The sequence below is a fragment of the Lathyrus oleraceus genome, chromosome 5, assembly GCF_024323335.1.
Source record: "Lathyrus oleraceus cultivar Zhongwan6 chromosome 5, CAAS_Psat_ZW6_1.0, whole genome shotgun sequence".
Lineage (NCBI taxonomy): Eukaryota > Viridiplantae > Streptophyta > Magnoliopsida > Fabales > Fabaceae > Lathyrus > Lathyrus oleraceus.
Window position 1 is genome coordinate 610,986,113 of NC_066583.1, and position 144,179 is coordinate 611,130,291.

General features: G+C 37.7%; 4 protein-coding genes across 4 annotated transcripts; 1 reads left to right on the forward strand and 3 right to left on the reverse strand.

Annotated features, from left to right (window-relative positions):
* Positions 1 to 49,225: 49,225 nt before the first annotated feature.
* LOC127087013 (LOB domain-containing protein 1) lies at positions 49,226 to 52,615 on the forward strand. The gene is made up of 2 exons (XM_051027850.1): positions 49,226 to 49,679; positions 52,041 to 52,615. The coding sequence occupies exons 1-2, from the start codon at positions 49,434 to 49,436 to the stop codon at positions 52,383 to 52,385; spliced, it is 591 nt and encodes a 196-aa protein (XP_050883807.1). The 5' UTR covers positions 49,226 to 49,433; the 3' UTR covers positions 52,386 to 52,615.
* Positions 52,616 to 54,996: 2,381 nt separating this feature from the next.
* Positions 54,997 to 95,216, reverse strand: LOC127082397 (beta-adaptin-like protein C). Its single transcript, XM_051022633.1, has 4 exons — positions 94,902 to 95,216; positions 83,539 to 83,991; positions 55,290 to 55,430; positions 54,997 to 55,194 (listed from the first exon to the last, which is right to left on the reverse strand). Exons 1-4 carry the CDS (start codon positions 95,214 to 95,216, stop codon positions 54,997 to 54,999), a joined length of 1,107 nt encoding a protein of 368 aa, XP_050878590.1.
* LOC127087014 (beta-adaptin-like protein B) lies at positions 84,059 to 85,210 on the reverse strand. The gene has a single exon (XM_051027851.1). It carries the CDS (start codon positions 85,105 to 85,107, stop codon positions 84,310 to 84,312), a length of 798 nt encoding a protein of 265 aa, XP_050883808.1. The 5' UTR covers positions 85,108 to 85,210; the 3' UTR covers positions 84,059 to 84,309.
* On the reverse strand, positions 94,969 to 96,017 carry LOC127087015 (beta-adaptin-like protein B). The gene has a single exon (XM_051027852.1). It carries the CDS (start codon positions 96,015 to 96,017, stop codon positions 95,220 to 95,222), a length of 798 nt encoding a protein of 265 aa, XP_050883809.1. The 3' UTR covers positions 94,969 to 95,219.
* Positions 96,018 to 144,179: the final 48,162 nt, after the last annotated feature.

Sequence of the window (144,179 nt, forward strand, 5' to 3'; positions counted from 1 at the left end):
TTTTTCGCGCGATGCGACACCTATGCAAAGGACTTGTCCAATGCCAACTTTCATGAGACCAAGTGCTTGTGATTTGAAACTTCATTTGATACATCATTGAAGATCCATTTGAGTTAATCTGCAACATGATCATTATGAAGTTGTTATTTTGAACCTGTGACATAGTGCATTATGGAATTCATCTGCTACATGGGAAAATTTGAAGAAGATCATGGAGTTGCTAAGTTTGGATGTGGTTATCTTTATTTGATTCTTTGCTCTTCAAGTTGATATTTTATGCATTTTTTGTTTCTTGATTCTAATGTCCAAGGGAAATTTGAGTTTCTATATGACATTCTTGTTTATTGTACTGCAGCCCATTCGTCAGATATTTTCAACTCTTAACTTTTAATTTTTATGCTTAGGATTAATCTCTTCATCTCCTCCCCACTTCTTTAATTTCAAAATCTCTCCCCCCTTTAAAAAAAACTTCTTTGTTTGTGCTTGTTTTCCAAACTTTGACCATTTTACAAACTAGAAACTTTGGCCTTAAGCCATTGCATTTTAAAACTTCTTTTCTTAATCAAACTTGTAAATAAACTTAACTATACTTGACTTAAAATTTTCAAAATCCAAAAAAAATAACTAACTCGTTCAAACCATTTTTAGGCCTTTGTGCCTTTCAAACTTAAATTTTTGTTAAAAAAAACAATGCATCCACTTTGAAATTTATACCACGGACTACGGGGTTTTGATCCCTCATTTTTATGTTGGTATGTAGGCACAAGTCTAAAGGTCTTGTCAAACACAAAAATATAATTAATGAATTCTTTTCTCATCCCCTCATTATATTTGTTTGCAAACATCATTTGTACAAAAACACATATGCGCACAAGAAAGGGCTCCCTAGGAGTACCTAGGACACTTTGGGTGCTAACACCTTCCCTCTGTGTAACCAATCCCCTTACCTGTAATCTCTGGCGTTTTACTAGTTTTGATTTGAAAACTTCTTATTGCTTGGGTTTTGTTCGTACTTTTTCCCTTTTCCCTTTTTATTTGATATCTTGCTTATCCATAGCTTGATGATCATGAATTTACCGCTACCGAAATTAAATGGCGACTCTGTTGGGAAGTAGTCTCTAGTGGGTTTAGCCTACTTTTGTGTGTGTATATAACTGTATATTTGATATATGTATATTCGTTTGTGTGATATAATTTGCTTGTTGTGCTTGGTGATCTCTGAGTGGTGAGATAAGTTCTAACCCGAACTTGAAGTGCAATTAAGATAGGAGGATCATATAGTCATGTTCGACTTGTGTGGAGCAGTCTTTAACAAGTTGGCTTGAGACCCATCTACTCGGTGGAGACCCTTTTGTATTTGGAAATGTCACACAAGTATTTATGGTTAGGAATTACTATATTTGATTTGGAGTCCGAGAAGTTGAGGACCGTAGAACATTTAACCCCTCTTGGCCTATTTAGGACGTAGTGCAAAGACTGTTCAAGTGTACATTTGATAACAGTTGTTACGCGATACTACACTCAGACGAGTTTCTCTTGAGAATATTATGGGCTGATGAGTCAGTCATCCTAACCTGTAATATCCGATAGATGGAATTAAGACTCTGGGAACTTTTTAGAACATGATCTACATGTTTTTATCCTTAGTTCACTCCTTTGGGATGGTTCTTACTCAGACTCCATGCCCATGACTTACAACAAACCCTTGATTCTTGGTTGATCCAATCAAGTCTTGTCATTATTAATGGAACTTGGGTGTAAATAAGGTGTAAACCATAATCCACCAAAATGGATGATTGATCTTGACAATGACTTGATTCATCCTTTGACCTTTGATTGTTTGCCTTGTGTGTGATCCCATATTTATGATTGTTGCATTCATGCATTCATGGGCATCATAACATTCATCACACGGAAATTTTAAGGAACTAAGGTATTATTTGCAAATATTTCCAGACCATGGATTATGGACGAAGGAACATTAAGAAGTACAGTTTCAGATGTTCTGACTTGAAAGAGTTAAGGAAGCTAGCATCTTTTGTATTAGATCCCTTGGACTTTAAACAACGCCATGTGAAGCTTCTGTCTATCTTGTCTGCTGATGTGGTTGAAGGACTTTTGAGTGTGTTGGTTCAGTTTTATGACCCTCTCTACCGTTGCTTCACTTTTCCTGATTATCAGCTTGTGCCTACGTTGGAGGAGTATGCCTATCTTTTGGGAATACCTATTTCTAAAAAAGTGACATTTAGTGGATTGGAAGAGATTCCCATATCTCATCTTATTGCTGAAGCTCTTCACTTGAAGAAGTCTAAGATAGAGGCTTATTGGGTGAAGAAAGGAGGATTGTTTGTGTTGACTTCTGAGTTCCTCATCAAGGAAGCTACTTCCTTTTCTCAAGCCGGTAGTGTGGATGCTTTTGAAGCTATCTTTGTGTTGATCATCTATGGATTAGCTTTGTTCCCTCACATTGACGGTTTTGTTGATGTTAACGCTATTAGAATTTTCTTGATTGGGAATCATGTGCCTACTTTGTTGGGTGATATGTACTTCTCTTTGCATATAAGGAATTCTAAGGGTGGTGGAATGATTGTCTGTTGCATTCCTCTTCTGTACAAGTGGTTTATTTCGCACTTGCCTCAGACACCTGCTTTTTTGGAGAACAAACAATGTCTACGGTGGTCTCAGAGACTTATGTCTCTCACTAATGATGATATAGTTTGGTATGATCTTTCTTTGAGCAGTTTGGAGATTACTATTAGTTGTGGTGAATTTTCTAATGTACCCATTATTGGTACAAAAGGAGGAATTAAGTACAACCCTGCTTTGGCTCGTCGTCAGCTTGGGTTCCCCTTAAAGGACAAACCTAATAACACTTTGTTAGAAGGTCTTTTCTATCAAGAGGGTAAAGATCCCCAAAATTTGAAGCAGAAGATTGTGCATGCTTGGCATAATATGCATAGGAAAGGAAGATCCGAGCTTGGTTCGTGCAATTGTGTAGCTTTGGAAGCTTACACTCTTTGGGTGAAGAAGAGAGCTTTGGAATTAAAGATGTCTTATCCCCGTGAAAGACCTATGTCTATGGTTGTGGTTGAGCCATTAAGTCTCCCTAACCGAGATATAGAGGAGTTGGAAGACGCACTCTCTAAGATGAAGCGAGAGAAGGATATGTGGGAAGATCATTTCCATGCTTTGAGCAAAAAGCATGAGGAGTTGCAGCTAGAGTCTAAGGATAAATATGTACTTATTGAGCTACTTGAAGATCGAGTGACGAAGAGACAGAGAGATCCGGAGGTTTCATCTTCCTCTAGTATGCCTCATCCTTCCATTGCTTGGAAGAAGATTGTTGATCAACTTGTCCTCGAGACGACTCTGATCAAGGCTTCTTTTGAGATCGAGATCTGACGCATTCGAAGGAAGTACGCGCCTACAGCCAGATCTTCTGACATTATTTTTAGGGATCCTTAGGATGACTAGTCTCCTTTTCTATTGTATTTTTCATTTGGTTACTGAAATTGTACTCAATGTAATCCTTCCAATTATATAAATAAAAGAGATTTTTATGGTCATATCAAATTGTTGCAATTGTTGTTAAGAATATATATATTTGCAAATAATATAGTAAGTTCCTTGAAAATAAAAACAATCAAGCATTGCATTTCATGCATCATTTGCATAAGCGGGTTTCTCTTTCGTCAGATGTCTCATTGGTGTTTCTTCTATGCTTAAGCCAAGTTGACTCATCGATACAATACTCGCGCCAATCACTCCAGAATCATGGAACATCTTGAGCAAGAGAACAAAGACTTGAAAGAGGAGATCGCCCGCCTGACTGCCATGATGGAGTCAGTGTTAGCTGCACAGAGCCAGTCTTCTCCAACACCGCAACTCCTCCTCCTCAGAGGACCGTTATTTCATAGGTGGCTACCTCTATTGTTCCCGCAACTTCTGCTCACTTCGCGCCTAATATGCCTGTCGGATTCCCGTGGGGAATGCCGCCGAACTTCGTGCCTGAAGGCTTTGCGCCTACCTTTGCTTCCATGTCGGCATCTAGCTCGGTCATGTCTCTGCCGCCGCTTGTCGTGCATACCTTGCATCGAGTGGAAGACCCCATCTATCATTCCAAGCCGTCTGAGGGCCCGGATGTGTATGAGAAGATGGATGAAATGAAAGATCAATTTCTCGAGCTGCGTAAGGAGTTGAAAACTTTGAGAGGCAAGGACCTATTTGGAAAGAGTGATGTTGATCTGGGTTTGGTCCCCAATGTGAAGATTCTAGTAAAGTTCAAAGTACCTGACTTTGAAAAATATAAGGGGAACACGTGTCCACTCAGTCATTTGGTGATGTATGCCCGAAAGATGTCTACTCAAACCGATAATGATCAGCTGTTGATCCATTATTTTCAAGACAGTCTAACCGGTGTTGCGCTGAGGTGGTACATGTGGTTAGATAGTGCAAGCATCCGCACGTTCAATGATTTGGGTGAAGCATTTGTGAAACAATATAACTATAATGTTGATATGGCTACTGATAGGGATCAGTTGAGATTATTGTCTTAGAAGGACAAAGAGACATTTAAGGAGTATGCGCGGAGGTGGAGAGAACTCGCTGCTCAGATTACCCTTCCTTTAGAAGAAAAGGAGATGACCAAGATTTTCTTGAAGATCCTGAGATCATTTTATTATGAGCGAATGATTGCCAGTGCCCCCAGTGACTTTACCGAAATGGTAAACATGGGGATGAGGCTAGAAGAAGGTGTCCGAGAAGGACGGTTGTCTAGAGAGGAGGTGTCGTCCAGTAAGAGGTATGACAATAGCTTTAGCAAGAAGAAGGACAGTGAAGCTAATGCAGTTTTAGTTGGAAGGCAAAGGAGGCCTCATATTAAAAGAAGTCAACCACGCCGTCAACATCACCATCAAGTATCTTCAGTTATTCCCGTATTTTCAGAAAATTAGTTAACACCAGTTCAGCAACAACAATGTCAACAACAACAACCATAACAACATACAAACACCTACAACAACAACAATACCAACAATCACCAGCAATCAAATTTTGAGAGGAAGAAGGTCTCTTTCGACCCTATTCCGATGACATATGCAGAACTTTATACCTCGTTGGTTCTCAAGAACCTGCTACAACCAAGAAATCCTCCGCAAACCCCCGAACCCCTTCCCTGGTGGTACAAACTAGAACTCCATTGTGCTTTTCATCAAGGAGCCCTCAAACACGATATTGAGAATTGCTACCCCCTCAAGTATGAAGTTCAGAAGCTGGTAAAAAGTCGAATGGTGTCCTTTGAGGACCGTGCACCCATGTGAAAGCTAACCCACTGCCTGCCTATGGAAGTTCATCTGTTAATATGGTGTACGGTTGTCCAGGGAAGTTCAAGGTATTCGATTTACACTTCATTAGAAGGTCCTTGGTGACGATGCACAAGGATATTTGCTTGGTGAGCGATTATGAGCATGACCATGATGGCTGTGCTATCTGCAGTGTCAACCCGAGGGGTTGTGTGATTGTGAAAAGGGACATCCAGGAGTTGATGGATGAAGGCTTGATTCAAATTATTCAATCCCATCACATAAATGATGATGTCAATGTAATAGTGCCAGTATTCAAGACACCGGAGAGAATGGTGATTTCATTTGATAGCAGCAGCACTAACAGTATCAGCAAGAGATCGGTATCGCCGTTGGTTATATCATTGGCGGGTCCAGTCCTGTATGCATCCGATAAAGTCGTTCCTTATCAGTATAATGCAATTATGGTGAAAGATGGTCATGAGGTTCCGTTACCTACGACCAGTTCTGTCGTAAGCATTGTTGATGTTACTAAGGTGACCCGCAATGGTCGTGTGTTTGGGCCGGTATTCCCAAAGAATGTGGGGGATATATCTGTTAACAAGAAGGTGGAAGTGCCTGTAGTAGAATCTGTTAGTGCTCCAAGGTGTCAGTCTGGTGAATCCAGCAGCTTGAAGCCTAATGACGATGATGAGGTACTTAGACTGATCAAGAAGAGTGAGTTCAACATAGTGGAGCAGCTGCTCCAAACCCCCTCGAAGATCTCAGTAATGTCTCTGTTGATGAATTCCGAAGCACACAGAGAGGCACTGCAGAGAGTTATAGAGCAAGCTTTTGTGGAACATGATGTTACGGTGGATCAGTTTGATCATATTGTGGCTAACATCACTTCCTGTAATAATCTTAGTTTCTGTGATGAAGAACTCTTTGAGGAGGGTAGGAATCATAACTTGGCTATGCATATCTCCATGAATTGCAAAGATAAAGCTTTATCCAATGTACTAGTTGACATCGGGTCTTTGTTGAATATGTTGCCAAAGTCAACATTGTCAAAGATGTCATATCAAGGGGCGCCTATGAGATATAGTGGTGTGATCGTCAAGGCTTTTGATGGTTCGTGCAAAATGGTGATTGGTGAAGTGGACCTTCCGGTGAAGATAGCTCTGAGTGACTTCCAGATTACTTTTCAAGTAATGGATATCCACCCGGCCTACAGTTGTAAGTTAGGAAGGCCATGGGTCCACGAGGCAGGAGTTGTTACCTCCACGTTGCATCAGAAGCTCAGGTTTGTCAAGAATGGGAAGCTTGTTATTGTTGGCGGGGAGAAGGCACTGCTAGTCAGTCACCTATCATCTTTCTCTTGTGTTGAAGCTGAGGATAAGGTTGGAACTCCATTCCAAGCCTTAACTATTGCTATTGAAAAGAGAGTTGGGGAACCCATGTCCTCATTTAAAGATGCAAGGAAGATTGTTGAAGATAGGAATGTTGATCAGTGGGGGTAGATGCTAGAGGTCTCCGATAACAAGAATATAACCGGTTTGGGTTTCCAGCAAGGTTTGTCGACTGCTAGATCAGAAGATGTGCAACTCAGCTTCCGTAGCGGAGGATTCATTCACTGCAATGAACAACACTTAGCTGTTGTGCTAGAGGATGACAAAGAGGAAGACTGCACCAATTTTGTGACACATGGAAAGGCTTGCAACAATTGGATTGCTGTTGATATTCCTGTTATTATGCATCGATCTGAGTAATTGCTTTTATTTATTTTTGAAAATCCTTCTCCTATGCCTAAGGGAGAAGTGAACATTGTTTGGGCATTTCAAATTGATCATTAATAAAATATAATTCTATTCATTCACATCTATGATGTTTTGTTTTTACTTTTCTCTTTATTTTGAAAATGGTAATCACAAAAAACATAAATAAATAATATAATTATCCATTTGCATAATATTTGGTCACAAATTCACTTTTATAAAACCAAAATATCAAATCATTATGCAGGTTGGTTTCTAACCCCATTGAATACAATGATCCTTATCCTTCTCCAAATTTTGAATTCCCTGTGTTTGAGGCTGAGGAAGAAAGTGATGAGGAAGTCAGTGATGAACTGTCTCGTCTTCTTGAGCATGAAGGAAAAGCCATTCAGCCATTTGAAGAGCAGATTACGCTAGTCAACTTGGGTTCCGAAGATGATGTGAAGGAAGTCAAGATTGGGTCTCGACTGTGTCCAGATGTTAAGAAGGGGTTGACTGATCTTCTCCGAGAGTATTCAGATGTGTTTGCTTGGTCCTATCAAGACATGCTTGGGTTGGATTTTGAGATAGTAGAGCATAGATTATCGTTGAAGCCAAAGTGCCCACCAGTCAAGCAAAAGTTGAGAAGAACTTATCCTGATATGGCAATGAAGATCAAAGAAGAAGTGCAGAAGGAAAATGATGTTGGTTTCCTTGTGACTGTCGAGTATCCGCAATGGGTGGCCAATATTGTGCCTATGCCGAAGAAAGATTGAAAAGTCCGCATGTGCGTCGATTATAGAGATTTAAATAAAGCCAGTCTGAAAGATGATTTCCCTATGCCACACATTGATATGTTGGTAGACAATACAACTAAACTCAAAGTCTTTTTGTTTATGGATGGATTTTCCGGATATAATCAGATCAAGATGGAACCCGAAGATATGGAGAATACCATATTCATTACACCTTGGGGAATATTCTGTTATAGAGTGGTGCGTTTCGGTTTGAAGAATGCTGGTGCAACTTACCAAAGAGAAATGACTACTCTTTTTCATGATATGATGCATAAAGAGATTGAAGTTTATGTTGATGACATGATTGCTAAATACATTGATGAAGAGGAACATGTTGAGCATTTGTTGAAGCTATTCTAGCGTTTGAGGAAGTATAAACTCCGCTTGAATCCCAATAAGTGTACTTTTGGTGTTTGTTCTTGTAAGTTGTTGGGCTTTATTGTCAATGAGAGGGGTATTGAAGTTGATCCTGCCAAGGTCAAAGCAATACAAGAGATGCCTGCACCCAAAACTGAGAAGCAAGTCAGAGGTTTTATCGGCCGCTTGATCAGTCTTGTGATTGGACCGAAGATTGCCAGAAGGCTTTTGATAGTATTAAAGAATATCTTCTTGAGCCTCCAATTTTGTCTCCACCGGTTGAAGGAAGACCGTTGATCATCTATTTGACTGTGCTTGAAGATAGTATGGGTTGTGTTCTTGGTTAGCAAGATGAGACTGGAAAGAGAGAATTTGCAATTTACTACCTCAGTAAGAAGTTCACCGACTGTGAGACTCAGTATTCTATGCTTAAGAAGACTTGTTGCGCATTGGCTTGGGCTGCTAAGCGTCTGCGTCAGTATATGTTGAATCATACCACTTGGTTGATATCCAAAATGGATCCAATCAAGTACATATTCGAGAAGCCTGCTTTAACTGAGAGGATTTCCCGTTGGCAGATGTTGTTGTCAGAGTATGATATCGAATACCGATCTCAGAAAGAAATCAAAGGTAGTGTCTTGGCTGACCATTTGGCTCACCAACCGATTGAAGATTACCAGTCAGTGTAGTGTGATTTTCCTGATGAAGAGATCTTGTACTTGAAAATGAAGGATTATGATGAACCATTGCTTGAAGAAGGGCCAGAACTTGGTTCCCATTGGGGCATGGTATTTGATGAAGCTGTTAATCAGTATGGTAATGGCATTGGGGCAGTGATTATTACTCCTCAAGGCACGCATTTTCCATTTACAGCTAGATTGACTTCCAAGTGTACAAATAATATGGCAGAATATGATGCCTGCATTATGGGGCTTGAAGAAGCCATTGATCTCAGAATCAAATATTTAGATGTCTATGGAGATTCAGCTTTGGTTGTGAATCAAATCAAAGGTGAATGGGAGACGAATCAACCCGGTTTGGTACCGTATAGATATTATGCGAGGAGGATTTCAACTTTCTTCATAAAGGTTGAGTTTCATCATATCCCCCGAGATGAAAACCGGATGGCAGATGCTCTTGCAACGTTGGCTTCAATGATTAGATCCTTTTCACTTGGTTTATGTGACTCACCTTTGGTTCAGCTTGATATCTAGCACATACACCTACAACAAAAGCAATGTTAGGTCTGCTTGTTGTGAGATATAGCAGACTCCCTATCATGCTTCTGTAGAGACTTTGATCCACACTAACACCATTTTCATCTTTAGACACTTTCAGATGAGTAGGAGTAGGTGTCCTTTTGTGGCTTGCATTCTCCATGACAAACTTCTTAACAATATTTTTGGCATATTTGCTTTTAGATAGAAAGATAGAATCTTCCATCTTCTTGACTTATAGCCCAAGAAAATAGGTTAGCTCTCCAACAAGGCTCATTTCAAATTCAGACTGCATTTGTTTAACAAAATGTTCGACCATCTTGTTTGACATCCCACCAAACACAATATCATCCACATATATCTGAGCCACCATGAGTTTTCCTCCTTCATTTTTGACAAATAAGGTCTTATCAATGCCTCCCTTCCTGTATCCATTGTCAATGAGGAACATTGTGAGTCTATCATACCAAGCCCTAGGCGCTTATTTCAACCCATAGAGGGCTTTCCTCAACTTATACACATGCTTTGGAAGATTTGGGTCTGTAAATCCTTTTGGTTGTTCAACATACACTTCCTCATTTAAGTAGTCATTCAAGAAATCACTTTTCACATCCATTTGGAACAGTTTAAATTTCAGAATACATGTCACTCCGAGCAGTAATCTAATGGACTCCAGGCGAGCTACAGGGGAAAATGTTTCATCAAAGTCAACCCCTTCAACTTGAGTGTATCCTTGTGCTACCAATCTTGCTTTATTTTTAGTAACCACCCCTTGTTCATCAGATTTATTCTTGTAAACCCACTTTGTTCCAATAACATTTATTCCTTCAGGTCTTGGAACCAATTCCCATACTTCATTTCTCTTAAATTGGCCTAACTCTTCCTGCATGGCATCGATCCAGAATTCATTAGTTAAGGCTTCTTTGACATTCTTGGGCTCAATCTTGGACACAAAACAGCCATGTGAGATCACTTCCCTTGATCTAGTGGTGACCCCTTTATTTGGGTCTCCTATAATGAGATCTTTCAGATGATCCTTTTGAATTCTGATAGAGGGTCCCTTATTAATTTTATCAACTTCAGGTTCAGCTTGAGTGGGTTCACTCTCATTACTTTTGTCTAGGAGATCAGTTGAGGCATCATTCAGAGATGTTTCAACATCGTCTGTGACATCAGTCTCTTGATCATCAACAACAACATTGATAGATTCCATCATTACTTTTGTTCTAGAATTAAAGACTCTAAATGCTATGCTGTTTGTTGAGTAACCCAGAAATATTCCTTCATCACTCTTGGGATCCATTTTCCTTCTTTATTCACGATCAGTCAGGATATAGCATTTACTACCAAACACATGGAAGTATTTGACAATACGTCTTCTTCCTTTCCAGACTTTATATAAAGTAGTTGGAGTTCCTTTCTTCAAGGTTACTCTATTGTGAACATAGCAGGCTGTGTTCATAGCTTCAACCCAGAAGTGGTAGGGCAACTTCTTAGCATGAATCATAGCTCTGGCAGATTCTTGGAGAGTTCTATTTTTCCTTTCTACCACACCATTTTGCTGAGGGGTAATGGGAGATGAGAACTCATGACTAATTCCTTCAGATGAACAGAATCCAGCAAATTTACTGTTCTCAAATTCTTTCCCATGATCACTTCTGATTCTGATAACCTGACTTTCTTTTTCTCTTTGAAGTCTTAGGCAAAGATCTTTGAACACATCAAATACATCAGATTTTTCCCTTATAAAATTTACCTAGGTGTATTTGGAGAAGTCGTCCACCACCACATAAGCATACCTTTTCCCACCAAGACTTTCCACCTACATAGGTCCCATCAAGTCCATGTGGAGAAGTTCCAGCACTCTAGATGTGGTGTCATGTTTGATCTTCTGATGTGACATCTTTGTCTGCTTTCCAATCTGACACTCACCACAAACTCTTCCTTCATCAATCTTTAATTTTGGGATTCCTCTGACAGCTTCAACAGATATAATCCTCTTCATTCCTTTAAGATACAGATGGCCCAGTTTTTGATTCCATAGTTTCACTTCTTCTTCTTTGGCTAGAGTACACATTGATGAATAACGAGTTTCTTGAGAACTTCACATATAGTAGTTATCCTTAGACCTGACTCCTTTCATGATCACCTCATTTTTTATGGGTAATCAGACATTCAGTTTTTGTGAAGTTTACATTTAGACCTTGGTCACACAGCTGACTGATGTTGATTAGGTTTGCAGTCAATCCTTTAACAAGTAGCACGTTATCAAGGTTAGGGACTCCAGGGCAGTTTAGCTTTCCAATCCCCTTGATTTCACCCTTTGCTCCATCACCAAAGGTCACATAGCTGGTGGCATGAGGATGAAGGTCAATTAGCAGGCTTTTACTTCCAGACATGTGTCTGGAGCATCCACTGTCAAAATACCAGTCTTCTTTGGCTGAAACTCTGAAGGAAATGTGAGCTATCAAGTTAGTAGCACCAGTCCTAGGAACCCACTATTTTTTGTTGACAGGGATGTGGTGTTTGGGTCTAGGTTGATGATGAGTAGGACTAGGATAGCCAAACAACTTAAAGCAGAATGGTTTTATGTGGCCAAATTTTCCACAGTAATGACATCTCCATCTTTGGTGTTTTCCTTTATGTTGTCTTTCCTTGTGATGTTGTGACACCTGATGTGACATCTTTGGTTTGCTACCAGTGTGACTACACTCAGGAGTGGATTCATTGAACCCAAGGCCAGACTTGTCTCCTGCCATTTTTCCAGTCTGGGGGATTTTGTCTAAGGTGTCAGATCCACTGTTTAGCATTATGACATACTTTGTCATCTCATCCAGTTTGGAGTTCAAGAATACGACATCGATCTTCAACTTAGAAATGGTTTCCAAGTGTTCTGTCTTCTCATCCTCTACTTGGGTTATCAATTTCTTCTGATTCTCCACTTGTTGACACACTTCTTCACTTCCGTAACATAACTTTCTGTATGTAGTGGCTAACTCATCAAAGGTTACTTCATCATCACTTGAGTCTTCATCAGTACCCCATCTTCCAGTCAAGGCAGTCACAAGTTTGGCAGACTCTCCTTCTATTTCACTTTCATTAGACCAAGTAGCAGCAAGACTCTTCTTCTGTTTCTTGAGTTAGGTCCCATATTCAGCTCTAATGTGTCCATACCCATCACACTCATGGCATTGAACTCCTTTGCCTTGTTTCGATTTTTCTTCAGATTTTGTTCTTCTTCCAGCATCATTGGACCTACTGATGTCAAATGAGTTTTTCTTGACATTAGACTTTGACCTTACATCCATCCTTTTCAGGAGTTTATTGAACTGTCTCCCCAGTAATGCTACATCATTTGCCAAATCTTCATCAGTATCCTGACCACTTTCTTCCTCTTTCTCTTCAGTGTTTGACATGAAGGCTATGCTTTTGGCTTTCTTTTTAGATCCATCATTCATCCCCAACTCAAATGTTTGGAGGGATCCAATTAGCTCATCCACTCTCATATTGCAGATGTTTTGAGATTCTTCTATAGCTGTCACTTTCATGGCAAATCTCTTGGGAAGTGACCTGAGAATTTTCCTCACCAGTTTTTCATCTGACATCTTCTCACTCAGGGCTCCTGAGGCATTAGCAATTTCAAGGATATTCATATGGAAGTCATGAATACTTTCATCTTCTTTCATCCTCAAATTCTCAAACTTAGTAGTAAGCAACTGCAATCTAGACATCTTCACTCTAGAGGTACCTTCATGAGTGGTTTTGAGAATATTCCAAACATCTTTAGCCACCTCACAGTTGTTCACCAGTCTCAAGATGTTCTTATCAACCCCATTGAATATAACATTCAATGCTTTAGAGTTTCCAAGGGCTAGTTCATCCTCCTCCTTGGTCCATTCTTCCTCAGCCTTCTTATCAGTTGTAACTTCTCCTTCCTTAGTAATAACAGGATGTTCCCAGCCTGTTAGAACAGCCTTCCAAGCCTTATTATCCAAAGATTTCAGGAAGGCTACCATTTGAGGTTTCTAGTAGTCATAGTTAGATCCATCCAGAATTGGTGGCATGTGAACAGATCCTCTGTCTCTATCCATAGTTCCAGAAAGTAACGTCCCAAGATCTCACCCAGAACCAGAGCAGGATGTCTTCTCTGATACCAATTGAAATTCTGGTATCAGATATGAGATGTCGAAGGTAATGTCATGACACTAATATCTGAACAATATAAACAGGATAAAAGACAAAGAAACAATAATACAAGTGACACAAGCAATTGTTAACCCAGTTAGGTGCAAACTCACCTACGTCTGGGGGCTACCAAGCTGTAGCGGGGTATTCGTTACCATTAGAGATATTGATTAAATCCAAGGTAAATCATACAAGTCGAGTCGCCACCGCACTTCTATTTATCCAAAGGAATGGTTAGAAAGCGAACAAAAACCTAAAAGTTTTAACAAAAACTAGTAAAAGAAACAGAGATCTGGGTAAGGGGGTTGGTTATGTAATGGGAAGGTGTTAGGCACCCAATACATCCTAGGTACTCCTAGGGAGCCCTTTTCATACTTGTTGCAAGGTTGTCGTTTTATGGAAAATTTTGTTTGTGCAAACATGATTGAAGAGATGAGAAGAGAATGTACGAATTATTTACATTTTTGTGTTTGGATGGATAAACCCATTGCCTACGTACCATCTTAAAAAAGATTAGGATCAAAACCTCGTAGTTCTGGGTAAAAATCTCAAAATGAGTTGGTGAATTGATTGGTCCAAAAGCCTTAAGGTCTTTTGTTATCAAAGGGAGAAAACTCAACCAAACCACAAATCCACCATGTGAGGATAGCTTCAACATGCTAGTGAGGGGTTAACCCTATAATAAGCATGGCAGACTTATTGTCCATCACTAAGGATATAGGTGAGTATTACATCTACCACAATGATAACTCAAACCTAATAGCTAAAGGTTATGAAAAAATTTGATTAAGGAAGTGGCCATTGGAACCACAAAAAGAAATTTGAATGGGTTATATTTACCAATTAGAAGTATGTACAAAATGATCAAAGTTTACTTAAAAGTTCAATTCAAAATAAGTGTTATGAAAAGAAAGTTTGAAAATCAAAAGCATAAGGCTTAGGTTTCTAATGTTTAAAAACAATGGTTAAATGTTTGCACAAAGAATTTTGGCTTGGGTTAGAGTGGAGAGAAGAAGAAGAAAGGCTAAGTCCTAAGCATACAAGAGGTGAGGGGAAAGAGAATAAAACCACACAAGGAGTTCCTCTCTTGAGATCATACTGATGATCCAAGTAGCTCCCATCCTTTGGAATAAGCAATCACAAATCATAAGCAATCAAACAAGTCTCATAAGAGATCCTCAATGCGTCTTGTATCTTTCACTTTGAATGATCATGGCAATGGTCCTCCAATTAAGCTCAAATAGAATTCCCTAACACAAAAACACACACATCAAAAGTTCCATGAAGTAAATCAAGAATGGACAAGAGTGAGTTTAGAGATTTGGTCCTTCTAATTCATCTTCTTCATTAAGGTCCATTTACTCCAATTTTGCATAAGGAAGGTCCTAGAACCTAAGTCCAATTCTCAACTCTTTGCATAGGGAAAGTCCTAGAAACTAAGTCCATTTCTTTGCATTTGGTTCACAACAATCAAAACAAAACGCAAGCATAATAATATATACACAATTATGTGCTCAAGTGAGCAAAAGGCAAATGGCATTAACATAAACATGTTCTCAAGTGAGCAAAGAGAAAAGCAAATGGACAATATGTGCAAGAATAGTAAATTGCATAAAAGTAAAGAGCAAAAAGTAAATGTTAATTGTTAATAGTTAGTGTTAGTAGTTAGTGTGCCATAAGGCAAATTTAGCGCTATGTTAAGCAATCGTAATTGGACTTATGTAGAAGTCACAACTATCTGAGGCCGGTCAATAATAATGTAGGCAACAAACACAAGTTAGGAGTCTTGATTAGTGAACCAAGTCCCAACAACTTGCCATGCCAAAAAGGAAATGAGAATTGATCTTGTATTGGTTTAAGTCTTTTGCATGATTTAGGAAACAACCTATCCTTAATGCAAAGCCATTCACTTGATCAATTGATCAAGATGAATTAGATTTGAATCAAGGAAGATTAAGTCTCCCTAATCAATGCTAACTTATCAACCTTCAACTCGTTGATCAAAAAAAAAAAAAAAAGAAGGAGATGAAAAATGGAAAATGGAAAAGGAAACAATAAAGTGCATTAAATGAAATAGAATGTATCAATCAACATATGTTGACCAATGATATTGAGGATCATGGTCAAATACTCCAAAACAGAAGTGGGATGAAGATTGGAAGTCAAGAAATGAATAAAATATTTTTTGGCATTTTTAATATTTAAAGTTAAACTTGAATTAAAAATAAAAGAAAGGTCAAACTTCAAAATCACTTCAAATCAACCTTGAAAGGTCCAAGTAATTTATCCTAAGTTCAACAAGGTCAAACTAAGTTTGACAAAAAATCAGCATTTTTAAAAGTCAGAAACTATTTTTAATCAATTAAAAGTGAATAAAAATAACCTAATTGAACTAAAATCTCAAATAAATCTCAAATCAATTTAAAAATTGATGAGAATATTTTTCATAGATCCATCATCATTCAAATAGGTTAGGAAAATATTTTTGTATTTTTTGAATATCAAAAACTATTTAAAATGAATTAAAAATAACCAGAAAAGAGAAAATTCATGAAAAATATCAAATGACAAAATAAAAAATATTAAAAATCAGAAATAGAAACTAGAATTTATTTGGAGACTAATGCAATTGGTCCCATAATTTTTGGATAAAAAATGAAAGAGATATTGATTTTTGAAAATAATTGGAATTAAAGAAATTAAATCAGAAAATAAGAAATTAGAAAAAACGAGGAGCGTTAGATCTGAGCTCATTAATTGAGCTGGCAGATCACACGCTCCAGAGGCGCGCTCCCACCATAGGCCAAAGTCAATGCGTGCACACCATGCCATTAAATGAGTCATAACATTGGACGCATGGGATTAAATCTAGAAATGCCATCACACGGTCCAGATTGGATCTGGCAGTGAAGCAGCCACCGGAGCCACCTTCTTCTCCGGTGAGCTTGCATTTTCCGGCCACCATTGCAGAGATCCAAACCTTAATGAAAATGCACGATCTATACATCTTTAGAAAGCTGGGATGATATACATCATCCCTGTGCCACTCAAATCCTCTCTAGATCTCTATATTGAGAGAAATCAGAGATGGAAGTTCTGTGGTGTTCATCATGAACTCAATGGATTTCAAAAATTGAATGCATAATCATGATGCCTCTATTGAGAGGACTTCAGCCAACACAAGATCCAAGCAAATAGGTCAATGGATGATGAGATTCGAAGAAAATACCAGTTGAAGAGTAAGCTTGACTTCTGGAAACTTGAGCTTGATTCCTTGCTTTCTTTACCAAAACAGAAGATCAGTGAGATGAATGATGAAGGTTTAGAAGCTCTAGATCCAAGGATTCAACCAGATGTAGCTAAATTTTGGATCTGAAAATATTTGAGAAAAATGAACTAGCTTCTTTGGTAATGGCTATGGAGAGAATTCTGCAGCATTTCAGGTTGAACCAGGGTCCCTTTTTGAATGGCATATGGTCTCTATTTATAGAGAGAGTGGCAAGGAATTGATGAACAAAGCCGTGCGCATGAGATTGGATAATCCTTGCATGGGCTTGCATGATCATGCACAAGACCCAAAAACAATGCCAATTGCAAGCTGAACTCAGATGCCAAAGGTTTAGACGTGTAACTTGCTTTGAATTTGCTTGTGCATCAAGATTTCAACATGAATTCCACAATTGAACCTAAACCTTCACCTCTTCGAAAATACTATTTAGAAAATCCAAACATAAGCATGTGGGTAATGGTTGGAAAGGTTTTTGTATAAGGAACAAATGTTATGTTGGGAAAAAATCCATTTGGAGTGTGGAAATTTATGAAATTTGAGTTTAAAGTGTGATGTGCAAAACATGTCAATGCAAGGTTTCTAAATTTGGCCAATTTTCAAGCCCCTCTATTTTGATGATACAAGCCTCAAATGGAAAAACCCCCAACATAAAAGTTGTATGTCTTTCCAAGACAATCAAAATGGACTTAAATTTTGCATCATTTGGAGTTTTGATGAAAGAGTTATAGGGACTTGAAGTTGGACTTTTTTTGCCTTTCAATGCATTTGACCCAAAAGGGCCTATAATGTCTTGCATTATCACATGTATTTCCTTTGAGATTTTGAAATTTTGTTCAACATAATGAAGTAGCCATCTTAAGCTTTCCAATGCATTTGATCCCACCTCAAAATCATAAACAATGAATAAGTTATGTCCTTGGGAAGTTGACCCACAATTAGGGTTTCAGTCAAAATGACCTATAATGTATTGGAATGGGAGATGGCCTTCCATGCTTCAAATAAATTTTTGATGAACATGAAAGTTGTTCATATTCTCCTTAAGAACAGTTTTTATTTTGGAACCATCTTCATTTGACCAACACATAAAACGTTAGGTCTCAGTGCATTTCAAAATAGTCATATGAATTGACTGATCAACTTCTCAAGTCCATGCCTCATATCTTAATTAATTGATGATTGAGGACACTCAAACATGTTCAAATATGCATGAAATTATGAATTAAATAACTTCCCTTGATTGTATTTGATCATGGGCTGAGGTTGCTTCAAGAGCAAGGCATTGTGGTGCACAGATGAATTAGGGTTTCCTTGAAGAACAAGACCTCAAACCCTTTGACTTGCTAAGACCAAAATGATGAATTGAGATGCTAGGGAGGCATATTTGATGGATGAGAGCTTTGGGAACCATTACCATTCTTGCTGTCATCTCCTCTTGACCTTACCATTGCATAAGTGATCTCTTTGAAGCTCTTGACCTTGTGATGGCTCAAGCTACAAACAAAAGATGTTAGTGACATATTTTTGTGCTTTTGGTTAATAAATAAAATAATAAAAGCCATGATATACAATTCAAGCATGCTTGGTGATCTCAAACCACTCACAAGGAGTTCTACCCAAAGGCAAGGGGAACCAAGATGCTAAGGATCCTTGAGGCAATGCAAATATAATGTTATGATGCCATGAGGGATCTTAGGGACAAAATTGGGGTCTTACAGATGCCCCTATTTAAGGTCATTCTAACCGGAGAAATGAAGGTTAAAATCTTCGTCTCAACGGGGTAGAATGGGCTTAAATAATAACAAAGAGACGAATTTTGGTCCCTAAGAGACCTCATGATGCAAATGTATGTAGAATGATAACACTTTGTGGGGATATGCGTCCACAAAGAAAAAAGAAATTCGGAGAAGCTAAAAATCCCAAAGGAGTAATACACTCACTAGGGAGACAGAGACTCTACGGGGAGTAAAGGGCTAAAAATGTGTGAGCAGGTCACGACTCAAAGCTTTGGGGACCAGAATTCCAAAGGGAATAAATCCAATGGAAAGACTCGAGCTGACTCAAAGACGTTCGTATTGGGGAATATGCCAATACAGCAGAAATTATCCATAATGGATACTTCGGATAAAAATCCGGACTCATGTGAGGATGTCTACTAAGGACTCAACTGAGGAAGATCCCAACAACACTCTCTTGGGGAAGCAAGGGGATGAGGTATTACCGGTTACTGGGTAATAAGCTCAAAGAGACGTGTGGTCTGAACACCGGTATAAGGGTGAGAGAACAACACGCTCGGGAAGAATGAATATCTAAGACCGGTATAAGAGTGATAGATATCAATCGACCAAATCATCTGAGGAAGACATACAAAGGTGTATTTCAACTCAGGAAAATCTGACTCCACAGGGGACAAAAAGTCATAATAGGGAGCAGAAGGAAGGAACACCAGGGATGCTGGTTACTGGGCATATAATAGGTGACCAATCAAAGCGTGAATTGGGGAATATTCCCAAAACACTCATCATCCAAAAAGAGGGCAAAAAGCAAACTCGATTAAGGGATGGACATTCGATTCCAAAACAGGGATACGAATCTTACTCAACTGGGGAAGAACAAAAAGCTTCGACCAAAAAGTGCATGAGATATATTATCTATTACCGTCAGAACGTAGACAATACACTCGCATGGAAAATTATCCACAACCGGTTACTGGGTTAATAAAGGATAAATCGACCGACAAAGAGAAAGGCCTCGGGATACCAAAACTAGGTATATAATGATGACCATTCAAGGGGAGCAACAAACATTACCGGCGACCGGTAAATGGAAGATGACTTGCTGGGGATAAATTGCCTAATCAGAGCAATTATCCAAAAGAGTGAGGGAATATCACCACCGAATATTGGATAATGATAACCATCAAGGAGGGGATTACATCTACCGGATACTGGGTAGAAAACCACGGAAGAGTAACCGTCATCGATTAGGATGAACAAGGAGGTTAACTCTGCAAAGGGGAGAAAACAGGGGACAACTACCGGTATAAGGGTAGAAAACCACAGACTCCGCCGAGGATAAGATGAATAATTACCGATTACTGAGCAATTATTCATTTATACCACGGGGAAGCACAGGAAACAGTCATAAGAGGCCAATTTAGGATCAAACCAAAGAGGCAAACTGAATCAAGACTTGTCCTGGTGAGGATATAACTCAATAGGGAAACCCATCCCAATATATGTGTTGGGAGGAAACGAAAACAACCGTCGTCCACGAGGATATAACTTAGTGGGGAATGCGGAAGGAAAGATAAACACTTTCTGCTTAAGGGGCTGACTCTACATTGGGGGATCAGACACCGACATCTGCTTGGGGAATGTATTACCAACTAGCAGGGAATAACAAACGAAGATATATGGCAAAGAATGCAACATGAATATCCGAATGTTTGAAAATTATATGCACATATGCGTGGTTTATGTATGATGAATGCTGACAAACAGGCATTTCTAACACAAACGGCTCCAAAGAATAAGCACACAAACATCCGGTACTACAGCCAAAATCACCAGAGAGTACCCAATCTGCCAGGAATCAAAGATACCAGGAAGCAAAAATCTCCGCAAGGGATGAATCATCAGTCATTCCCACTGGGGAAAGGAATTCATTGCACAGGTAAAATCTCCCATAAGCAACTCTACTGGGGAATCAATCCAAGGGATAAAGGGATTCTGGGGATCAACCACCGAGTACCGTACCCACCAAGGAGATCACATCTGCTGAGGAGAAAAGATTGCTACTCCACTGAAGGAGAGAGTGGTGGATATCTCAACAAGCATTCCACTCAGTAGAATAAAACACAAAAAGGGCTCCGGAGGAAGAAGATACACTCATGCTAGAAATATGAACAAATGTCTTACCCTGTTGGAGATCATACCATCTTTGGGAGAGCACTGGGGATCACCTAAGTATCTTTTGCCATTGTGGTTGTTCACTTTGTTTAAAAACAAGTTATGAAAAATTCGTTTATTCAAAACAATGATATTTTCTCAATTAAAACATGCAAAACATTTGTCGAATAGAAACAAGTAAGAGTGCAAATAATTGGATAAAAGGCTCAAATTTATTTGATGGAATGGTAGTCTGCAAATGGCAAGACTCCATAGATCTATACAAGTTTGAAATTGGTGATATATATTGGAAAAGGGCTACATTGAACATAATGACCATTTCTCCACCAATTCTGAATTCGATGTATTTGAAGCTTCGATTGATGACGAATGAGCAAGAATCGCCGACAGATGACAGTTGTAGAACAAAGTCTCGTCAGGATGCAGTTACTTGCCAGATCCCTAATTTTTGCCTTGATTTCCCCAGGATGAGGTACTCAATCTAGCGGGATACATATGTTCTTTTTTTTTCATGTCTCTAACTTTTGCCTGGACCGCCCTTTCGGGTTTTCAATCCACCGAGACGCTCATTTTTGCCTAAGCCGCCCTTTCGGGTTTTCAACTTAGTGTAAGACCCCAATTTTGTCCCTAAGATCCCTCATGGCATCATATCATATCATTTCATTGCCTCAAGGATCATTGTGCATCTTGCTTCCTTCCTTGTGGGTGGGTTATCTTTTTGAGAGTGATTCTTGATCACCAAGCATGTTTTGCATTTGTATGTCATTGTCTTTTCTTTTATCACTAACCAAAAAGTACAAAAATATGTCATCCAACCCTTGTCTTGCAGATGAAGTAATCACAGGTCAAAGCAGTCAAAGGCAGTCATTGAGCTATAGATGGTGGCCATTCTTGAGAATTTGGACCCCACAATCATTATCAAGAGTTCATATGAGCTATGATATCATTTTGAATCAAAATCCCAAGTGGTAGAGGCTTGAATTTCATCAGAACATTTCCCAGTCAACTGAAGGCCTAGAAAGTCAACTGCCAAGTCAACTGTGGATTTGGAGGTGGGAAGTGATTAGAAATACTTCATTCATGTTCAAACAAGTCTCATTTGACATTTAAAACATCAACATTGAAGAAAATAAAGTCAGGTCAAAACTTTCCAAAAATAGAAAGTGACCTATAATTCAAATTTGCCAAAAATGGAAAGGTTTTAACCTAACTTCAACTTCAAAATACATCACCCAAAAAGCTTCAAATGAAATTTTGTTGAACATGAAAGTTGTAGATCTTTCTCTCCCATTTCCAAAAAGTCCAAGATCATCAATTTCTCATGTGTGGTTAAGGAGATATGATCAAAACATGGCATGGTGTACTTGAAGATTCAAATGTGCATAACTTCTCAACCAAAGCTCCAATTCAAGTGGCTCTTTTTGCTAAATTCTTATTTTGACCTCTAAATTCCAAATCATGCATTGCATTCCATCAATTATCATCACATAATCATTTGCATTTCACTTGAATTTTTGGAGGGAAAAATTAAAGTTTAAATTTGGTGCATTATTTGAACATTCTATCATTGCCAATAGCTCCAAAATGAAATTTTAAGTGAAATTCAATCCAAATTCGTGCACTATTCACATGCACACCATGCATAGAGGTGAAATTGCTAAATTTGCATATGCACCACATTCTTGCTAATTCACTTAACATTTGGCTAAGCATGATTAGGGAGAGGTATATAACACAAACCCTAACTGTTTTCAGCTAACCACAATCACAATTTTCAGATCTAGAAATTTTTCACACTTTTTCTCTCAAAATTTTCTCTCAAATTATTCAATCAAGATCCATTTCCTTTGCTTGATTCATCTTGCTGAAGCATCATTGAGAAGAATTAAACTCAGAACCATAGCAAATCGTGCATGATTGAAGCATAAGTGAAGCTTGAACTCAACAATGGTGATTTGAAATTCTGGAGGATTCGTGCACAATTGGACCTCAATCTTTCATCTAATCAACCATACAAGCATTGTAGAAGAACTTTTGAGCACTGCACAGCCTGGAACACACGAAATACAAAGCTGCACTTCAAGAGGTCACATAATCGATCTCTTTATTTCTCAAAATGCTTATGCTATTGTTGTTGATCTTTTGATACTGAATATTCTGAGCTTTAGATCATTAAATTCCATGCAGAATTGAGTTAGTTAGGTCGATTTAAAGTTTTGTGCATGAATGTTCTTGGCTTCGATTTGCTCATGATAGTTGGAATTAGGTTAAACCATGCATGGATTCGTGACCTAGAATGAAAGATCTACATGATGATATGTTTAATTGTGATTTCTGAGAATTTTGTTCTTGAGCATGTGTACTGTTCATGATGAACACGTTGAAGATGATGAAGTTCATCTCCAGGCCTTGCGTTTGATCTTTAGAAACAATTTTTCTGCGCTTGCATGTGTTTTCTCAAAACTCGCTTCTGATTGGTCCATGCATATTGCCATGCTGCATTCTGATTGGTTCCTCATGTTGACTGCGCTTTGACCAGGCCACGTATTAAATGAAACGACCGTGTTTCATTGCTTGGCGCGCTTCACTATTTGAATGCGCCTATGCTTCGATTCCCAGCGAAGGGAATAATTCAAATGCCATGCTGATTTTCTCCTTTCCCTCCATGTGTTCATGTATATACCTTATGTCATTTTTTTATTTTTTCTCCATCTTTAAAAATTCATATTAATTTGAAAAATCATCCAAAAATTATGTGGTTTTTTGTATTGCATTCCTTATTTTGTCTAGTAGTTTTTGATCATTTTTCCATAAATTGTGCCTGGCTGGATTTCATTTTGTGCTAGGGCATGTGAACATGTATGCATTTTGTACCTTGTCTTGCCATATCATTTGTGAAATGCTGAGCTTTTATCCAATGAATCTGAAAATTTGCATGATGAAACTAGACACTTTGATTGACATTTTGGTGTTAATTTGGTATTTTTATCATGTGTCATTGCTGTTTTATGATCATATTAAGGTAGGTGTGACAATTTGTGTCACACCTTTGCTTGTCCAACTCATGTGATGTGTCTACCTTGCCAAATGAATTCCAATTGTTCTGATTTTTTGTATGATGCTTATTATGGATGTTGTGAATGAGCATGAATTTTCTTGGAATTATTTGAATCATTTCTTATTTAATTGAGATTTTTCATTCTGGTTGATCACATTTGAGCCTTTAAATTGATTTGAATTTCATTTGATTGTGAAATGCTTGTTCCTTATCCAATGCTTGTGAAATTTTGCATGTTATTTCTAGACATGTTGATTGTTGTTTTGGCTTTGGTTTGAGGTCTTTATCATAATCCATCCCTGTTTTATGCCTATGCTAACTTGGTGTGACAATTGGTGTCACACATGTGCTTGTCTTGTGCTTGTCTTGACTTATGCTATGTGATTGCCATGCCTAATGATGTCCAATGCTCCTAATTTTTTGTGTGATGATCATGTTGTATGTCCTGTTTACTCATGAATTTTGTCAAGATTATTTGAATCATTTTTGATTTAATGTGCATTTATTGCTTCTGATGTCACAATGTGGTCACAATTTGCATACCTTGCCATGTTTTGATCATGAAATGGATTTGGTATATGATATTGATGTGAGACCTTTTGGATTGTTTCAAGATGTGTTTGAAGTAGATTCATGTTAATTTTCAGCTTCTGTTTTGAATTTGTTCTCCATCTTTGACCATAGGCTTTGACCTAGTGGTTTGCCTCTCATGTTTGAGCTTTGATTTCAGGTTAAGCATCCAAGTTACATGGTTGTTGATGCTCCATCATTTGAGCATTGATGTTTGCCTTTGATTACTAATCTTTGTGTGTTTTGTAGGTTGATGTTGACTCATTTGAGTTTGACCTTTGGCTTGCACATTATGAACCTTGTCTGTTTGTATGATATTAACTGTTGATTGTTTGTCTGTATAGTTGTACTGATTTGTTTGATGTTTCCACAGGTACATTAGTTGCTTAAGTTCACTTTGAACTTGATTTTGCTTGGTTGCTTAACCACTTAGGTATAACCTCTCTTCTTCATGTAGTCTGGAAGACCTGCCCTGTTATGTGGGCAGGCACCTGTCTGAAGTCCTCCTTAAGAGGCAATGCTTGTGATTGTTTATCTTTGTGCCAAGCAGGAAAAGTCCTCTTATGAGGCAATTGGTAGATAAAAGAGATGTGTAATCCATCTCCTACTATTCAGTGTGTCATCTACTTTGCTCACATAACATGTTGATGCATTATGGACATTAACCCAAGATCTTATAGAGTCAAATCACTTGTGGAGAAGAGTTCCAACTTTCTGAACTCCCACACCTTCTATTATTTAAAGCTCTCCTTGACCAAGGATAAGAGCTATGAGGCACACCCCTCATCTCCATTTCATCTGCTTCACCCTAACTCCCAATGTTAGGGTTAAGAGCACAACATACCCCATTCCAGTTGACTGTAAAGTCTAACCTTGCTTGAGCCTAATTGATTGTATATAGTGTGTGATAACTGACTTGTTTGTTTGCTTACTTGATTCATCTGTGCATATTTGCTTGAGTGTGCCTTTGTGCATTTATCATCATCATTTGTATATCATTTCATAAACTTTGCTTTATAGCATTTTGCCTTGTCCATGGAGGAGACAAGCATAAGTCCATTACTTGGCAGTTGTTCCTATGATATGGTGTGAGACTAGTATAAGTCCATTGATTGGCATCTGGTATCATTGTTTTTGTTTTAGGAGACTAGTATAAGTCCATTGATTGGCATCTGGTATCCATGTTTCATTTTGTTCTGTGAGACTAGTATAAGTCCATTGATTGGCATCTGGTATCATTGTTTTTGTTTTAGGAGATTGGTGTAAATCCATTGATTGGTATCCGGTATCCATTTTTGTTTTGTGAGATTGGTATAAGTCCATTGATTGGCATCCTGTATCCTTTGCTTTACTCATTTTCTTATTTACATTGTTGCCTATTCCCAAGGAATCACTTGAATCATCTACATATGATCTCAAGAGGTGAACATCTAAGAAGTTTTACTTCCTCACTCTCCCACCTTTTGTTTCTTCAAACCTCCATCTTTGCATGTTAATCAAAAACCTGAAAATATTGTGCAAACATTTTCATTTCTTTTCAAATTAGAAACCTAGGCTTTAGGCCTTTGATTTTTCAAACTCCATTTCATAATACTTCTTTGAATTGAATTCTAATCATATCTTGACCACTTTTGTGAATAAATCCTAATTGGTTAATTTCACTCATTCAATTGTTTTGTGGCTTTGTCCATTCTTGATAAGTTTTCACACATTAGCCATAGGTTTGATTTATCCTAGTTGGTTGACGTTAATCTCACCTTTTGTCCTTAGTGATTGAATTGTAAGACTTCCTTGCTTATTATAGGATTAACCCCTCACTAGAAAGTTGAAGCTTTTCTCACATGGTGGACTTGTTGTTTGTATAAGGTTGAGTTTTCTCCTGTGGATAACGAAAGACCTTAGGGATTTTGTTGTAAAATGAATCCACTCATATTTTTTTGGAAATTTTTTAGCCGAACTACGGCGTTTTGATCCTTACCTTCCATGGAAAGGTACGTAGGCAACGGGTTCATCCGTTCAAACACAAAAATAATAAATTGTATATTCTTTTCTCATCCTTTCAATCCATGTTTGCACAATAAATATTTTCATAACAAATAACATTTCGTACAACAAGTGTGGAAAGGGCTCCCTAGGAGTACCTAGGACGTTTTGGGTGCATAACACCTTCCCATTGCGTAATTAACCCCCTTACCCAGATCTCTGATCTTTTCATTAGTTTTCTATGTGTAAAACTTCTTAGGCTTTTGTTCGCTTTTTAGTCATTCCTTTGGATAAATAAAAGTGCGGTGGCGACTTGATTCTTTGTATACTTTGCTTTTGATTTAGTCAATAAATCATAAAGTGACGAATACAACGCTACACTTAGCGAGCTATTCTGTTTTTATTTTTAGGCGAAGTATTTCTTGACTGCATCTGAATTCACAAGACGAGTCACATCCTCCCCATCCATAGTTGTAAGCATCAAAGCACCGCCTGAAAAGGCTCTCTTAACAACATATGAACCTTCATAGTTTGGAGTCCACTTGCCCCTGGAATCGGGCGCGAAAGACAAGACTTTCTTGAGCACAAGGTCACCTTCTCGGAACACACGAGGCTTGACCTTCTTATCAAAAGCTTTCTTCATTCTCTGCTGATATAACTGTCCATGGCACATGGCAGTCAATCTCTTCTCTTCTATCAAGTTCAGCTGGTCATAACGACTCTAAACCCATTCAGCATCAGTCAACTTGGCCTCCATCAAGACTCTCATTGATGGGATCTCCACCTCTATTGGGAGTACAACCTCCATGCCATAGACAAGAGAGAAAGGGGTTTCCCCTGTTGAAGTGCGAACAGACGTCCGATATCCATGTAAAGCAAATGGAAACATCTCATGCCAATCCTTATATGTGACAACCATCTTCTGGATAATCTTCTTGATATTCTTATTAGCAGCTTCAACAGCCCCATTCATCTTGGGTCTATAAGGAGAAGAATTATGATGGGCGATCTTGAACTCAATACATAGCTCTTTCATCATCTTGTTGTTCAAGTTAGATCCATTATCAGTAAGGATCTTATCTGGCACACCATAACGGCATATGAGTTGATTCTTGATAAACTTCACAACCACCTGCCTGGTCACATTTGCATATGATGCCGCTTCAACCCACTTGGTGAAGTAATCAATTGCTACGAGAATAAATCTGTGTCCGTTGGACGCTTTTGGCTCTATCATGCCAATCATGTCAATTCCCCACATGGAGAAAGGCCATGGTGATGAGATCATATTCAGAAGTGTCGGGGGAATATGAATCTTATCCGCATAAATCTGACACTTATGGCATTTCTTCACAAATTTGCAGCAGTCAGACTCCATTGTCAGCTAATAGTAGCCTGCTCTCAACATTTTTCTAGCCATGGCATGTCCATTGGAATGAGTACCAAATGAACCCTTATGGACCTCAGTCATTAACAGGTCTGCTTCGTGTCTATCCACGCATCTGAGCAGAACCATGTCAAAATTCCTCTTATAAAGCACATCACCATTGAGGTAGAAACTGCCTGACAATCTCCTTAAAGTCTTCCTATCTTTCACAGATGCCCCAGGCGGGTAAACCTGGTTCCGAAGGAAACACTTGATGTCATAATACCACGGCTTATCATCTTTCACTTCTTCTACTGCAAATACATGAGCTGGTCTGTCCAAGCGCATCACAGTGATATTGGGAACTTTATTCCAAAGTTTAACCACCATTATTGAAGCAAGTGTAGCAAGAGCATCTGCCATCCGATTCTCATCTCGAGGAATATGATGGAAGTCAACCTCAGTAAAGAACGTTGAAATCCTCCTCGCGTAATCCCTATATGGAATCAGACCAGGTTGATTCGTTTCCCATTCACCCTTAATCTGATTAACAACGAGGGCCGAATCACCATAAACATCAAGATGCTTGATACTTAGATCAATGCATTCCTCCAATCCCATAATACAGGCCTCATACTCAGCCATATTATTCGTGCATTTGAAAGTTAACCTTGCTGTAAAAGGAATATGTGTGCCCTGAGGAGTAATAATCACTGCCCCAATACCATTTCCATACTGATTTACAGCACCATCAAATACCATACTCCATCTGGAACCAAGCTCTGGCCCTTCATCGAGTGTAGGCTCATCACAATCTTTCATTTTCAAATACAGAATCTCCTCATCTGGGAAGTCATACTGAACTGACTGATAATCTTCAATCGGCTGATGTGCCAAATGGTCAGCCAAGATACTACCTTTGATAGCTTTCTGAGCTCGATACTCAATATCATACTCAGACAACAACATCTGCCAACGGGCAATCCTCCCAGTTAAAGTAGGTTTGTCGAATATATACTTGATTGGATCCATTCTGGATATCAACCAAGTCGTATGATTCAACATATACTGGCGTAAGCGCTTAGCAGCCCAAGCCAAAGCACATCATGTCTTCTCAAGCATCGAGTATCGAGACTCACAATCAGTGAACTTCTTGCTCAGATAGTAAATGGCATATTCTTTCTTTCCTGATTCGTCTTGCTGACCAAGGACACAACCCATTGAGTCTTCAAGAACTGTCAAGTACATAATCAATAGTCTTCCTTCCACGGGCGGAGAAAGGATCGGAGGTTCAAATAGATATTCTTTAATACTGTCGAAAGCTTTCTGGAAATCCTCGGTCCAATCACGGGACTGATCTTTCCGGAGGAGCTTGAATATCGGCACACATGTGGAAGTCATGTGGGATATGAATCTGGAAATATAATTCAAGCGACCAAGAAAACCTCGGACTTGCTTCTCAGTTTTGGGCGCAGGCATCTCTTGTATTGCTTTAACCTTTGCAGGATCAACCTCAATACCTCTTTCGCTGACAATAAAGCCCAATAACTTGCCGGAACGGACTCCAAATGTACACTTGTTGGGATTCATACGAAGCTTAAATTTCCTCAAGCGCTGAAAAAGCTTCAACAGGTGCTCTACATGTTCCACCTCCGTTCTTGACTTAGCAATCATATCATCCACATATACCTCGATCTCCTTGTGCATCATATCATGAAACAAGGTAGTCATAGCTCGTTGATACGTGGCTCCGGCATTCTTCAAACCGAAGGGCATCACTCGATAACAGAATGTTCCCCAAGGTGTGATGAATGTTGTCTTCTCCATATCCTCGGGTGCCATCTTAATCTGATTATATCCGGAAAATCCGTCCATAAATGAGAAGACATTGAATTTAGTTGTATTATCTACCAACATATCAATGTGTGGTAGAGGAAAATCATCTTTTGGACTAGCTTTATTCAAGTCTCTATAGTCCACACACATCCAGACTTTTCCATCTTTCTTAGGCACGGGCACGATATTGGCCACCCATTAAGGATATGTAGAAGTCACCAGAAACCCCGCATCAATTTGCTTCTGAACCTCCTCTTTGATTTTTACTGTCATATCAGGATGAGTTCTTCTGAGCTTCTGTTTCACAGGCACGCACTCAGGCTTTAAGGGTAAGAAATGTTGCACAATATCAGTATCTAGACCAGGCATGTCTTCATATGACCAGGAGAAGACATCAACATATTCTCGTAGAAACTCAATCAACCCCTTCTTAACAGATTCTTCCAAGAGTGCCCCAATCTTTACTTCTCGCACACAATCCTCAGACCCCAAGTTGACTGTTTCCAGATTCTCGAGATGCGGCTGAATGATCTTTTCTTCGTGCTCGAGTAGCCGGGTAATCTCATCAGGAATCTTTTCAACATCATCTTCTTCTGCTTCAAATACAGGGAATTCAAAATTTGGAGATGGTGTTGGATCATTATGTTCAATGGGTTTGATCAACCTGCATAATGATTTTGGATATGAAAAGCTTTTAGAATTCAAACAAGGCAATCATTATGCAGATGAAAAGATTGATTTTATTCTATTTTTAAGGTTTTATGTGATCACCAATTTCATGCAAAAAGCAAAAAGGGAAAATGATTGGAAAAACAAACATTTAACATGAATTTATTGAATGAAAATATCATTGTATTTATGTGCCAACAATGTCATCACTTCTCCTTTTGGCATGGGAGGAGGGTTTTTAAACATAATGAACATTACTTCGACTTATGGATAACTGTTGGAATGTCCACAGCGACCCAATTATTGCAGACTCCTCCAGGGATGACGAAATTGCCAGAATCCTCTGCATCCTCTTCCAAGATGGCAGCAGCCTCTTCGCCTTGACCGGTGTGGATGAAGCCTCCACTCTTGAATGAACCTTGCGTATTGGAAACCCCAGATGAATAACCTATGCCAGCCCGGGACTTGTTGTCTTCTAGCTCAATCATTTTTCCTAAACCAGCAGTTGCACCACGCTCGATGACCAACTTTGCATCTTTGTAGGAAGCAAATGAAGGAGTTCTCTTCTCAATAGGTTCAACAATAGATAAAGCTTGGAAATAAGTTCCAACTTCATCCTCAGCATCTATATATGAGAAAGAAGACAAATGGCTGACCATGAGAGCCTTTTCTCCCCCTACCACCACCAGTTTCTTGTTCTTCACAAATTTCAGTTTCTGGTGTAGGGTGGATGTCACGGCGCCCGCTTCGTGAATCCATGGTCTGCCTAGGAGACAGCTATACGATGGGTGAATATCCATAACCTGGAAGGTAATCTAGAAATCACTCGTTCTGATTTTGACTGGGAGATCAACTTCCCCAATCACAGTTTTACGCGACCCATCAAAAGCTTTCACAATAATTCCACTCTGCCTCATGGGAGGCCCTTGATATGACAGTTTCGAAAGAGTGGATTTTGGAAATACATTTAGTGATGACCCAGTGTCCACCAGTACATTGGACATGGCGTCGTCTTTGCAACCCATAGATATGTGTAATTCCAAGTTGTGGTCCCTTCCCTCCTCAGGGAGATCAGAGTCACAGAAACTCAGGTTGTTACAAGCGGTAATGTTTGCAACAATGATATCGAATTGTTCTATCGTGACATCGTGATCCACATATGCCACATCCAAAACTTTCTGCAGAGCCTCTCGGTGTCGTTCTGAATTCAAAAGCAAGGATAACACCGATATTTTGGATGGCGTTTGTAGAAGCTGGTCTACAACATTGTATTCGCTCCTCTTGATGAGCTTCAACATCTCATCACAGTCTTCTTTCACATTGCCACTCGGGCCAACAGAAGCAGGAGTTATCAATGTAGAGGAGGGCTTAACAACAGGTGCCGGATTCGGAGTGCTCACAGCATTCCCAATCGGGCGTTCAACAAAATCAGCATTAGCCTGGGGCTTGGGAGGTGCTGAAAACACACGACCGCTACGGGTCAAACCACTTACATCCGCAATGTTAACAACAGAGGAGGATGGTAAGGACACTTCTTTCCCATCTTCTACCACGACAGCATTATAGCGATAGGGAATTGCTTTTTTGGATGAGTACGGTACAGGACCGGCAGGCTTAATGACCGGTGCAGGAGACGCCTTCTGCTTGCTACTATCATACTTGATGATAACAGGCTCGGGGATTCGAAACACTGGAGAAATCACATTGACTTCGGGCTCATCTTCGTCAATATTTCTGCTTTGAAGGATCTCAATAACTCCTTCATCCAGCATTTCCTGAACATCTTTGCGCACCTGGCGACAACCTCTTTGGTTAACAGAACAGACTTGGCATCTATCGTGGTCATGCTCATAATGACTATACTCACATAGCAAACGATGCATCTCGACCAGAGATTGTCGAATATGACTGACATACTTGACTTTGTATTTGCCAGGGCAGCCCTGGACCATGTTGACAGATTTCCCATGCTCGGGCAATGGGTTCTTCTTCATGTTAGGACCTACATCCTCGAAACACAGAATGTCACACCTCACAAGGTCTTGAACCTTGGTCTTCAAAGGGTAACAATTCTCCACGTCGTGGCCGGGAGCGCCAGAATGATAAACACAATGCAATTCGGGCCTATACCACCACTGGGGGTTAGCAGGTAGGGGTGTTCGCGGTTTGGTTTGGATCGGTTTTGAGACAAAAAATCATCCGATCCAAAGATACAAAGAGCATACGGTTTGGTTCGATTATTGGATGACAATAAAAAAAATCCAATCCGATCTGATCCAATTTATACGGTTTACTTCAGTTCGGTTTTATTCGGTTTTTAAACAAACACTACTTCTAAATCTAAAATAATTTTAATTTTAACTTTTTTTTAAATTCTAACAAAAACATTTTCTATATGACATTATATATATATATATATATATAAAAGAAACCAATTTAATTGTTACATGCCCGTGGAATCCGTGGATGGTGAATTTTCCAATATGACACTTCAAATATTAAATTGAATTTTCCTGCAACAATTTAATATTTTTTACATGCCTTGGTGAATTTTTTGAACAATCAATTTGCATGACAGGAAAACAATTCAATTTAATTTTCCGTCAACAATTGGATTTGAACAAAAGAGCAACAATAAATTTAATATAACTTCAATAGAATTGCAATATTTAAATTGTAATATTTAAATAATATTATTAATTAATGCATGATGTGCTGTAAAGGTGCATTGTATTTAATTTGTAACGGTGCATTGTATTTAATTAATTAGAGTTAATGAGAATACTATATGAATAAATATCGGTTCGGTTTGGATTGGTTCGGTTTTCATGCAGCCAACCGAAAACCGAACCGAACCGGTCGGTTATTCTACAAGGTGGTCCAAACATATCCAAAAAAATTCTTTTTTTTTTGTTTTCGATTTTCGATTTTTTTTGGATTGGATTGGATTTGAACACCCCTATTAGCAGGTATAGCCGGCGGGTCTCTCGGAGTAATCAACTTCCTCTCTATCAAAGAGGGATATAATTCTGCATACGTCATCGGAATAGGATCGAAGGTGACCCTTTTCCTCTCGTAACTCGTGCTGGTTTGATTACTATTTCGAGGCTGGTAGGCCTGCTGTTGCGGTCGGTGATGTTGTTGTTGATATTGCTGAGGATGTTGCTGATTGTTGTTGTGATGTTGATACTGTTGATGGTCTTTGAAGACAGGTGCTATATGAGCCACATGGTGCTAGTTACCGGCGGGACGCACGGTCTTCCTCCTCACAGAGGGTCTTCTTGGTTTCACATGGGAGGTCACAACATGTGCCTCTCCATCTTTCTTCTTCGCAAACGCCCCATAACGTTTGGCAGAAGAGCCTTCTTCTCTGGTCAGACGCCCTTCTCTGACCCCTTCTTCTAGACGCATCCCCATATTCACCATCTCGGTGAAGTCAGAAGGAGCGCTAGCAATCATCCGCTCATAATAAAAAGAACTCAAGGTCTTCAGAAAGATCTTAGTCATCTCTTTTTCTTCTAGCGGAGGCACGATCTTTCTGCCACCTCTGGGCGTACTCTTTGAATGTTTCTTTGTCCTTCTGGGACATGGCCCTCAACTGATCCCTATCGGGAGCCATATCCACATTGTACTTGTACTGCTTGACGAAGGCCTCGCCAAAATCGTTGAAGGATCGGATGTTCGCAATGTCTAAACCCATGTACCAACACAGAGCGGCACCGGACAAACTGTCCTGAAAGTAGTGGATGAGCAATTGGTCATTGTCGGTCTGAGTCGACATCTTCCTGGCATACATGACCAGGTGGTTGAGAGGACAAGTATTTCCCTTGTATTTTTCAAAGTCAGGGACCTTGAATTTCACCGGGATCTTCACATTGGGAACCAAGCAAAGTTCGGCAGCAGACTTGCCGAAAAGATCCTTCCCTCTGAGAGTTTTCAATTCCTTGCGAAGCTCAAGAAATTGATCATTCATAGCGTCCATCTTCTCATAGACATCTGGGCCTTCAGATGGCTCAGAATGATAGATGGTGTCGTCTACCCTGGGCAAAGTATGCACGACAGGAGGAGGAACAGCAAGGACCGGGCTAGATGTCGGCATAGAAGCAAAGGTGGGAGCAGGACCCTCAGGCATGAAGTTGGGAGGCATCCCCCACGGGAACCCGGCTGGCATGGCTGCTGGAGCAAAGTGTGCACTGGCTGCAGGCACGGTTGAGGATACAATCTCAGAGATGACTATCCTCTGGGGAGGAGTTGAAGGTGTCGGAGAAGACTGGCTCTGGGCAGCCAAGAATGATTCCATCAAAGCACTTAATCTGGCCACTTCCTCTTTCAGCTCGCGGTTCTCTTGTTCCAGATGATCCATCAGTTTTGAAATGTTGGCTCTGGTGTAGTACCGGTGAGTCAGCTTGTCTTCAAAATAAATGAAGAACACAGAGTTAGACCACAGGACAAGAAGTTGGGAACAGAACCTGCTTGTGCGTATGATGCATGCAATGCTTGTGCATATGATTTGTTTTTTATTTCAGAGGAACTTTAGGGTTCTATTTGCAAATTTTGGAAATATTAAACATTTATCACATATGGAAATATCTCATCAAATAATATCGGGGAAAAGAAGTACAGCATTGTCAATCATATACAAGAGAAAAGGAAAATAATCATCCTATGGATCCCTAGAAACAATCATCTAAAGATCGGGACACAGGAAGATAGGATGCACGAAGCCTCTTCACCTCTCTCTCGTAGCCTGCCTCCATATCCGCCTTCTCCTTGGCGAGTCGATCGTACTTCCTTTTCCAAAACTTGGAAGACTGAGGAAGTAGAGAAGTCCATGCATTATCAGGATCATCAATAACCTGATGCTCAAGAAACTCTACCAAAGCATCCTTCTCCTTAATCTGCTGAAGCAACTCTTCTCATTCACGGATCCAAGCACATGAACGGTCCTCGTCTCTCAACTCCTCTACTCCCTGGTTAGGGAGGGTTGAAGGCCCAGCCATAACCAAAGGGGTAGGTCTCGGATACTCATAAGGCATGAGATACTCAGACGCTCTCTTCCTAACCCAAGCAGTGTAAGGCTCCATAGCAACACAATTCTTAGGACCCAACTCCTTCCTTCCTTTCCTATGAATCTTGCGCCAAGCGCGGACCATTCTGCCCTTCAAGCCTTGGGGATCTTTACCCTCTTGAAAGAACACTCCCTCTAACAGAATGTTATTGGGTTTATCGTTTAGGGGGAACCCAAGCTGACGACGTGCCAAAACGGGGTTGTAGTTAATCCCACCACATGTACCAAGAAGAGGTACATTGGAAAATTCACCACAAGAGTCAATAATCTGCACACCATCATACACACGGTTATACCAAGAGATATCATCATTAGTGAGAGACATAAGTCTCGTGGACCACCGTAGACATCCCTTGTTCTCCTTGAAGGCGATCGTCTGCGGTAAGTGAGAAATAAACCACTTATACAACAGAGGCAAACAGCACACAACGGCACCACCACCCTTTGCATTCCTCATATGCAAAGAGAAATAGGTATCACCCAACAGAGTCGGAACGGGATTAAGAGTAGAGAAGATCCTAATAGCGTTCAAATCCACAAACTTGTCGATGTTGGGGAACAATACCAATCCATAAATGAGAAGTACAAATATGGCTTCAAAGGCGTCATCACTCATGGCCTTCCCATACACAGTAGCTTGAGCAATGAGGAACTCAGAAGGGAGACCTTGAATTCCACCTTTAGTAGTCATATGAGCACCAATCAGAGATTCATCTATGTGCAACATATCAGCTATCTCTTGAGAGGTAGGGATACTCTCCAAGCCATTGAACGGCAACTGATCCAGGATAGGTATACCCACAAGATAAGCATACTCCTCAAGTGTAGGTAAAGGCTGGAAGTCCGGAAACGTGAAACAACGGTGCAAAGGATCATAAAACTGCACCAGTACACTCATCAATCCTTCATCCACCTGAGTAGTCAAAAGAGGAAGAAGCATCCCAAAACGAGCTTTGAAACCCAAAGGATCTAATACATAGGATGTCAGGTTCCTTAACTCTTTCAAATCTGGTTGTCTGAAACTGTACTTCTTTGTAATCCTTCTTTGTCTTTCCATGTCTGAAAATTTTGCAAATAAACCCCTTAAGTTCCTTGAAAATTTTCTTCATTATTGATGGTATGGATGCAAATGAGTGCATGAATGCATGAATGCAACAATCACACTCAAGGATCAAGCAAAGCACACCAAACAAAGGTCATGGGATGGATCATATCATCCTTAATATCAATCATCCATTTTGGTGGATTATGGTTTACACCTTATCAACACCCAAGTTCCATTGATATTAAGGATACATGAACGGATCAACCATGAATCAAGGGTTTGTTGCGAGTCACGAGCATGGAGTCTCGGTTAAGAACCACCCAAAGGGAATGTACTAGGGTTTAAACCTGCCAAACATGTTCTACAAGAGGTTCCCATAGTCATCATCCCATATTTCGGATATTATCGGAGAAACGACTACTCGTATTCCAAAAATATTCTCAAGAGAGACTCTTATGAGTGTAGTATCGCGTAACAATCGTATCAAATCTTACACTTGAACGACTTTCGCACTACATCCTAATAATAGGCCAAGATGGGCTTGGTAAACTAAGGTCCTTGGCTTCTAAGGTCTATATTGGAAAGAATAATGTCTAACCACAACTTACTTGTGTGACATTAATGATCCCAACATGACCTCCACCAAGTGAATGGACTTGCAAGTCAACTTGCTAAGGAATAACTCCACACAAGTCAACAAGACTACGCCATTCTCCTATCCTAAGTGCACTCGAGTCCGGGTATAGAACTCATCTCACAAAGATCACCAAGCATGCAAGGAATTAATATCAAGCAAATCAATCATTACATACAATACAGTAATCCTAAATTGCACAAAAATATGTCACAAGACAATACAAAACAACAAGCATGAAAAGTTGGCAAAACCCACTAGGCAAAATGTCCCCAGCAGAGTCGCCACTTTTCTGTAGCGGGGTATTCGTTACCATTATAGATATTGATTAAATCCAAGGTAAATCATACAAGTCGAGTCACCACCGCACTTCTATTTATCCAAAGGAATGGTTAGAAAGCGAACAAAAACCTAAAAGTTTTAACAAAAACTAGTAAAAGAAACAGAGATCTGGGTAAGGGGGTTGGTTATGTAATGGGAAGGTGTTAGGCACCCAATACATCCTAGGTACTCCTAGGGAGCCCTTTTCATACTTGTTGCAAGGTTGTCGTTTTGTGGAAAATTTTGTTTGTGCAAACATGATTGAAGAGATGAGAAGAGAATGTACAAATTATTTACATTTTTGTGTTTGGATGAATAAACCCATTGCCTACGTACCATCTTAAAAAAGATTAGGATCAAAACCTCGTAGTTCGGGGTAAAAATCTCAAAATGAGTTGGTGAATTGATTGGTCCAAAAGCCTTAAGGTCTTTTGTTATCAAAGGGAGAAAACTCAACCAAACCACAAATCCACCATGTGAGGATAACTTCAACATGCTAGTGAGGGGTTAACCCTATAATAAGCATGGAAGACTTATTGTCCATCACTAAGGATATAGGTGAGTATTACATCTACCACAAGGATAACTCAAACCTAATAGCTAAAGGTTATGAAAAAATTTGATTAAGGAAGTGGCCATTGGAACCACAAAAAGAAATTTGAATGGGTTATATTTACCAATTAGAAGTATGTACAAAATGATCAAAGTTTACTTAAAAGTTCAATTCAAAATAAGTGTTATGAAAAGAAAGTTTGAAAATCAAAAGCATAAGGCTTAGGTTTCTAATGTTTAAAAACAATGGTTAAATGTTTGCACAAAGAATTTTGGCTTGGGTTAGAGTGGAGAGAAGAAGAAGAAAGGCTAAGTCCTAAGCATACAAGAGGTGAGGGGAAAGAGAATAAAACCACACAAGGAGTTCCTCTCTTGAGATCATATTGATGATCCAAGTAGCTCCCATCCTTTGGAATAAGCAATCACAAAGCATAAGCAATCAAATAAGTCTTATAAGAGATCCTCAATGCGTCTTGTATCTTTCACTTTGAATGATCATGGCAATGGTCCTCCAATTAAGCTCAAATAGAATTCCCTAGCACAAAAACACACACATCAAAAGTTCCATGAAGTAAATCAAGAATGGACAAGAGTGAGTTTAGAGATTTGGTCCTTCTAATTCATCTTCTTCATTAAGGTCCATTTACTCCAATTTTGCATAAGGAAGGTCCTAGAACCTAAGTCCAATTCTCCACTCTTTGCATAGGGAAAGTCCTAGAAACTAAGTCCATTTCTTTGCATTTGGTTCACAACAATCAAAACAAAACGCAAGCATAATAATATATACACAATTATGTGCTCAAGTGAGCAAAAGGCAAATGGCATTAACATAAACATGTGCTCAAGTGAGCAAAGAGAAAAGCAAATGGACAATATGTGCAAGAATAGTAAATTGCATAAAAATAAAGAGCAAAAAGTAAATGTTAATTGTTAATAGTTAGTGTTAGTAGTTAGTGTGCCATAAGGCAAATTTAGCGCTATGTTAAGCAATCGTAATTGGACTTATGTAGAAGTCACAACTATCTGAGGCCGGTCAATAATAATGTAGGCAACAAACACAAGTTAGGAGTCTTGATTAGTGAACCAAGTCTCAACAACTTGCCATGCCAAAAAGGAAATGAGAATTGATCTTGTATTGATTTAAGTCTTTTGCATGATTTAGGAAACAACCTATCCTTAATGCAAAGCCATTCACTTGATCAATTGATCAAGATGAATTAGATTTGAATCAAGGAAGATTAAGTCTCCCTAATCAATGCTAACTTATCAACCTTCAACTCATTGATCAAAAAGAAAAAAAAAGAAGAAGAAGGAGATGAATAATGGAAAATGGAAAAGGAAAGAATAAAGTGCATTAAATGAAATAGAATGTATCAATCAACATATGTTGACCAATGATATTGAGGATCATGGTCAAATACTCCAAAACAGAAGTGGGATGAAGATTGGAAGTCAAGAAATGAATAAAATATTTTTTGGCATTTTTAATATTTAAAGTTAAACTTGAATTAAAAATAAAAGAAAGGTCAAACTTCAAAATCACTTCAAATCAACCTTGAAAGATCCAAGTAATTTATCCAAAGTTCAACAAGGTCAAACTAAGTTTGACAAAAAATCAGCATTTTTAAAAGTCAGAAACTATTTTTAATCAATTAAAAGTGAATAAAAATAACCTAATTGAACTAAAATCTTAAATAAATCTCAAATCAATTTAAAAATTGATGAGAATATTTTCATAGATCCATCATCATTCAAATAGGTTAGGAAAATATTTTTGTATTTTTTGAATATCAAAAACTATTTAAAATGAATTAAAAATAACCAAAAAAGAGAAAATTCATGAAAAATATCAAATGACAAAATAAAAAATATTAAAAATCATAAATAGAAACTAGAATTTATTTGGAGACTAATGCAATTGGTCCCATAATTTTTGGATAAAAAATGAAAGAGATATTGATTTTTGAAAATAATTGGAATTAAAGAAATTAAATCAGAAAATAAGAAATTAGAAAAAACGAGGAGCGTTAGATCTGAGCTCATTAATTGAGCTGGCAGATCACACGCTCCAGAGGCGTGCTCCCACCATAGGCCAAAGTCAATGCGTGCACACCATGCCATTAAATGAGTCATAACATTGGACGCATGGGATTAAATCTGGAAACGCCATCACACGGTCCATATTGGATCTGGCAGTGAAGCAGCCACCGGAGCCACCTTCTTCTCCGGTGAGCTTGCATTTTCCGGCCACCATTGCAGACATCCAAACCTTAATGAAAATGCACAATCTATACATCTTTAGAAAGCTGGGATGATGTACATCATCCCTGTGCCACTCAAATCCTCTCTAGATCTCTATATTGAGAGAAATCAGAGATGGAAGTTCTGTGGTGTTCATCATGAACTCAATGGATTTCAAAAATTGAATGCATAATCATGATGCCTATATTGAGAGGACTTCAACCAACACAAGATCCAAGCAAATAGGTCAATGGATGATGAGATTCGAAGAAAATACCAGTTGAAGAGTAAGCTTGACTTCTGGAAACTTGAGCTCGATTCCTTGCTTTCTTTACCAAAACAGAAGATCAGTGAGATGAATGATGAAGGTTTAGAAGCTCTAGATCCAAGGATTCAACCAGATGTAGTTGAATTTTGGATCTGAAAAATTTTGAGAAAAATGAACTAGCTTATTTGGTAATGGCTATGGAGAGAATTCTCCAGCATTTCAGGTTGAACCAGGGTCCCTTTTTGAATGGCATAGGGTCTCTATTTATAGAGAGAGTGGCAAGGAATTGATGAACAAAGTCGTGTGCATGAGATTGGATAATCCTTGCATGGGCTTGCATGATCATGCACAAGGCCCAAAAACAATGCCATTTGCAAGCTGAACTCAGATGCCAAAGGTTTGGACGTGTAACTTGCTTTGAATTTGCTTGTGCATCAAGATTTCAACATGAATTCCACAATTGAACCTAAACCTTCATCTCTTCGAAAATACTATTTAGAATATCCAAACATAAGCATGTGGGTAATGGTTGGAAAGGTTTTTGTATAAGGAACAAATGTTATGTTGGGAAAAAATCCATTTGGAGTGTGGAAATTTATGAAATTTGAGTTTAAAGTGTGATGTGCAAAACATGTCAATGCAAGGTTTCTAAATTTGGCCAATTTTCAAGCCCCTCTGTTTTGATGATGCAAGTCTCAAATGGAAAAACCCCCAATATCAAAGTTGTATATATTTCCAAGACAATCAAAATGGACTTAAATTTTGCATCATTTGGATTTTTGATGAAAGAGTTATGGGCACTTGAAGTTGGACTTTTTTTGCCTTTCAATGCATTTGACCCAAAAGGGCCTATAATGTCTTGCATTATCACATGTATTTCCTTTGATATTTTGAAATTTTGTTCAGCATAACATTTGAATTAGACATCTTAATCTTTCCAATGAATTTGATCCCACCACAAAATCATAAAAAATGAATGAGTTATGTCCTTGGGAAGTTGACCCACAATTAGGGTTTCAGTCAAAATGACCTATAATGTATTGGAATGGGAGATGGCCTTCCAAGCTTCAAATAAATTTTTGATGAACATGAAAGTTGTTCATATTCGCCTTAAGAACATTTTTTATTTTGGAAAAATCTTCATTTGACCAACACATAAAAAGTTAGATCTCAATGCATTTCAAAATAGTCAGATGAATTGACTGATCAACTTCTCAAGTCCATGCCTCATATCTTGATTAATTGATGATTGAGGACACTCAAATAAGTTCAAATATGTATGAAATGATTAATTAAATAAATTCCCTTTATTGTATTTGATCATGGGCTGAGGTTGCTTCAAGAGCAAGGCATTGTGGTGCACAGATGAATTAGGGTTTCCTTGAAGAACAAGACCTCAAACCCTTTGACTTGCTAAGACCAAAATGATGAATTGAGATGCTAGGGAGGCATATTTGATGGATGAGAGATTTTGGAACCATTAGCATGCTTGCTATCATCTCCTCTTGACCTTACCATTGCATAAGTGATCTCTTTGAAGCTCTTGACCTTGTGATGGCTCAAGCTACAAACAAAAGATGTTAGTGACATATTTTTGTGCTTTTGGTTAGTAAATAAAATAAGAAAAGCAATGATATACAATTCAAGCATGCTTGGTGATCTCAAACCACTCACAAGGAGTCCCACCCAAAGGCAAGGGGAACCAAGATGCTAAGGATCCTTGAGGCAATGCAAATATAATGTTATGATGCCATGAGGGATCTTAGGGACAAAATTGGGGTCTTACACAAGCCAGGAAGGAAATCCACTAAACAGAATTAGTTCAAAGACTCTTAGTAAACAACTTCAAGTTACAGTCTTTTCACCTAATCTATACCCGTGTGACTTCTATCTAAGAACTCTTAGATAAGAGACCCTACTCACTCCCCCTCAATCACAACAGTGATATAAAAACAAATATTACAAAGAAAGAAGACACTCTTCAAGAACACATACTTGATCTTGCTTAAAAGCTTCAACCAAGTAAACACACACTCATGCTTCAAAGCTTAGAGTGGACAAATTACAACACAAAAGTCAGTCCAATTCAATCATCAATAGGATGAATGAATGGCTCACAATACACAAGTCACACAAGAATAAAAACCCTTATTCTCTCTCACTATTTCGTTCGTTTTCATATGTGTTAAAATCAGGTTTTACATGGCCTTTTTATAGAAGCATTTGCATGGGCTTGGACATCATAAAACCCTAAATCTATTTACCTTTCGTATCTTCTTATTCATGACAATTGATCATATCTTATTGGAAAATAAATCAATCTGGTTTTAATTACTGCTTGAATGGCGCGTTCAATCTCCACATCAATCACACATAGATTTGCATGAAAAGCACAATCACAAGATACATAACATTCAGACTGAATGTTCTGTATGCACATGTCTTAACATCGGGTCTGACATCTCAGCTAAATCCTGCATAACCATATTTAAACATCCTGCAGGAAACTGATATCACATGTCAAGACAACACTCGTGACAACTTGTGATAACTCTAGGTTTTACCAAAATTGATGCCAACACGTAGAACCAACACAAATGAAGGCAAAAGCTTCCTCTATTTATAGGCAATGTAATTGGATCCAAATACATGTGGGATGATGTTGAATTCCTGCAAAACAAATTTGATCCAAGTGTGTGAAAAGTGTGACTTGAAACTCATCAAAACTCAGCCAAATGATGTATTTTAAGTGTCAATTAACTCTTGGAGGTTTGATTAAACATGTTAAGGACCAAAACACTTGCTAATTTGGCTTGGAATTGAGTTTAGTCATGATCAAATTTCGGGCAATGGTGATTTCTTCAGTTTCAAGTCACCATGTTCAACTCAATGGGGCATCCTACTCAAGAGGCTTTTTGATCCCATTATTTTTGCAATGTGTTAACATCATGGATAAGATCACAATGAGCCAAGAAAGGTTTCATTTGGATGCTTGAGCACAAAGTTATGGTGTGTTGAAGTTGGCATAAAATACTGGTTCCATAACTTAGAAAAATCTGATGTTCTGTGGCTGAAAATGACCTATAATGTCCCAATGAATTACATGGCCTTCCAAGCATAATTTGACCTTGGTTCTTGATAAAAACTTGTATGTGGAATCACAAACGACATTGTGCAAGAAGAATCAACTCCATATGTTGAAAATTGAAGAAGTTATGATCTTTGAAAGTTGGCAAAACGTCACTTGAAAATAGGTCAAATTTCACTAAGTCCACAAATGACCTATAATGTCTCCAAACTTTTGATGATCCTCCAAGCATAATTGGATCTTGTCATATAAATAGGATTCGTAGAGGATGTCGAGAAGAGTCATATGCAAAAAAGGGCACTAAAAAATATTGAGAATTAAAAGAGTTGTAATCCTTGGGACTTTGACTTCAAAATGTTGACTTTTAGGTCAAACCCTTTGGAACAAGCTTGTGCACTTGGACTTTCTTTGCATCCCAAATCACATGGGTGATCATATGAACTCAAAATAAGGTGTCATTGATTGCATCTTGATTATATTGCTCAAATCTCGAAGTTGCTTGTTGAAGAAGGCATGGAAATAAACACATGAACCTTTGATTTTCTTGAGAAGTATGCCACCAAACTTTGAGATGCTTTTGACTTGAGGAGCCCTACGTTGCACAATAAACTTAAGAGAAACAAGACATATTCTTTGTATTTTGATTAGTGATTAGATAAGCAATGAATCAAATAAACACAAAGTTAAAACAAAAAGGTGCTTGGTGATCCCTGGAAGAAGCAAACCCAAAGATGAATAAGGGAAGGGACAAGATATAACCTTGCTTGTATGCAAAAGATGCAAATGAGATGTGGGATCTTAGGGTTAAAAATTAGGATATCACAACTGGCACCATCCTCGAATCCGACCTTTGTTCGGGTTCAGGAAAAGCATAACATTCTCAAAATAGATGAACTAGCCAATAATGTACTATCGCTTATAGCAACATGATGTTTGAGCTCTCTACAATTGGAACATCTAAGATAAGCAACCGCTTCTCCCCAATTTTCTTTCATTCCCAACCTGTAAATGGAAAATAAAACAAGCATCGGTAGTGTTCTCACACACATGTCGGATACTAGGGAACAAACATAATTAAACAACCTGGTCGGACGGACCAACCAGGCTCTGATACCACTTTGTAACACCCTAAATCCCACATACAATTTTAAGGCATAATTTAATAAAATTTTAACCACAAAGGGTGTCACTCACATCAAATATATCCTGGTCCGTAACACGGGTTAAGAATTTCACATAAACACTTGCCATCGCATGCTCACCTTCACTTAGGGTATCATTGTAGCGGAAACATAATTAAAGAAATTAAAAACCATATTGCATTCATACCATTTAGTCTCAAATTCAAATTCCATGAGAAATAAAGAGTTTAAATAAATCAGCTCAACAACCACATCTGTTATAATACTTCAATATAAACATGACATAAGAAGTGAAAGCAAACGTTTCCAACCCGATGTTATGTGGTTAGAGCAAGACCCTACTAAAGAAAACAACAAACTATTAGAATCCACTCCAAGGTCTACCTTCCACTTACTTCAGCAATGCTACTCTTGAGTATCTGCACGATGCCGATGTATATGCAACATTCAAACATAAGGGGTGAGAATTCATTTTAATAATAAACAATATAGAATAAATAATAAGATATAACATCTACGTGATCATGCACAGCAATATATCACATTCTCACATCCAAATCATAATCAACATCATACACGACAACATCTCAATTATCATCAACATCATACAAAACCACATCTCAATTATCATTAACATCATATGTAACCACATCTCATTCAACAACATATCAACAACAACCAATAAAAATGCAACACTTATGCAATGTACTCAACACCTACTCGACATGCATGTGGTACCAAATATGAACACTCGGGTTCATCTCACTTCATGATCCCCCACCATAAGATTGACTCCCTCTTGGAACCGGAGCACACCAAAATCGCTACCATCACCATAGGTAACGCTTCATTAATCCCCCATTATAGGAATTAGTTACTTGCACCCTATCCATCACCATAGGATATAGGCTCACCAAAATTGGACCGAAGCTCGTACACCAAGATGCATGACTCTCAAATAACATGTATTAGCCTAACAAGGTTCACCAAAAGGATCTCCAAACACATATGATCATTTATGCATCACATCATTAATTATGAAATAACTAATTCATGTTACCACTTGAATAATATCAACAAATAGTAGAAACTCATTAACATCTTAACATCATCGACATAACAACATAATTATCACACCACGATATTACAACAATGCAACGATTCATCAATCAAATGTATAAACCAATACATTTATTAACATGGTAGTTATATTAATAATTCAAACATATCAACAATCACTACCATATTTTAAGTCTGAGTGTTAGCTTTCTAACACTTCAAACAGCATCAAAATTGGACTTACGAAATAAAAGTTATTACCAAAATCGTCAGGATATGTCAATAATTTATTAACCGAACGTATGAACAAAAACTTCACCAACACAGTAGGCATATGAATAATACTCAAACAAATCACTTATCATCATCACGTTATATCTCTGAGAGTCAGATTTCTAATATTTTAAGCCCCAACCCAAAATGATTCACGAGTTGAAAGTTATGATCAAAATCGTGCACGAAGGCATTACTAAAAGGTTGTTGTTTTTCTAAAATTTCCAAAATGATTTTCATATTCTTCAACCCCAAAAACATCCATGAAATAATCACCAAAATTAAATTTCTCCCTGAAACAAAGTTATAGTCCTATATTTTAGATATTCAACGCTTCAAACGACACTCGATTTGGATTTATGGATCAAAAGTTATGTTCAAAACGATTTCGATCGAAAAACACGAACAGAGGTACCCGCGCTGAGCGCGGTCGTGACGGACAGAATGCAGAATTTTCTGCGGTTTTCATCGTTGGAGGCCTTCCGGACCTCCGGTTTCGATTCCGTAAAAACCCAAACGCTCAGAAAATTACAACTTACACAATATTCTAATTATCTTAAGTTAATTTATAGTTTTAACACAATTAAATCATCTAATTAGTTTTTTAAAGATTATGCCTAAAAACCTTCGAAATTGCAACAATTGTGAATATAGGTTCAATCATCAAAACAGAAAAAAAAATACACGCATATAAGGCACACAGAATTCATCATATAATCATCATATAACAACCATCATAGAATCCCAATTCAAAATTATGAATCAAAACACCCAACCCTAAAGAGGTTAAGGGTTCTTCCATTTTACCCTTCTATCATACCCTTAATTTATTTTAAATCGCACCAACGTCTACTGGAACAAGTTTCCACCCTTACTCGATCTCCAGCAAAAGCCCTTGATCTTCTTCTTCAACCTCAAGCTTTTGCTCTCCCTCTTTTCCTCTTTTACTTCAATCTCACGTACTGATAAAATCTCCCAAAAACCTAGCTTCTCTCCCAAATTTTGAAATAATATAATAATCTCCTTACTTTTGTTTAGTTATTATTTTTGCCCAATTTAACTCTACCTTCCCTCTTCTTACCACAAACTCTCATCAAATCTCACAATTGGACCATACTTCCATTCTCTCCAATTTCTTATTTTATCAATAATAATAAATAAAATTATAATTATTTTCTAACTTACTCTATCGCGTCACTGCACCCAACTATTTCTACCACACCCCAACAAGAAATATTCAAATAATTTATTTTAAATCGCACCAACGTCTAATAATTAAATAAAACACAGAAAATCATCATGAATCACCAATAATTCAAAATAAAACAATTAATAAAATTGGGGTGTTACAGTGCTTTGTTCAGTAAATCACTTAGATTACAGGCTCCATATAGCCTTGACTGTTCCTAGAACATGCAATCCATCCTCATCCCACTATAGAACGTCCAACATTTTCGTCTATCATGCATGGCCCCACTGATATTGCTACTTTTGTGAAATGATCAATGTACTTGTGCATGGTTTTCTTACTTTTTTTAGTGAACTCGTTGAGTATGACCATGGTTATGGGTTTTCGCTTTCAGACAGTAAATTGGGAAACAAAGACCTCACACAGATCCTTCTACGAATCTTTACTGCCATTTGGGAAGGTTTTGCGCCACATAAGCATGGCTCCTGTCAAGGTTAGTGCAAAGATCTTGAACATGACCACCCTTTTAGAGTAGTAATCCAACCTTTGATCCACATGCTTAACATGTTTTCCTAGATCTCTGGTTACATTGTAACTTTGTAGGTTTTAAAGTTTCTCCATAGACCTTGGGATTTTGTTGTCAAGGATGCAGACATACAACATGTTCTTCTTTTGCCCTATAGCTGGAGCGTTTGTGCCATACCTTTCCCTTCTTTAATAATGATGTGACGGTTAATGACGAGGACGATGTAACTCAGTAGGAGTATGACTATTACTTTTTCCTTCATAGTCGAGCATAGGAGTTTTATATCATTGGTGTCAGTTACATGTTTGTGACCTCATGACTTCTCTTTGTGGCATAGTTGTTCCAACAGAAGCCGACTTTGGTGTGATAGCCTAATTAATCTGAGAGGATGCATCTCATATAGTAATGTCCCATGGTGGAGCATATTGAAAGTTCTCTTCAACCATGAGTATTTTATCGACCATAAATTATGAGTTATGTTTGTGGATAAGGCTGTGATGTTGAGAAAGTCGGTGGCTCCATGTACTCCAAGTTTCGATTGCACCAACGGAAGGCTAGAAAGAATTTCATGTCCAAGTATAACAGGTTGTGAAGAAGGTCCATGTGATGGTTCACCATGGAAAATTTGTTGTGTAGGTCTAAAGAACGGGAGAATTTGGAATGCTCCCTGACCAATTCTTGGAGGAGCGGAATCTTGTTGTTTAAGGCAAGATGGAGATGCCACTATAATTGGATTGTCTTTCATTGGAAGTAAGGGATGAAGAAGTAGAGCTCTAACAGCTTCCACGGCAACATCACCAGCTTGTCGTTGAACGACAGGTCTAGTGACTTTGGGTGTCATCATGCTCTATGAATTTGATATTAGATTTGTCTAAGATGGAGATTGAAACTTTGAGAAACATGATCAAGGATCTGGATATTGGTGGAGAAACTATGGGTTTTCGTGAAAATTAGTGGGAATCAGAAGTCGTTCCCATAGACGGCACCACTGTTCGATTGCGAACTAAAAATGAAAGATGAGGTGATGAAGGTTTATCTTGCTGCAGAGGAGCAGTACTTCTAATGCGATGGAGCAGAGTGAACATGCAAGGTTAGCACTCTAACGATCCAATCAATGAAAGAAATAAAAAATGACACGTTTTACCCTTATATAAAAAAACAGTTGAAATCATTCACATAAGGTACAATCGTCTAAATGAATTGGAGAATGATTCATGTACTAAGGGGCAAAATTGTCTACTTCTATCCAAACGAATGTATATATGTGCGTCTTTTAACTCGAGCTACAATTTTGGACATTTTAGTATCGGTCTTGCCTGTAACAATATTCTTTCACCATAAAATATTAATAGCATCATTTTAATGAATTTTTTCTTTAAATATTTCACAATAATAATATTAATAACATAATTATAATGAATCTTTTATTTAATAATTATTTTTACCATTGATGACATTATCTGTAAAGTTATTAAAGTCTTAATACCGAGTTGAATTTCAACTCATAAAAAAAGTCCTCAATTAGTCACTATCTTTAGTTACTTGTTGTTGATGCCGGTGCACTCAAACTCTCTTAACATCTCCTCCTTTTTCCCCTATAAATTAAACCCTCTCCTTTTAGCAATCTAAACCAAACCCCACACACACAACACTCACTCTCAATTTCTCATACCCCTCTTTCATATCCCTCAAAACACAAAGCACAAGTAGCTAAAAACCAAACACAAAACAACAAAACACAACTTTGAGGAAAGCCATGGAGAATGACACAATTAGAAACATTCCAATTTCCTCTCCCTCTAAATTTTCTCACTCTTCTAGTTCTTCACTTCCACCTCTTGCAACTCAAACTGTGATGAGTCCTTGTGCTGCTTGCAAGATTTTGAGAAGAAGATGTGCTGAGAAATGTGTGTTGGCACCTTATTTTCCTCCCACAGAACCTGCCAAATTTACCACTGCTCATCGTGTGTTTGGTGCCAGCAACATCATCAAGTTCTTGCAGGTATGGGCCACACTATCTATGTAGCTATATAGACCTACAGAATCTTACTTGATTTACATTATTATTATTATTATTATTATTATTATTATTATTATTATTATTATTATTATTATTATTATTATTATTATTTACAAGTAACTTTCAATAGTTTGCCCAAATAGAATGAAATGGGATGATCCAAAATTTAACATGTTTAAATAATATTTAAAAAAAATTATAAATTTTTGGTTATGGTTGAATATATGGCTTGTATGATTTGTTACACTTAGATCATAATATATACAGTCTTAAAAATAAAAATAATATAACAAACTCAGTTGATAAAGAATTAATTTATGTTAATATAGAAGTTTGTAAAACATTGTTTTTATCAAAATTACAATAGTACATATGATTTTGTCAAACTCTAGTCAAATAAATTAACCATTCACATGTTTTGATAATTTCAAATTTTTATGACAATATGCTCATTTTGAAGTCATAATTTTTTTATAAGCTAAATGTAGAAATTTTAAAAAGTAAAATATTATCTAAAGTTCTGCATCATGCTTTGTATGTAACATGTGATTTTTCTTTTATGAGTCAATATGTTGAAGAGACAAAAATTCAGAATTGATAACAAATTAAGGATGATAACTTCACCATTACTGTATAGTCTAGTAGATAATTGTTGACCATTTTATAAATTTCTACTTATGGTATTATGTTCATGGGGGACAAATAGATGATAAGACTAATCCCCAATGAATGGACTACCTAATTAATTTATATAGTACAGAGCAATTATATCTGCAATTATATTTGTTTTATTCCCTTTATTAAATAATACTAACACTCTACATTATACTATAATTTAGGTTAACAAATAATCTATTTATTACACTTCACCAAAAAAAATTCTATTTATTACATAGTGTGTTTTTTGTTTTTAATTTAATGCTCAAAATTTTATTTTATTTAAAAATGAATTAATAGATGTCGGAGGTTTCAATCTACATACAATACATACAATTTGATATTTCTACATAGTTAATTATCAACTATAAATATATTTAACAAATTTTTTGTACAAACTTAAGTCAGGTATCATCAAATCCATGTACTTATAAGTCCAATTAGATCGAAGTTAGATCCGGTTAAGTTAATCATATATAAATAAATATTTTTATTTATATAAGAATAATAATATACAAGAATAGCTATATTTTTATTTTTTAGAGTGACATACAAAATTTAGTAATAATTTCATAATAGTTAAACTTAATAATTTATTTAATTTTTATAGTTAAAATTAATGGATTATAAGCTAGGTTACAAAACTTTCATTTTAATAATAATAATAATAATAATATTATTAATAATAATAATAATAATAATAATAGTAATAAATTAATAACATATTATATTTTGTATTATTATATAAAATTTATTTTGATTCATTAAATAAATAGAAAATAGAAAATAATAAATTAATCGAAAATAGTTTTACTTTAATTTTTCTATTTATTTTTTATAATAATGTATATAAGAGTGATTAGAAAGTGAACGTGGAAATGAAATCAACCAATATTTTGGTTCAAAATGAAATCCTTTATAATGTTTTTATTAGTAAAAAGTTGTTTAATTCTCTGATTTTTTGGTTTTCAATCGATGTTTTAGTTTAAATTCCAATTCTTTTATATGTCGACTTTTAAATTCACATAAATCAATTAAATTTTTTATTCTCGATCTAACCGATTGAACTTGGATCGTTCTAGGTTTTGATTATCACAGCCAAAAAGTATGTATATTATTATCTTTGACATAATACAGTTTATCGTCCACATATTACCCATAATTGTTGAGTTTCTTCAATAGAAGTTTTCTTATTTTTGTTGGTGAATCAACCCCTTTTTTCTAGCAGAAGGAATGCATGCAGTCTCATTCTTGGCGACAAAAAGCCTAAAATTCATGAATTTTCAACAACCTAAATTTAACATATACCTTATGGTGGGCCTCCTTAATTAATTCTCATAAGAAAATTATTTAATTTCCAAGACAATATAGTTGACATTTACACATATTTAATTTGTCAACATTTTTATTTCAAAAATTCAATATATAGTAAAATAATTAAAATATTCTCGCCAAAAATTAACTCTTGTGATAAGTTATTCACACGTTATTGTGAATAAAGAAAAGTAAAATTTGATCCAAGATTTTTGATCATAAATCAAAACTAAAATTCTATCGAACAATTTGTCTTTAAACGAAATTTAATAATCACACGAGTCAAACCACATAGTTTATATCGTGACCGATTAAAACAAACATTTGAGTACTCATAATTAATGATCAAATGATTCTATTTCATTTTTTTAGGAACTTCCGGAATCTCAACGAGCTGATGCAGTGAGCAGCATGGTTTATGAGGCTAGTGCAAGAATAAGAGATCCTGTGTATGGATGTGCAGGCGCAATTTGTCACCTCCAAAATCAAGTGAATGAGCTTCAAGCACAATTAGCTAAGTCACAAGTTGAACTTATGAACATGCAATTGCAACAATCCAATCTATTGGCTATGATTTGCATGGAAATGAAAGAAACTCCACAACAATCAATGGACAATTTCATTTCAAGTCCTACTTATAGTAGTGATTATCAAAACAATCTCAACTTCTTTGAGGACAACACTAGCCCAAATTTGTGGGAGCCTCTTTGGACATGATGAAGAATGAAAACTATATCGATACTAATTTATCTCATATATTATAAGGCATTTCAAAATTGTTTTGATCACATTTATTATAAGAGAAGTCGAAGGAATTGTCTATGAGATATGAGTTTAGTCGTAAGAGTCTGGTCTTGTAATTTCCAAGGAATAGAATTAAAAACTTATTCAGAATGTAAAATACTTATCAGGGTACTTTAATTAATAAATAAATGTTCTATTCTCCATTTCTTATCTTAAGTTAAACATCTTTTTGGGCACCAAATAAAATCATTAAAAGTAATAGTTCTTCAAAGGTTGTCTTTGACTTTGTGGCTTTTGGATTCGTTATAGTTCAACTAAAACACAAATTTTCATATATATATATATATATATATATAAAGACAAATCTAGGCAACAACAATATCGAAGATTGCACAAAAGCCAAATATAACTAAGTAGACTTTACTATTAGCATAACGAGTGTGGATTAGTGTTCAATATTCAAAATTTCTCATAGATTAAATACAATATAATAAAATATATATTAAATTTAAATAGAAATTAATAAATAAAAAACTCATTTATTATGTATTGATTCATTAATTATTTATAATACCAATAATATAGAATGAAAGATATTAAATTAAAAAATCACACAAAATTGATTCCGAGATTTTTCGAGTTAATTTCAAAGATTTTCAAACTCGTTATTGTTTGTTAAAAACGCATTCGAACAACAACTGTATACTTTTCTTTCTTGTCCTTGTTTCACAAATTCAACTGATTGTGTAACATAAACGTCTTCATTTAAGCGGTCATTCAGGAATGCATATTTCACACCCATCTGACACATATTTCAGTTGTTCATGTTTGTTAGATCAACAACCAACCTGATTTTTTCGATTTTAGCAACAGATTCAAAGACTTCGTTGAATTTGATTCCATCTTTATGAAGAAATTCTTTTGCCATAAGTCTTGTCTTGTGTCGACTTACTTCTCCTTTGGGATTTAACTTTACCTTGTATATCCACTTCACATCGATTGCCTTCTTGCCTTAAGGCAATTTGACAAGTGAACAAGTGTTGTTGACTTAGATGGACTCTAGTTCCCCATTCATGACTTCCATCCATGTCGCATCTATGATCACGTCTCTGTTGATCATTATTTGCATGGTCATTAGGTCGAACAAGTTGTTTCCAACAATCAAATGATATCCTATTAGAATCATTTGACTCGACTTATCATCAAGTTTTCTTCTCAATTAATCAGACACATGTCTATGTGTTATAAATCCAAATACTTTCAAATGACTTAAGTTAGGCTTGACACCAGACCAACATTCTTCTGGCGTGATTGCTTCTAGCTTTTTCGTCGGACATCTGTTCACAATATATGTTGCAGTCGACACATCTTCTCCCCATAATTTTTTAGGTAGATGTTTTCCTTTCAATAGACTTCTCACCATATTCATGATGGTTCTATTTTTCCTTTTTTCATTTCCATTTTGTTGTGGAGTGTAGGGTGACACCACCTCATGCATAATCCTTTCTTTCTCACATAATGTGTCAAAGTCTTTCGACACATATTGTCCACCACCACCAGTCCTTAGAATTTTAAGCTTTCGACCACTTTGTCTTTCGACCATAGATTTGAACTTGGAAAATACCTCAATCACTTCACTTTTCTTCTTGATCAGGTAAGTTCATAGTTTTCGACTAAAATTATTTATGAATGTGGCAAAGTATCTGATACCTCCCAACTAATCCACCTAGATAGGATCACATGGGTCACAATATGTGATTTCAAGAATTGCCTTCGACTTGCTTCCTGCACCCTTGCTGGAGCTGTTCTTGTCCTACTTTGCCTGCACACATTCCTCACACACTTCATTTGATATGTAAGTTTCTGGTAACCCTGAAACCATATTTCTTCTTTTCAGACCTCTGGTGTCTTTGAAGTTGAGATAACCAAGTACGTAGTGCCATATCCATTCATCCTTGTTAGATGTAGTTGCAAAGCACTTGTGCTCCATCACATTAAATTCAATCTTGAAGGTTTTATTCTGAGATATGGGAGTCTTCAAGATTAACCTTCCACCTGAGTCAAGATACCTCATCATCTTGTCTTCAATCGACACTTTGTAATTCTTTTCGACCAACTTCCCTATGTTGAGCAAATTATTTTTATACCTGGTATATACAATACATTGGAAATTACTGACCTTTTTCCATCTTTCCTCATGATCAGAACATCATCAATACCTTCAGTTGTTAGAGTATTGTCATTCGAAATTTTCACCATGTTCTTCGTCGAGGATTTTATGTTGACAAACCAATCTTTTCTACCAGTCATTTGTGATGAGCATCCTGAGTCCAAGTATCATTGGTCCTTGAGTTTTTCTTCATCTCTTGTTGTGACCATCAGTAACATCTCTTCTTCTTCATGTTTTTCCATATTTGCATCATTTTCTTGATTATTTTTTTTCATAACAATCACTAGAATAGTGATCATACTTCTGACAATTGAAACACTAAATGTGACTTATGTCAGGTTTTCGTCCACCATATCTTCCTCTAGTTGCAACACCACCTCTGTGGTTGCTTTGGTATGATGGTCTTCTTTGATTCTACGAACTTCCTTCTTGTTGGTTTCCTCTACCAGTCGAATTATTGTAGCCTCCTCTACTTTTGTAGTCGAACCATTTTCCTTTGCCTTTCTTTTCTCTTACTGATTGTGCATGCAAAACCACATCACTCTTCAACTTGCTTGCAGCTCTTTTATTCATTCTTTGTTCATAAGATTCAAGTGTCCCTAGAAGCTCTTCCTTTGTCAATGTTTACAAGTCTTTCAATTCTTCTATGGCTACTACCTCAAGATCTTTGCGACAACTAATCTTAATGTCAACACTTCTCAACATACCTTTATTTGATTCACCAGTTTCGCAAGCTTGGTGAAAAAATCAGTTATACTTTCACTTTCTTCCATCTGAAGAATTTCATATGTTCTTTTGTGAGTTTGTAACCTCACCTCTTTCACCTTCTCAGCGCCTCCATACGTTTTCTGCAAAATTTCTCATGCTTCTTTCATTGATTCAACATCACTCAATTTTCCTAAATGGTTTGGATCAACACATTGATGAATTATAAAGAGGGCTTTATAATCTTTCTTCTTCAATTATTTGCGTGCAACCTTTTCTTCATCTATCACGTTTCCTGCAAGTAAAGTTACTCCTTCCTTCACAAGATCCCACATGTCTTGATAATAGAATATGATCTTCATTTTCTTACACCAGTTATTATAATTTTTACCATTCCGAATTAGAAGACTTGTTGAAAAATGTTCGTTCGGATTATTCATCGCGTTATGTTTCCCAAGAATTACACAGTCAGTGCTCTAGATACTAGATGTTTGAATTTCGACGAATTTCCTGATGTTGGATTTTCACCAAAACTTGGAGATTCTGAATCAAACTTTCTGATTTATTACTCCTCTTATCATTCATTCTTAACTCGAGTGAATCAATCACACCTGGATTGCAAGATGATTCTGTTGCACAAAAATTTGAGAAGGCGAGAAAAGATGAATTGGGGAAGAAAAGAGAAATTAGAGTTTGAGAGAAAAGGGGAAGAATGAGAATATTTATGTAGAGTTTTTCTCTGCCTTCAAACTGAAGTTTATTCAGTCTTTCTATATGTAACTCCATCAATACAATGATAAGGTAACTCCCTATTTATAGACTGAGATTGTTTGTCCACCAAGCAATCTCCAACTAACCTAACTCAGCTAAAAACACAAAATAAAACTAAGTCTTAAGTTTCTGTCGATGACACATTTTTTCAACATTTTGACAACTATATAAAAAATTTACGCATAGCATTTTGACAACAGACTCTATCGAAATGATGCTTTGACACAAAAAATTATATTCTCAATCATTGATTCGTCAATTATTTATAATATCAATAATATAGGATGAAAGATATTAAATTTAAAACTATATATGTAATATTGTTAAATAGTACAGATTGACGAATCAAATTTATGTTCAACCATTTAACCAAGAGCTAAGCATCACAAGTTAAAACTTTAGACTTAAATTGTTAAAAAGGTTTTTAAAAACTACAATCTAATTATAAATATAATATGATCACAAATTACTCTTTACATAATATAAACAAAAGAAGTACGTAAAAAGTTTATATATATATATATATATATATATATATATATATATATATATATATATATAATTAAAAGTAAAAGTTAAATATGTCAACTTTTTAGACATCCTTTTTACTTTGTACTTGATTATGATGAATAATTAGACATTTGATTAGCCGAGTTAGTTAAGATAATAGTATCTCATATGCTCCTTGACTCAAGTTTAATGAAACTTTGTTACTTTTAGCCTCTAAACTCATTGAGGTGACACTAAACACATTTGAGGACGCAATCTCAAATTGACTTGTTCGAACAATGCTCAACCAAATATTCCACTTGTTCCTAATTATAAAAGATTTGTAAGGATTATTTCTACTTTAAGTATCTTTTATAGGGAGATTAATATCCTTCTTACTGCACAACCGCAAATTGATCTCTATATTTGTCGAATACAATTCAAAATTTGTTAACACCCGACACAGAATATATACTAATTATAATTATAACGTGAACACACTACTATGTCATATAAAATTATAACCAATACTTTTACACCATCTACATTCTATTTTTCTGCTTACCAATAGAAATATTATAATAATATTTAAAAAATATTATTTTATTTTATTTTGATTAAAAGATATTGATATAAAATTATATGATCAATCAATTTTATTAACCAATATTTATATTTTATTAACGAATTTTGTTTAATGTTAAAAGTTATTTTTAATATCTGAATGTTTATTAACCAACTTTATAATTTTATTAATAAATTTTTTACTTTTCACTTATCAATTTTGTTTTACTAAAAAAACTATCTTTATATTTGGGCGTTTATTAATCAACTTCATCACTTCATTAACCAATTTTTTAGATTTTAGTAACAAACATTGTTTCACTACTTAAAGACACTATTCATGAAGTATTGTTCACAATACTATTCACGTACTGTTCTTGTAAATATACATAAATATATATATTTTTATTTTAAAAAATATTGTTCATCGTATAAATACAATAAACAGTGTATACGGTGTAATTACTTGATGTCAAATATGGATGTAAGAATAACATTCTTGTATAAACATATAACATGTAATGTCTAATACTTTTCACAAACACACCGCTTTTTTCTTTGTCAACCATAACGTTGTGTACACATATTCCCTTTACTGGATTGATAACTTTCCCATTGAGAATCGATTGTGTTGTCGATTTTATTGGTGAATTTGGTGTCCGTTGGCCTTTTGAAGTTTTGTTTTTGAGCACGTGACTCTTAATATAAGAAGGGGTGAGGGGTGTGATATTGAAAATTTATGATTAATTTAATAAATATGATAAAGCTTGAACAAAAATAACAGGAAAACATGCAAAGGTTGCGTCGCTATCCTTTTTGGATGGCAAAATTAATACTCTTAAAAATTACATTCATTGTCTTAGGAGACACAATACTGCTATGCATGAGCCTTTTCATTCTCTGTAAAAGATCTATTGCTTATGGTGCTAGAAAGTCAAAAGTGTCAAATACAAATGGTATGAAAGTATGTTGATTGTCGTAACACATTATTTCATGCTTGGTCACTTTACTTGAAGCGATTTTGAGAGTTATCTGTCTCACAGTAAAACCTCAAGTCCTCAGTCCCACTAGTGGGAAAACCCCAGTCAAGTCTACACATGCATATTTCCCTCCTACCCACATGTACACCAGAACATTTGTTGACCTAATTGTCGATCCCCTCTCTTGTGGATCAGTCAAGAAATTCACATGCGCCTATTTCTTCATAGATATCCTGACACGATGAAAAATACCGAATAAGACATCCCTAACAAATTCATATCGGTATTTGAATCCTAGAAGCTCTTTACAGCGAATGGTGTCTTCCCCAAATGTATCTAAGCACGCCTTATGGAAAACAAGGCAAACCTGATCAACAAGAAATAAGGAAATCATAAGTCGATATTTAAGGATGGTACAATACTCTACCAGGGACATATGTTGTCCTATATCATCAAAAAGGATAGTAAGGAAAAAATCTTGGGCATGTGTTGCTTGCAAACAACCAAAAACAGTTTTATCTTTTGTTGTCATGTCAAACTTCACATTCATGTCCTGAACACTTTTACTAAAAAAGGCACTCGCCAAACACATGTTGTGCTTTAGGAGGGACAACATCATTTCTAGTAAAACTGCTAAGCTTAAACTTTGGAATCACAACACTAAGACCATCTAAAGCTTTGTCGAAATTAAGGTCCATACCATATATCCCAATGTCTCTCAATATATGATCATGTAACCCCTAGATTGGGCCCTAGAAGCCACAAATGCATTGAGGAAACCTCTACTATTAAGTGCAAACACAATCCTCCAACTCTAATAGGTAAACAAGATACCCTCCGTTGAAGGTCCCAAAAGAAAGGACCTCCACCAACCATGATGTCTTCAACCTCCCTTCACAACTCTTTATCAAACCAAATAGTTGGTTTCTCCATATGATTAGATTGACACATTTTAAGGCTAGAATAGAGTTTGGTGATACCCATTTAAGAATGAAGTAGAAGAAGCTCACTCTGAGGATTCCTTAGATGTGGCAAAATATGCATTAACTCAACAACCTTGGTTGCTCTCTTCATGGAAAACCCCTACATAAAAACCTTCATCCTAACTAACATCCTCTCCAAGAAACTTCATCCCCAACACCGACCTCTCAATGTTTGAAGGAAACAACTCCCCACGAAGTTTACTACCATAACACGAAGGCCAAAAGATTAGTTTTATGATTATTCAATTCAAGACCTTATCTTGGACCAGTCTCCTGAATGGTGTCAATGGCTTTAGCCACCTCCTCTGAATCCCATATGATGGCCCCATCATCAGGATACCATGCATGAAGAAGAAGCTTACAACAATTGTTCGTATCCCATCATCAGGCTTTAATAACGGTGTCAAGAGTGCGGAGGTAACAAACTCAACCAAACTCATCGGGCATCTCCCTCCTAACCATAGGTTAACAACTAGAATGATTGCATATAAGATATCTCAAGACTCACTAGACCTTCTCCATACAGTGCATCCAATAAAATTTTTTCTCGCAAACCATCTATACCACATGAAGTCCTGTTGGCGAATGACTTAATGCACCTAGAGATAGTATCAACTTCATACACTAGAGGAGCTTCAGAGAACAAGGTGGTCGGCAAGGAGGTATATGGTTTATACGCGTGTTTAGCCTTCAAAGCCTTCATAGTATATGAATTATAGGGGACGACATTGGATAACCTAACACTTTCACAATCATTGTGAAGGCATTGCTTGACGTTAGAGCTCACATTTGCACCTTTCTCCTTAATATGAGCTTCATTCATGGCCTGACTTATCTTGCTCATATTTTCCCAACACAATATCAACTAACTTGGCTAGACCATATGAATCCCTCAAAGTAAATAAACACTCCAAAATGTGATGTTGTTGTAAGTCCTTCCGATTACCATACATAGGGGTGGCAAAACGGGTCTGGTCTATTGGGCATGCCCATTTTGCCCGCACTTTTATGTGGGGCAGACCAAAGTTTTAGGCAGGCATTCTCTAATGGTCTCGCCCCGCCCACCCCATTTTTTATAGACTTTTGCGAGCACAGAAATTAACATAGTTTTTTACTTTTAGACTTAAAAGATGTAATGCTCGCGAACCCAACCCACCACACACTCATTTTTTATGGGGCAGATCAAGGTTTTAGGCTTGCACACTTAAATATGCTCGCCCCACCCTATTTTTTTAGGGATTTTGGGATGAGCTTAAATAAGGAAGGCATCCCCATTTTCCCCCTGTACCCATACATGAGATTCCACCTATTATAAGGCTTAACCACCATAAAAGTGCAACAAGGAAGAAGTAACAATCAAACCCAAGCACCTATAGATCTCGACTCAGCAACCACCTTGAGGAACACATCTTTCAATGGCTAAGAGAAATCAAGACGTCATTTAGGAGGTATGTAGTATACTCTTTACAATGAAGATATGTGTTGTGGAGACTTTCTATAACATGCTTTCGTCCAATACAATCCCTTTATTAGCATTTCTCAATGGTTGCGTTGCTGTCTAGTTCAACTCTTTTGCAGCAATGGGTGAAACTTATGGAGAGGAACCATTGGTTGAAGTCATTTAGAGAAGATCATATCACATGTTTAAATTGGAACAACAATTGGGTATAGTCATAATTGTAAATTATAAAGAACAATCATATCCCTTTATAAGAACAAAAATGAAGAGCAAAAGCGATTTAGGGATCAAAAGTCTAAAAGCATGAATACTAAGTATGGTTGGATATGGGCACCACTAACTCACCTTCTACGTCAAACGATATGAATTTACTTGGATTGTAAAAATGAAATCTTTTTGGTGAAAGTAAAAATGAGTAATTTGATGAAAGATGGTAAGGGGGTAATGCATATTCTAATGTTTTATGTGAAAGAGGAAACATCAGACAGTCTCTCTCCCTCTCTCTCTCTCCATATATATATATATATATATATATATATATATAATATATATATATATATATATATATATATATATATATATATATATATTATATATATATATATATATATATATATATATATATATATATATATATATATATATATATATATATATATATATATATATATATATATATATATATATTTGAGTGTTAATGGTCGTGTTACGTTAAGTTCAGTGAGATTTTAACTTGACTATAAATCTAAAAGTAGAAAAATGATTTTTTTAAGAGATGAAGGAATGGAAAATTAAAAAAAAAATGGGAAGAAGAAAAATTAAATATCGGCAAATAAAGAGATATAGATAGAGAGATTGATCATGATTTATAGAGGTTCAGCCTACCATTTTACCTACTCCTCTCCCCAAGAACTTATTCTTGAGAGTTCCACTAATAAAATTTCTTGAGATTTTAAGGATATGCCTATAAATCTTATTACAACATATGAGAGATTTTATAATGGGTTGATCCATCAAACCAAGCAGATCGTTTTACTAATAAAATCACAAACCAAATAGAGATTACGATTGACTAATCTCAAGAATCAAACATAGATTTTACCAGGATAATCTGAAGAATCAAACATTGATAATATAAGTAGAAGGCCAATTAGACATGTCATTGGATCGTGCCTTCTTAAGTAACTCTAACTCAACCCTAAAATCCTTTATCATGATTCTACAAGACATGATAAAGTCAAAAATAGTTGTTGGAGTGTTGTCGTGATTCATTTCGTCAAAGGCATCCCTTAGCTTCCTAGGCATGTCTTGTATCAGGCCATTGGTGAATTCTACTAGTTGGACGCATTTTCCATACCACATCGTTGACTCTTGGTAGATGTGTAGGATTGTGTCCTAGTCTTGTTGTATGAGACCATCCATATGTTGGACCTTAGTTTCCCATTGTCTACCCTCGCTCTTCAAAGTTTCATAGGCTTCCTTTAGATGGTGATTGTAGGCTTTGAGATTTCTCAGCTCTTCTTAGGTCTTATTTAAATTAATAGGGATATTTTTGGATGTCTTATCAACTTCTTCCTAGAGATGACACTCGTGAGATGCAATGGATTGAGATTCCTTTAGCAATTTGGTTAGCTCTTGGATTCTAATTTTGAACCCTTCTCTCATTGCCTTCTGTCCTTTCAATGTCTTCTCCCAGAGATTTCTCCATTCCCCATATCTTTGTTGAGCTTCATCTAGTTACTGGTTTCAGAAGCCAAGATCAGAACCTGCCCGTGCTAGGAATTCACTAACTCTCTTATATTTTCACCTTTCATCCTCAATCGTTTCTTCATTCTTGTTGAGCTGCTATTCTCTTTGGCTAAGGTTAAACCTTAACTCATTCCTCTCAAGGGTTACCCGATTAGGTTTTAGCTGTAACTCTTAGTTTTCCCTTTCAAGTTTTGAGATAATGGCTTTGAGCTCATCATCCTCTTCTATTGGAACATGTGTAGGCTCAAGCACATGGGATGGAATAGGGATCTCAGTGCTGAAAGGTAGCTTGATTTATTGCACCATTTTCTTCACCCACTGGCAGTAGGGTTCCATGGCCACATAATTCCTTTTACCCCAATCCTTTCCTTTCCGGTTGACCCTTCCCCAGGCTCTTCTTATCCTCCTCAGCATTACTGGATCTTCTGCTCCTATGTCATGTAAGATAAAGTCTTTCAATAGCCCATCTTCAGGTAGACTATCCATCGGATACCCGAGTTTTCTCATGGACAAGACATGGTTATACTTGATTCACCCTCGGGATCCTATGAGAGACATGTTAGAAAATTCTTCGTAGCTAAGGATAAAGTTCTTAACTTCCCACTCTTGTTTATACCATAGGACATAACTGGAAGTAAGAGATTCTAGCTTTTGAGACCATTTGAGATTTTTTACGATTAATGGACCTTCTTAAGGCATGTGAGATGTAAGCATAGTTTATAGTAATGAATCCCAACACATGAACATCCCCTTCTTCTTCTTATATCTTACATGGAGGTAGTAGTACACATATGCGAGAAGAGCAAGAACATGGTTCTTAGCCATGAAGATGTTGATAGTCGGGAAGTCCACAAAATCATCAATGTTCGGGAATAGTACAATCCAATTTATGAGAAGGTCTAGAATAACATTAAATACTTTCCAGTTTTTAGATTTTTCTAGTTCCAGGGCTGTGGCTTCCACAAATTTCCTTTAAAACCCTTGAACATCCTCTTTAACATCTAAGTTCTCTGCCACATCTTTTATAGTAAGATTCAAAGTCAAGGCTATCATCTTTTACGTATAAGTCTTACCTAGACTTGTGAATGGCTATGACAGATAGAGACCCAAGAATCTTTCAAACTCTTCTATCATAGGATCCAATTGGAAGTCTTGAAAGGTTAAGCATGAGAGAGAGAGAGAGAGAGATTATAATATTGGGCTAAGGAGACAAGCTCTCCTATATTTACATTCACTATCAATAGTCCAAGTATTTTCCCATAGTCTTTTCTGTAAACTTCTTCGTAGATAGTGATTAGCATGACACTTAAGGCTTTTAAGCCTCTACTCTGGGGACTTTGAACTTGAGTGGAAGTGTACTTCTTCTTTATGAACTCATTTTAACTTCAAATGCTTCACAACCTAAGTTCTTAGATTCCCTGGAAAATAAAAACATATGCTAAAAAAATTTTATGTATACAATGCAATGTTATGCATGTTTTGGGTTTATAGAGCCAGGTGGTTCCAAACAAGTCCAAGTACAAATCTATTTTCATTGCTTTACACACGCTGATCAAGGTGGCTCTAGGGCTTAAGAAGGTTCATAGAGTCATGGATCCTACACATGAATATCGACACAATTAGCAAAATTACTTGCTATACGATAATACCCATGCGAGGATTTACTCTATGTGAGGTTTTCATGCCAACAAAACAAGAGAAGTGCATCCATTAGGTCAAAACTATGCAACCATCGACTTTTAGGTTGTAGACACTGTTCTCAGAGTCATGGATCTTTCTTGGAAATATTTCCCCCACTGGAAAAATTATTTGCTGGACGACCCCCAAGAGGATCTATTCTGAGTGAGGTTTTTGTGCCAACCCAACAAGACAAGTATGTTCGGAAGGCCGACACTATGCAACCATCAATCCTAATAGTCATGGGTTTAAGGTTATAAAAGATTCTTATAGTCATGGACCCAACATGAAAATATTGCTGCCTTCGGCAAATTACTTGCCAAACAACAATATCCTCAAGAGGATCTACTCTAAGTGAAGTTTACATGCCAACCCAACAATATAAGTACATCCAATATGCCAATATTATGCAACTATCATCCTATCTTATGTTTCTTCTCTAGACTCGGGTGTAGAGCATACCTTACAATGTGTTCAAGCGACCAGAATATCCACAATAGAACAAGAGAACCATACAACAAATAAGTAAATAATAACACATAGGAACTAAAAGAAAAGAAGATAGAAGAAATCAAGTAAACAAATCTAGAGTTCATCACAAATCAAACTAAACTAGGCTTGACTCTTTTATGGAACTTTCCCCAGTAGAAACGCCAGCTGTCACGGTGCAAAAAAATACCACAGGCATTCACACGCTCGAGATGATAAAAAAGTCGCCACCAAAGTTTATTTATTCCAAAATGAAAGGGAAAATATCTATAAAACCCTAAAAATAAAAAATAAAATGATCATCGCAATCAAATTTGGCTTCATGAGTCGATTATGCGAGAGGAAGGTATTATCACCCCTCATATCAGTTGTACTCAATGGAAACCATTTAGTTAGATTTGCAAATAAGAGTGTTGTCATTCGTTATTTGATTTATTCTAATTATTATTATGTGTTATGTAAATAAGTAAATAGGGACTAAAAATAGATTTTTTTATTAGGGTGCTTGACAAGATTGCGAGTCTTGCTCCTGCGTATTCTCTGGTGTGATGAGAAATTCAAAGCTACGTAGTTCTTAGAAAGACAAAGGTGTTTTTAGATTTTTTATTATAGTGTTTAACGAGATGTTGAATCTTGCTCCTAAGTATCCCTTGGTGTCATGGAGAATTCAAATGTACATAGTTCTTTGTAAAAAACCACATGTTTATTGGTTGATTTTAGTGAAAGAATGATTAGATCATATTCTTGCGGTTAAACTTTGCTTGTATGCTTACGTGGGGAAGCTTAAGAATTTCTTTGTATCGCGGTAGAATAGATAAAATATTGTTTGTGAAAAGATTTTTGATCGCACGGGGGCGAGAAAAGATAGTTTGATTGGTTGAGTATGTTTTTAAGTGGATGACGAGTACTCGAAAGATAGGCTAAGTACGACCATCATCCAAATACTCTGGATTAGGATGGATAATTACGTCCAACTAATTTTTTCGTCCAAGTTAATAATGAAAATTTTGAGGCGAATTAAGTCACGTTTCCTTAACAGAAGACGAATATTCGAACAGGAGATTAAGTACGACATCATCCAAACACTTGGGACTAGGATAGATAATTACGTCCAACTAATCTTTTTCTTCCACTAAATAATGAACTAGATTCGATTATTTAATGTGTTTTGAATGAAAAATGAGTATTCAAATGGTAGGCTAAGTACATCCATCATCCAAATACTCAAGGACTAGGAAGGATAATTACGTCTAACTAATATTTTTTCATCTGATTATTTATTGCGAAAAATCTCTTGCAATGCTTATGTTTTAAAAGGACATGATATCAATCAATCATTTTGGTTCGCGATGTTTTGAAAAATAATTTGATTTTGGTAGTAAAAAGATTTTGAATTTGATTTTGAAAAAGCTTGACGTTGATCAAGGGTTTTTATTTTAAAAATGTTGATTTTATTTATTAAATTGTTTTTTATAATAAAATAAAATGATAATTAAAAAATGAAAACAAATGAAAGGGAATGGGGTGCATGAAATCAAGGGTGACAAGTAAAGCAACATCATGGGATACAGGCTCAACAAACAAAACCAAAGAAGAAAAAAACAAAAACAAAAAAAACAAAAAAAAAAACATAACACGCATCAAATAGAAAGAAAGAGGGCGTGGAAAACAACCTGGCCTAGAGCCAGGAGGCTTAAGGGCGCTAAGCCCAGTTAGAGAGTCAAGAGAGTCAAAAGAATTTACTCAAATTTATTTTGTTGATCCAGCCTACTAAAGAGATCAAATGTGATATAAGGGAAGGCAATAAAGGTGCACAATATCAGGGTGGGGCTCCCTGTATGGGATCCCTAGTCAAGCACTAGTTACCAAACCCATGGGCATCAATAGCGCTACGTGTCTCAGTGGATATAGATGAGAGAGGATCAAAAAAGGGATGGTGAACCCCCACTCTCATTTCTCAATCTCGTTCTCTCTCCTCATTCTAGTCTCGTCTGAATACAAATAAAAAATACCACTCACATTTAAAAATATTTTGGATCAAACGTATGGAAAACAGAAGAACACAAGATGAACAAAGAAATATGTTTATCTTGTTTTCTAGATTTTTACCAAAACGCATCAAAACCCAACTTCACCAACAGAAACCCATCTGAACTTTCTCTCCTCATCACAAATTTAAACTTAAAGCAACAACCACAAACATAAATCATACATATCTCCCTTTGCCCCCAACAAACCCTAAAAAATCCAATTCAATATTCTTCACAGTTATAAGGTTTTTACAATGATTGAAAGAGGGAAAGTAATAAAAATGCAAATAACAATGTAAATAAACATGATAAATAAAAATAAGTGGAAGAAAATAGCTTTCCAAAACCTATAATTTTCAGGTTTTCAACGAGAACTCCAGCGAGTAACCACCTTCAGGTACGTAAGTTCTGCTATATTCTTCTCTTTACTTATTTCCTTCTGCTACGAACTTTCTCCTTCTTCAACTTCTTAAAGTTGATTGGTGCTTCTGGATATGCAAAGGGGATGGTGAGTCTAAGCTCAGAGTTGATTCAAGCCTCAATGAGAAGCTCAAACACTCTTTAACAGAGCTTTTAGTGAGGTTGTTTGGGTAAGTTGCAGGGTGATTTTGCAAGCGTTTTTGCAGAGAGTTCAGAGGTGATTTTTTTGTTTTTGATGAGTGAATTGAGAATGTGCTTTTATAGGAGGGTATGTAGAGCTTGAGAGTAGGATCTGTGCGAATATGTGAGTGAAAATTTTGGGGGGAAATTTGGAGCGATGATAACCTAGTGTGTAAAGGTGTGATTCTCATAAGCTTAGGTGAAGAAGCGTGACTATGCGTGTATGTAATGTATAGGGTGTTATGCGTATGGTGGGGATGCTGGAATTTCATGTCCATGTATCATGTATTTCATCCTTATGTAATAAAATAGAAATTTATTCAATTTAATTTGAACTTCAATTTGTTTTGCTCCAAACTTAAATTTTGTTTCATGGTTTATGATGATTGTATGCATTATGTGATGATGATGATACGAAAGATGACATTGTGCTACTGGTTTTAGTTTTGATGCTTATTCTTTTTCTTTTGTTGCATAACAGTGTAATGATGTATGGTGTTGTAATTTATATGGGAAATGCAATTGATTTTAGATTTGAATTGAAATAGTGATGATGTTGTACGAATAAACATGACCATGGAATATTAGAATGGTGAGTTTAAGCTTTATTTTGCATGATGATGATGACGGTGATAATTTTTAAATAGAAAGTTGAATGTGAATGGTAGTAATGATATTGTAGTGTTTGAATGGTAATGGAACATGGTTTGATTTATGGATGATAATGGTGTGGTAAGGTTCATCAGAGGTATGCCAAATTGACTTCAAATGGTGATAATGTTTTTGAACATGATTAATTTAATTTGGTTTATGACGTGAGCAAGTTGAATGAAGATAAGGTAAAAAGCGGGATTCTATGAATGAGAAAGTTGAATGTGGTTTATAGTTCACTTTTCTAATTTTATGTCTTTTTTATGATGCATAAGATGATATGAATAATGACATATAAACGATGAATAAAATAAACAATGGACTTTTCTATTTATTTTAGAAATGACTTTTAAATTTTAAATGATGACATAACTAAAAATGCAATGAAACGAGGAAATGGAATTGGAAATGCACACATTGAGGACTTTGCACAAATCCTTTTTGGTTAACTTATGCTTTGACTTTTTTTAAAGAAACTTCTAATGCAAAAAAAATGACTCATACTTATATGATCCGACTCCATATTTTATTAAAAAAATAACAAAATTAGGATGATAAATGGATCGAGATGCATAGGCTAAAATGACTTAGAGCAAATTGGTTCAAAAAAAAGATGCAATGCAATGGGAAATGATGCAATACTTGAGAAAATAAGTAGAGAACTTCGGGGGGAAGGGGAAAAATTAGAGTATGACACTCATATTTGTGGAGGAGATTGTTGAGATTCAAGTGTCGGTGATTAAGTCTTAGATTGACTAAAAATAGAGTAAATATTGGATATATATAAAAGAGATGACTCATACTTATATGATGAGACTCCATCTCTCTCATAATGAATGATCCATTTGAAAAAAAAATTGTTCTAAAATGAATGACCCATTTCAATTTCCAATATATCTTTTTCAATTCTACCCTCTAATTAATATTCCATTTGTCCCACAATAATTGACCTAGTTGATCATTTTACACAGATTAAAAAAATAAATAAATGAAAGAGAGAATGATATTTTTACTAAAGTGTCTCTTATGAAGTATTGAGAATAATAAAAGTAACATTAATTAGATGATAGAATTAGAAATTGTGTATTGAAAATTGAAATGAGCCATTCATTTTGGGACACTTTTTTTATTTCAAATGAGTCAGTTATTGTGGGACGGAAAGAGTATTACTTTTATCATTTCCAATGATAAACTGTACTTTAATAAAAATATAATTCTCTCTCTTTTATTTATTCTTTTTTTTAATATGTGTGAAATTGTCAACTGAGTCAATAATTGTGGGACAAATAGAGTACTCCCTCCGTCTCACAATGAGTGACTCATTTGAAATAAAAGAGTGTCCCAAAATGAATGACCAATTTTAATTTTCAATAAACTTTTTTCAATTCTATCCTCTAATTAATATCACTTTTATCATTCTCAATACATGACAATGACACTTTAGTATAAATATCATTATCTCTCTTTCATTTATTCTTTTTTCTTAATCTGTGTGAAATAGTCAACTGAATTATTCATTGTGGAAAATATAGAGTACTAATTTAGATGGTTATATAGTATCAAGGTCAATAGGATTATGAACATTTATCTCATTGACATTTTTGCCGCTCTTCAGACTCTTAACAAATATTTTAGTAAATAATACTCTTTCTATAACAATTTATAAACAAAAGTCAATATATCACACTTATTAAAAAAAAACAAATTTCTTTGTTTTTTTAAATATATTTTATAAACAGATGTAAAAAAAATGATTGTTATTTAAGAAAAATATGAGAAAACAAATTAAAATAGAATTTTTATTTAATTTTAATTTTAAAAAATGCATTTTTTCAATGAATAATTTGATTATTTTTTTATAATTTGTAAACTAAAAATTAGGGTATTTATTTTAATAAATCGTTACATAATATTATTTTAATCCTATTTATAAAAAATAATTTATTTTTTAAATTTATTTAATAACTAATAACTAATGTATCTAATTTATATTTTGTCCAGATACATGACTTATCCACTAAATTTTAAAAACTAACATTTTCTTATAATAGGATTAGGGGGAGTAACAATTTCGACATTAATTAAAATTAAAATATCTATTAAATATTTTAAACAAATAACATAATTCAAATAAGATATTTATTTATTAATAGAGAAAGTTATTATTTTCTTCTTAATCTTTTATTAAGTGTTTTTTAAAGTCTTTCACACTTTTCAAAATAACAATTAGTTATATTAATTTTAATAGTAAAATGAATATTTTTTTAAAATAATTTTATCAATAGTAATAAATATTAAAATAATTATAGTAATTGAAATAAAATATAAAACTCAAGTGAAAAATAATAAATACTATATTAATATTTTAAAATATAAATAATTTAAAATAAATAAGTAAAAAAAAAGGACATTTATATAAGTGGAGAAAATTCATATTCATTGATTTTGTAGTACCTTATACACCCACCGAATGAAACATTAACACTTAACTGGAGCATCGTTTAGAAGAGACATGAAGTTTAGTGAGTTAATGAATGTAATGATGAGCACACGTGCCTGTATGAAACTGTAATACAGTGTCACCTGTCGGCAAATCATTGATGCTCCAATGTTTTCACCCAACATGCAATAATCGCTTGCGTGTGAAGAGAAAGGGAAACACAATACTAGCTTTTTATTGACTTATAAAAGTTGATTACCACAAGTCATATGGCTTCTTTATCGTCACACATTATTACATTCCGTTAACTAGTCCATTTTTATGAGTGGTCGTAAGAATTGTTGTTTGGTTAAAGTATGTGTGAATATTTTAAAAAGAATAAAATGAAAATAAATAGAGATGAAATGGAGCATATTGTGTGGATGTTTAATGACGGTGATTGAATGAAATATACACTACTTGTTCCATTTGATTCTATATAATCAAAATTGAAAGGAAGAAGTTGAAAAGACATGCACAAAGAGTAAAAATATATCAATACTTCAAAATACGAAGAAAAACACACACGGTATAAAGACTAACCGCCCAGATCCGAATTCAATAATTCTCAACTTAAATTATGAGACTAACATTTAATTTGCTTAAAGTTGATATAAGATTAATCACTACTAACATTTTTGGTTCCTCGTGATTGTTAATATGAACAGTACGTCAACGCGAGTGAGTGTTTTCTTTTCAAAGAACATGAATAATTTCAAATGTTTAGAATCTTGCCAATTTTTTGTGTGGCTAGCTTTAGGTATCGTAACAATAGCAGAATTTTAGTTTGGGCCTCCCCCTTATGTGAGCGATGATTAGTTGGGAGTGTGTTCGCAACTTGAAGTGCTCCTCCCCCCTCTCTTCTATTAGGGTCATTCTCACAGTTACCGCTTTGTATTAGGCTTGGATTATTGGTGTGCGAAAACTCGAAATTTAGAGAAACTTTTACCATAAGCCTCAAATTTAATTTCTAAAATTACGCCTGCATCATTCCCTTGATTGTTAGATGATTAGTATGTAAATATTACCTAGGTGTGATCTGGATTCGAAGGGACGAGAGTCATTTCGGCTAGGAAGTCGGCAAATATCTAAACCTTCAATGCTCTCTTTGCTTAGAAAGACACTTCAAACTTCGATAACGCAGTGACCTATTTTGTCAAATCCCCGACCATATTCGGTCAATGAAGCACCTGTTTTAGGAATAGGTGTGTTTGAACATTTATAGAATCTGCGAGGAAGTACCTCTAAGCTTCCGTGGTGTAGTTTCCAATGTCAGGGCTGCTTTCTCTATCTTTTGGTATCACCTTTATGGCCCAATTAGGGCTTTCGATATTAAGTACACAAGTCTCTAGTTAGAGTCCGACTCTCTAATTAGGATGACATTTATTGCCTTCTTTTAGACGGCTAGATACAAGTACAAGGTTTCTCTGGGAAGCGGCCACGTGAGTACTAACGGTGACGTCAACGCTTTCTTCAATGATTCGAACACTTATTCGCACTTAGGTGTTTGCTCGAACTTCGCCTCTTTCCTCGATAGCCTATAAAAAGGCAATGCATGTTGGTCGAATTTTGAAAAGAACCTGTTTAAAGCAGTTAATGTACCATTCAATTTTTGGACCTCCTTCTTTGAAGTCGAAGCACTCATTTGGACCATTGTTTCATATTTGTCGCGGTTTTCTTCAATTCCCCATTCAATTAGGTAGAAGCCCAAGAACTTGTCAAATGTTACCCCGAAGGTACCTTTGTATCTTCCAGAACCTTTTGAGCAACCGTTGGAGGTGTTAAGCATTGAGCTTATCTTGACCGGACTTTACGACCATATCGTCCATGTATGCTTCCATCACCTCCCATATTTCTTCCTGAAAAATCTTGTTCATTATTCTCTGATATGTTACGCCAACATTCTTCAATCCGAAAAGCATAACTTTGTATTGGTAATTGGCTTGCTCGATCATGAACGTCGTCTTCATCCCGTCGGGTTCAAACATGGATATCTAATTGTACCCGGAGCAAGCGTCCATGAATAATATTAGCATATATCCGTCGAATTATCTACAAGTTTTTTTCACCATAACGACGTTTGAAAAGTCATTTTGTGTATTTTACCTCAAAAGTGAATCATGCGTCCAACATGCCTTTCCTTGTGCTTCTGGTAGATTTAGCTTTATCGGGGGATTGCCTTCTTCTTTGCTGGGAGACATATCGGGCGTCGGGGTCGACATTTAGTTGATGGAAGTTTAGGGTTACCTTTCTCTCACCTACTCCTTCGACCAACGAGCAACAACATTATCAGACATGTCATTCCGCAAGGGTAAGTTATGAAATCGTTGAAGACCAACAAATATCCTCCGCGATACGACTTTAGATCTAGTTGTTGGAGGCCTAATTGTTCTAAAGTGTCAGCGTAAAGGACGATGCAAGAACTTCATCATATACAAGGAATCCCATTAGAGTACACTCAACGACGTTGATTACTAAGATTAGTGAAAAATCGACATTTTAAGTTTCATTTATCTTGTCACGATCTAGGAGTCTTATTGTCCATCGATACTCGCTTCGCAGTTTGGCAGCAATTATTATTTAGAAAAGGCACTCTCGTGGCAGATCTACGATGGAAAATGTTGCATTGCGGATCTCGTCGATAGATAATAAATGAGGCATAACAAAATTATAAGACTTGATGGACCACTTTGGTGCGGTTAAGGGAGTTATTGTCTCCATCTCTGGTGCTTCCGATAGAGATCTGACTTCAGAACGAGAAATATTCACTTGTAAAATTTCGCGGAAATTAGGAATCAATCCCCACAGACAGTGTGATTGTTTAATTATTTATAGTTAAAATAGGAATATCCATTCAAAGTTGAATTCAATAGAATAAACATTTATAATATATATATTCAAAGTTGAATTCAATAGAATAAACATTTATACTATATATAGATTTTTATTAGTGTTACTTAACCATTAAACTAAAAAATAATTTTCAATATTTTAATTTTATATAAGACATCTCTAATATGAATCTCCCAAAATTAGTTTAAGAGCTTTTCGTTTTTTAATTCTTTTTGTTGTAAAAAATGAATTTTTATGAATAGTAAATAATAAACAATAAATATAATATTTGTTAAAATTAATAAAAATATCCATATTTATATCAGTTTCACATTCTTTTATACAGCTTTTTATAGTAGTGATTAAATTTAATTGAAAAAAATACAATTAACTTTTTTTATGCTTCAAATAATTTTTTATTCTGATAAATATTTATTGTGATAATTCTATATAAGTAAAAAACGATGAATAAAAAATAAAAGTATTTTAATTTTATTAATTACCCATAATAATTATTATATATTTTTATTATAATAAATTATAAATAAATAATAATAACTTGTAAATTATCCAGATAACATTAATTATATATTATAATTAGGAAGTAATTAATTAAAATTATATTGATAACTAAAAGTGACCATTATTTTTTGGAACAATTATTTTTTGCAAGCATGACAAATATTATAAGACGAAAGAAACAACAACAACAATAATAATAATAATAATAATAATAATAATAATAATAAAAAGAATAATAATAATAATAAGTAGGGTCTTTTAAAATTGTTAAGACGAAAACATTTACTGCCTTTGTTATGCTTTTATTTAGTTTTGTCATTCTTTCACATTGAATTTGTTGATACATTCTCTGTTAATCAATTGTAGCAACTAAATTTTGTCAAAATTTAGTTGCTAAAAATCATTCTTTAAGTCCAATCTAATCTTTGGTGTGATTAACATACCCTAAAAGTCATGATATATAAATTCAACATAGTACGGCTATGTTTTAATACTAACCTTGTCTTACAAAAAATAGTGACGAATTCAGAAATTCGAGGAAGACAATATGATACATTAATAGACTAACATTATTATTATTATTATTATTATTATTATTATTATTATTATTATTATTATTATTATTATTATTATTATTATTATTATTATTATTATTATTATTATTATTATTATTATTATTATTATTATTATTATTATTATTATTAGGATTTAACATGAAACCTTCTAATTAAATCTGACATCTCATACTTTCATATTACTAATTATGAGATTTAACTTTGACACCTCTCTATTAAATTTGACATCTATATATTTTCATATTGCCAAAACTATCACTAATTGAAATGTGAATAGAATTCACGTTTGAAATTTTTGGTAGGTGAAAATGAAATTTCAATACGTATAAAGTTTTTTGTAGTGTATTGTAAATTTCTGGTATACCGGAAATTTTAAAATTTTCGGTATTGTTCCAAATAATTCCGGAAATTTGAAATTTACTAGGTAATGCCAGAAATTTCAACCAAAGTGAAATTTTCGGTAGTGTTATTTGTTTGAAATTTTAAACGCACAGGATTTTGACGACAAATTTGGATGATTGTGATTGCAACGACAATTTTGTGTGGTCCAAAGTAAATGCAAAGTTGTAAAAATATGGGGTGACTTGTTATTTGATAAAAACATCTAAAAAAATGCTTCTTCCTCAATTTTAGATTAAGGCAGAATGTAAGACCCCAATTTTGACCCTAAGATCCCTCATGCTATCTCATCATACGCATTAACATTGAGATCATACCTTGGCATCCTCCTTACCCCTCATTCATTGGGTTTGCATTGTGAGAGATTACCAAGCACATTTAATTGTATCATACTTTGTTTTTCAGTATTTACTAACCAAAATGTCAAAAATATGTCAATGTATAGATTACTTCTTTTATAAGTAGTGTGTATTGTCGCAACCTGAAAAATGGAATGCGAAAAAAACACAACCGGCGAAAGAAAAAGATAGAAGAGTCGCCACCGTGCGTTATTCATCCCAAAGGAGGGAAAGGAAACGCTCGAAGTAAACCTGAAAAAGGAAAGGACAAGATGGGGTCTCGCAACCAAATCTTGGGTTCGGGAGTCGGTTATGCGAAGGGAAGGTATTAGCACCCCTACGCATCCGTAGTACTCTACGGGATCCACTTTTGTAGTTCTTGTCTAAAGGGTGTGGGTTTATCTTGTGCTGTTTACCAAAAAAAAGGGTTAAATGAAAATGACTCGCGCGGATGTCGCATCCACTGCATACGTATCTCATCTGAATATGAGAATCAGAGTCTTCGTAGCTCGGCTGACCTATGGGTTGGGGGGATGTGTGCTCGCTAAGACATCGCGTCTTATGCCTACGTATCTCATCTGGCCTGAGAATCAGAGCAAAACGTAGTTCGGCTAACTACGGGGTTATGGATTAGGTTTTGGACGAACGACGTTACTACGTAATCTACCGGATGCTCGACCTTTGGAGACTTACTCGCCTGTAGTAGAAGGAGTTAACGTGTTGCTTTGGGTTTTAGGGTTTGGGATGCTCAAGGGCAAAAAGGCAGTCCTTGACGAAAGAACCGCGCTACCTGCAGGGATACGAATACAAAACACAAAACATGTATCTCAAAGTAAAATGCCACCAAGGGGCTCAAACGTTGCCTCCTATCGAGGTCTTCCAGCTAGGAAAGCAGTAAAATGCGGGAAAAATGTAAAAGTACCACGCGGATAAAGATCCGAAGTAACAACAATTAGAGGAATGGGAAACCCTGAGATCCTTCCAAGCTAACATCATCAAAGAAAGTGGGTCAGTACAGGTAATCGGAATGAACCTCCAGGGGTTATCCCACAAATAAAGTGGGAAACCACGCAAGTTATCCCTGCAAAAGTCATGTGAGCCCTCACAAAAATTCAACAAAAGGGTTAGTGAAACACCATAAGCATTTTTTTCATGATCAACAGTATGGTTTCAGAAAAACTCAAACCCTGTGGCATACACTCAAAAATTAAACGGTTAAACATTCAAGGCATTGTTTATACATTCATATACATATTAAACCCATGGGCAAAGGTAATGGGAATAATGGCAAACCTGATTGGAGAGCTTGATTGAAATTGAGTTGCACCCGTGAGGTTTACAAAACAATCTTCAGGGTTTATGTGAGGCAGAGGCGATTCTGTGTAGCTGAGTTCCCTTCGGGGTTTGGAGGCTGCTCTGAACTCCGTTAGGTCTTCTCTCACTATCTTTTTCCTCAGGATTTTGTTCCAAGGAAACCTCAGAGTATTTTGCTTCTCTTCTTTCTTCTCCTCTTCTGTGTTGTGTTCTTGTTTCAATGAAACTCTAGTATTTATAGGCTAATATTGGTAGCTTAGTGGGCTTTTGAGAAATGTCCAAGTCCAAAAAAATTTATTATATTTTATTTATTTAATTATTTTTTTTTTTTCGTTTTTTTTTTTTGGATCTAATTCTGATTGACATGATGAAATGCAATATGAAATGCTAAATGAATGCATGAATGAGGAGGGCAAATTTTGGGGTGTTACAGCTGCCCCTATTCAATCATCAGTTAACCCGAGTAGGATGAAAGCGAACAGCTTATCAGACAAACGGGGTGAGCTGTGATTGAATACCAAAGATAGACCGAAAATTTGCGCTCCGAGAACACCACAAAAATGCAGAAATACACCGCGCTGTTTATTTTTCTTCCGATCCTCTGGCTGGATCTGAATCAGTCTTCTGGCTTAATCTGGAGTGTCGATCCTCTGGCTGAACCTATACTCAATTTAGTCCTCTGGTTGGATATTAATTTTGATCCTCGGGCTGGATACGAATTTGATCTTCTGGCTAGATCTTCTTCGATCTTCTGGATAGATCTCCTCCGTTTCGATTCTCTGGCTGAATCTACTTCGATCTTCCGGCTAGATCTGAATTGTTTCGATTCTCTGGCTGAATCTATTTCTGGTCTTCGGGCTAGACCTGACTTCGATCTTCTGGCTAGATCTTCTTCGATCTTCTGGCTAGATCTCCTTTGTTTCGATTCTCTGGCTGAATCTATTTCCTTTGATTCTCTGGCTGAATCTACTTCGATCTTCTGGCTAGATCTGGATTGTTTTGATGATAAATTCCCATCATTAGGATCCCGCATCTGAGGCATGCGCTGGTTGACCTTCTTTTAAAATCTAAACCCAACCTTCATATTAGATATGCAGCTTCGAGAATATTCCACTTTTGGGCTTCGTACATATTCTTCGGGCTAGAACATGTTGTAACGACTCCTCAATTAGACTTAGGCTTGCTGGGGAAATAAAGCTTGTAGGCGACTTCACTGGGGAATCTTCAAATTGAGCCTCAGGCTGACTCTTGGGAAAACGATTCTCAGGCTGAATCTTCAAAAATGACCCTCATGCTGGATCACGGGAAAACGATTCTCAGGCTGAATCTTCAAAAAGTGACCCTCATGCTGGATCACGGGAAAATGATTCTCAGGCTGAATCTTCAAAATGACCCTCAGGCTGGATCACTCACGCTTGATCCTTTGGCTGGATCACAAGACCTTGGTTGTAAAGTAATTCTTCAGTCTGCTTGGAAGAACCTGTTTATCAGCTTATGTGTATGTTTGATATGATATGCATGCGAATGCAAATGCTATGCATGGTGTAAAAAGAAATCTGCTTGGGGAAGCAAACTCCGGTAGGGAACAGGTCGCTGTATCAATCCTTGAATGCTCTGTGGGGAATGATCCGTCTGCCGGGACCAATGAGCCACCAAAAATAAATTGGCTGCTTGAAAAGTTGACCTTGCGGGGGGAGTATCAACTATGGAAACTTTGTTCGGCGAGGCTTTGTGAGGAGAGTCTGTGGGGAAAACACTTCCTGGGGAAATGTCGTAGGAAACGACCTTTGCTGGGGATATGAACTTGCTAATCGTCCTCTAGCTGGGGATTAGAACAAATCTGTTAGAAATAATCTGCTGGGGAATGAGATGAACACTGGGAACGCCACCCTCTCATCTGTTGGTTATGCAACCACTCCGCTGTTGCTAGGAAGATACAGTCTGACACTGTCAACTCTACTGGGGATATATATTCTGGATACTGTCAACTCTGTTGGGGATAGACAGTCTGGATATTGTCAATTCTGTTGGGGATAGACAGTCTGGATACTGTCAACTCTGTTAGGGAACATGCTCTGCTGAGGAGAGACTTTGTCAACCGCTTGGGGATGAGGATTCATGACTTGGCATCTGGTTCCTGTGACCTGCAACCAAAAATACACGTATGCCTCGGGGGAATTACTCGGTTTGAATTCACCGTCCGGGATTAAGCACATTCAAAGCAATTTTAAATGTTTTCCTGTGCAAATCATCTGCAAAAGCCACCATTATGTTCATATGCAATATGTTTTATCAAAAATTCGGACATTTTTGCAAACAAACTGATAAATGAAAAATAAAGAGGCTCTTTAACTGAATTATTCGACTCTTACTGGGGAGAAAATTTGTGCCAGGAATAGGCGAGGGTATCAGGAAGCTGATCCCTGAAAAGAGGTGATCGCTATAAAAAAAAAGAGAACTATCCTAATGGCAATGTGGAAACGGGGTCCCACTGAGTTTCGACTCTGCTATGGTTCGTATGTCCTCAAGACGCTCTGCTCATCTTGCTTTCTGAAGTGGATGATTAGTCGATCTTTAACCTTCGAAGATTGCCGGATTGAATGAAACGGTGATATAACACTGATGAACTCAGATCATAGTCATTCGCTTATTCCCTAACTTTTGCCTGGATCGCCCCCTTTTCGGGTTTTCAATCCACCGGGATACCCATTTTTGCCTGAGCCGCCCTTTTGGGTTTTCGACTCACCGGGTGTACTTTTTTTTTTATATATCCCTAATTTTTGCCCGAACCTCTTTATTCTTTTTTTTTGGTTCGTCGGGATGCCCTTTTTTTGCCTGGACTATTCTTTTTATCGTCCAGCGGGTCTATTTTATGCGAAGTATTTTTTAACCGCGTCTGAGTTAATAGGGGACGGGAATCCTTCGCCCTCCATGGTTGTTAGCATCAAAGCTCCGCCATAGAAAATCCTTTTAACCACGTACGGACCCTCATAGTTCGGTGTCCATTTGCCCCTGTGATTTGTGTTGGGAGGAAGAAATATTTTGAGTACCAATTCACCGACTTGATACCCCCGAGAGCGCACTTTCTGACCAAATGCTTTCTTCATTCGTCTCTGACCGAGATACGTCAATTCTGGGTACGTAGTTCCAGCATAGCACCATTTCCCTGTTGGTTTGATTGATGACCAAAGCTGAGTCCCCGTATACATCCAGGGATTTAATCTGTATTTTGACGGCTTCCTCAAGTCTTAGGATACAAGCTTCGTATTCGGCTTCATTGTTGGTGCAGGGAAAAGTTATTCTGGCACCAAATGGCATATGAACCCCCTTCCGGTGTGATCAACACTATACCAATTCCGCGACCATTGACGTGGACCGCCCCATCAAACATCATAACCCATTTGGATTCAGGGTCAGGCCCCTCCTCCGGGAGTGGTTCCTCTCAATTTGAGAAACATGATGTCCTCATCAGGAAAGTCAAACCTCATAGGTTGGTAATCATCAATCGGTTGCTCTGCAAGATAGTCTGACAAGACACTTCCCTTGATGGCTTTTTGCGAAATGTATTGGATGTCATACTCTGTCAGTATCATTTGTCACCTAGTAACTTTTCCGTTAAGTGATGGCTTTTCAAAAATATACTTGACTGGATCCATTTTTGATATCAATAAGGTCGTGTGAGTCAACATATACTGTCTTAGTCGGCGAGCAGCCCATGCCAAAGCGCAGCAAGTTTTCTCGAGCAATGAGTATCTTTGTTCACAGTCGGTAAACTTTTGCTAAGGTAGTATATTGCATGCTCTTTTCGACCTGACTCGTCATGCTGACCGAGCACACAACCCATTGACCTTTCTAACACAGTCAAGTACATGATCAACGGTCTTTCCTCTCGGCCTGTAGACTGGCCCCGATCTTGATCTCTTTCTTGTCGTCTTCGGTACCGATGTTGACGGTCTCAATCACCTCCTGATAAGGTGTAATAGCTCGGTCCTCCTGTTTCAACAATCTGGCTAACCCTTCAGGCAATTCACAAACTTCCTCAGCCCCTTCTTCGGCTTGATAAATAGGATTGTCGAAGTCATACTTGGCCATAGCAGTGTCGTTAGCAGTGAGATCCGGGTGGTCGGCTCTGCATGATGGAGGATCATGCTTTACCTTAGAATGAGAGATTTTTTTTTTTGGAAAGAGAGAAAAAACGACAAAAGAAACATTGCCATTTTTTTTGTAAAAGTAAAAAAAACTGAAAGAAAGAGAACACAAAATTGTTTGCAAAAGCCGTCCTTTATTGATGATAAAAATAATTGCGAAATGTAAGTAAATGGATGGCCCTACAAATGAGCCGTTACACCTTGGGCAAAGTGTAAGACTTTATTATGCATGTAATAAAGGAAAACAATAAAAATCACTCTTTCAGCAGAGTAACCCGGACGGTTTTTCGGATGATCAATTGTCGAGCTTTTCTCCCGGGACACACGGGCGAATCCAGCTATCTAAGTCACAGTCGCTGTCGGCCTTGTCTTCATCTGCAACATTGACGACGTGGGGAGAAACCAAACCCCCGCTGGAGAAAGTACCGGCTTCATTCTTCTGAGATCCCGGAGTATACCCCAATCCAAACTTGTCTTCTTTGATGACTGGCTCCACAAATTTGCCCCAGCCTTGGGCATTACCAGCTTCAACCACTTCGACAGCATTAATCCCCTGCCCGCCGTGAGCCGGCATCGGGTTCTGGATAACATTAGGCACCAGAGCAAAATTGATAGCCTGGGCATCTCTCAAATCTTGTACCTTTAACTGGAGAGCCTTGCAATTATCTGTAGTATGGCCAGGTGCGTTGGAGTGAAAAGCACATCTGGCGTTGACATCATAACCTCTAGGCAAATTATTGGGATCGATTGGTGGGGCCAGAGTTCTCAGCGTAACCAGATTCATGTCAATCAGCTTGGGAAGTAATACTGAATAAGGCATTGGGATTGGCTCGATGACCCGGTCCGTCTGCCTTGGACGTTGTTGATAGTGTCTCTGCTGACCCGGATTACCTCCTTGTTGTTGATTGTTGTACCTGGGTTGTTGTTGCGGATGATATTGCGGTTGAGGAACATGTGTTGGAATGGTGACAGCGGCCACTTGATCTTGGTAATAATTAGGGCATCCTTTACTCCTGCCTCTGCCGGCATACACAACGCTTGTCTCGCCTTCTTTTCTTCGCTGACCGTTACCAGTAAACGGTTTCTTGGAAGCACTATTGTCTTGAATTCGGCCCATCTTCAACAGACTCTCGATTCTTTCTCCAGCAATTACTATCTCTGCAAAGCTGATTGACGGGCAAGCAGCCAATCTCTCAATATAATTGCCTTGAAGAGTGTTCATGAACATGTCTGCCATCTCCCTTTCAGACATAGGGGGTTGGACGGACGCAGCAATCTGTCTCCAACGCTGAGCATACTCTCTAAAGGTTTCCTTGGCAGTCTGGGACATACCTTGCAACAAGGTCCGATTTGGAGCCATGTCCAAGTTGTATTGATATTGCTTGACAAAAGCCTCTGCCAAGTCTTTCCAGCTCTTGATGGTAGTACGAGACAAATGAGAATACCATTCACGAGAAGCTCCAGTTAGACTGTCTTCAAAATAGTACATCCACAGCTTTTCATCTTCCGTGTGAGCTCCCAACCTTCCCAGATAAGATTGGAGATGAGTGCGTGGGCAAGAAGCCCCGTTGTATTTCTCAAAAGTAGGGGGTTTGAACTTGTGAGGAATCCTTACTCCCTGAACCAGACCAAGATTTGTGACATCAAAGCCTAAGGAATTTTGAGACTCCAAAGATTTGAGCTTCTCAGCCAGCTCATCCATACGGCGAGTGGTCTCGAGGGCTTCGTCGTGCAAAGAAAATTGATCATACTGACAATCTTCAGTAACGGGGTGCCTGTTAATCCGAATTCCTTGATTCACATTGTACCTTCCGCCAATATCATTTCCAACATTCCCTGTGTTGCCAACATTACCCGGGTTTCCATCAGCATTCGCGTTACCCGCGTTACCAGTGTTCACAGGGTTATCAGCATTCCCAGGGTTACCAGGGTTTCCCTTAGCATTTGGTATCTCCAAATCTGGATTGGGCCTCAGTTGCTCAACCAATTCCCTCAGCTTTTCTTGGCCTGCTGCCATACCAGTCATCAATGTCATGAACTGATCCATCCTTTCACGCATATCAGCCAACTCTTTCTGTACTTGGTCCATCGCTAGCTGTGGACGATTTTCCTTTGTCGGGTACCTGTGGACTCGCTTGGGACCAATAACTGCCTGATACAGGGAACAAACATTAGACACTGCGGTGACACCTGCAAAACAGACAAGGGTTAATATGCATGGTATGCGATGCACTGCTTGTTCAGTTTTAAGGCACCCCTGTTTTGAAAGGAAATACCCTGCAAATGAATAAGCATGAGATGTTGGATGCAAATATGCAGATGATGTTATGCAATGCAAAGGCCTGTCAATCAGAATTGATGTATCTGCTTGAACATCTGTCGGGTTGCACTGTCTGGAGAGAAATTAAGAGCACACCAAACAAAGGTCATGGGATGGATCATGTTATCCTTAATATCAACCACCCATTTTGGTGGATTATGGTTTACATCTTATCAACACCCGAGTTCCATTGATATTAAGGATACCTGATCGGACTAACCATGAATCAAGGGTTTGTTGCAAGTCACGAGCATGGAGTTTAGGTTAAGAACCACCCAAAAGGAGTGTACTAAGGTTTAAACCTGCCAAACATGTTCTACAAAAGGTTCCCATAGTCATAATCCCATCTTTCGGATATTATCAGAGGAACGACTACTCGTATTCCAACAATATTCTCAAGAGAGACTCTTATGAGTGTAGTATCGTGTAACAATCGTATCAAATCTTACACTTGAACGACTTTCGCACTACATCCTACGAATAGGCCAAGATGGGTTTGGTAAACTAAGGTCCTTGGCTTCTTAGGTCTATATTGGAACAAGTAATGTCTAACCACAACTTACTTATGTGACATTATTGATCTCAACATGACCTCCACCAAGTGAATGGGCTTGCAAGTCGACTCGCTAAGGAATAACTCCACACAAGTTGACAGGACTATGCCATTCTCCTATCTTAAGTGCACTCGAGTTCGGGTATAGAACTCATCTCACAAAGATCACCAAGCAGCCATAGCCAGCTGTCGCAGCCTGAAAAATACAGAGGTGCGAAAAAACAACCGGCGAGAAAGAAGTGACAGAAGAGTCGCCACCGTGCGTTATTTATCCCAAAGGAGGGAAAGGAAACGCTCGAAGTAAACCTGGAGAAAGGAAAGGAAAAGACAAGGTCTCGCAAATCAGGATTATCTGTCTCCATAGTGGCATTGTTCAAAACAACCTGAATCATCTGTTGTGGGCCCTCAGTTGGCTTCTTAAGGAAAAGTTTGACAGTAGCAGTCAGCAATTGTAGTTGGACAAGTGCAGGTTCTTCAGGGAAACTTTCCAAGAAACTTTCAAGAAGCTCGTCAGCATTGTCAATTCTTTCCGCATATTCACCAATTATCCAAATCATTGATGCCTTGGCTTCGGGCTCATCCAAGGTGTCTAAGCTCTCACAAAGAGTTGCAATTATGGACTCATATGTGTTGGGGTATCGTCTAAATATGTCTTTGATAACAATGATTGCCTCTTGAACCACATAATTTACTTTTATCTTGATCAACTCAAGCAATACACTAATGCATCTTTCAGCTGCTCTCTCTAATTTGATGGCACAACGACCAATAGCACGAACAGCCTTTCTAACAAAATCTACGTCAACTTCAGTAGCATATTCCTTAAATTCCAATAAAACCTGGTCTATATTTCGTTCTGAAGCAAGCTTTATCATAATTTCTAATTTCTCCATTTTCACATAGATAGGATCATTGTATTTGCAGAAGAACACCTTAATTTCATGTGCAAGAATTGTCGGTCTTCTTTGTACAATAAGATTGATATTTCGCAGGGCAACATATTGTATCTCAGGTTCTGCTGAGAGTAATGTCACAAGAGGAGGGGCCATCTTTTTGCAAAGATTCCGGACCACATCAGTACTGGTGATGAGCTCCATTTGTTAAAGAATCATCTTAACAGCCGATAGTACAACTGCACAATTGGCATGCTGTAACCATGGCGTAACTCTTTCTACAATGTTCTCTGCCTCACGCGCATCAGCATCCTTGTATCTAGATAGAGCATCCAATATAAAAACTTGACCCCATTCTGTACATTCATTTAACGCAGTGAGGAGCTTTGACAGTGTGTGGCTAGTGATCTCAAAGATGGGTCTACTGCTATTGTCCTGAATTTCAGCAAGTGCCGCAACAGCATTAGCTACAACCATTGGATTATTATCAGATATCAAATCCTTCAGTGATTCCAAAAATCCCCTGTCCTCAACTAACTCTGCATTAATGTCATAGAGCTTTGCTACACAAATGGCTGCTGTCTTGCGAACATATGGATCATCGTCCTTTAGACATCTTTGAAGGGGATCACACAGATACTCGGTAATTTTATCCACACGAATGCACCCCATTGTCCGCACAGCTAAGGCACGAATTAAAGGATTTGGATCTTGAGAATCCTTCACAAATGTATTTACTGCAAGTATAGCAAGGTCAGGCTGGCTCTTTGCATAATTTATCAAATACAAGCAGACCAACTTTTTCAGCTCCAAATTTTCTGTCTGCATACAATTCACCACGTCTGTGAACAACGATGACACATCCTTTCCAACAGTCATAGCAGCAATCACTTTTTTCACCGCATCTTTTCTCTTATCCTTGTACTGAGAATTAAGCTCTTCTTTGAGCTTAGGGATTTCACCCTTCTTTGTTGTGGAAAAGTACTTGGAGTCGTTTCTACTCATCTTTCTTGCGCCCTTCTTCTGCTTCTGGTTTTGCTCGATTCAAATGTCAATGTCGATGGGCGATGCGGAGAAGGAGAACATCGGTTCTGGATTTGACGACTGTAGAATCAAACAACTTTGAATTGCTAACAGTTGAATTAGATGGCTTGATAATTGAATGTTGAATAAATTCTTGTTTGACAGCAACACCGTCCAATGAATCTACAGGAACAACATTAACTACTTTCAAATTCTTTTTTTAGTTATTAACGATTGGCTCTGGCTTTACCAACCTAAAACTAGCAGTATTTGCGTCAACGGCAGTACCTGTCAGACTTGGCAAACTAACAAGGGGAGTTGCATTCCCTGAATTTAGTTTAACAGATAATCTAGAGGGTTCCTCAACATGCTTCTGAATGTTAGATGAAGAAAGACAAAGAGCAGGTGAATTCACATATTTATACTGCTTCCCATGCAACAGACCTGGAGAAGTAATGAAATCATTGTTCTGACTCTCTTTGCATGCTTGCGTTATAGATGACTCTCTTTGTACGCTTGCGTTATAGATATACCACTTGTTGATGGTGTCATCCTAGTGGGGCTCATTAACTGTTTCTCATCACGTGCACTGTGAGTAATGTTTAGCCCATCAATAGAAATTTTAATGGAACCGGCATCACTCCCAGTCTGCGGTATGTTCCACATGGCATATATGTTGTCAACCTTGGTTTCTACGACACCAGGGACATGATGATATCCTTCAGAACTTTGTTTTATCTCCAACCTTTTGATGTTGGTCCTGTAGCCAATAGGTCTTTGATTTGTTCATTATAAACCTCAAGCACACTAACGGCTATGTCATATGAAAATGTTTCACTCCTTTCCTTACTCACTCTAAACAAATGCTCAAGAGTCCTGTAATTGACTCCTCAATTCTGCTCTATTCCTTTCATTATAAATGTTTTTTTTGTTCCTGTTTGTCCGTAGGCAAAGATACAAACATTGTAGCCATCCAGCACGGAGATTACCATAGATGGTGCCTTAACAAAAACATCAACTTGATCATCTTTTGGTGTATAAACCCTATCAAATTTGAATGTTTTTTTTTAGCAGAGCTGTCAGTTATCAAAATTCCAAGGCATCCATCCTTTGCCTCATCAAAATCCATAAATGTTGTACATCCAGCTGACATTTCAACCTTATTCAATGGTCGACAAAGGCAGAAAACCCTAATATTCCCTTTATATTTAAATCCCAATATCAAAACCAAATTATAGAACATGATTGAGACTCCTTTTGTGTTTCCCTTGAATTATCTATTAAAATCCATGCAAATAAAGGATGGCCTTCGGCCACTAGCTTGATTCCGACGATAACCATGCTTGGTCCCTCTTGAAAAACTCACATGATAATGATTCTCCCTTAAAACATGGTAAACCACTGGAATTTCCTTGAATCAAATAATGTTCATCATAGTAGAGGAGACCTCCTTGAATCTCCTTGTAAACATGGTGCACCCATAACAGAAAAGGAGACCACTTGATGCTTATGAAAAAAAAGAGTACCATAGTAGAGGAACAAAAATCATGAGGAGCAAATAATGAATGAATATCAGGGTCAAAATCGGGGTGTGACAGCTGCCCCTATTTAAGCGTCTTCAACTAGAGAATATGAAGCAGGGCACTCTTCATATGATCATAGTGGGAGATGGTTAAATACTAAGAAGACCCGGATTTTGATCCTGAATCCCTATGAAATAATTAACAATGCCTGTCAGAATCGGCAAAGAAGCAAATCTCAAAAGAAGAATCCGTCTGGTACAGTGAAAATCGGCCTGAGTACCGAAACAGAAAGTTGACCTGGATACCAAAATAAATGGTAACACAGGAATACCCATGGCCTGAACGCCGCACATTAGTCTGAACACTAAGCATCGGAATATGAGAGTATCAATGTTGGTCTGATCACCGGAAATCTGGTCTGAACACCACTTCGATCTGGAAATCGGAAAACTGGCCTGAATGCCACAAGTACTTCAACTTGATCGTCGGAAACTTCTTCGATCTGAATATCGGAAACTGGCCTGAATGCCACTTCGGTCTGGATACCGGAAAATTGGCCTGAATGCCACAAGTTGCATCGACCTGAATGTCGGAAACTTCTTCGATCTGAATATCGGAAACTGGCCTGAATGCCACTTCGGTCTGGATACCGGAAAATTGGTCTGAATGCCACAAGTTGCATCGACCTGAATGTCGGAAACTTCTTCGATATGAATATCGGAAACTGGCCTGAATGCCACTTCGGTCTGGATACCGGAAAATTGGCCTGAATGCCACAAGTTGCATCGACCTGAATGTCGGAAACTTCTTCGATCTGAATATCGGAAACTGGCCTGAATGCCACTAGTTGCATCGACCTGAATGTCGGAAACTTCCTCGATCTGAAAATCGGAAACTGGCCTGAATGCCACTTCGGTCTGGATACCGGAAAAACTTCATGCCTGTCAGTATCGGCAGAAATAGGGAAAATGATAATTGAGGCGGCACGTGGGCCAACGATCCCTGCTGGGGATAATAAGTCATGAACAACCTTCAGTCTGAGCACTGGAAACAATCTTCTGGCTTATCACTTGGGATACCGAGAATGTTTTATGCTTATATGCGTATGTTTGAATTTTTCAATGGCGTAATGCTCCATGAAAATGGAAATGCTACGCGATTTGGGAGGATGCAATGCAATATGATTCTACATGCAGGGATGCGAAATGCTGGGGAAAATGCTAAGCCGAAGCAAGGAATCCTGTTGGGGAAATGACCGGCCGCGCGGTGTTCTGGCGATAACGAAATACCGAGACTCTGACTGGGGAGAGAACGACACTGAAAACCTGTTGTTGGGGAAAGCGATAGTGGTTCTGGCAACCATAATTTACGAGAGATGACTCAGCAGGGGGAGGCAAACACCGATACGGTACCGAGGTTATGCTTCCAGGAAAGAGATCATCGATCTGGGATCGAAATCCTCGATCCGGCATCGAACTCTGAGGAGCAGCTGCTTCTGCTGGGAAGACACAGTCTGGTACTGTCAACTCCGCTGGGGATATACAGTCTGGCACTGTCAACTCCGCTGGGGATATACAGTCTGACACTGTTAAATCCGTTGGGGATATACAGTCTGGCACTGTTAACTCTACTAGGGAGTGTATAGTCTGAAACACATGCTTGGGAAGCACCGTAGTGAGAACCTGCTGGGAATCTTAAGGAAATGCCCCGAGTGTACCTGTTCTAAATAGATGATTCAAAGTACTTAAAATTTACAGCAATTTTAAATGTTCATCGAGCATGTACCTGTAAAGCTCTTATGTTTCATGATGCAATGTTTATCAAAAATTCGGACGTCATTTTTGCAAACAAAACAGTAAAATGAAAATGAACACAGAGATGTACTGAGTCACATGATTTTATTGATTGAATGGCCTCTGAATAGGCATTTACATCAGGAAGCAATCCCTGGAAAGAGGTAATCACAAAACAAGAATTAATATAATGGCAATGTGAAATGGATTTCTATTGGGTTCCAATTCTGCTATGACCCGCTCGTCTTCAAGATCCTCCAGATGATCAGCCTTCTGAAAAAGGTGATTGGACTGTTTCTATCCTTTGAAAGTTTCCAGTCATCGACACAAGATGAGATTCAGAACTACTCAGAACGCAGTCATTCGCTTAATCCCTAACTTTTGCCTGGATCGCCCTTTTCGGGTTTTCAATCCACCGGGATACCCATTTTTGCCTAAGTTGCCTTTTCAGGTTTTCAACTTACCGGGTGTACGATCTTTTCATTTTTAATCCTTAACTTTTGCCCGAACCTTTTCATTTTCTTGGTTCGTCAGGATGCCCATTTTTGCCTGGACTGTTCTTTTTACTGTCCAGCGGGTCTATCTCATGCGAAGTATTTTTTAACTGCGTCTGAGTTTACCGGGGAAGTGAAGTCTTCACCATCCATCGTTGCAAGCATTAAGGCCCCACCACCGAAAACCTTGGTGACAATATACGGTCCCTCATAGTTAGGAGTCCACTTGCCCCTGTGATCTGTCTGAGGAGGAAGGATCCTTTTCAACACTAAATCTCCGACTTGGAAACAACGAGGACGCACTTTCTGATCAAAGGCTTTCTTCATCCGACTCTGATACAACTGCCCATGACAAATGGCTGCCATTCGCTTCTCTTCGATAAGACTCAACTCATTGAACCTTGTCCGAATCCATTCAGCTTCATCTAGCTTGACATCCAACAGGACTCTTAGAGAAAGAATCTCCACTTCAACAGGTAGGACTGCTTCCATACCATACACCAGGGAGTAAGGGGTTGCCCCGGTCGATGTACGTACTGAAGTACGGTACCCATGCAAGGCGAAGGGTAGCATCTCATGCCAATCTCTGTACGTAACGACCATCTTCTGCACAATCTTCTTTATGTTCTTATTTGCTGCCTCAACAACACCGTTCATCTTAGGGCGGTAAGGGGAAGAATTGTGATGCTGAATGTTGAAGTTCTGACACAACTCCCTCATCATTTTGTTATTGAGATTGGAACCATTATCAGTAATGATTCTTTCGGGAATCCCATAGCGACAAATGATTTCTTTCTTAATGAATCGGGCAACCACATGTCTGGTGACATTCGCAAACGACGCTGCTTCGACCCACTTGGTGAAATAGTCGATGGCAACAAGGATGAAGCGATGCCCATTGGAAGCAGTCGGCTCAATCTTTCCAATCATGTCAATGCCCCACATAGCAAACGGCCATGGCGAGGACATCACATTCAGAGGATTCGGCGGTACATGCACCTTATCAGCATAAATCTGGAATTTATGGCACTTCCGAGCATACTTGAAACAATCTGATTCCATGGTCATCCAGTAATAACCCGCTCTTAACAATTTCTTAGCCATCGCATGTCCGCCGGCGTGAGTACCGAAGGAACCTTCATGAACTTCCTGCATTAACATGTCCGCCTCGTGTCTGTCCACGCATCTGAGCAAAACCATGTCGAAGTTCCTCTTATACAGCACATCGTCTTTGTTCAAGAAGAAACTGCCTGCCAATCTTCTCAAAGTCTTTCTGTCATTGTTGGATGCCCCTGCAGGGTACTCTTGACTCTTCAAAAAGCACTTGATATCGTGATACCAGGGCTTGTCATCGACTACCAGTTCAGCGGCAAACACATATGCGGCCCTATCAAGGCGCATAACATCGATCCTAGGAGCATGGTTCCACCGAACCACCTTGATCATGGAGGATAGAGTAGCAAGAGCATCTGCCATCTGGTTCTCATCACGAGGTATATGATACAACTTTACTGTTGTGAAGAAAGTCAACAGTCTTCTCGTGTAATCTCTGTAGGGGACCAGAGTGGGCTGGAGAGTGTTCCAATCACCATTTACTTGATTGATCACTAGAGCTGAATCTCCGAAGATGTCCAGAGTCTTGATTCTCAAATCAATGGCTTGCTCAATACCTAAGATACAGGCCTCGTACTCAGCTTCATTATTGGTGCACTCGAAAGTCAGACGAGCGGTGAAAGGCATGTGGGCACCTTTCGGAGTGGTAATGACAGCGCCAATTCCACTTCCTTTGGCGTTGACAGCCCCATCAAACGTTAAAATCCACTTTTCATCTGGATCAGGTCCCTCCCCAACAACTGGCTCTTCACAGTCTTTCATCTTGAGGAACATGATGTCTTCATCTGGAAAATCAAACTTCATCGGCTCATAGTCTTCAATCGGTTGTTGAGCAAGATAGTCTGACAGAATACTCCCCTTGATGGCTTTCTGGGATGTATACTGGATATCATACTCTGTCAGTACCATTTGCCAACGAGCAACCTTTCCGGTGAGAGCTGGCTTCTCGAATATATACTTGATTGGATCCATCTTGGAGATCAGTAAGGTTGTGTGAGTCAGCATATATTGTCTCAATCGCTTAGCAGCCCATGCAAGTGCACATCATGTCTTCTCAAGCATTGAGTATCTCGACTCGCAATCTGTGAACTTCTTACTCAAGTAGTAGATGGCATGCTCTTTTCTACCTGTCTCGTCGTGTTGACCGAGAACACAACCCATGGAATTGTCGAGTACTGTCAAGTACATAATCAGCGGCCTCCCTGGGACTGGAGGCATGAGGATAGGGGGATTCTGCAAATACTCTTTTATCTTTTCAAAAGCCCTTTGACAATCATCGTTCCACCTGATAGCCTGATCTTTCCTCAGCAATTTGAAAATTGGCTCACACGTGGCTGTTAGATGAGAGATGAACCTTGCAATGTAGTTCAACCTCCCTAAGAAACCACGAACTTGCTTCTCTGTTCTTGGCTCAGGCATTTCCTGTATTGCTTTCACTTTGTCAGGATCCACCTCAATCCCTTTTCCGCTAACAATAAAACCCAACAATTTTCCAGATCTCACCCCGAAAGTGCACTTGCTCGGATTAAGCCTCAACTTGAATTTCCTTAAACGCTCAAACAGTTTCTGCAGATTCACCAGATGTTCTTCTTCTGTCTGAGATTTGGCAATCATATCGTCCACATAAACCTCGATTTCATGATGAATCATATCATGGAACAAAGTCACCATAGCTCGTTGATATGTTGCCCCAGCGTTTTTCAGACCAAACGGCATCACCTTGTAGCAGAAGGTGCCCCATGGGGTTATGAAAGTTGTCTTCTCCATATCTTCTGGTGCCATCTTGATTTGGTTATAGCCAGAAAAGCCATCCATGAAGGAGAATACCGAGAACTGAGCTGTGTTATCCACCAAAACGTCGATGTGAGGTAATGGGAAATCATCTTTAGGGCTAGCTCTGTTCAGATCCCGGTAATCGACACACATCCGTACCTTTCCATCCTTCTTAGGTACTGGAACGATATTTGCAACCCATGGCGGATAATTGGTAACCGCTAGGAACCCTGCATCCAACTGTTTCTGCACTTCTTCCTTTATCTTTACAGCCATCTCTGGTCTTGTTCTTCTGAGCTTCTGCTTGACCGGAGGACAACCTTCTTTGAGAGGTAAACGGTGTACCACAATGTCTGTGTCAAGCCCTGGCATATCCTGATAAGACCAAGCGAAGACGTCAACATACTCTTGCAACAGTTCAATCAACCCCTTCTTCACATTATCTTCCAAAGCGGCCCCTATCTTGATTTCTTTCTTGACGTCCTCGGTGCCAAGATTAATCACTTCAGTAGACTCTTGATGCGGTTGAATGACCCTTTCCTCCTATTTTAACAGCCTGGCAAGTTCTTCAGGGAGTTCACAGTCTTCATCACCCTCTTCTTCAGCTTGGAAGATTGGATTTTCGAAGTCGAAGCGAGCCATAGCAGAATCGTTATCAATAGGATTCGGTGATGTGCATCTGCATGAGTGATGGTATGTGCTTATGAGTGTGAACAGTGAGTGAAAACTAAACAAAACATTGCCAAATATTTTTATTCTTTTGAAAATTTGAAAAACTGCAAAAATAGAAAGACAGTGAACAAAATATTTGAATGCAAAAGACGTCCTTCATTTATGATAGACAATGCAGGTATTCACATAGATGAGCCCTACAATGAGTCATTACGCCCTGGGCGGAACGTAAGACTTGGACATGCATGAATAAACAAAGAAAAATTACTCCTCTAGAAGAGTGACTTGGACAATTTCCTCGGAAGACCAATTGTTGATGACTTCACCAGGGATCCTCGGACGCACCCAGTTGTCGATGTCGCAATCACTATCTCCATTTTCATCGTTGATCGCAGAGATCTGGCCATATTGGATGACGCCAGCACTAGAGAAAGTAATCGGCCCCTGACGAGTCTGAAGTGCTGAAGTTGTAGAAGTCAGCGCTGGTTGATACCCAATCCCGAACTTGTCGTCCTTCATTGGTAACTCCAACAGACGCCCCCAACCAGGAGCAACACCTGAATCCACCAAGGCTTGCGCCTGCTTGAAAGATGAGATAGGGGCTCCTGCTTTAACCCCTTCCACCGGAGCTGCATCCTTGATCTGAACTGACTCAAAGGCCTGACAGAGAGTCTCTTGAATTTCACCTTCCACCTCTACGTACTTGGAGGTAGACAGGTTACTTACCAGTATGTCCTCCTCACCACAGACGGTGACAATTCTTCCATTGACTGGGAACTTGATCTTCTGATGCAGTGTTGAGGAGACTGCCCCAGCATTGTGACATGTTATGGGATATGCAAATGCACTGACATGTTTATCAATTCCAAAAGGCATTCTACCCCCTTGATTCTAGTCTCACATTTGATAATGGTGTAAGAAGAAAATCCCGACTAGAATCAAGAAGAAGATATGAACCCCTGGGAATAGATAAACATGTGTTGAATGATTTGAATGCAAAATGATGTGATGCAATGCAGTGACATGGAAATCGGGACTGCTGTATCCGCTTGAACATCTGTCGGGTTGCACTGTCTGAAGAGAAAACCCACTGAAGAATAAGATCAAAACTCTGCTCCAGAAAACCGGGTTGGTTGGAGGTTAAGGTTTTCCTGAATTTAGCCCGCCCCTCACTGGTAGGTTCTAAGAACAGAAGTTTGTCAGCTTTAGCCCTTCAGTCGAGAATAATACGTTTACCACTGAAGGTTTGGCATTATTACGGGATAAAAGACCTATGGTGACTCCCCTCAACAGGATATCCTAAAGCAAGTTCCCAGTCTCGGGGTCCTCGGATTGAGCAGCGAGAATGCGCCCACCAGAGCTAACATAAACGCGTCTCGGAGGAGAGGCCTCGACTGAGTTCTCGGGAAATGGTCACCAGAGTCGACGATTTCTAAAGGAATATCTGTCGTTATGGAACACCCATAGGACAAAATATATCCAACAGAAACCTCGTCTGGAATGTGGGTCTCATGAACGACTTAACGTAGCAACATACCACGCAAGCCTCATGACTATCCACTCTAACACCTATGTGTACACTCAAGCCTGGGTAGTGGGCTTATCTCTCATAGAACAGTCCCAACCCAACAAACAAACAACCCACAGAACCCACAGATACAATAAACATATGTACATGAATGCAATAAGGTAAAGCAGGTAAATGCTGAAAATAAATAACTGTACGAAAGAATAAACACCCAACAAACAAGAAACCTACAAAAGCTAGGAGGGACTCGCTTAGGGAAACCGGGTCCCCAGCAGAGTCGCCAGCTGTCGCAGCCTGAAAAATACAGAGGTGCGAAAAAACAACCGGCGAGAAAGAAGTGACAGAAGAGTCGCCACCGTGCGTTATTTATCCCAAAGGAGGGAAAGGAAAGGCTCGAAGTAAACCTGGAGAAAGGAAAGGAAAAGACAAGGTCTCGCAAATCAGGATTATCTGTCTCCATAGTGGCATTGTTCAAAACAACCTGAATCATCTGTTGTGGGCCCTCAGTAGGCTTCTTAAGGAAAAGTTTGACAGTAGCAGTCAGAAATTGTAGTTGGACAAGTGCAGGTTCTTCAGGGAAACTTTCCAAGAAACTTTCAAGAAGCTCGTCAGCATTGTCAATTCTTTCCGCATATTCACCAATTATCCAAATCATTGATGCCTTGGCTTCGGGCTCATCCAAGGTGTCTAAGCTCTTACAAAGAGTTGCAATTATGGACTCATATGTGTTGGGGTATCGTCTAAATATGTCTTTGATAACAATGATTACCTCTTGAACCACATAATTTACTTTTATCTTGATCAACTCAAGCAATACACTAATGCATCTTTCAGCTGCCCTCTCTAATTTGATGGCACAACGACCAATAGCACGAACAACCTTTCTAACAAAATCTACGTCAACTTCAGTAGCATATTCCTTAAATTCCAATAAAACCTGGTCTATATTTCGGTCTGAAGCAAGCTTTATCATAATTTCTAATTTCTCCATTTTCACATAGATAGGATCATTGTATTTGCAGAAGAACACCTTAATTTCATGTGCAAGAATTGTCGGTCTTCTTTGTACAATAAGATTGATATTTCGCAGGGCAACATATTGTATCTCAGGTTCTGCTGAGAGTAATGTCACAAGAGGAGGGGCCATCTTTTTGCAAAGATTCCGGACCACATCAGTACTGGTGATGAGCTCCATTTGTTAAAGAATCATCTTAACAGCCGATAGTACAACTGCACAATTGGCATGCTGTAACCATGGCGTAACTCTTTCTACAATGTTCTCTGCCTCACGCGCATCAGCATCCTTGTATCTAGATAGAGCATCCAATATAAAAACTTGACCCCATTCTGTACATTCATTTAACGCAGTGAGGAGCTTTGACAGTGTGTGGCTAGTGATCTCAAAGATGGGTCTACTGCTATTGTCCTGAATTTCAGCAAGTGCCGCGACAGCATTAGCTACAACCATTGGATTATTATCAGATATCAAATCCTTCAGTGATTCCAAAAATCCCCTGTCCTCAACTAACTCTGCATTAATGTCATAGAGCTTTGCTACACAAATGGCTGCTGTCTTGCGAACATATGGATCATCGTCCTTTAGACATCTTTGAAGGGGATCACACAGATACTCGGTAATTTTATCCACACGAATGCACCCCATTGTCCGCACAGCTAAGGCACGAATTAAAGGATTTGGATCTTGAGAATCCTTCACAAATGTATTTACTGCAAGTATAGCAAGGTCAGGCTGGCTCTTTGCATAATTTATCAAATACAAGTAGACCAACTTTTTCAGCTCCAAATTTTCTGTCTGCATACAATTCACCACGTCTGTGAACAACGACGACACATCCTTTCCAACAGTCATAGCAGCAATCACTTTTTTCACCGCATCTTTTCTCTTATCCTTGTACTGAGAATTAAGCTCTTCTTTGAGCTTAGGGATTCCACCCTTCTTTGTTGTGGAAAAGTACTTGGAGTCGTTTCTACTCATCTTTCTTGCGCCCTTCTTCTGCTTCTGGTTTTGCTCGATTCAAATGTCAATGTCGATGGGCGATATGGAGAAGGAGAACATCGGTTCTGGATTTGACGACTGTAGAATCAAACAACTTTGAATTGCTAACAGTTGAATTAGATGGCTTGATAATTGAATGTTGAATAAATTCTTGTTTGACAGCAACACCGTCCAATGAATCTACAGGAACAACATTAACTACTTTCAAATTCTTTTTTTAGTTATTAACGATTGGCTCTGGCTTTACCAACCTAAAACTAGCAGTATTTGCATCAACGGCAGTACCTGTCAGACTTGGCAAACTAACAAGGGGAGTTGCATTCCCTGAATTTAGTTTAACAGATAATCTAGAGGGTTCCTCAACATGCTTCTGAATGTTAGATGAAGAAAGACAAATAGCAGGTGAATTCACATATTTATACTGCTTCCCATGCAACAGACCTGGAGAAGTAATGAAATCATTGTTCTGACTCTCTTTGCATGCTTGCGTTATAGATGACTCTCTTTGCACGCTTGCGTTATAGATATACCACTTGTTGATGGTGTCATCCTAGTGGGGCTCATTAACTGTTTCTCATCATGTGCACTGTGAGTAATGTTTAGCCCATCAATAGAAATTTTAATGGAACCGGCATCACTCCCAGTCTGCGGTATGTTCCACATGTCATATATGTTGTCAACCTTGGTTTCTACGACACCAGGGACATGATGATATCCTTCAGAACTTTGTTTTATCTCCAACCTTTTGATGTTGGTCCTGTAGCCAATAGGTCTTTGATTTGTTCATTATAAACCTCAAGCACACTAACGGCTATGTCATATGAAAATGTTTCACTCCTTTCCTTACTCACTCTAAACAAATGCTCAAGAGTCCTGTAATTGACTCCTCAATTCTGCTCTATTCCTTTCATTATAAATGTTTTTTTGGTTCCTGTTTGTCCGTAGGCAAAGATACAAACATTGTAGCCATCCAGCACGGAGATTACCATAGATGGTGCCTTAACAAAAACATCAACTTGATCATCTTTTGGTGTATAAACCCTATCAAATCTGAATGTTTTTTTTAGCAGAGCTGTCAGTTATCAAAATTCCAAGGCATCCATCCTTTGCCTCATCAAAATCCATAAATGTTGTACATCCAGCTGACATTTCAACCTTATTCAATGGTCGACAAAGGCAGAAAACCCTAATATTCCCTTTATATTTAAATCCCAATATCAAAACCAAATTATAGAACGTGATTGAGACTCCTTTTGTGTTTCCCTTGAATTATCTATTAAAATCCATGCAAATAAAGGATGGCCTTCGGCCACTAGCTTGATTCCGACGATAACCATGCTTGGTCCCTCTTGAAAAACTCACATGATAATGATTCTCCCTTAAAACATGGTAAACCACTGGAATTTCCTTGAATCAAATAATGTTCATCATAGTAGAGGAGACCTCCTTGAATCTCCTTGTAAACATGGTGCACCCATAACAGAAAAGGAGACCACTTGATGCTTATGAAAAAAAAGAGTACCATAGTAGAGGAACAAAAATCATGAGGAGCAAATAATGAATGAATATCAGGGTCAAAATCGGGGTGTGACACCAGCCAACAGATACAGCAATGATATGTACACAATGCAATAAGGTAAAGCAGGGAAATAAATAACTATACAAAAGCATGAACACCCAACAAACAAACAAACTACAAAAGCTAGGAGGGACTCGCTTAGGGAAACCGGGTCCCCAGCAGAGTCGCCAGCTGTCGCAACCTGAAAAATGGAATGCGAAAAAAACACAACCGGCGAAAGAAAAAGACAGAAGAGTCGCCACCGTGCGTTATTCATCCCAAAGGAGGGAAAGGAAACGCTCGAAGTAAACCTGAAAAAGGAAAGGACAAGACGGGGTCTCGCAACCAAATCTTAGGTTCGGGAGTCGGTTATGCGAAGGGAAGGTATTAGCACCCCTACGCATCCGTAGTACTCTACGGGATCCACTTTTGTAGTTCTTGTCTAAAGGGTGTGGGTTTATCTTGTGCTGTTTACCAACAAAAAAGGGTTAAATGAAAATGACTCGCGTGGATGTCGCATCCACTGCATACGTATCTCATCTGAATATGAGAATCAGAGTCTTCGTAGCTCGGCTGATCTATGGGTTGGGGGGATGTGTGCTCGCTAAGACATCGCGTCTTATGCCTACGTATCTCATCTGGCCTGAGAATCAGAGCAAAACGTAGTTCGGCTAACTACGGGGTTATGGATTGGGTTTTGGACGAACGACGTTACTACGCAATCTACCGGATGCTCGACCTTTGGAGACTTACTCGCCTGTAGTAGAAGGAGTTAACGTGTTGCTTTGGGTTTTAGGGTTTGGGATGCTCAAAGGCAAAAAGGCAGTCCTTGACGAACGAACCGCGCTACCTGCAGGGATATGAATACAAAACACAAAACATGTATCTCAAAGTAAAATGCCACCAAGGGGCTCAAACGTTGCCTCCTATCGAGGTCTTCCAGCTAGGAAAGCAGTAAAATGCGGGAAAAATGTAAAAGTATCACGCGGATAAAGATCCGAAGTAACAACAATTAGAGGAATGGGAAACCCTGAGATCCTTCCAAGCTAACATCATCAAAGAAAGTGGGTCAGTACAGGTAATCGGAATGAACCTCCAGGGGTTATCCCACAAATAAAGTGGGAAACCACGCAAGTTATCCCTGCAAAAGTCATGTGAGCCCTCACAAAAATTCAACAAAAGGGTTAGTGAAACACCATAAGCATTTTTTTCATGATCAACAGTATGGTTTCAGAAAAACTCAAACCCTGTGGCATACACTCAAAAATTAAACGGTTAAACATTCAAGGCATTGTTTATACATTCATATACATATTAAACCCATGGGCAAAGGTAATGGGAATAATGGCAAACCTGATTGGAGAGCTTGATTGAAATTGAGTTGCACCCGTGAGGTTTACAAAACAATCTTCAGGGTTTATGTGAGGCAGAGGCGATTCTGTGTAGCTGAGTTCCCTTCGGGGTTTGGAGGCTGCTCTGAACTCCGTTAGGTCTTCTCTCACTATCTTTTTCCTCAGGGTTTTGTTCCAAGGAAACCTCAGAGTATTTTGCTTCTCTTCTTTCTTCTCCTCTTCTGTGTTGTGTTCTTGTTTCAATGAAACTCTAGTATTTATAGGCTAATATTGGTAGCTTAGTGGGCTTTTGAGAAAGGTCCAAGTCCAAAAAATTTTATTATATTTTATTTATTTAATTATTTAATTAATTAATTAATTAATTAATTAATTAATTAAAATTTTTTATTTTTTATTATTATTTTTTTTTTGTAAAAAATTATTATTATTATTATTATTTTTTTCGTTTTTTTTTTTTTTTTTTTTTGATCTAATTCTGATTGACATGATGAAATGCAATATGAAATGCTAAATGAATGCATGAATGAGGAGGGCAAATTTTGGGGTGTTACATGTATGTTCACCCATGCTCATCAAGCTCATGTCAAGGGTTTGAGACCCTCAATGAAAGGATGCTAATCAAGAGATGATTCACATTGACTCTAGACATCATATATGGATCCCCATGATCTTCACATATCATTTTGATCAAAAAATCATCAAGAGTTTGAAGCTTGTTTGCCTTGGAAACCCTAATTCATCTAGGTATCTTGTGTGACTTCCTCAACAAGTTTCTTCATCATTTGATCAAATATTTCAAGATATACTTCATAATATATCATCTTACACATATATTATCCTCCATGAGTCCCAAAGATCAAAAGAATGTCAAGTTTGCAAGGTGGTTCATTATGGTTGATCAAAGAAAGTCAACTAGTCAAAATTTGGGTTCCCTAGACCCAATCTCCTACCATTTTTATCATATGAAAATGATTCCAAGATAAAAGTTACCCTTTATGACATTTCAAACAACTTTCATGTTGAGGTCAAGAGCTAGTTTTTCTTGGAAAGTCATTTTTTATGGTGAAAGATTATATGTCATTTTGTCTGAACCCTAGTTAGGAGGTCAACTTCTGAAGACCATAACTTGCTCAATTTTTATGAGATGAAAGCCATTAAAGTTTCATGATCAAATTAAAGATGTCCTATCCAACTTTTATGTTTTTAATAAGTTCAAATTCAACTTGCAAATGCATTTTCCAAGAGGAAACATTATAGATCATTTTGGGTCACTACCATTGAACAAGTGGTTTTCCTCAACTTCTAAAATGCTTAAACCCTTTATGCCAAATCCAAATAAGGTCAAATTTGTGACCAAATTGAAGAGTTTTGAAAGAGGTGCAACTTTGATGAAGGAACTTTTTCCATTTGAGGTCCATAGCAAATGCTATTCAAGGTGGAAGAAGTGAACATTTGACTTGGTACTTAGAAATTTTTCAAATATGTTTGATTTTCCAAACTTCCACCTCAAAATGCATCATGATTCAAGATTAAAATGGAAAAATGTTCAACATGAAAGTTGTTCCCCTTGATCTCACATTTATAAAAAGTCCAAGATTATCTCATTTGGCCAAGAAATGAAGGACTTGTGCATGAGTTCTTTTCAAAGTTCCATTTGGATGGATTTCACATTCACTTTCCAATATCCATTGCATGAGTACATGACATGATTTCAGCATTGCACTTTGGTGATTTTTGACCTGATAGCATCATTTGATGGGCCTATCACACGCCCATGCAACCATGTAAGGCAGTTGCTAAATTTGGCAAATTTTGGAAGTGTGTGAAAATGAATTGCAATGCCTATAAATACAACCCTCTTGGCTCAGAATTAAGGACCTCATGCTCAAGCTTTGAACCTGCAATCCAAACCCTCACCATTAAAGGATAATCTTGAAGGTTTTCATTTGAAAATAGAGCTTCAAATCTCATTTTGTTTTGAGATTGAAACTCCAAGAGTCCAAGATTCTCTTTGATCCAATTCTTCTCCTACAAGCTTTTGAAGTCAAGCCAAGGCCAGTTGGAAGCAAGATCAAGCAAGGATGAAGCTCATTCGAAGGTGATTTTCCAGAATTTTCATCTTTTCGATTCTCTCTCAATTCTTCACTATTCTTTGTGAGTTTTGGTTGGTTGAAGTCCTACCAATGTAGGCAACAAGATTGAGTTGCTTTGAGGTCAAATCGAAGCAACTTAGTTCATGATCCTCAAAATTCAAATCCATGTATCTTTTTATATACTTGGAATTGGAGAAAATTAAGGTCAGATTCGTGATCCTTAGCATTTTATCTTTGAATTAGTGTCCTTGTTTTTCATCTTTCATTAAGTTGAAGGTGGACTAGTCCGGTGAGGTCCACCGGAGAAGATGACCGGAGCCCTAGCTCCGGTGGTGTGCTGTCGTGTCCAGAACCATTTGATCATCATCTCATGTTTTAATCTCAGTCTTTCCTTTTAATTACCAAATGTGTGACGCAGTTGACTAAGGTGCTTGTGGAACGCGCGCGCTTGACCATCAGATCTGCCACCTCAAGTAATGAGGGAGATCTGATGGCCCTTGTTTTTTCTATTTTTATTTTAATTTATGATTTTATGTTTAATCCTTTTATTTTGTTTAATTCATAATAATTTAATTTTTAATCCAAAAAATACGAGACTTTCACAAAAAATCTTTAAATATGTTTCTCTTCCATATTCTGAATTAAAATTACTTTTTGGATTAATTTTGATATTTTTCATGAATTAAATGTTTTTGTGCATTGTTTTAATTGTTTAAAAATACTTCTGACCTTTCAAAAATCATGAATTTTTTTGTTTAAGGTCCTTTGACCTTGTTTGACCTAGGATAAATCTCTTGGCCATTTATTTGGTGTTTTGAAGAGATTTTAGATTTTGACCAAATTAAAATGCATTTTAATTCATTTTTAAATTAATTTTTAATTGATTAATTGTGTAAAAATTATGTTGAGCCATTTTTATGGTCTTGTAATGTTTGACTATTTGTTTGGGCCTTGGTCAAGGTTGATTTGACTTTTGTTGGTTTAAAACCATTGAATTTAGGGGATTGATGAAAGGTACATTTAATCTCCCAAAATGAATGAATGGTTTTAATTTGATAAAATCTCTCCCATGACCAATTTGTGTTTGTCTCATTCCCTTCCCTCTTCGTCTTCATCCTTATTCTTTCCCATTCCTTTCATTGACCAATGAAATCTCTAATGTCTTAAGGCTAATTGGTTCATCAATGACCTTGTGTCAGATGAACCAATACAAGTATGACTGAGATAGGTCCATTCCTCTTGATATTTTCTTTTAGCGTGTGGTATGTTTTAGGATTTTGGTTCATTATACCAAATCTCTAACATGCATTAATACCTAAATTTTTATTGCCGAACTCAGATAGTTGTGACTTCTACATAAATCCAATTACGATTACTTAACATAGAACTAAATTTGACCCTAAAGGCATAACATTCTAGTAAGTGAGATTGGAAGTCTCCTATCCTTCATGGTATTGTGTGGAAACTTGACCTTTTTTCCTTCCCATGGAAGATGTCTTGGTTTAAGGATCCATGCTTTTGAATGGATGGTTGAGTGTTCTCCAAAGAATGACTTAATCAATTAAAAAATACCACTAACTCTTGACTAACACTTGACTAACATTTGAATAATTATTGTTAATATTGCTCTACTTTCAAGTCATTTATTTTATGCAATTTAAATTTCAGTCATTTATCATTCATTGCCATTTACATTCCATTTAACTTGTTTATGTTTATGTCATTTTCACTTTGTTCATTTGAGCCATATCTTGTGATGGTATATATATTGTTTATGCATTTTTGTCTTGTTTGTGGTCTTAGGACCTTAAAATACATAATAACAACAAAAACCCTAAAAAATATTTGGTGGATTGTTGATCTTGATCTGAACTTTTGGACTTAGGATTAGGCAACATTCCATATGCAAAAAGGACTTGGCCAATGCCAACATTTTGAGACCAAGTTATTGTGAACTGAGCCTTCATCTGATGCAAGTCTTGGGATTCATCTTCTACTTCGTCTTGGTGCTAATTGTTATTTTGATCTTGTGTCTGATGCTTTTCTCTGAGTTGATCAAGGAATATTTCATCTGGTACATGAGAAGACAAAGCAGACTGCTAGCTATGGGATTTACTTGCTTGGATGTGGCTATCTTTATTTGATGTCTTGATCTTCTTAGTGTTTGGATATTGCTAATTGCTTGTTGAGTATTGCTTGATTCAAAGTCCAAAGGGAAAATGGGTTTTCTATATGACATTCTTGTATGTTGGATTGCATCTAATTGGTTAGATCTTTTCAACTCTTAACTTTTAATTTAATGCTTAGGATAACCTCTCCATCTTCTCCCACTTCTTAAATTTCAAAATCTCTCCCCATTTTCAAAAACTTTCTTTGCTTGTGATTTCAAACTTAGACTTTGTTTAAATGATTAGAAACTTTGGCCTTATGCCAATGAATTTTCAAACATTTTCTTAAATCAAATTTGTAAATAAACTTAATCATATTGACTTAAAATTTCAAAAGACAAAAAGAACTAACAACCTCATTCAAAATTTTGGCCCCCTTTGTGGCCCCTTTCATTTAAACTTTTGTTAAAAGCAATTCACCAACTTTGAAATTATTACCATGAACTACGAGGTTTTGATCCCTCATTTTTATGTTGGTACGTAGGCACAAGTCTGAAGGTCTTGTCAAACACAAAAATATAATTAATGAATTCTTTTCTCATCCCCACACTCTATTTTTCTTAAATATCATTTATACCAAAAACACATACACACATAAAAAAGGGCTCCCTAGGAGTACCTAGGACACTTTGGGTGCTAACACCTTCCCTCTGTGTAACCAAACCCTTACCTGTAATCTCTGGCATTTTATTAGTTTTGATTTGAAAACTTATTATCTTTGGGTTTTGTTCGTACTTTTCCCTTTTCCTTTAGAAATAATAAAAGCACGGTAGCGACTCTGGTTTTATTGACGTTAAGCTTATCCATAGCTTGATGGTCATGAATTTACTACTACAGAAATTAAGTGGCAACTCTGCTGGGGAGTATTCCTCAGTGGGTTTAGCCTACTTTTTTATGTGTATATATTTGTATATTTGATTTTTGTATATTTGTTTGTGTGATATAATTTGTCTGTTGTGCTTGGTGATCTCTGAGTGGTGAGATAAGTTCTAACCCGAACTTGAGTGCAATTAAGATAGGAGGATGGTATAGTCATGTTCAACTTTTGTGGAGTAGTCCTTAACAAGTTGGCTTGAGACCCATCTACTAAGTGGAGACCCTTTTGGAGTTATTAATGTCACACAAGTTATTTGTGGTTAGGCATTACTTTCTCTGATCTGGGGTCCGAGAAGATGAGGACCGTAGAACATTTAACCCAACTTGGTCTATTTAGGACGTAATGCGGAGGCTGTTCAGGTGTAGACCTAATAATAGTTGTTACGTGATACAACATTCAAACGAGTTTCTCTTGAGAATATTATGGGTTGAGGAGTCAGTCATCCTAACCTGTAATATCTGATGGATGAGATTAAGACTCTGGGAACTTTGATAGAACATGATCTACAGGTTTTTATCCTTAGTACACTCCTTTGGGATGGTTCTTAACCTGACTCCATGCTCGTGACTCATAACAAACCCTTTGATTCTTGGTTAATCCGTTCAAGTCTCATCAATATCAATGGAACTTAGGTGTTGATAAGGTGATAACCATAATCCTCCAAGATGGATGATTGATCTTGATGATAACTAGATCCATCTCTTGACCTTTGCTTGTGTTTTGCCTTATGGGTGATCCCATGTTTGTGATTTATGCATTCATGCATACATGTGCATCATAACATTCATCACAAAAAAATAAATTTCAAGGAACTGAGGTCTTATTTACAAATATTTTCAGACCATGGATTATGGACGAAGGAACACTAAGAAGTACAGTTTCAGATGTCCCGATTTGAAAGAGCTAAGGAAGTTGTCATCCTTTGTATTAGATCCTTTGGATTTCAAGCAACATCATGGGAAGCTTTCATCTGTGTTATCTGCTGATGTGGTTGAAGGACTTATGAGTGTTTTGGTTCAATTATATGATCCTCTCTACCGGTGCTTCACTTTTCCTGATTACCAGCTTGTGCCTATGTTAGAAGAGTATGCCCATCTCTTGGGAATACTAGTATCTGCCAAGATACCCTTTAGTGGATTGGAAGAGATTCCCAGATCTCATATCATAGCTGAAGCTCTTCATCTGAAGAAATATGAGATTGATGCTCATTTGGTGAAGAAAAGAGGTATTCTTGGGTTGACTTCTGAGTTCCTCATTGGTCAAGCTATTATCTTTGCTTAAGTCGGTAGTATGGATGCTTTTGAAGCCATCTTTATGTTGCTCATCTATGGCTTAGCTTTGTTCCCTAACATCGACCGTTTTGTTGATGTTAACGCCATTAGAATCTTCTGAATTGGGAATCTTGTTCCTAATCTGTTGGGTGACATGTATTTCTCTTTGCATTTGAGGAATTCTAAAGGTGGTGGGACTATTATGTGATGTGTTCCTCTTCTGTACAAGTGGTTTATTTCGCACTTGCCTCAAACGCCTGCTTTTTTGGAGAACAAGCAATGTCTACGGTGGTCCCAGAGACTTATGTCTCTCACTAATAATGATATTATTTGGTACGATTATGCATTGAGTAGCTCGGACATTATTGAGAATTGTGGTGAATTCTCTAATGTGCCTCTCATTGGTATACCAGGAGGAATCAACTACAACCCTGCTTTAGCTCGTCGTTAACTTGGGTTTCCCTTGAGAGAGAAACCTAATAACACTCAGTTAGAAGGTATTTTCTATCAAGAGGGTAAAGATCCCCAACATTTGAAGTAGAGGATGATACATGCTTGGCATAAAGTGCATAGGAAAGGAAGATCTGAGCTTGGTCCGTGCAACTGTGTGGCTTTGGAAGCTTACACTGTTTGGGTGAAGTAGAGAGCTTTGGAGCTGAAGATGCCGTACGCTTGTGAAAGACCCGTGTCTTTGGTTGTGGCTGAGCCATAAACTCTCCCTAACCAAGATGTAGAGGAGTTGAAATACGCACTTACCAAGATGAAGCAAGAGAAATATATATGGGAAGAGCGGTTCCATGCTTTGAGCCGAAAGCATGAAGAGCTTCAGCTTGGATCAAAAGACAAGGATGCACTTATTGAACTTCTTGAAGACCGAGCAATGAAGAGACAGAGAGAGCCAAAGGGTACATCTTCCTCTATTATGCCTCAACCTTCCGGTGCTTGGAAGAAGATTTTTGATCAGCTTGTTCTTGAGAAGGCTCAGATGAAGACATCCTTTGAGTCCGAGATTTGACGCATCTGAAGGAAGTATGCGCCCGTAGCCAGATCATCTAATGTCGTTGCTAAGGGATCCTTAGGATGATTAGTTTCCTTTTCTCTTGTATTTATATTTTGGTTTCTGAAATTGTACTTAGTGTAATCCTTCCAAATTTTATGGATAAAAAGATATTTTTATGGTCAATCAAATTGTTACTATTTAAATATGTATATTTGCAAATATGATTTCATATGTTCCTTGAAATTAAAACCAAAACAAAAAAGATTGCATTTCATGCATCATTTTCGTAGCAGGTTTTCTTCCGCCAGATGTCTTATCGGTTATTCTTCCGTGCTTCAGCCAAACTGACTCACCGATATAACACTCGTGCTGATCAACCAAGATAATGGAGCATTTAGAGCAAGAGAACAGAGAGCTAAAGGAAGAAATTTCCAAGTTAACAACATTGATGGAATCTGTCATTGCTGCGCAGAACCAATCTTCACCAACCCCTGCAACTCCTTCCTAGAGGACTATTATTTCTGAGGTTGCTACCTTAACTGTTCCTGTCGCTGCCAGCCAATCCGATCCTTCCATGCCTACTGGATTCCCTTTGGGGATGCCATCCAATTTTATGCCTGAAGGGTATGAACCCACTTTTGTTTCTTTGTCGGCATCTAGCCCGATCATGTTAGTGCCACCACCTATTATTCACACTCTGCCTCGTGTTGAGGACACCATCTATCATTCTGAGCCATCTGAGGGCCTAGATGTATATGAGAAGATGGACGAGATGAATGATTAGTTCCTCGAGATGCATAAAGAGTTGAAGACTTTAAGAGGAAAGGATCTGTTTGGGAAGAGTGTTATTGAGCTCTGCCTGGTACCCAATGTGAAAATCCCGATGAAGTTCAAGGTCCCCGACTTTGAAAAGTATAAAGGGAACACTTGTCTTCTGAGTCACCTTATGATGTACGCCATAAAGATGTCTACACAAACTGATAATGATCAGTTGCTGATTCACTATTTCCAAGACAGTTTGACTGGTGCCGCTTTGAGATGGCATATGGGGTTGGACAGATAAGGTTGATATGGAGCCCGATAGAGACCAGTTGAGGTCTATGTGTCAGAAAGATAAGGAGACACTCAAAGAGTATGCCCAGAGATGGAGGGAGTTAGCTGCCCAGATTATTCCGCCTCTTGAGGAGAAAGAAATGACGAAGATCTTCTTGAAGATGCTGAGTTTGTTTTACTACGAACATATGATTGCAAGTGCCCCCAATGACTTTATCGAAATGGTAAACATGGGGATGAGGCTAGAAGAAGGAGTCCGTGAAAGACGTTTGTCTAAAGAAGAAGCATCGTCTAGCAAGAAATACGGTGGGAGTTTCTCCAAAAGGAAGGAGGGAGAAACTAATTCAGTGTCTGTGGGGAGGAAGATGAGGTCTCATGTCAGAAAGAGTTCTCAACCTCGTCAACATCAACATCAAGTTTCATCAGTAATTCTTGTATTTTCCAACAATTCCAACAATCAATCAGTTCCGATTCAGCAACAACAACCGCAACAAAGAACCAACAACAACAACAATAACCAACAAAGCTTTTAGAGGAAGAAGGTCTCCTTTTACCCTATTCCTATGTCGTGTGTAGAATTATACCCATCCTTGGTTCTCAAGAACCTCATTCAACCCAGAAATCCTCCACAAATTCCCGAGCCGCTTCCATGGTGGTTCAAACCTGAACTTCACTGTGCTTTTCACCAGGGAGCCCCTAGCCACGAGATAGAGAACTGCTATCCGTTGAAGTATGAAGTACAAAAGTTCGTGAAGAGTGGGATGATGTCCTTTGAGGACAGAGCGCCTAACATGAAAGCTAATTTGTTGCATGCTCATGGTAATTCTTCAGTTAACATGGTAGATGGTTGTCCTGGTGAGTACCAGGTTTATGATGTTCGTCATATCAAACAATCTTTGGTGGAAATTCATAAATATATCTGTTTGGTCAGTGACTGTGAGTATGACCATGATGGTTGTGTGATATGCAGTGTGAACCCTCTTAGATGTGTTATTATCAAAATAGATATTTAGAGGTTGATGGATGAAAGGCTTATCCAAATTTGCCAATCAAGAGATGTAGATGATGTCAATGTAATCGGTCCTGTGTTCAAGACCCCTGAGCGGGTAGTCATCCAGTTTGATAACAACAACAACAACAATGTCAACAAATCAGTTTCCATTAGTAATACGGTTATCATGCCCTGTTCCATATGCATCAGATAAATTTGTGCCATATCAATACAATGCCACAATGATTAACAATGTTCAAGAGGTTCCTCTATCAGTTGCAGACTCTGTGGTGAATATTAATGATATTACAAAGGTGACCCATAGTGGTCGTGTGTTTGGTCCGGTTTTTCCAAAACAGGTAGAAGATGCTGCATCAAGTAAGAAGGAAGAGATTCCAGTAGCGAATCCGGTTAGTACTTCAATGTGTCAGTCTGGTGAATCCAGCAAACTAAAGGCTAACAATGATGATGAAGTGTTGAAATTGATCAAAAGAAGCGAATTCAATGTTGTGGAGCAGCTGCTCTAAACTCCGTCAAAGATCTCTGTGTTGTTGCTATTAATGAACTCTGAGGCACATAGGGAGCCATTGCAGAAAGTGCTCGAGCAGGCTTACGTTGAACATGATGTGATTGTGGATCAGTTTGACCACATTGTTGCAAATATTACTTCTTGCAATAACCCGAGCTTTTGTGATGAAGAGCTTCCTAAGGAAGGCCAAAATCACAATTTGGTATTGCATATTTCGATGAATCGCAAGGAGGACACTATGTCCAATGTGTTGGTTGACACTAGGCCAATACTGAATGCGCTTCCAAAATCAACTCTGTCAAGACTTTCTTATCAAGGCGCCCCAATGAGATACAATGGCATAATTGTTAAAGCATTTGATGGTTCTTGAAAACCCGTCATTAGAGAAGTGGACCTTCTAGTGAAGATAGGTCCGAGTGATTTCCAGATTACAGTTGTCTATTGGGAAGGCCATGGATTCATGAATTTGGAGCAGTGACGTCTACTCTACACCAAAAGCTAAAATTTGTGAAGAACAGAAAGCTTTTCGTTGTTGGTAGAGAGAAGACACTATTGGTAAGCCATTTGTCATCTTTTTCATATGTTGAAGCTGAGGAGGAGGTTGAAACATTGTTCCAAGCCTTGTCTATTGCTTAGGAGAAGAAAACTGGGGCACCCATGTCTTCTTTAAAAGATGCACAAAATGGTATTGAGGCTGGCAGCATCAATCAGTGGGGTCGTATGATAGAGATTGCTGAGAACAAGAATAGGGTTGGATTGGGATTTTAACTAGGGTCATTCATCATCAAAGTTGAAGGTGTGCAACCGAGTTTCTGTAGTGGAGGGTTCACTCATGGGAATGATCAACACTCATATGCTGTAATTGAAGAGAGTAATGATGAAAATGAAGCTTACACCAACTTTGTAACGCACGACCAGACTTGCAACAATTGGGTTGATGTTGATGTTTCTACTGTTATTCATCGCTCTAAGTAATTTGTTTTTTCATTTTAAAGAAAAATCCTTCTCCTATGCCTAAGGGAGAAGTGAACATTGTTGGCCATTTTTATCATCATCGACAAAATACAATTTTATTCATCCACATCTAGGATGTTTTATTTTTACTTTTTGCTTTTCTGAAAATGGTAATCACAAAAAAAAACAATAATTTTGCATCTGCATAATATTTGGTCACAATTCACTTCTCTAAAATCAAAATATCAAATCATTATGTAGGTTGGTTCTCAAACCATTGAATACAATGATCCTACTCCCTCTCCAAACATTGATTTCCCTATGTTCGAAGTTGAAGAAGAGACTGGTGATGAAGAAGTATCTGATGAATTATCTCGTTTACTTGAGCACGAGGAAAAAGCCATTTAGTCGTTCGAAGAGCAGATTAAACTAGTCAACTTGGGTTCCGAAGATGATGTGAAGGAAGTCAAGATCGGGTCTCAACTGTGTCCAGAGGCTAAGAAGGGGTTGATTGATCTTCTTCGAGAATATTCAGATGTGTTTGCTTGGTCCTATCAAGACATGCCTGGGTTAGATTCTGAGATTGTGGAGCATAGATTATCGTTGAAGCCAGAATGCCCGCCAGTCAAGCAGAAGTTGAGAAGAACTCATCCTGATATGGAAGTTAAAATAAAAAAGGAAGTGCAAAAACAGATTGATGTTGGTTTTCTTGTAACCTCCGAATATTCGCAGTGGGTGGCTACTATTGTGCCTGTTCTTAAGAAAGATGCAAAAGTCCACATGTCTGTTGATTATAGAGATCTGAACAAATATAGTCCAAAAGATGATATTCCTCTTCCACACATTGATATGTTGGTAGACAATACAACTAAATTCAAAGTCTTTTCATTTATGGACGGCTTTTCCAGTTACAACTAAATCAAGATGGCGCCTGAAGATATGGAGAAAACCACATTCATTACACCCTAGGGAACATTATATTATAGAGTGATGCCTTTCGGTTTAAAGAATGCGGGTGCAACATACCAGAGAGCTATGACCACTCTTTTTCATGATATGATGCATAAAAAAATTGAAGTTTATGTTGATGATATGATTGCCAAATCAAGTGATGAAGAAGAACATGTTGAGAATTTGTTGAAGTTATTCCATCATTTGAGGAAGTAAAAACTCCACTTGAATCCCAATAAGTGTACTTTTGGTGTTCGTTCTGGTAAGTTGTTGGGCTTTATTATCAGCGAGAAGGGTATTGAAGTTGATCCTGCCAAGGTCAAAGCAATACAAGAAATTCCTGCGCCCAAAATTGAGAAGCAAGTCAGAGGTTTTCTCGGCCTCTTGAACTATATCTCAAGATTTATGTCGCATATGAATGCCACATGTGCGCCTATTTTCAAGCTTCTTTGGAAAGATCAGTCTTGTGATTGGACCAAAGATTGCCAGAAATCGTTTGATAGTATCAAAGAGTATATGCTTGAGCCTCCGATTTTGTATCCCCTGTTGAAGGAAGACCGTTGATCATGTATTTAACTGTGCTTGATGAGAGTCTGGGTTGTGTTCTTGGTCAACAAGATGAATCTGGGAAGAAAGAATACATAATTTACTACGTCCGTAAGAAGTTTACCGACTGTGAGACTCGGTATTCTATGCTTGAAAAGACTTGTTGCACATTGGCTTGGGCCGCTAAGCGTTTGCGCCAATATATGTTGAATCATACTATTTGGTTGATATCCAAAATGGATCTAATTAAGTATATTTTTGAGAAGCCTGTCTTAACTGGAAAAATTGCCCGTCGGCAGCTGTTTTTATATGAGTATGATATTGAATACCGATCTCAGAAAGCTATTAAAGCTAGTGTCTTGGCTGACCATTTGGCTCACCAACCGATTGAAGATTACAAGTCAGTGCATTATGATTTTCCTGATGAAGAGATTTTGTACTTGAAGATGGAAGATTGTGATGAACCATTGCTTGAAGAAGGGCCAAAACGTGGTTCTCGTTGGGGCATGGTATTTGATGGAGCTGTTAATTCGTATGGTAATGGAATTGGGGCAATGATTATTACTCCTCAAGGCAGTCATTTTACGTTCATAGCTAGATTAGCTTTAAAGTGTACAAATAACATGGCTGAATATGAAGCTTGCATTATGGGGCTTGAAGAGGCCATTGATCTCATAATCAAGTATCTTGACGTCTATGGAGATTCATCTTTGGTTGTGAATTAAATCAAAGGTGAATGGGAGATGAATCAATCCGGTTTAATACCATATAGAGATTATAAGAGGAGGATTTGAAATTTATATAAAAAGGTTGAGTTTCATCATATCCCTCGAGATGAAAACCGGACGGCAGATGCTCTTGTAGAGTTGGCTTCAATGATTGTGATGAAATTTTGGAATGAGGTTCCTAATTTGATTGTGATGCGTCTTGACAGGCCAGCTCATGTATTCGCTGTTGAAGAAGTCAAAGATGAGAATGCATGGTATTTTGATATCAAATGTTTCCTCCAAAGTCAGATTTACCCACCCGGGGAATCTTTGAAAGATAAGAAGACTTTGAGGAGATTAACTGGCAACTTCTACCTGAATGGTGATGTGCTTTATAAGAGAAACTTAGATATGGTTCTGCTCAGATGCGTGGATAGACACGAAGCATACATACTGATGACTGAAGTCCATGAAGGTTCCTTTGGTACTCATTCCAATGGACATGCTATGGCAAGGAAGATGTTGAGAGCAGGTTACTATTGGTTGACAATGAAATCTGACTGTTACAAGTTTGTGAAGAAATGCCACAAGTGTCAAGTTTATGTAGATAAAATTCATGTTCCTCCAACACTGTTGAATGTCATTTCCTCTCCATGGCCCTTCTCCATGTGGGGAATTGATATGATTGGCATGACTGAGCCCAAAGCTTCAAATGAACATCGTTTCATTCAGGTGGCTATTGATTACTTTACAAAATTTGTTGAAGCGGCATCATATGGAAATGTAACCAAGCAAGTTGTTATAAGGTTTATCAAGAATCAAATTATATGTCGTTATGGTGTGCCGAGTAAGATCATTACTGATAATGGATTGAACTTGAATAATAATATGGTGTAAGCTCTTTGCAAAGACTTCAAGATTGCACATCATAATTCTTCTCCCTACAGACCCAAGATGAATGGGGTTGTTGAAGCTACGAATAAGAACATCAAGAAGATTATCCAGAAGATGGTTGTAACATATAAAGATTGGCATGAGATGCTCCCATTTTCTTTGCATGGGTACCGTACATCCATCCGCACTTCAACAGGGGCGACCCCATTCTCTCTCGTTTATAGAATGGAAGTTGTGCTCCCAATAGAGGTTGAGATCCCATCATTATGTGTCTTGATGGAAGCCAAGTTGACAGAAGCTGAATGGTGTCAAACCAAATATGATCAGTTGAATTTTATTGAATAGAAGAGGTTGATTTCCATGTGCCATGGTCAGTTATATCAGCAAAGAATGAAGAAGGGATTTGATAAGAAGGCCATGCCTCGTATGTTTAGAGAAGGTGACCTTGAGCTCAAGAAGATTTTATCTTTCAAACCTGATGATAGGGGCAAATGGACTCCTAATTATGAAGGCCCATATGTTGTAAAGAGAGCCTTTTCAGGCGGTGCTTTGATTCTTACAACTATGGATGGTGAAGAGTTCACTCGTTCTGTGAATGCCGATGCAGTCAAGAAATACTTCGCCTAAAAAAGAAAAGAATAACTCGCTAAGTTGAAAACCCGAAAGGGCGGCTTAAGCAAAAATAAGCATCTCGGTGGATTGAAAACTTGAAAGGGCGATGCAGGAAAAAGTTAGAGACATAAAACAGAAAAAATATCCCGGTAGATTGAGCACCCCACCTTTGGGCAATCTAGACAAAATTAGGGATCATGGAAAGTAACTGCGTTCGATTTGTCCTAGCCCTGGAGGTAGTTTTGAGCAAGTCATTTGGTTCTAATTCATTATTCTCAACCAAAGCCAAGAGCACAATGGATATCGAAGTTGGTAGGAGGAGTAGTGATCATTGTATTCAATGTAGCCCTTTTCCATGTAAATTACCATTTTTCAGCTTTTGTAAAGATCTATGGAGTCTTGTCATTTACAAACTACCATTTTATTAAATAAAGTTGAGCTTTTTATCCAATTGTTTCTACTCTTATTTATTTAAGCTAAATAAAATTGAATTTTATGATGATAATTTTGGAATAAATTAATAAAAATCATTTTTCTTAAGAATATAAAATAAATTACTTTAATAACAATCGATTTTAGCAAAGAATATCAACAGCAGTCTGAGAACAGGTAAGTCTTGAAATGCGATGCCTTATTGGTCTTCCCCGAGCAGTTGGTTTAGTGTTTTTCCCAACAGTTCGTTGGGTATTCCCAGCTGAGTTATAGGGTCACATCCCCAACAATGAGCTTAGACCCTCACGCATAGCTTTATTCCTTGTATTCCCCGGTGGAGTTCACCTTCAGACATCGAAGATCTCTTGCTCCCGACAGTATTTGGTTCTGAGCAATGTTTGGTCCCCTACGAGGTTGTCTCCCATTTGATATGGTGTTGACCTAAAATTTCCCACAAAGTTGACAATTTAGATCCTCAGCATATCTCTCATCTCTCTCCCCAACCAGGATCGAGTTATTCAGAGTTAAATGATTTATGTTCACCCCCTAGCATTTTTCTATAGTGGGTGTTTCCATCTTGTTGAGATTAGCTGAGTGTTGCAATGGTGATTCAAATCTATGATATTTGTATCCTTTGTGATTGTTTTGTCAGCATAATCATCAATCATATACATATATATTCATACATCAGACATTTCATTATTCATTTTATTGCATTTGATTCCTTATTTCTGATCCCCTGATACGGTGATATTATTTCCCTATGCAGATTTGGTGCGTATGTCCTCCTTCAATTGTAGAGTGTCAGCCTATTTAAGCAGAAAGAGTTTAACCTTTCTCATTCCACACTGAGTTATTTCCTCATGGATGATCATTATTTCAATTTCCTCCCCAGTTAATTATCTGGATGGAACCATTCCCCTTGAGTTATATCCTCTTTGGGTTGAGTCTTTGTATGACCGTTTCTTTCTAGTTACTACCTAGATAGATATTTTTGGTTCCCTTGAGAGTCTATTGCCCAGTAAATGGTAATATTCTTCTCAATTTATGAGTACTTTACTTTTTTCCCAATACCCGGTAAATTATAATTTATTTTCTTATGTTGTCCCCAACTAGGGTTGAGCCTTTGGGATATTGATCTCTTTGCTCCGGCAGTTGTCCGTTAAATAACTTAGTAAAAATGGTTATGATATCATCTTCAATCAAAAGTCTTGTAAGGCTGTTAGTCAGAAAGATGGCATAATCCTTTTTAATGGAAAGAGGAAAAACAACATTTATAAAATTAGACTTTCTGATCTTAAAGATCAAAATGTAAAATGTCTAATGCCTGTTAACAAAGAGAAATGGGCCTGGCATAGGCGTTTGGGTATTGTTAGCATGAGAAGGATTTCTCATCTAAATAAGCTTGAATTAGTCAGCGGCCTATCCAAACTGAAGTTCGCTTTAGACGCTCTTTGTGAAGCATGTCAAAAATCCAAGTTTTCTAAAACATCTTTCAAATCTAAAACTGTTGTTTCTACCTCTAGACCATTAGAACTTTTGTACATTGATTTATTTGGACAAGTGAAAATTGCTTCTATCAATGGAAAGAAATATGGATTAGTCATTATTGATGTCTACAATCGTTGGACATGGGTAAAGTTCTTGACACACAAGGATGAGTCTCACTCTGTGTTCTCAACCTTTCTGCTCACTAGTGCAAACATAAATGAATTACAAAATAGTCAAGGTCATAAGTGATCATGATGGCGAATTTGAAAATAAGCACTTTGACAATATTTTTGATTCAAATGGTATTTCCCATGATTTCTCCTATCTTAGAACTCCACAGCAAAATGGAGTTGTAGAAAGGAAGAATAGGACTTTACAAGAAATGGCCCGCACCATGATCCAAGAAACTAATATGGCTAAGCATTTCTGGGCAGAACCAGTCAACACAACGTGTTACATTCAGAACATGATTTCTATCTGACCTATTATGGGTACAACTCCTTATGAATTGTGGAAGAACAGAAAGCCCAACATTTCTTAATTTCATCCTTTTGGATGTGAATGCTTTATGTTAAACACTAAAGAGAATCTTGGCAAGTTTGACTCTAAGGCACATAAGTGTTTACTGTTAGGGTATTCTGGACGCTCTAAAGGCTATAGAATCTTTAATACAAAAACACGAATTGTTGAAGAATCAATTCATGTTAGATACAATGATAAGCTTGACCTTGAAAAGTCAAAGCTAGTTGAGAAATTTGCAGATCTGAAGAATAATCTTTCAGAATCTAAAGAATTTGTCTCTAAAGAAAAAGACTCAGAAGGCAAGGCTAAAGAATTTGAAGAAACGACTCAACCAAAAACAACTGTTAATCCAACTCATCAGAAGAAGAATAGATCAAGAACTTCTCATTCTGAAAAACTGATTCTCAGAGATAAGAATGCTCTAGTCAGAACTAGATCTTCATTCATACCCTATGAAGAAACCCTTCTAGGTTTGGTGTCTCTAATAAAACCCACCTCCATTGATGAAGCTTTTCTAGATAATGAATGGATTCTGGCCATGCAAGATGAACTAAATCAATTCACCAGAAATGATGTTTGGGATCTTGTTCAGAAACCAAAAGGCTTCCATGTTATTCGAACCAGATGGGTTTTCATAAACAAGCTGAATGAGAAAGGTGAAGTTGTCAGAAACAAAGCTCGAATGGTAGCTTAATGTTATAGTCAACAAGAATGTATAAACTAAATAGAAACCTTTGCTCCAGATTCCAGGTTAGAGTCTATTCGTATTTTAATTTCTTTTCTAGTGAATCATAACATCGTACTTTATCAGATGGACGTTAAGAGTGCATTCCTGAATGGTTATATTTATGAGGAAGTTTATGTGCATCAACCTCCTAGTTTTGAAAGTTCTCAAAATCCTGATTGTGTTTTTAAACTGAAAAAATATTTGTATGGTCTAAAGCATGCTCTAAGAGCTTGGTATGATAGACTAAGCAACTCTTTGTTGGAAAATTATTTTACCAGAGGAAAAGTGGACACATCGCTCTTTTGCAAAACCTTAAAGAATGACATTCTGGTTGTTCAAATATATGTTAATGATATTATCTTTGGTTCTGCTAATGCGTCGTTATGCAAGGATTTTGCTAAGTCTATGCAGGCAAAATTTAAAATGAGTCTAATGGGAGAACTAAAGTTCTTTTTGGGAATTCAAATTGATCAAAGACCAGAAGGCATGTATACTCATCAAAGTAAATATACAGAGGAATTTCTGAAGAAATTCAACTTATCCGAATGTAATCTATAAAAGACTCTGATGCATCCTAAATGCATTATGGAAAAAGAAGAGGTAAGCAGTAAGATAAATTAGAAGCTTTTCTGAGGTATGATATGTTCTCTTCTGTATCTAACAGCTTCTAGACCTGATATCTTGTTAAGTGTATGCTTATGTGCTTGCTTCCAATCAGATCATAGGGAAACTCATTTAACTGCTGTTAAGAGAATCTTTAGGTATTTGAAAGGTACTACTAATCTTGGTTTATTTTATAGAAAATCAAGTGAGTATAAATTAGTAGGCTATTGTGACGCTGACTACGTTGGAGATAGAATTGAAAGAAAAAGTACTTTTGGAAGTTTCCCATTTTTGGGAAAAAACTTAATCTCATGGTCCAACAAGAGATAATCAACAACTAAAGCTAAATACATTGCAACTTCTAGATGCAACACTCAGATACTCTGGATGAAGAGTCAGTTGGAAGATTATTAGATATCTGAGAGTAACATCCCTATTCTCTATGAGAATACTTCTTTTATATGTTTATCTAAGAATCCTATCTAGCATTCTAGGGCTAAGCATATTTAAATAAAACATCATTTTTTACATGACTATGTTCAGAAGAGAATTTTTCACTTAAAATTTGTTGATACAGATCATTGATCAAGTTGAGTATTTCAGCTTTATTATGATCTATTCTCATCCCCTGCAGATTTTCCTTATCTACGGATCGAGTCTTTCCATTGATTTATTTTCATGGACATCACCTCGTGTCTCATAGTAGTTTTTTAAGTCGTAGCCTAGCATACGTATAACTTTTATTCCCCAGAGTTTGTGTCTCCCTAGTGAGTTTGACTTATGGAATGCATTATGCTCATATGGACTTTCAGTCTCTTCCGAATTCTTTTCCTTTGTGGCAATATATTCCCCACAAAGATTATTTTGACATTCATATCATATGAATCGTGAGGTCTCTTAGGGACCAAAATGTGTTTCTTGATGTTGTTATTTAAGTTTATTCTACTGAGTTAATACGAAGATTTTAACCTTCCCATCCTCAACTAGAATGTCCTTAAATAGGGGCAGTTGTAAGGCCATAATTTTGACCATAAGATCCCTCATGTTATCTCATCATTTGCACTGGCTTTGGGATCACACCTTAGCATCCTCCTTACCCCTTATTCATTGGGTTTGCACTGGAAGAGATCACCAAGCACATTTGATTGTATCATACTTTATTTTTCTTTGTTTACTAACCAAAATACCAAAAATATGTCTATGTATAACTTTGTTTCTTTTGTAGGTAGTGTGTGCATCCACCTATGCCTCATCAAGCTCACATTTAGGGTTTGAGACCCTCAGTGCAAATAGATCAATCAAGGAGTGGTTCACATTGGTTCTAAACATCATATATGGATCCCCATGATCTTCATTTATCATTTTGATCAAGAATTCATCAGGAGTTTGAAGCTTGTTTTCCTTGGAAGCCCTAATTCATCTGGGTATCTTGTGTGACTTCCTCAATAAGTTTCTCCAACAATTGATCAAATATATCAAGGGATACTTCATTATACACAATATTATGCATATATGATCCTCAATGAGTCCCAAAAATCAATATAACTTCAAGTTTGTAAGTTGGTTCAAGGTGTTTGACTAGAGAAACTCAACTCGTCAAAACTGGGGTTCCCTAGACCCTATCGCCTACAATTTTTGTCATATTAAAATGATTCAAAGAGAAAAGTTACTCTATATTACATTCCAAACAACTTTCATGTTGATATCAAGAGCTAGTTTTGCTAGGAAAGTTATTGTTTATGGTGAAAGATTATAGGGCATTTTGTTTGTGCTCTAGTTAGGAGGTCAACTCCCAAGGACCATAACTTGCTCAATTTTTATTAGATGAAGGCCATCCAAGTTTCATGATCAAATTCAAGACGTATTCTCCTACTTTTAGTTTTTGAGAAACTTCAAATTCAACATGCAAGGGCATGTGCCAAGAGGAAACATGATAGGTCATTTTGGGCCATCATCATTGAACAAATAATTTTCCTCAACTTCTAAAATGTATAACTCCCTCATTCCAAATCTAAATTATGTCAAATTTGTGACCAAATTTATGAGGGATGAAATAGCTACAAATTTTGTGAAGAAACCATGTTTATTTGGGGCTCATATCAAAAGTTATTTAAGGTGGAAGAAGTGGTCATTTGACTTGGTACTTAGAAATTTTTAAATATGATTGATTTATCAAAATTCCACCTCAAACTTCATCATGATCCAAGCTCCAAATGGAAAAGTGTTCAACATAAAAGTTGTTCCCTTGATGTCACCTTTCCAAAAAGTCCAAGATCATCTCATTTGGACAAAGATTGAGGGACTTGCGCATGGTTCCTTTCATAGGTTTATTTTGGCAAGATTTGAATTCAAATAATCATTTCCAATTGCATGCTTACATGTTAATGTTTCAGTACTCATTGTGCATGAATTGTAGCAAGATCACATCATAAATTTGGCCAAAATCAATACCCATGCATCCATGCACCAAAGTTGCTAAATTTGGCAAAATTTCAAAGTGTTTGAAAAGTAACTTGCTACCCTATAAATACATGGCCATTGTGATCAGAATGAGGATCCCTGCTTGCCCAAGCTTTGAACCATTACCTCCATAGCCTCCATTAAAGTATAAACTTGAATATTTCACTTGAAATCGAGTTTCAATTCTCCTTCTATTTTGAGATTGAAACTCCAAGAATCCAAGCCTCTCTTTGATCCATTTCACTTCCTGCAAGCTTCTAGAGTCGAGCAAAGGCAAATTGGAAGTAAGATAAAGCCAGATTCAAGCTACCCGAAGGTGATTTTTCATAAACTTTGAGCCTTTGAATCTCTCTCAATTCTTCACCATTCTCTTTGATTTTTGGTTGGCTGAAGTCCTACCAATGTAGGCAACAAGATTGAGTTGCTTTAAGGTCAAATCGAAGCAACTCAGATCACAAACCTCAAATTTCAAATCCATGTATCTTTTAATATACTTGGAATTGGAAGAAATGGAGGTCAGATTCGAGCTCCTGAGCATTTTCCCTTTAAAGTCATATCCTTACTTTTCATTTTAGTTATGGTTTGTGGTGGACCAGTCTCGTGAGCTCCACCGGAGAAGATGACCGGAGCCCTAGCTCTGGTGGTTCGATGGCACCTTCCAGACCATTTGATCTATAATGTTTTAATATTGGCCCTTGGTTCTGATTACCATTGGTGTGGTACATTGACTCAGGTCTTTAGTGGAACGCGCGCACTTGGTTATCAGATCCGCCACCTCAATTAATGAGGGAGATCTGGTGGTCCTTGTTTTTTGAATTATATTTTATTTTCTAAATTTTCATTTAATAGTCTTATTTTGTTTAATTCATAATAAATTCATTTTTAATCCAAAAAATATGGGACTTTCACAAAAAATCTTTCAATATTTTTCTATTTCATATGTTGAATTAAAATTATTTTTTGGATTAATTTTGGTATTTTTCATGAATTAAATTTTTGTGTGCATATTTTTAATTGTTTTAAAATACTTATGACTTTCTAAAAATTGTGAATTTTTTTGTCTAAAGTCCTTTGACCTTGTTTGACTTAGGATAAATCCCTTGGCCGTTTATTTGGTGTTTTGAAGGGATTTGAGGTTTTGTCCAAATTAAAATGCATTTTAATTCATTTTTAATGTGATTTTTAATTTATTAAATGTTTAAAAATTATGTTAAGCCATTTTTATGGTCTTGTGATGTTTGACTTTCTGTTTGGGCCTTGGTCATGGTTGATTTGACTTTTGTTTGATCAAAACCATTGGATTTAGGGGATTGATAAAATATACATTTCCTCCCAAAATGAATGGATGATATTGATCAGATGAAATTCCTCTCATAATTAATTTATGTTTCTATCTCCCCCTCCCTCTTCATCTTCATCCATACTCTTCCCTATTCCCTCATTGACCAATGAAAACTCTTTATGTCTAAATGCTAATTTATTTATCAATGACCTTGTGTCAGATGAATCAATACAAGTCTGACTAAGATAAGTCCTTCCCATTTTTTTTAGTGTGTGGTATGTTTTAGGAGTTTGGTTGTTTGTACCAAATCTCTAACATGAATTAACACCTATATTTTTATTTCCCGGTCTTAGATAGTTGTGACTTCTACCTAAGTCCAATTACGATTTCTTAACATAGAGCTAAATTTGATCAAGAAGGCATAACACTCTAGTAAGTGAGATTGTAAGTCTCCCATTCTTCATGGCATTGTGTGGAAGCTTGACCTTTTTTCCTTTCATGAGAGCTAATGGCATACTTGTTGAATTATCCAAGTTGGAGCCCTTCTCATGGAAGATGTCTTGGTTTAAGGATTCATACTTGTGAATGAATGGTTGAGTGTTCTCCAGAGAATGACTTAATCAATTAAAATTCACCATTAACATTTGACTAACCCTTTACTAACTCTTATTAATATTGCTTTACTTTCAAGTCATTTACTTTATTCACTTTAAATTTCAAGTACCTTTATTATTCATTGTCATTTTACATTTCATGCAACTTTTTTATGTTTCAAGTCCTTTTTACTTTGCTCATTTGAGCCATATCTTGTGATTACATATATTTGTTTATTTGTCTTTGTTTTGTTTGTGGTCTTAGGACCTTAAAACATTTAATAACAACAAAAACCCTAAAAAACATTTGGTGGACTGTTGAGACTTGATCTGAACTTTTTGACTTTGGATTAGACAACATTCCCTATGCTAAAGGACTTGGCCAATGCCAACATTTGAGACTTAGCTATCTTGAATTGTGCCTTCATCTGATGCAAGACCTTGAGTGTCATTAATTTATCGGCTACTTTGTCTTTGTGCTTAATTGTTATTTTATTATTATTGTCTATGTATGATGTTTTGTTCTGAGTTGATCAAGGAATACTTCATCTGATACATTGGAAGACACTGGAGCTTGCTAGCTAAGTGCTTGCTTGGATATGGCTATTTTTATTTGATGCCTTGATCTTCATGATGTCTGGATATTAATCATTGTTTATTTCTTATTGCTTGTTGCTTGATTAAAGTCCAAAGGAAAATGAGTTTCTATATGACATTCTTGTTTGTTGGATTGTATCTTATTGGTCAGATCTTTTCAACTCTTATCTTTTAAATTTTTGCTTAGGGTAGTATCTTCATCTCCTCCCACTTTCTTTAATTTCAAAATCTTCCACCTCTTTTCAAAAACTTTCTTTGCTTGTGATTTCAAACTTAGACATGTTTTAATGATTAGAAATTTTGGCCTTATGCCATTGAATTTTTAAACTTCTTTTCTTAAATAAAATTTGTAATTAAACTTAATTATATTGACTTAAATTTCAAAAGACAAAAAGAACTAACAACTCCATTCAAATTTTTGGCCTTTTGTGCCATTTTCTTATTAAAATTTTATTAAAATCAATTTACCAACTTCTTTGAAATTTTTACCACGAACTACGAGGTTTTGATCCCTCATTTTTATGTTGGTACGTAGGCATAAGACCGAAGGTCTTGTCAAACACAAAAATATAATTAATGAATTCTTTTCTCATCCCCACACTCTTTATTTTATCAAACATCTTTTATACCAAAAACATATGCACACATAAAAAAGGGTTCCCTAGAGTACCTAGGACACTTTGGGTGCTAATACATTCCCTCTATGTAACCAACCCCCTTACCTGTAATCTCTGGAATTTTATTAATTTTGATTTGAAAACTTATTATCTTTGGGTTTTGTTTGTACTTTTCCCTTTTCTTTTAAAAACAATAAAAGTGCGGTGGCGACTCGGGTTTTACTGACATCAAGTTTATCCATAGCTTGATGGACATGAATTTACCGCTACACGTGGTACTAGAAATCCTATAGATAACTATCCCATATTCACCAAAGTGGATCCCCCACAGGTTCTGATGGCGTATCTGGAAAGTTGTCTCAAGGATGGCCTCGACCCATTGGTGGATCCCTTCAATCTTCTAGAAACTTACCCAAACATTCACGGTAAAAGGAAAAAGCAATTTAGAGGAGAAGGATCCTCTAGAGCTCAGAAGAAGAAAAATATCGATATCTTTTAAGATAAAGATGAGGTCCCTCTAAGTCAGCGCCTTAAGGCTATGATCCTGAAAGATACATATGGGGTTGTTCAACCCTCAAGAGCTTCTGGTAAGTTTCCTTCTGATTTTGTTTCTGTTCCATTTGGAATCTTACCTCCAACACCACCATCTCAACCTATTGTGTCTGAAACACTTTCATTACCCACACCAGGAATAACTCCATCCATTTCAATTCATGTTATTGTTTTACCTCCACCACCACCTATTATCAATATACCACAACCTACAAAAACCATAGCAACACTTGCCACAAAAACTCCTATAGTTTCTGTTCTGACTGTAGAACATTCATTAATACCTCCTCCATCATCTCCTCCACAGTTATAAAATACACCCACATTACCACCATTAATTGTTTCTTCTCCCCAACCAACTAATCCAAATTTCACACCACCTAGAACATCTCCTGCAAGGAGTGTTTCTGACGGACATGTTTCCGAAGGAACTCTTAAGATAATGTTTAACTTTGAACTAAAAGTCACCTCACTAGAATCATCCCCTATCATTCTACCCTCACATTCATCCGTTTTTGGTCCTGACTTTGACGAGTCCAAAATCAATTTAACCATCAAATATCCCAAAATCCAAACACCATCCTCTCATGAACTTGATAAGATTCTCATGGAATTTAATTCATAATCCAAGAAACATTTGGAGAAAGAAAAAACTGTTAGTCATTCTTATGCAAACCCTACTGCTAGCGATTCATCATGGGAAGCTTACACAAATTGGTTGAATCCTGAAGTCTCAAGGATGAAAGATATTGGGTATACCTTAGCTGAAAATAAGTTTTGTTCTGGGTTCGTGCCTTTGATGGAATTATGGAAGCTATGGAATTCTCAACTTTGTCTTCTATAAGTGAATAAGATTTCTCCAGAACCCAGGTAGTAGAAGAAGAAGAAACTGCTCCAACAAAATCTGCTCAGCACATTGAAGAATCTGCTGCTCCAAAGCCTTCTTCTCCTGAACCTGAAGATGCTACAATGGAAGAAGCTCCAAACCAAATTGTGGTGTCTGAAGGTTCTGCATCTCAGCCTATTCCAGTTTCTCTTCTGAGAACCATTGAGTAGATTAAGGCTGATAATGCAAAGGTCAATGAGCGTCTGGATAAGCAAGATCTGATGTTCTAGTTGATTCTGTCAAGTCTTCCTCCTCATCCACCTCATCCTTAAAACCCATAGAATTTTGTTTTTACTTTAATTGTTTTTGCATTTTTTTTCTTTTATTTTTGTACTCTACACTGCCAGTTTGACATGTTTTAATGAAATTTTTTGTTGGTTTCTTTTAATTTACTTTCTCTTTTTATTATTTTTTATTGATGACAAAGGGGGAGAAAACATAACTTTCTAAAGGGGAAGAATTAAGAGTTTATTTTGATATCTAAATTCCTAAGTAAAAAACCCAAACATTGTTTTAATGTTTCTATTAACAAACACTTTGAGAAAAGTTTGTTAAGTGTTTTTGCAGGGTTAACTCTCCAGATTCAGAATGATTTGTTAAAGCTTATGTCTCAAGAATCAGAACAATTTTATGAAGAAAGGTCTTCAAGAAGTTTCAAGAAGGTTCAGAAGAAAGACTCTTCAAAGAAGTTCCAAGCGAACCAGGATAAAAATCATTGTGTTTTTTTCTCTTCATTATTCAACTTCTTAGTAGAGTTTTTATTTTGGAAAAAGCTTTTGCTTTTAAAACCCAATTCAGCCCCCCTTCTTGTGTTTTTCACACCTTCACCCAGATGTTGCAATTACAGTACATTCTTTGTTTTGGGACCACTTGCACATGTGAAAACATTTCATGATGTAAAAACGCATGCAAACAAGGTAGACACAACTTCATTTCATCAACAAATCTCACTTTTCATGTTGCATTTCACACGGATTGTAAAACTTGAAACCTCAGCCCTAATTCACACGAACCACGATCCCATTTCATTTCCTATAAATAGGGTCGTGATTTTCCTTCATTTCTAAGTTTCAAGAGTTGAGAAATCCCTGCCACACAGAAACTCGAAAGAACCTAAAAACCAGTCAATCATTTTCTCGATTCAAGTCCTTGTGCTTCCAAATTTCTGCCAAAAATCGTTCATCGATATCATTTGAAGTTGTCTGAAGCATTTCCGTGGTCTGAAACTTCTTGCAACCTTTCTTCCAGTTTCACCATTGTTGACCTCGAGCTTCAATTTGGACAAGGTAGTTATGAGTGAAATTACACTTCAAGCAAGTTACCATTCTCTTCGCGTGGTTCCACTGATTGAAAACCCTCATTTACCCTTGATTTATCTTTTAATTTGGTAATTTAATTTAACTTTGAAGAACTAGGCTTCTTCACAAGTTTGAACAAATTCTCTTTGCTCAGAGAAAATCAATTGCTCTGATGCAGAGGGACATGAACGATGACTGAAGTAGAAGCTTGCACGATGCATGTTTGAGCTTAAAACTCTAAGTTCATGAATCTGTAAAATAAAATCCACGGAGGTTGAAAATGAAGTGTTTCACATGCTTCAGAGGGAAATTTGAATCCCATGGCCAATCATAATGTGCCACCTCTCCTAGCCGTTATATTCAAATATTTTCTTTTCTATTTTTATTTTATTTTATTTCTTCTTTTCTTTCGAAAATCATTTTAATTAGATCCTTTATTAGTTTTTAGTCTAACTTTTTTTCATAATTTCATAAAACATATTAACTACCACATATGATTTTTCCATATTTTTTAAAACATTTTGCATTTAATTCATATTTTCTTTAATTTTCCATTTAATTTTCATTTAACATTTTTATTTTAATCATTTTAAAACATTTTTACCCCAACTTTTGAGGTTAAGTTGCTTATAATTTTGTTGACCTCCTCCATTTTTGTTGGATTTTCATTTGGTGTTTTGATACCTCTTTGACATTTTCTCTTTTATTTTCTTTTATTAATCATAATTAAATCATTTTTATTTTTTTTTAATTATTTTATTAACTTAATGTTTTGAATTAAGTTGGTTGCTTGGTTGACGAGGTCTTCCACATCTCAAATCATTGATAAATGGACTCGAGGTTTATTCAACATTCTTTGATCCAAATATGTTGATAGATAATTGTAGCGGTAAATTCATGATCATGAAGCTATGGATAAGCAAGACATCAAATAACAAGAGTCGCCACCGCGCTTTTATTGTTTCCAAGGGAAAAGGGAAAAGTACGAACAAAACCCACAAATAAGAAGTTTTCAAATCAAAACTAATAAAATGCCAGAGATTACAGGTAAGGGGGTTGGTTACACAGAGGGAAGATGTTAGCACCCAAAGTGTCCTAGGTACTCCTAGGGAGCCCTTTCTTGTGTGCATATTGTAGCGGGGTATTCGTAACCATTAGAGATATTGACTAAATCCAAGGTAAATCATACAAAGTCGAGTCGCCACCACACTTCTATTTATCCAAAGGAATGGTTAGAAAGCGAACAAAAACCTAAAAGTTTTATCAAATCAAAAACTAGTAAAAATGTCAGAGATCTAGGTAAGGGGGTTGGTTATGCAATGGGAAGGTTTTAAGCACCCAAAACATCCTAGGTACTCCTAGGGAGCCCTTTTCACATTTTGTTGTAAGGTTGGTATTTTCGTGAAAATTTATTTGTGCAAACATGATTGAAGAGATGAGAAGACATTTTGTGTTTGGATGGATAAACCCATTGCCTACGTACCATCTTAAAAGATTAGGATCAAAACCTCGTGGTTCGGGGTAAAAATCTCAAAATGAATTGGTGAATTGATTGGTCAAAAGCCTTAAGGTCTTTTGTTATCCAAAGGAGAAAACTCAACCTAAAACCACAAAATCCACCATGTGAGGATAGCTTCAACATGCTAGTGAGGGGTTAACCCTATAATAAACATGGAAGACTCATTGTCCATCACTAAGGATATAGGTGAGTATTACATCTACCTCAAGGATAACTCAAACCTAATAGCTAAAGGTTATGAAAAAGTTTTGATTAAGAAGGTGGCCATTGAAACTACAAAAGTATTTGAATGAGTTATATTCACAAATGAAAAGTATTTACAAAATATGGTCTAGGTGGATTTAAAGATTCAATTCAAAATAAGTATTATGAAAAGAAAGTTTGAAAATCAAAAGCATAAGGCTTAGGTTTCTAATGTTTGAAAACAAAGGTTAACTGTTTGCACAAAAAGTTTTGGCTTGGGTTAGAGTGGAGAGAAGAAGAAGAATGGCTAAAGTCCTAATCATACAAGAGGTAAGAGATAAGAAGCAAGACCACAAATGGAGTTCCTCTCTTGAGATCATATTGATGATCCAAGTAGATCCCATCCTTTGGAATAAGCAAGATAAACAAATACTCAGGCAAGCAAGCACACAATCACAACAAGCTCCTAGGAATCTTCCAATGGCTCTTAGATCTCTCTCTCTTAGAAGCTCATGGCAATGGTTCCTCAATTTGGCTCAATGTTGGAATCCCTAGCACAAGAACACACACATTAAAAAGTTCCATAATGCAATCAAAGAATGAACAAGAGGGAGTTTAGAATTTAATCCTTTCAAAGTTCATCTTCAAGTTTTAAGCATTCTAAAGGCATGAGGCCTAGTTGCTCTTCAAACTCCATTAGCTTGGGGAAGGTCCTAAAGTCTAAGTCCATTTGTCCCTTTTTGCATTTGGTCCATAACAATCAAAACAAAACACAAGCACAATAGTATATATACACAATTATGTGCTCAAGCGAGCAAAAGGCAAATTGCATTAACATAAACATGTGCTCAAGTGAGCAAAGGAAAAAGCAAAAATGAATAATATGTACAAGAATAATAAATTGCATAAATGTAAAGAGCAAGAAGTAAATGTTAATAGTCAATGGTCAATGTTAATAGTTAGTGTGCCATAAGGCAAATTTAGCGCTATGTTAAGCAATCGTAATTGGACTTATGTAGAAGTCACAACTATCTGAGGCTGATCAATAATAATGTAGGCAACAACACAAGTTAAAAGTCTTGATTAGTGAACCAAGTTCCAACAACTTGCCATGCCAAAAGAAGAAGAGAAATGATCTTGTATTGGTTTAAGTCCTTTGCATGATTTAGGAAGCAATCTATCCTTAATGCAAAGCCATTCACTTGATCAATTGATCAAGATGAATTAGATTTGAATCAAGGAAGATTAAACCTCCCTAATCAATGCTAACTTATCAACCTTTAACTCATTGATCCAAAAGAAGAGAAGAAGAAGAAGAAGATGGATAATGGAAATGAAAAGAATAAAGTGCATTAAATGAAATGGAATATACCAATCAACAAATGTTGATCAATGACATTGAGAATCATGGTCAAACTATCAAAAACAGAAGTGGGATGAAGATTGGAAGTCAAGAGATGAACAAAATATTTTTGGCATTTTTAATATTTAAAAATAAACTTGAATTAAAATATTAAAGAAAGGTCAAACTTCAAAATCACCTCAAATCAACTTTGAAAAGTCCAAGTGATTTATCCCAAGTTCAACAAGGTCAAACAAAGTTTGACAAAAAATTTCAGCATTTTTAAAAGTCAGAAACTATTTTTAATCAATTAAAAATGAATAAAAATAACCTAATTGAACTAAAATCTCAAATAAATCTCAAATCAATTAAAAAATTGATGAGAATATTTTTCATAGATCCATCATCATTCAAATAGGTTGAGAAAATGTTTTTGTATTTTTTGAATATCAAAAACTATTTAAAATGAATTAAAAATAACCAGAAAAGAGAAAATTCACAAAAAATATCAAATGATAAAATAAAAATATTAAAAATCATTTTTAGAAACTAGAATAAAAAAGAGAAATAATGCAATTGGTCCCATATTTTTTGGAATTAAAATGAAAGAGTTATGAATTTTTGAAATAAAAAGGAATTAAAGAAAATAAAATCAGAAAATGAAAAATAGCAAAAATCAGGAGGCGTTGGATGAGATTTCATTAATTGACCTGGCACATCTAATGGTCCAGAGGCGCACACTCACCATGAGTCCAAGTCAATGCAACCACACACTGAATTAAAATAAGTCATAAAGATGGAAGGTGGAGATTAGATTTGGAAATCAGATCCAAGGGCCCATATTCAACCTGGAAAACGGACGGTGGTGTAGACCACCGTCTTCTCCGGCGAGTCCAGGGATTCCGGCCAAAGTTGCAGGTCATCAAATCTTAATGAAAACGAGCGATCCTCATATCATTGGAAAGCTGGGGTGATGTACATCGCCCATGTACCATTAGTTTCTCTTCTAGATCTCCATAGAAAGAGAAATCAGAAGAAGAAAAATATGGTGTTCATGTTGAACTTCATGTTTTTACAAAATTGAAAGCACAGATCAAATGCCTCTAATGAGAGGACTTCAGCCAAGCCAAGGAACTCAAGAAATAAGCAAGAAACAATGAGTTTCAAAGAGAAAAAGTTCTGATATCCACCTTTGAAATGCAGGTCTGTAGAGCACGATTCTTCTCAACTAAAGCTTGCAGTAGGATCTAGTGATGAAGATGAAGCAAGGCTAAGGAATTGTAGGTCTGAAAATCAACCAAGGTAGTTGAAATTCAGATCTGAATTTTTTTAGAAGAAAGTAGAAATTCCTTTAGTGATGGCTAGGTTTTGATTTCTGCAGCATTTCAGATTGATTTAGGGATGCCAACTGAATGAAAATGGTGCTTCTATTTATAGATGGAAATGCAAGGCAGGGGTGATCAAACTCGTGTGCATGAAGTTGGGTCCTCCATGCATGGGCCTGTACAGGCGCATGTGAGGCCCAAGATCAAGTGCAAATGCAAGCTGAGCTCAGTCTGGAATGAAATGGACGTGTGATTTGCTTTGAATTTGCTTGTGCATGAAGTTTCATCATGAATTCCATAATTATGCCTAAAACTTCATCTCTTCGAAAATGCCAATTAGAAAATCCAAACATAAGCATGTGGGTAATGGTTGGAAAGGCCTTGACATAAGGAACAAATGTTATGTTGAACAAAAACTCATTTGGAATGTGGAAATTTATGAAAACAGACTATGAAGTTCAATGCACAAAATATGCCTTTGAGAAATTTGTAAAAATGAACCAACTTCAAGCCCTTCTGTTTTGATGATGAAAGCCTCAAATGGAAACACTTCCAAGATAAAAGTTGTAGGTCTTTTCAAGACAATCAAAATGGACTTAAATTTTGCATCATTTGGATTTTTGATGAAGGAGTTATGGGCACTTGAAGTTGGACTTTTTTTACATTTCAATGCATTTGGTCCAAAGTGACCTATAATGTTTTGTATTATCACATGTATTTCCTTTGAGATTTTAAAATTTTGTTCAACATAAAATTTGAACTAGACATCTTAATATTTCCAATGCATTTGATCCCACCTCAAAATCATAAAAAATGAATGAGTTATGTTCTTGGGAAGTGGACCCAAAATTAGGGTTTCAGTCAAAATGACCTATAATGTCTTGGAATGGGAGATGACCTTACAAGCTTCAAATCAATTTTTAATGAACATGAAAGTTGTTCATATTGTACTTAATAACATTTTTTATTTTGGGATCATCTCCATTTGACCAACACATAACAAGTTGGGTCTTAGTGCATTTCAAAATAGTGAGATGAATTGACTGATCAACTTTCCAAGTCTATGACTCATACCTTGATGAATTGATGATTGAGGACACTCAAATAAGTTCAAATTTGCATGAAATAATGAATTAAAGGACTTCCCTAGATTGTTTTTGACCATGGGCTGAGGTTGCTTCATGAGCAAGGCACACTTGGATGAACAAATGAATTAGGGTTTCCTTGGGAACAAACCTCAAACCCTTTGACTTGCTTTGATCAAAATGATTAAATGAGATACTTAGGGAGGAATATTTAATGGATGAGAGCTTTGAGAACCATTACCATGCTTGCTTCCATCTCCTCTTTGTCATATCTTTGCACAAAGGACCTCCTAGAAGCTTTGGACCTTGTGATTGCTCAAGCTACAAACAAGAGATGTTAGTGACATATTTTTGTGCTTTTGGTTAGTAAATAAAAATGAGAAAAGCAATAATATACAAATCAAGCATGCTTGGTGACCTCAAACCAATCACAAGAGATCCCACCCAAAGGCAAAGGGAACCAAGATGCTTATGATCCTTGAGGCTTTGCAAATGCAATGTTATGATGCCATGAGGGATCCTAGGGCCAAAATTAGGGTCTTATAGATGCCCCTATTTAAGGTCATTCTAGCCGGAGAAGTGAAGGTTAAAATCTTCATCTCGACGAGGTAGAATGGGCTTAAATAATAACAAAGAGACGAATTTTGGTCCCTAAGAGACCTCATGATGCGAATGTATGTATGCAAAAGGTAACACTCTGTGGAGATATGTGTCCACAAAGGAAGAAAGAAACCAAGAATAACTGAAAATCCACTGGAGTAACATACTCACAAATGGGACAGAGACTCCAGGGATTCTACTGGGGAGTAAAGGGATAAAAATGCATGAGCAGGTCACGACTTGAAACTTGCTGAGAGACACGAAGGAAATCTATGAAATAAATCAATGGAAAGACTCGAGCTGACTCAAAGATGCATGTATTGGGGAATATGCCAATACAACAAAAATTATCCGTAACAGATACTTCGGATAAAAATCCGGACTCAGGCTGGGAGAATCCACTAAGGGACCTCGCTAGGGAAACACCCAAATAAGACTCCTCTAGGGAAGCAACTGGATGAGGTATTACCGGTTACTGGGTAATAAGCTCAAAGAGACATGTGATCTGAACACCGGTATAAGGGTGAGAGAACAACATGCTCGGGAAGAATGAATATCCAAGACCGGTATAAAGGTGAGAGATATCAAACATCCGAAATCATCAGAGGAAGACCTAGAAAGGTATACTTCAGCTCAGGAAAGTCTGACTCCGCAAGGGACAGAAAGTCATAATAGGGACCAGGGAGGAAGGAACACCAGGGATACCGGTTACTGGGCATATAATAGGTGACCAACCAAGGCGTGAATTGGGGAATATTACCAAGACACTCATCATCCAAAAGAGGGCTAAAAGCAAACACGATTATAGGATGGACATTCGAATCCACGAAAGGGATACGAATCTTACTCGATTGGGGAAGAACAAGAAAAGACTTCGACCAAAGAGTGCATGAGATATACTATCTATTACCGTCAAAACGTAGATAGCATACTCGCATGGAAGATTATCCACAACCGGTTACTGGGTTAATAAAGGATGAATCGATCAAAAAGCAAGGACATCGGGATACCGAATACTAGGTATAATGATGACCAATCCAAGGGAGAAACAACCATTTTCAACAAAGGGTAAATGAGAGATGACTCACTGGGGATACATTGACAAAGGCAACAATCTAGGAGACATATCACCGGTTACTGGGAGATATGCTCCAAAAAAGGGTGAAGGAATATCAGTACCGAATATTGGATAAAGATAACCGTCAAGGAGGGGATTACATCTACCGGATACTGGGTAGAAAACCACGGAAAAGTAACCGTCATCGGTTAGGATGAACAAAAAGGTTAACTCTTCCAGGGGATAAAAAAAGAGAGGGTTTACAACTACCGGTATGAGGGTGGAAAACCACAGACTCCGCAGGGGAAAATATGGATAAATACTGGTTAATGAGCAACTATTCATCTACCACAGGGAAGTGCAGGAAGCAGACACAAGAGGCCAATCTAGGATCAAACTAGATATGCACGATGAAACAAGACTTGTCCCTATGAGGATATAACTCAATGGGGAATTCCATCCCAATATATGTGTTGGGAGGCAACAGAAACAACCATCATCCACGAGGACATAACTCGGTGGGGACTATGGAGGAAAGGATAAACACTTTCTACTTATGGGGCTGACTCTATATGGAGAGATCAATCACCAACACCTGTTTGGGGAAATATAATACCTTCAAACAAGAGAATAACAACCAAAGATGTATGGCAAATAATGCGACATGAATATTAGAATGTTATCACTATGCATATATGCATGGTTTATGTATGATGAATGCTAACAAACAGACATTTCTAACATAGACAGGTCCAACGACCCAAACACAAACGTCCGGTATTCTAGCCTTCGCTAAGAATCGTCACTGTACCTTTGTAAAAAAATTGTATCTCCAGTCGAGTCAGGTATTCTAGCCTTCGCTAAGAATCGTCACTGTACCTTTGTGGAAAACTTGTATCTCCAGTCGAGTCAGGTATTCTAGCCTTTGCTAAGAATCGTCATTGTACCTTCGTGGAAAAATTGTATCTCCAGTCGAGTCAGGTATTCTAGCCATCGCTAAGAATCGTCACTGTACCTTTGTAAAAAAATTGTATATCCAGTCGAGTCAGGTATTCTAGCCATCGCTAAGAATCGTCACTGATTTCGTTTGTTTGACCCCAAATAGATGTTTTGTGTTCCAGCCGGTGCTAAGGAACAACTGTATTGTCTTTCCCCCAGTTGTTACTAGGAGTGATCATCTTTTTTTTCTCATTCCCTAGTGAAGTCTTTCCCTACACTTTCTTGGGGCTTTTTGACATAAATTTTTTATCATTAAGAAGATACTTGGGATGCATACATCACATTGCATGCATAATCATCATAACCTTGCATAATCCCTAAACAAATCTTCACATTATCATCCTCTAGTAGGGCGAATTTCTGGTTACTCTCATTAGTATTTAATCCTATCTTACCTTGAATACATTGGAAGTCGTCACTATCCATGTATTCAAGTCCGATAAAATTAAATATGGGCAACCTTCATACCCTAAAATTCACCCTACCCCCATACAACTTTCTTTCGATCCATCACCCTACTCCCACACGACTTTCATCTGATCCATGTACTTATCACCCCTACATACATTCATCATTTCGTCACCATACTTGCATTAACATCCAAACCCAAAGGCATGTTGCACGGGCTTAAGGCATGGCGTTCATACCTGAGAAAACACCACGAAAACAACAAAAATTCATTTTTTGGATAGTGTAATCGATTACACCAACCTTGGTAATCGATTACTGGGCAAAAATCAGGCTCCCATGCCAATTTTGGTGCCTGTTATCGATTCCACCAACCTTGGTAATCGATTACTGGGCAAAAATCAGGTTTCCAGGCCATTTGTGGTACCTGTAATCGATTATATCAATCAGGGTAATTGATTACACCTGCGAGGACAGCAGCAGTAGCTCTGTTTTTTACACAGAGTACTTTTTAGTTCACCCCCTTTTCCACTTACTTTCCCTATAAATAGAGGTACTATTTCTCCTCATTTTTAATGCTTCCTATCCCCCAAAAGTTCTGCCTAAGTACCATTCACTCTCCTCTTCAAACCTATGTCAAAACAAAAAAATCTTTCTTTCTCAAAAAGTCACCCACCAACTTTTTTTATCCTCTTTCACATGTTCTTTCCAAAAGCTTCTTGTAACACCTCAAAATTTGCCCTCCTCTCTTGGGACTAGCTTAACATATTTGCATTGCATTTTTTAGGTCATTAGGCATTGCATATTGCATATCATATGGCTACATTGAGCAAGTCATCCTTCTAGGTCTTGGTCAGAAGATAAGAGGTTGAGATTCAAGCTGAGGGTTTCATTGATTGAATGGACTGGATCATTAGCCATCTGAGGGTGTGTGATTCAAATTAGGGTTTCATGATTTCTCAAGAAGATTGAGCTTGATCTTGGTTGCTATGATACATCATCATCATCATGGTCTTGCTATAATCCAAGAGATTCAAGAAGATTGATCAGATACCTTGGGATTAGGGTTTTGACCACTGGTCAACCCTAATCTGCATTTGGGCCAATCAGGGCATGGCTAGGAGATGGGGTCTACAATGGGTATGGGGATCATCATGTGATTATATTGATCTTATGGAAGCTAGGGTTTCATCCTTGAGCCATTTCATCAGGAGTTTGAGGCTCAACTTGATCAGTACATAGCCAGATTCATCTATCAGTTAGAAAAGTCAACTGTGGTCAACTGTGTTTGATTTTATGGATTTGGAGGTGGGAGAGAGTTGGATACACTTCATTCATGTTGAAACAAGTTTCATTTGACATTTCAAACATCGAGAATGAAGAAAATAAAGTCAGGAGAAAACTTTCCAAAAAAGGAAAGTGACTTGTAATGAAAGTTTCCAAAAATGGAAAGTTTTTCACCTCAAAATTACGTGTCCAAATATGCTTCAAATGAAATTTTGTTCAACATGAAAGTTGTAGATCTTGCTCTCACCTTTCCAAAAAGTCCAAGAACATGAATTTCTCATGTATGGTTGGCAAGATATGATCAAATCATTTTCCAAAAATGCCTAAATTCAAAGTGGCATAACTTCCACATGGAATGGCCAAATTGGAGGATCTTTCTTTGAGCAAACCACATTTTATGTCTACTTTCATGATGCATGGTCAAATTTCATCAAAAATAAGCATGGCAAAAAGTCATTTTTCAAGTGGATTATTTGTATTTTTGGTGTAAAATGGTGATTTTGAGAATTACATGTGATTTTCACACAAGGCCAATTCCAACACATCACAAATGTCATTTTAAACTTGTTTGAATTGGTGTTGCACTGTTACATTGGCTGGTTTGGCAAAGGCATTTTTGACATTTCACTTAAAATTACATTTTTGCTAATTTCATGTCATTTTGGTAATTGTGATTAGTAAGTGGATTAGTATGTGGTATAAGAGGCTAATTGTAACAGAATTCATAATCACATTTCATTCTCCAAGATCTAACAAACTTTTTCATCCAAAAACCTCCAAATTCTCTCAAAATTCTTCAAAGCTTCTTCAACATTTTTCATCATTTCTCCAAGAATTCTTCATCAATCTTGTTCGTTCTTCTTGGATCTACACTCCATAAGCCTTGGTGCACATCTGTTTCAACAAATTCGTGGCCAAAGAGTGAAGAACTTGGACTGTTGAAAGCTTGATCTACCATGGCAAAGTGAAGATTCTTGCAACTAGAGCATTGTAGAGCTAAGGCCTGTACTCCATTCACCTTCCTCATTATTGTACTTCATCTGTTTTGGCTTTGCACGTGTGGAAACATCCAGATTCATCACTGCTTCATCCATAAGGTATTTTTTCGAATGCCTTAATTGCTCAAATTGTGATATGGATTTGATAGGTCTTTGATCATAGAACATCATGCTGCTTGTGGTTTTCAATTTGATTGAGTATTGAGAGAGAAATCTCGATTTGAACATTTGATGTGAAACCTTTTTTCGTTCGATCCGGTTAGCACAGTTAGAATTAGGTTAAACGAAAGCCATATCCATGATGTACGTGCTTAGACGGTTCTATTGGTATATAGTTTGCTCGATTTGGTTGAAAAAATTTCTTGAGCAATTTTCTGGAATTTTGATGTGTTCATGGTGAAGAACACCTTCAGCTGCGTGTTTGATCTCGCGCTTGCCATTTCTGTTTTCAAATGTTGTTTCCCGCCGTTGCCTGGCCAATTGGAATGCGCCAACGCTTAAATGAGGCACGACGTCGTTTTGGTCTCGCGCTTCAATATTACCAGATTGCCATTATTCCATTTTAATTTGTTTCATTTCATTTTCTTTTTCATTTTTTTTATTTTGATTTACATGAACTTAGAAAATCCATAAGTGATTCATTTCTTGTCCAAATTTTGTGAAATTTTTTGCATGATTCTCCTTGTGGTGTGTAGTTTTTAATGGTGATTTTTATGATTTTTGTGCACATGTGAAAAAATAAAATGCTTAGGGATTGTTTGGATGTATGCTTCATGTATATGCTTTGCCATTTCATTCATAAAATGATGATGCTTCCATAGAAATTTATGGAATTTTTTGTGCTTGTTCTGGACTCTTTGCTGGTGATTTTAATATGTGGTTTGCACTTTTTGGATCCCTGGTTGATGAGATATGAATTCTTGAATAGAGGTGTGACAATTTGTGTCACACCATGCTTGATGAATTTCATGATTTTATTTGATGTGCTTAGGGACATTGGATTGGGCTAAATTTTTGCATGATTGAGCATATGTATGTTGAGAACACATGTGATTTTTTCTGGATTTATTGATGGCATTTCCTAATTGATTGGGATTTTATTTTCTGTTTGGTCATTTGTTGATTTTTTGTGACACATGTTTGTATTTGCTTTGTGAAATTCTGGTCATTATTTGAATGAGTGTGAAATTTGGTATGAGCATTGTAGACACATTATAGGTCATTGTGGTTTTGATCCCATTCATTTATCATGTATTGTCACTGTTTTATGATTGATGGAAGTTGGTGCTTGTTTTGATACTATGTGTTGGCTTGTTTGAACTTGTCTGAACTTTATGAATTTAATTTCCCTACTTATACTTGTCCAAATGAGCTGAAAATTGATATGCTACTCATTGAATGTGTTTTGTTTAGACTAGAATTTTTGTGGAATTTATTGAGCTGTTTGGATATTGATTTGGTGGTGATCATTCTGTTTGCTCTAATATGGTTCCAAAGTGCATAGTTTGGCATGTTTTGTATGTGAAATGAATTTGGTACGTAGTTTTGGTGTGAGACCAATTGGATTCTCTTTTTGCTTGATAAATCTTGGTTTTGATTAATTTTCACTTGCTGTTTTGGATTTTTCACCTCCTTTGGACCCTAGGCTTGTCCTAGTGGTCTTGTTTCTCACTTTTGAATTGTGTTTCAGGTTGAGATGCAAAAGCCTTAAAGGAGAATAATGCAAGTTGATTAAATTGAGTTTGGTTGCTTGTTGTGAACTAACTTGTGTGTTTTGTAGGATGCTTGGCTTACTTGAGTTGATTGTGCTTTGCACATTGCATTGTCTGATTGTATTGTCTGTTGATTCTTAACTTGTTTGTTTTGACTGTGTGATCGGTATACTGACTGTGCTTGATTGATTCCAGGTACCATAGTCGCTTTAGTTCTTTAAGAACTTGTTGTGTTGCTGCTTGGTTGTATAAACCAGTTGAGGTAGACTCTCTTGTCTCCATGTAGTCTGGAAGACCTGGCTTGTTATTTAGCCAGGCAACTGTCTGAAGTCCTCCTTAAGAGGCGATGTTTGTGATTGTTTACTTTTGTCCCCAAGCAGGTAAAGACCTTGATTAAGGCAATTGGAGGAACCCAAGGGATGTGCAATCCATCCCCTGCTATTCTGTTGAGTCGTCCCTCTGCTCACACCACTGTGTTGACGCATTGGGACATTAACCCAAGATCTTGTACAGTGTACAGTTGAGTCTGAGTCTTTAGTGTAGAAGGGTTCCTCCATTCTGAACCCACGCTCCTTTGTCTGAAGCTCTCCCTGGCCAGGGATAAGAGCTGTGAAGTCTAATCTTCACTCACCTTTCATCTGCTTCACCCTGACTCTCAATGTCAGGGTTAAGAGCTAACACTACCCTTGTACAGATGACTTGCCTCGGCAGTCTAACCCTTTGTTTGAGCCTCACTTGACTGGATATAGTGTGTGCTACTTGAATGTTTGCTTTGTTTTGTTTATGCTTGCTTGCTTGCTTTTGCCTGGATAGGATTAGCTTGCCTGTGCAAGTTAGGATAGAAACCATAACATAGGGCAATGATGCATGATAACACTAGGCTCGAGTCCAGCTCCCTGGTAGTGTGTCTCCCTTTGTATCTGGTTGGAATTTCTTTCCCGTTCAGGGGAACTACGTCGCCCTGATCCTCATACCAGATGAGGTACGTAGGCAGGAGACCGTGTGAGGTCTCTCCGGGCACTTTTTTTTTCCTTTTTGAGTGTGTTTGTTTGTTTCTTCTTGTGTGTCAGGATATGGATGTAAGCCCAGCGATTGGCTGTCCGTATCCTGATTGTGTTTGTTTGGTTCGGAAGCCGATGTAAGTCCAGCGATTGGCGTTCGGGTTCCATGTTTGCCCGTGTTTGTGTGTGTCTTGTTTGGCGTGCGTGAGCCGAACTACGGCAGCTCTGATTCTCGTTCCAGACGAGATACGTAGGCATAGGATGCGATGTCCTAGCAAGCCCTCTCCTCTTTTCCCACCTGTGTTGTCTTCAGTGTGTGTGTGTGATGTTTGTTTAGCAACCTTTTCTTTCTTTTAGAGCGTGGATCCCGTCGAGTACGACGGACGTGAGGGGTGCTAATACCTTCCCCTTGCGTAACCGACTCCCGTACCCTTTCTCTTTGGTCGCGAGACCTTGCTTTTTCCAGGTTTACTCTGAGCGTTTCCTTTCCCTCTTTTGGGATAAATAACGCACGGTGGCGGCTCTGTGTTGTTTTTGTTTTAGCCCGCCGGTTGTTTTTCGCGGATGCGACAGCTGGCGACTCTGTTGGGGACACTCAAGATGTTGACCTGTGCTGGTCCATCTTCCCTAAGCGAGTCTCTCCTAGCGTTCTAGGATAGTTTAGGTTGCTTGTGTTGTTTTATTTATTGCATTTATTATTCTGACTGTGTATATGTTTGCATTAATGTCTGCATGCATCATACTATCATGTTGCCGTCCTCTGTGCAGGTGGTTCCTCTGTTTTGGGGTGGGTGTTTTGAGTGGGGCTAAAACCCAGGCCCGAGTATACACCTAGGATTAGTGTGGTCTCACGTTCCTCACATGCCGGTTAGGCATGCTGTTGCGACGTGACATACCACAAGCCGGACGAGGTTCATCTGAGAGTGCTCTTCCTCAGTGGGGTTTTCCACTTTGGTTGGGTTACCTCTTTTGAGCTATTGACTTCGGTGACCGATCTCTCCCGGATCTTTGGTTTAGACGATCTTAAGGGAGCTACAATGGCACACCCGAAAGGGCAAACCCATTGAGTATCTCTGCCCGATTGTCGAGACTATTATCCGCCTTAGGATGACCTAATTAGAATTTACCTGTGAGGGGAGGGTGATTCTTACAGATGCATGTTCAGATGGTGACTTTGATGGTGACTATTGGTTCCGTTGATCAGAGTCCTATTTATAAGTCGGATTTATGGCCATTTATTTCTGAGACGCCGGAATGCTGTCCGAGTTATTTACCAGTGGGGATCCGTTTATTTCAGGATTCCCCGGGCCGATTCAGAGATCAGGGTTATCTGCTCAGAGATTGTCTGATGATGATGATGGTGATGTATCTTCCGTTTATTTCGGAACCCTTGAGTTGGATTTGTGGTTACATATTCCCTCAGATGGTTGTGATCAGTTCAGAGATCAAGGTTGTGACTCAGAGCAACAGATGATCAGATGACTTGGAGGATGGCAATGCATTGCATTCATTCATCAGCATCATTACATCTTGCATTTACCTGCATCTAACACATGTTTATCCATATGCAGGGACATTGTTGATCGAGACCCTGGTTGAGAGACTTTCTGCTCAGATATGAGAAGGCCCGGTTTGAAGGATGACGTCGCTTACAGTTTCTTTGACCCAGAGATCAGTGTGTTGAAGGATATGATAGCATTGATTGCACCCGACCATGTGGGGATGTTTCGTGAGATGTATGGGGGTATTCTGAAGATGGTTTTCAGACTCACTGACAGAGACAGGAGCGCCATTCATACTCTTCTCCAGTTCTATGATCCTGGTTTGAGGTGTTTTGTCTTCCCCGATTACTTACTGGGACCTTTGATGGAGGATTATGCTGATATGTTGGGCATCCAGATCAGAAATCAGGTTCCTTTCTATGCTACTAAGGAAGAGCCCGATATTGGAGGGATTTCCCGTGCTCTTTATTTGAGTCCGGAGATGGTTAAGGGGAGTCTGAAAGAGAAGGGGAAGTTGCCTGGTTTTCATCTGAGTTTCCTAGAAGCTAAGGCTAAGGAGCAGGCTGAGTTGGGTAATTGGAACATAGTCTGTGCTTTGATTGCCGTGGGAATTTATGGGATCATTCTGTTTCCTAATCAGAAGAGCTTCGTGGATATTAATGCCATCCGCTTGTTTGTTCAGAGGAATCCTATCCCTACTTTGATCGGAGATGTCTATTACTCGGTCCATAACAGGAACGAGAAGAGGCGTGGGGGATTGATTCGATGTTGCACTCAGTTGCTATACAAGTGGTTTATGGGATATTTGCCTACCAGGGGTGCTTTTGTTCTTCTTGGCCAAAATGTCAATTGGGCGACCAAGCTGATGGGTTTGAGGGCCAAAGACATAGCTTGGACTCACAGTAGTGGGGTTGGACAAGACTTCATTTGCAGTTGTGGGGGTTTTCCCAATGTGCCGCTTATAGGAGTTCAGGGTTGCATTAATTATAACCCTACACTTCTTAAGAGACAAATGGGATTCGCTATGGAGCTTCCTCCGTTCAAGAGTGAGGTTCAGGAGACTTTGTACTTCCCAGCTGAGGGAAATCAGGCCAGGTTGAAGCAGGTAGCTGAGGCATGGCGTAGCATTCAAAGGAAAGGCAAGGTTTCTTGGGGTAGAGCTAATAACAGATCTTTTCCTCCGTTCGATGACTGGCTCAGTAAGAGAGTGGAGCTTACTTGTCTACCATTTCCTATGGTCGATCCTTGGTATCCGTTGATTGAGGAATCTCCTTCTTCTGTTGGTATGGATGAGTTCCTAGAGATGAAGCGGGAGAGAGATCAGTTGCTTGCAGAGAAAGCGGAATTGGAGATGACTGTTGCTCGGGTTCAGATGGCTAACCAGGAGATTAGAGTGAAGATGGAAGATCAGGACAAGCGACATGCCTTGGAAGCCAAGCGCTTTGAGATGGATACTGCCTACTATGGGAAAGTTAATCAGGCTTTAGCATCGTCAACAAGGGAGCACGACATCACGAAGGAGAAGCTAGCCAGAGCTTCCCAGGTCATTGAGGATGAGAAGAGGAGGCAAATCCTCGTGAGAGATCAGAGAGACGCCAGAGCCAGAGGCCTCGCTGCAGAGTCGGAAGCGGAGAAAGCAAAGATCATCGCCAAGAGAGATCATTACATTGCTGAGAGAGATCATTACTTCAGGCAGATGAAGATTCATCAGAAAGAGGTGGGGAGATTACAGCAGGAGAACACCGAGCTCAGGTTCGCCGTAGAGTTCGCGAAGATGGTTGATGAGATAGGGCCATCTGTGGGACCCTCATCAGGCTAGCTTTTCTTGTTTGTGTTGGATTATCGTCAGGCTTGTTGACGGAATTCATTTGCTTGTATTTCTTTCCCGATTCTGGAGATTTGTATCTGATTTGATGTATGACTATGGCACTTATTGTGCATTTTGCTATGTGATGATTATTTTCATTCAGTGATTGATCTTCAAGCTTTATTTGCTTTCCCGTATACACTCACACAAGCACTCACATGGTTGGGGGTATTTTGCTAAATCATATATCTCTGATCTGTATGATGAAATCAAATGCTGAATATCAAAATATTGCTGCCGGATTATTATCTGTCTCGATGAAGTCAGGATCGAGAGACAAAGTGTTCCTCATGTGGATAAACACTGCATTCATGCATGATCATAATAACTTGTGTTTTATTTTGCAGGTATCAGTTCTAACGTGCTTGATTGTTTCAGGAATCATTGCTCGTGCTCGCAGAATTGTACCTTTGCACTCAACACGCCCGCACAGATACTTCACGCAACGCAATACTCCCAGACTAATGGATCTCCCAAATACTGATATTCTTGAGCTGAAGGACAAGATGACCGAGTTGATCAACATCATGCAAGGTTTTGCAGTTGGTCAGAAGGCTCTAGCTGACAAAGTTGAGAAGCTCGAGCGGGCTTCAGCGGCTAATAGTGGTGTGAACCTGGATGGTGTCTCCAACCAGGGGCTGGGTGGTTCTCGAGATGGCGGTAAGAGGACAACCATGGGTATAGTGAATAATGTTGCCGGTTTCGGTGCTGCGGGTGGTCAACCGGGTCAGAACTTGAAAGATAGTTTTTTCCCTCCTTTCTTCGGGGTTGATGACGACAGAGAGGAGGACAGAGAGGCTGATCAGTTCTCGATGCACAATGAACCTTTTGGTCAGTACAGTGCCCCGCCACAGAATAAAGAGATTCAGCTGCTGGCTGAAAAGATCAGAGATTTGGAGAGCTATGCCACTCCTGGGGTGGTCAATATGTCAAACATGGGGCTGGTGGAGGGGATTGTGATCCCACAGAAATTCAAAGCGCCCGCGTTTGATCGGTACAATGGGAGTTCCTGCCCTGAGACTCACCTACAGGCGTTTGTCCGTAAGATCTCAGCTTACACCATGGACCAAAAGCTGTGGATGTATTTCTTCCAGGACAGCCTGTCCGGAGGCTCACTGGAGTGGTACACCAAGCTCAAGTCCTCGGATATCAAGAATTGGAAAGATCTTGGGGACGCATTCTTTAAACAATATCATTTCAATGCTGATATGGCCCCGAGTCGTACCCAGCTGCAGGGTATGTCTCAGAAAAATAATGAGGGGTTTAAGGAATATGCCCAAAGGTGGAGGGAGTTGGCTGCCAGAGTGCAACCTCCTCTAGTTGACAGGGAAATGTCTGATCTCTTCATGGGGACCCTGCAAGGGGTGTACGCTGAGAGAATGGTTGGTTGTCCTGTGACCAACTTTTCAGACATCGTCGTGGCCGGAGAAAGAATTGAGAGCTGGCTGAAGCTCGGAAAGATTCAAGGGGGTAATGCTTCTTCTTCAGGGTCGAAGAAACCTTTTGGGAATGGTCAGAGGAAGAAGGAAGGTGATACCAGCGCTGTGTACGCTCAGAGAGGACCCAATAGGGATCGTTACTTTCAGCACACTGCTGCGGTAACTATTCCTGCTGAGAATCAGCCTGCACAGCAGCAACAG

Coding starts and splice junctions, on each gene's coding strand:
- LOC127087013 (XM_051027850.1), top strand. CDS start 49,434: ATGGAGAATGACACAATTAGAAACATTCCAATTTCCTCTCCCTCTAAA. Junction 49,680..52,040: donor ACATCATCAAGTTCTTGCAG/GTATGGGCCACA, acceptor TCATTTTTTTAG/GAACTTCCGGAATCTCAACG.
- LOC127087014 (XM_051027851.1), bottom strand. CDS start 85,107: ATGAGTAGAAACGACTCCAAGTACTTTTCCACAACAAAGAAGGGTGAA.
- LOC127082397 (XM_051022633.1), bottom strand. CDS start 95,216: ATGGAGCTCATCACCAGTACTGATGTGGTCCGGAATCTTTGCAAAAAG. Junction 83,992..94,901: donor ACGTAGATTTTGTTAGAAAG/GTTGTTCGTGCT, acceptor TTTGTTAGAAAG/GCTGTTCGTGCTATTGGTCG. Junction 55,195..55,289: donor AACTGGTGAATCAAATAAAG/GTATGTTGAGAA, acceptor ACATTGACAAAG/GAAGAGCTTCTAGGGACACT.
- LOC127087015 (XM_051027852.1), bottom strand. CDS start 96,017: ATGAGTAGAAACGACTCCAAGTACTTTTCCACAACAAAGAAGGGTGGA.